We start from the raw sequence: 112518 nt of genomic DNA, 5'->3' as shown, positions 1-112518 counted from the left end.
ATTGCCTTTGCAGCGGATCAGGAACCTAATTGAATATGCCCCAGTGTGTGAAAATGAGCCGACGGGGTGGGGGTTACTGAGTGGTCATCAACAATGAAGTGGGTGGAATCCAGGTGGACGCTCCAAAATTCAGGAGTCTCCTGGAGGTTCTGGGAGAGTAGACAATTATGTGCTTATACTTGTCAATACTTGTCTCAATTCTTGTAAAAGAATACTCAGGTTGCTTAGTACATTTAAAGAGAAGTCCATCAATGGGATGTGTTTGTAAATACTTATACCTAGTTTTATCAGATACACTGATACAGTATATCTACATAGTAGGCAGTATTTAAAACCATTTCCAGGGATATTTAGCCACCAAGCTGGTGAATGTGCGATACTATATTGGCGAACCATGGAACCCTACAATCAATTCCTATCATGTTTCCTCAGTTTGGTGATTAACATACTTTTTCACACATTAAAAATATATTTTTGTAATATCAATTTATATCAGAATATTATAAGAATTGCAACCAAAAGGTAGAGAAAGAGGAATTTTATTATGCAGTGGTGTATCAGCAGCAGGTGCACAGGGCATTGAAGGGATGTTTTTAGGAAAGTGGGCTGTAGAAGTGCTGACCACACTAGATCAGTTTTCAGCCTTTTGAGAGTGGAAGAACAGTCCTTGTAGGTCAACAAAATTGCTATAAACTTCTGCTGCCAAAGCTGAGGAGGCAATAACTTATCTAATTAACAGAGCTAGGGGGTGCAGTAGGCCCTTATGGCAGTGGCACACGCAGTGGCATTTCTGGGTCTCCAGAAACCCCTCCGCTAAAAAAAAGTGACCTTTATAGCGGCGCTGTCAAATAAGCGTCCGCAGCAGTGCTGTATTGTATACAGAACCGCCGCAGACACTTCTTTGACAGTGCTGCCTAAACGAAGCTGCTGCGCATGCGTGGCAGCTCTCGCTTTTTTTTTTTGGGGGGTCCTGTATTTCCTTGATGATCCAGGGAAGGTGGTGTGGCTTTGAGGCTCCCACCTACCTGAACTCTCAATGCCTTCCCTTTCCGTAGGTGGGCAAGTTCCCTTGACCCTGGGTGAAGCTTCAGCATATTACAGCGTCAAAGGAACCCCCCCCCATGTCTTGTGGTGAAGGGGTGGGGGTCTAAAAACCTTTGCGTCCTCAGGGACCGTTTGGCTCCTAAGTTCAGGGAGGAAGGGCTTTTACTCGTTTGAGTAGGGCCTGAAGTGTTCCGCACCCTTTTGCGCTTTCTGATTTTTGCAACATTTTCTACACTAAGGGCACAAAAGCACGGGTCTCCCGAGATTTCAATAAAAAAAATATCTTGAACAATGTGCTGTGTAACAAGTGGAATTGTCCGCAAGTACTTCCTATCTCTCCTTTGTTTTGTTGATCCATCTTGGGAGGCAACTACCTTTAGCGCCCATTTCAGTTTTACTAAATTTCTTTTGTAGATTAATGTGCATCATTATTCCCATGTTATCATCCACCCAGATAAATGTTTACATGTTTAATTTAATCATTACATAATGTATAAACTGTGTTTTGCTATCAATGATGTCTTGTAGGTTGATGCTGCACAAGAGCAAAGGGTTGTGGGGGTAGTGTGTTGGTTGCTAGGACGCATGAGAAACATTGCTAAAAAGTGCTGGAGAGAAATGTGTATAGATTAGTTTCATTGAAGCTTTCTGGTAGAGAGGTTATGAAAAGGACTAGGTACAGTGCCATTGCAGAATGTTGGGTCAAAACATTTGCAGAACTGAGTCCAGGACTATGCTCCACCCATCTCAATCCCCTACCATGAAAGGGAACAGGTGGACTATTCCATGTTAGAGAAGAACCTACCTGCACAAGCGCGCAAACACCCCATCAGTACAAAATATCAGCAATACATATAAATGGATAGTGTTACATTTGAGTGCTGTGGCCTGCCAGGTCCCCCTTCCCACACGCATGGTGTGGGAGCCGATTTATGCGCCATATGTTAATTTCAAATGTTTCATGACAAAATGTTTTAAAGTTGGACAGCAAAACCCCCCCCCCCCCTTCCCATGGTACGAAGAATGTCTAATGTTGGCTAGGTATAATGTGTTTGCACATTTTTAAATGTTAAATAGAAATGTATTTATACAAAAGGATTTGTTTTTTGTATATATTGCTAAAGTTTTGTATTGTCCCCCTATCTAGTGGCCCAGGTGCACACATGTTTATTGTACTTTATTTTATTTTTCACACGATGGAAACAGTAATGTTAACAAAAAGTACATCACACAATTGAGCAATTATTTTTTTTTATTTTCCACATTTATATTTTTACTGATAATTATTTTGTTTTTGTTTAATCAGACATGATTTGAAACAAAAAAAGGGGAGCAGAGAGAGGGATCTGGCATTTAAAAAAATTAATGTTTCTATTAAGAAGGGTCAACACCTCACCCACAAGAATATATCTTGCATAAAGGGGTTAAAACAATCCATCTCCCTGCCCCCCTTTTGGGGGAAAAAAATCCCCAAATATATATATATTCATATATACACAAGCAATTATAACATCTTCCTATGTCAATCATAAAAATATTGTAGGAGCCTACCCTATAGAACTAGGGAGATGTCCATATTAATTATAGCTTTGTGTTAAAAATATAGGGCGGAGAGCCTATGTATCTTATTTGTAAATGATTTACATTACATGTTAAATATTTAAACCCCTTCTTTGTTGCAAGATGTTCACCTTAATCTAAAAAGGAGTTAAGACATGAAGTGGAGGAAAGGAAATGACATGGATGCAAAATTAATGACAACCATATGTAATACCTACAATTACTGCTAATTTCATTCTCACACAGTTTGGTAAAAATCTGTTAGATGTAGCTTAGGTTGATGATAGTGGGTGTAGTCTATAATGTTTGAGGGTTCTATATAAAAAGAAAAAAAAAAAGTCTTCACAGGTTACTGATTGTTTTACAGATCTGGATACATGGAAATGGAGTGCGCTGGTTGGCTCAGACATGCACGACCTGGCTGTTTGGGTCTCATACTCTAGCCATGCTTCACTCATGCCTGCGGTTAAAGTATTCTCTCTTCTAAGCTTCTGAAAGTCACATCATCAGCCTGGTGTTGTAAAAGCTTCATTTGATCCATCTTGTAATGTTTCATTAGAGTGCTGGCACCCTTAGGCCAGTGAGCATCATGCACGGCCACAAAAGGGAAATTAAACAAGGCCAGGTTTACACAGAAGTCACTGACACCACACATTCAGGTTATCAACCTCAACCAAGAATATACAAGACACACTAAGTACAGAAACAGGTGTAAGGACTCGAGATTTAAAAGCTTAAATCCTTTGTTCTAAATCACCCATCATTTAAATATGGTCCTATAACACACAAAGCATGCACTTGTTCATATGAAATTTTAACAATTTGAGAGAAACTTGAAATTATTTTCATCTTTTGATATCAGTGCTCTTATATTACTTACAAGGCTGAGACAAAAGACAACGTATGCAGAAAGGTCTTTAAATAATGGATGCTAATGAAAGGGAAAACTATTATTGATCAGATTCCCATAATAATCAGCTTTTCTAGTAAATATAAGACGGAGTACAAAAGACCGATGTCATGCTGTACCAGGTGTGAGGTAAAAAACAGCAACTGAATATCAGACTTTAAATGGCTATACAAGCAACACTTAACCCCCCTATTTACCAGTGGACTTGCAGGCCTGTTTTTTTTTTTTTGCTGAAAAGTTTGACAGGTAAAGCAGGCAATTTACAATCTCATTATACTCCACAGGACGTCTTACTGCAGTGCATAATAAATATGGCTATATAAAGCTTTATGGGCTATAGGTTTCCTGTGGCATTACAATGTGAATATAACCTCTTATCCTCACAAAGGACACGAGTGGAGTGGCATCCCAGGAAGACCAACACACCTCCGCTACATCTACAGCTATGTCTCCTCTAGTAGTATGTAAGGTATCACTGTATTCTCAGATAAGTGTAAATTTAAAACTGAAAAGGAAACAGGAAAAAAATGGGAAACATGTTGTGGGACAATTTGCAGCCACCGACGAGTGAAATCTTGATCAGTTACAGTTGAGGAAAAAAAATGAGCGCTGCTCACACGGATGAAAATGGAGGCTGGATGGGAGATCAGCAGTGTTCACACTTGGATTGTGCCAGTAGGATATGTGAAAGGCTTCTTACTCCTGACCAAACCCTTCTGTCTCTTCTATTGCAAAGAGCAGTTTTTCTTTAAGCTGTTCAAAACTTTTATAAGGTGGGAGGTCCAGACGGTTAAAGCTGAAAGAGAAAGGAGAAATTAGAATTTCCAAAGCATTCAAATGTACACAGCTCTCTGAAAGTAGTAAAATCCTTCAGTGTGGAGTCATTACAGAAATATCCTATAGGTAACGGGCAACTATTGACCCAAAATTATTGCTCTTGTGAATACAATAAACAAGTGGCTTTTCTCCCATGGTTACCCTAGTGTGACTGGATCACTGATAAATAACTTCTGGTGTAAATGTATTTAAAGGAAATAGCGCAGGGCGCTTATTTATATAAATTGCACATGCACTTATTTTTGATGCTGTGCATATTTTGGTAAGGGAACTCTAATTTCTGAGACCAGGCGAAGAAATTTGTTTCTTGCTTAACCTTGCTAGTGGAGATGCATTATTTCTTAAGGTATATATCTGATACAATAAGCCTTTGTGGATGGAAATCTTTTGTGTGTTGTGATGTGGGGAAGTGGCTTGTTTGGGGTTTCATCATCATCATCATCATCATCATTTATTTATATAGCGCCACTAATTCCGCAGCGCTGTACAGAGAACTCATTCACATCAGTCCCTGCCCCATTGGAGCTTACAGTCTAAATTACCTACTATAGACACACACTCACACACAGACAGAGAGAGGGAGAGACTAGGGTCAATTTTTGATTGCAGCCAATTAACCTACCAGTATGTTTTTGGAGTGTGGGAGGAAACCGGAGCACCCGGAGGAAAACCACGCAAACACAGGGAGAACATACAAACTCCACACAGATAAGGCCATGGTCGGGAATTGAACTCATGACCCCAGTGCTGTGAGGCAGACGTGCTAACCACTAGGCCACTGTGTTTGGGAATGTGTATTCTGGACTGTCCGAAAAGGGGCCCCATGCTAATGAGATCTTTTGATGTGTGAAGGTCCAAAATTGAAGGCAGGAACTTTTAAATTAAGACTGGCTCCTAGATTTCTCTGCATCTGAAAACCAGATGCAGGACATCACAGCATCTCTAGAATTTCATAGATAAGTGCAAATATTGTTGGCTTTGCAATGCATGTAAATCCATGTTTGTGTAAACACATTACATCCAGATTCTCAAAATAGCCAGTGTCTCGATCAGTATAAAAAGCACTGCCCTGCACCCAGAAATGTTCTTGTTTCATCTAATCTGATCATTGGTACCTTCAACCAGTGTCAGAGCAAATAAACATCACTTGCTTCAAAGACCTGCTTGAAATCATCTTCAATATTGCTGTATTCCTGTGACCTGCAGATTAGACCCTAAATCTAACCCTTTCCCTGGCTGTTTCTGAAGCTTGAACCCAGCTTTCTAGTACCACCACTCTGCCTGCTACCCTGCAGCTCTGGTCAGTGTGATAGGCCAGGGGGATCCATCCACAGCACTCCTGATCCATAGTAAAAAGTCTGGAGTACCAGCCCAGGTACGCCATTAACGGGGTACACTCACAGCGTCAGTTACCTAGAAGAAACCCATTACTGGATGCCGGTAAGGAGTCCAGTGGTGGCAGCATTTGTAAGCCTCTCCTACTGCGTTAAGAGGGCGCATTTGGGATAACGAAAGGGAACAGTGGCAAAGTAAGCCCAGCTGGTTCCCAGCAGCAACAGACATGGTGGCATAGGCGGTGCAAATCTGTCACACCTAGTATCCTCATCACCCTAATTTATTTATTCAGCAACATATTACACGCATCTACAGCAAAATGAGTTAAATGGGACATCATACATCAGAAGGTTTGCAATAAAGCAAACCAAAATATATCAATCTGATATTCTGTATAGTGGAACAATTTCCTATATGTTCATTAAACATTTATTCATGTGTGGACAATCATATTAAATGAAGCCTTGTGAATATACCTACCTTCCAAATAAATATAATATATATATATATATTTTTTTTTTTGGGAACATGGCTGCAATGATTCATATCCATTCAGCCACAAGAGCATTAGAGAGGTTGGGCAATACTGTTGGGTGATAATGACCAGACTCGCAGTCTGCATTCCAAAGGTGTTTGCTGGGTTTGAGGTCATGGCTCTGTGCAGGACCGTCACATAATTCTGCACCAAACCGGGGAAACAATTTTTGTATCGACCTCACGTTGTGCGTATAGTAATATCATGCTGAAACAAACTGTTGCCATAAAGGTGGAAGCACACACTTCTCTAGAATGTCATTGTATGCTGTAACATTAAGATTTCCCTTCACTGGAATTACAGTTCCAAGGCCAAACCATAAAAAAATATTCCTCCACCTCCAAACTTTACAGTTGTCAGTATGCATTCCGGTAGGAAATGTTCTCCTCGCATCTACCAAACCCCGAGTCATCCTTCAGACTGGCAGATAGTAAAGCGTGATCTGTCACTCCAGAGAACACGTTTCCACTGCTCCAGAGCCAAATAGCAGTTTACTTTAGACCATTTCAAGTCAATATTTGGCATTGCGCATGTGACTTGAGGTTTGTGTGAGGCAGCTCAGCCAGGGAAAGCCAATAGATGAAGCTCCCATCTTGTGCTGATGTTACTTCCAGTGGCAGTCAGGAACTTGGTAGCGAATGTTGCCACAAAAAGACAGACAATTTTTACACATTACATTGTTCAGCAGTGAAGAGTCCAGTTGTGTGAGCCTGTGGGGCCTGTCACTTCAAGGCTGAGCTGAAGTGCGGATATGGCAAGTTTAATCATAATACCTTTTCACCATACAGCTTTTTTCTTTTCATAGAAACATAAAAAAATATATATTTTCATTTGTTCCATTAGTGATACTTGATGTATAAATTGTAAACCATGGATATGTAACACATACTTTATTTTCAGTATGGCGTTGAAACCTTGCATTTTAACTGGATTTTCATGTACAACATGCTTGTCTTCATTGTTCATGTCACATTAAAAAAAAAAAAAATACATATCCTAATCATGTGAAGATTTCAGGTAAAAAAAAAACCATCTACATTTATGTAAAGTAATCTTTAACTGCCATAGTATTAAACCTACATCAAGCATGTGAAAGCACTAAGCACATCCCCCACTCCAAAGACACGGAGTATACTTCTAGGAAAAATGGTTCCAGTTTTGTTATCTATATGATTAGATGCGACCGTAGGATCATCATGTATTTAATAGAATGTACTCTGTAGATCACAATACAAAGACCTTCTAGATAGACATCATCAGTGAACATGGTTATAACATTAAGCATGGATTTAGATTGGTAAATAGAAGAAAAGCTGATAAAGTCCCTCAATAGGGACGAAACGCGTCAGCAGCCTATTCCATTTGCGCAACAGTGGCTTCTATTTCTATCAACAATCTAGGAACTTCTAAGTAGGAACCAATTTCACCTTGGAGTGGTTTCCGGACGACCAGGAGCGTATAGGTGCACCTATGAGGTTGCTTGCAGTACTGGACACGAATACACAGACTTACAAGTGACATCTTATGATTGAGCGGTGAAGTCCACAAGTACTCAATAGACTGTGACTGGAACAGACCCTCCGGAGAGATTGTGAACAATCTCTGGGTGCTGGTAAGATTTTTTTTCCCCAACTGGGGCATTAAGCATGCACGCTGTGATATTGATTGGATAAGTGTTTAACCTTTCTGCAACTTAATATATTTCCTAAAGCTCCGTTTTTTTGGTCTATACCACTTTTTGGTAACACTAGTCTGGATATTTTTCCTGTTCCATATTGCAATATGATGATTATCTGGACTTTATATTTCTAATCTGGATACTTCATAAGGGGAATTCCTTTCAACTGCACTTAACCCGGTCATTTATCCCGTGGTTTTTACTCGTGAGTCCTGTCAGCAATTGGATTGTATAAGAGTATATTGTTTTTAATATGTGATGTTTTTATTTTTAAGAAAATTCTTTTTATATATATTTGAAGTTTGAGCCAATCTGGTTAAAATGTCTGGTTAATTGACTATGCCCCTCGCCAGTGCCATTATTTTGTATATAATAATGGACTGAGCAAAAGAAAATGTATTTTCACTTTCTGCGCTACATGTAGCAGGCAAAAACTGTCAATGTCAAAGGCCAACCACTAGTACAAAAATTTGGACTCCCTCAAACAGATCTCATGGGAATATATTCAAAGACCAAGGTAACTGTGTTAGGAATAGATGCTCTGTCAATTCCCTGGAACTTTCAACTCTGGTATATGTTTCCTTCTTTTCCTCTAAACTATGAAAGAAAAAAAATTCAAGAAAAACTACAGAAGCAAAAGTGGTTCTTCCATTTTGGCCACAATGCTAATGGTTCACAGCAGCCTGAGGAATACTTCTGGAACAACCTTGGCTTTTACCAGCCCGGTAAGACCTTCTACATTAGGGACCAATTCTAGGCAACAACCCCCAAAACATTGTCTTTGACGGCTCAGAAATTGAGCAGTTGCTGCTAAAACGCAAGGGAATCTCCGATAAAGTGGCTTTCTGAAAGCAAGGATTTGAAGGACGTTCGTTCTGTGGTGCAAACCTAAAATTATTTGATCCTGCTTATACTACCACTCAACAAATTCAAGATTTTTTACAGAATGGATTAGACAGTGATCTTGCTCTTATTACCCTGAAAGTTCAGGTGTCTGCACGTAATGGTTTTCTACACTCAAGATTGGCATCTAATGAACTTTTTTTTTCAAGCAGTCAAACGAATGAATATGGACAAAGTGATGCTGTGAAATAATAATTTTCTACCTAAGGTAGCTTCCTCTTTTCATATCAATCATATAGAAGTTTAATTTCATGATTAGCCATTTTCTATCATCAGCATTTATTTATATAGCTCCTGCAAATTACGTAGCGCTTTACAATTGGGAACAAACACTAACAAAACAATACTGGGTAATACATACACAGGTAAGAGGGCCCTGCTCGCAAGCTTACATATGGGACAATGGAAGTTTCATACACAAGAGTAAGTGCTACATCATATTAAATATTTTTCAGCTAGAATGTAAAAGTAAAACGTATTGAGTGTGAGTGGGCTGTATGATCAGTCACACAGCAATGTTGGTCAGAGGGTTGTTGTCTTGTGTTAGCTGTGTAGAGGGTGGTAATAGGGTAACCTAGGGAGATTAAGATGGTGGATGAGGAATATCATAAGCTTGCCTGAAGAGGTGGGTTGTCAGAGAAAGCTTGAAGGTTTAAAGACTAGAGGAACGTCTTGTGGTGCGAGGGAGGGAATTCCACAAAGTGGGTGCAGCCCGGAAAAAGTCCTGTAACCCGGAATGGGAGAATTTGATGAGGGTGGAAGAGACGCAGATCTTGTGCAGAACGGTGGTGTCGAGTTGGGAGATATTTTGAGACAAGTGAGGAGATGTATGTCGGTGCAATTTTGCTGATGGCCTTGTATATGTTAGTAGAAGAATTTTATATTGGATTCCTTGAAAAACAAACAACCAATGTAGAGACTGACAGTGGTCCAGGATAAAAAGAAAAATTTGCAAGGAAAACCAATCTAGCAGCTGCATGCAAAAATAGATTGTAGGGGTTTGAGTCTGATTTTGGGAAGACCAGTAAGGAGGGAATTACAATAGTCAATGCAGGAGATGGCGAGTGAATGAATTAAAGTTTTTGCAGTGTCTTGTGTGAGATACGTATATATTCTTGAAATGTTTTTTATATGTATGCAGCATGGTGTAAATATAGTTGATATGGGTAACAAGGATAGTTGCGAGTCAAGGACTACACCTAGGCAGCGAGCTGGGATTTATGGTCATGTTGTCAACAGAAATAGAAATGTCAGGCAGGAAGCTTCTGTTGGTGGGTGGTAATTTTATTAGTTCTGTTTATGAAAGATTGTGTTTGAGTTGGCGAGAGGACATCCAGAATGAAATGGCATAAAGACGTGAGATAATAACGTGAGACAACAAAGATGGTGAGATCAGGAGAGGATAAATTTGTGTATCATCCTCATAGAGGGGATACTAAAATCCAAAGGATCTTATTAGTTTTCCAAGAGATGGTGTAGATAGAAAAATAACAGAGGACCTAGGACTAAGCCTGTGGTACTCCAACTGATAAAAGAAGTAAAGCAGAGGTGGTTACAGAGAAATTAACACTGAAAGATAGGTAGGATGAGAATCAGGCTAACGAGAGAAGAACAACAAGAAAAGAAGTGTATCCAGAGTAGTCACATCGACTTGAATGTAAAAGGAGAACCATCACACACTGGTGTTTTCCTTAAGAAAAAACTCTCAAAAGCATTTATGAGCTTTCCTTAAGTATCCACATATAAGAGAATAGATATGCTTCTCGGGAGAGTATATGAAGCTTAAAAGCACTTCTAAAACATTCCAAAAATATCAACATGCACCAATATATATTGTTTACATATTATATTACTTTAATCATTTGATTTAAAAGCTTCCAAATGATCTTTGCAGCTGCATTAGGTTTTATCGTAATTTTGCAGCTTCTGCTATTGCTTATGTACGGAGGCTTATCCTTCTCCTGGGTTCCTGTGGAAAACAAATAGAGTGGACAGAGGAAAGAGATACTGCCCAATAATCCACATAGAGTGTTAAACAGGACCTTTTACTACAGGGAGGAAAAATCTGAGTACCTTTCCTTACCTTATACACATGCTTCTCCTTTCACATTCAGGTCAATGTGACTACTCTGGATACCCATCTTATTTTATATGCATTCTATTGCGCTATTAATGCATTATCCAGTGAAGGCAACATTGTAAAGAGATTTGTAATCAACTGAGAGCTTTTTCGTCTTTGAATTTTACCAAAACTAAAAGAATTAAACTACAAGAACTGATGGCACCATGAACAAATGATTTTACATTTAGTATAAATAAAATATAATTTGATTATTTTTGATTATTTGGAAACCTAAATGACTTCATAGCAGAGCTATTTGGGATATTTTTGCTTAATTTAGAAAATTAAAGGCCTCATTTAGAGCTCAAAAAAAAAAAAAAAAAAAAAATTGGGGCAGCCCCAGAAAATGACCCAGCTCCTCCAAGAAATTAATCTAAACAGGATAGGCTAGCCAGTGGAGGTACAGAGAAGGAGGAGCTTACCACTGAAGAAGCCTTTATACAATGCCAGAGCTCCTTGCTCCTCATCTATACCCCACTGTAGTCCAATGTTCCCATAGGATATTGGGGATAAGGTGGAAAATAAGTCCCTACCTTCACTGTTGCCTTGTACAGAGGAAAAAGAAAACTACATCTACCATAAGCTTTTCCCCTGTTTTAGGCACAATTATACAATGAAATGTTTACAGTGGGCATTTACCATGTGTGACTCCTGGGCAACCAGTTTTCTTTTCCAACCTTCTCAATGCAGAATTTTTGAGGACCATTGCTCCCTACAACATAAACAACAAATAAAGAAATGTGTAGACAGTAAGAAAAACACAGACATATAATGAATACAAAGACGTTTTTCCGAGCTTTCGTTCCTTCGTATCGGCTTCCTTTAGCTTTGACTGAACCACTAGCTGGTTGAATTAATGTTGTAGCACAAAATCGATAGAGCAGTGTGTTGTCTAGTCACAACCCACACAGCACATTTTTCATTGTGTTGATACTAGAACATAATTGCGGTGAAAGTTTGCACAAATCTATTTCCGCAGCAGTGCATACAGGTGCAAGGTAAAAGTGATACCATCTGAGTTTTGCTTTGCGATCCTGCGGAATGCCATTCTGAACTGTAACATTTGCATTCTGTGGAATTAAAGGTCTATGAATAAAACTGGGGTGAAGACTGTAAACTCATACTGCGGTGCGGGTAGGGCGATACATACGAAATGTGCTAACTTTTGAGGCATAATGGTGCAAATATTTTTCAGGAACATAATTTTGGAAGTTTTACTCATCTCTAATTTTGTTACATACCCATTAAATCAGCAAAGCCTCCAACTGGTAATCGGCAGGTCCCAGTAACAAACTGAAGAAGTCTCATGCGCTTCTCGTTATCAATGTCTTTAGCAAACTGTGAGAAAGAAAAACCGTCAAACAGAAACAAAAATATAAATGAAAGAATAATTCCCATTCTGAAATTGTAATAGAACAAATATGTGTTGAGACTAGAGATGCTCAGGCTCGGTTCCTCGAGAGCCGAACACACCCGAACTTAGGGGATCCGAGTACCGAGCCGATCTGGCTCGGTACTTTGGCGCGCCCTCGGAAGCGAAAATGAGGCAAAACGTCATTGTTACGTCGTAGGATCTCGCGATTTTTGGATTCCTTTTTAAGATCCAACATAACGGTGGGTGGGAGGGAGGGAGGGCGGGCCCAAGGAAAATTCCATCTTGCACCATTTTTCTTTTCTGCCACTGCTGTGTGCCAATGTGTCCTAGATGTGCTAGGAACTGCCGTGTGTTTGTGTCATTGCTCTATCGCTTACCATCCAGCCAGGTCGCTGCAGTATTTGTCCAAAAGTGTATGAAAAAAACATTGTGACCTGTGAGGTGGTCAAAATTGACTGCAAATGACTTGAAATTAGTGTTATTGAGGTCAATAGTGTAGGAACAAAAAAAAAAAAAAAAAAAAATTTAAAAATGCAAAAATGTAATTTTAGCATATTTTTTCTAAAAAATCCAAAACCAAAATCCACGAGGGTGGTTTTCCCAAAACCAAAGCACAAAGCTAATCCAGATCCAAAACCATTTCACGGGGGGTCAGTGAGCATCTCTAGTTGAGACCCTGTTGGGCACAATATTTAAGGCTCACTACTGTGTGTATACAAAATGCAGCAGAAATTTGGTTAAAGAAAATACAGATAAAAATGTGCGAGCTAAAAAGGCAAAAAAGTGTAGGCGTAGAAAGGAAAATGAAGTCCTATGCATATTAAAATACCTTACAAAACAATGAAGGACATTCAGAGAGATTTACTAACCTAGTGCAAAAAGTCAGTTAAAATGGTGCAATATCTTCCACACATGATACATGACATTACGTGGGCTACAGAATCAATACAAATGCCTGAAGTTTGTACATTCACTCAAAAAAAAAAAATACAAGTTTCCTACCTGCCAGAACCAGACGATCTGCTTGCTGGTCCTTGTATAGTGCCGGTAGATTGTGTTTCGTTGCCAGTCATTCAGATCAATTTCTTGCATACCGCATAGGAGAACCTTTTTACACACACAAAAAACAAACATTAAGAACATAAGACATTACCAGTACCACTATGACAAGCCATAAACAGACTATTACAGTTTGCTCCACAGGACTTACTTCTAGTTCCTTGGCATCAAAATATTGCAGATACTGCTGGGGAAGAATTTCATTGAAGCCCTCAAAGAAGGCCTGTGTTTGTTCTTCTACTCCTCGAGACAGTCTCCACTCTGCCACAAGCCTGCAAGGAACAGATGCAAACACAAAACTAAATGCATGGCTTTCTTGCGGCAATGCAGCTCGGTTTCACAAGAACACCCCCTCAAGGATCTAGACATTCAAAGCTGGGACTTGAATTTCCATAATAACTGGAAAGCCAAATGTCACAATATACCTGGATTATTGTGATATAGAACTATAAACAATACAGATTAAAAATAGTTTCAAGAGCCACAGAAAATGTTCCACAAATGTCTTTTACCTGATGTATTCCTCCTTATTTTCCTCTGTAACCTGGAGGTTGCTCCCGTTTGGTTTCAGATCATGGCTTTTTACCTCCCCAAGGAGTTCTTTGTCCACTGAAAAAAACATCTCCAGCCCGCACTCTTCTATGTTGTTCTCCCTATGGTAAACACAACCATGGAGAATCCGTAAGTGTCCTCAATAACAAAATTTTAATTACAAAAAATGTAAAGGATACCTACAGAGATAAGGTGGCAGAGTACTTACATTCCCCTGAATCGTCACATTAAAAATCATCACCAATCCCAATACCGAACCGCTGTGCATTAGTGTTTCTTTAACATTACTGATCAACTACATCTGTAATGGTTTATATCACAGATGCTGCCAGGTCTACCTTTCTCTACTAACTCTTAACTAATACCTCAAAAATAATACTACTACTATAGCCACTTGCTAGTATTTTAAACTAAGATATGGCACAACACAACATGTACTGTAAAATCACAATATATATTGTAAATCTTACATTACACCTTCCTTTATTAGCTCAACTTATATTGCTCGTACGCATGGGGATAGCAAGGAGCCCAGGAGCATGAACCTCTGATTCAATTCCTCCCACTATGCTCACACCCCGCTAGTGTTTTACTACACTAGAAGTTTTTTTTTTCCGGTAATGTTTCTTTTCTCCTTTCACCATTTCCCAACAGAGCTGCATGCAAAGCTTAAGGGTTCCTGGGAGGAGGTAAAAAACCCCACCTCTTGCTTATGTCTCCAAGAGGAGTTACATTCTAGGTGGGAAAATCGTCCGCTCCGACCCTTACTGGAGTTACGCAGTTCATCTCTCGTCCAGAGCACATGCTCCACTGCTCTGCCCATGTAAGTACTGGCCTTTTAAACTAACTTACTTGATCCAGATGAGGGAGTTATAAAACTCAGGATCCACAGATTCCAAGTCCTTCAGTCCCACCGGCTTGTTTAATATGCGTTTGTAGAATGGCAATGAGAAGCCGGTGTCTATAAATTTGCCATGAAACAGAGCCTGTGAAGCAAGTGTGAGAGTGTTGTGAGCACAGTTCGTAAGATGCATCTGCTTCAAAAACTCCCAATATTAACTTAACAAAAAAAAAAAAACAACGGTTTATCGCCCGTATAGAGCAATATATGTAAAAGTGTGTAACAGATAAAACAAAGTAAGAAAAGAGACCAACATAAAAACGTTGGGGAAAATTGTCAATTTTGGCTAACACCAGATAGATTAAATAAAAACAAAAATCAAAATGAAGAATTATTTGTTTACTAATATAACAATGTGTGTCTGTATGTACGTATATATTTTAGAGAGCCAGCTAAAAAAAAATAAATAATAAAATAAATAAATAAAAATAAATAAAAATAAAATAGAATACAGGGGATGGATACTAATGTATATACCATAATGAACAACATCAGTTTCATATATACACCCGTATTTTGCTTTTCCACCTAATGTTTGCGTTTTCTCTCTTAGAATTAGAAAGAGGTATGAAGGATGGGTAACAAGACGACTGGGGTGTGGGGGAGAGGTGGTAGCAAGTCAAAAGTCCAGTGAAAGAGGGGTGAAGAGTTGATGTTCGGTCAAGCAGAGCGTAGTCCACAGTCTCCCCATATCAGGTCAGTGGTAGCATAGTCTGTGTACTAAGGCTCCCAAACCCTACAAATCTGTCAGCTTTCAAACGTATATTAATGTTTACAATGAGATGGATGATCTGCCCCCTTCTATTTCTCAAGCATCTAGCAGTAATGTTTGGATACATAATGTGGATAGTTTTGATTATCATTTTCTGCAAATCTTGAAGGCATTCTTCTTTATGACATCATTGATTGTATACTTTGCAGTTCGACTGCACATTTTTACCAGAAACCTCCAGGTCATCCAGGATTTTGAGTCTTACTGGAAAACGTGGCCATGAAATATTGGTGTCATTAGTGATGGGTAAACCATGAAATGTTATTTCTCAAAAAGCTTATAGGAATGTGCTAAAGTGAAGGATGTAGTTGGGGCCTACATAGCTGGGTTTGGCATAAATCGTTTGAGGAGCCAGGGGAGATATGTCAAGGCTCTTTAAACTAATAGGTCATTCTCTGGGTCCACCCATTTTTTCTTTTTGTGGAGAGGTGAAGATGCCATGCCATTAGTGGGCTCAAGACTAGTCTGGCAATACATAAGAAACTGAGATAGTCCCAGCCTCCCAAGTCCAAGGGTTTAGCTAACAAAGTCTATTCAAGTCCAGGCTTCTTTCCCTTCCAAATATATTTGTTGCAAAATATCTGGATTGATATAATGGCTCTCACTGGTACGGAGATTGGAAATATCTGGAATAAATAACTATGTAGCAGATTCATCCAAATCATGCATATCCTACCATCTAGGTGTACATGAGATCCCACTACACCAGGTCTTTTTCAGCACTAGATGTTAACATGCTGATAATTAGCTTTGCACAAGTAATAGAGACTCAGGTAGTGAATGGAGTTATTCCTCTATTGAAAATTAAATTAATTAATTTCATCATATTCTCAGGATTAGTCAAGCAACATGGCTCTGGATTTAAGATTATTCACTTATTATCCTGAAAGTTCCCCAAATTGAGTTTGAAAAATAAAGCTTGGCGTATAGATCATTAGTGAACAGCGCTATTTTATACTAGGTGTTTCTAACCTCAACACCCCTGGTAATGAAAGCACACAGTGCCACCTGCTGTGGGCCCAATAAAAATATTGTTGAACACTGATGGACCATTACTGGTGCAGTGCAACATGGCCACAAATATAGGTATCACGCTTAGTGTTCTCCCCAAACCAATCATTTCCCTTGTTGTGCAAAGCAAACAGAGAAACAAAGAAAATGGCTGCTGGCTCTGCATAGGGCCATGGGAGGAGCGACTTCGCATTCCAACTAGTGCCAACAGTGGTGAATCTGAAATAAAAAACGCAAAACAGTGACAGTAGGACCCAGTGAGAGCAAGGTAGTACTGGCACTTGTGGCATTTGCCAGAAGTGTCAGTCTGGGCTTGGGCCCCAGCCATCCCACAGCTGTCTGAGTAGTCAAATTAAGCATTGTATCAAATTATATTTATCTATATATTCTAAACATGGTGGACTTTGGCCAATGCTTCAATGTGCCCCCTAAATACTTAGGCAGTATAGCTTAAATATACATAAGTCTTAAAATTACGATTATCTTGTGTTATAATCTCAGCATCACGTCAGCAAAACCAACTCACAGTGCACACCCATGCCTTCCAGTAAAGTAGATCCCAACAGTTCTTCTAAGTTGATTCTCATCATCACCATTTATTTATATAGCACCACTAATTTCGCAGGGCTGTACAGAGAACTCACTCACATCAGTCCCTGCCGCATTGGGGCTTAAAGTCTAAATTCCCGAGGCAGACACACAGAGGCAGTGATGGCTAACCTGTGACACTCCAGGTGTTGTGAAACTACAAGCCCCAGCATGCTTTGCCAGCTATCAACTAGTTATCTACTGGCAAAGCATGCTGGGGCTTGTAGTTTCACAACACCTGGAGTGTCACAGGTTAGCCATCACTGGATTAGGGTCAATTTTGTTAGCAGCCAATTAACCTACCAGTATGTTTTTGGAGTGTGGGAGGAAACCGGAACACCCGGAGGAAACCCACGTAAACACGGGGAGAACATACAAACTCCTCACATATAAGGCCATGGTCGGGAATTGAACTTATGACCCCAGTGCTGTAAGGCAGAAGTGCTAACCACTACGCCACCGTGCTGCCCCACTGAATTGAGAATGGGGAATCCTCACTCCTACCATGAAGGGAAGACTGAGAATTAGCCTCCTGAGCCTGAATGCCTGGTGCATTATGAGACACAGGGGATGGGGCCACAAAACCACATTAATGCTGTGAAGACATATTGCAGCAGTGCTATTCCTTGGAAGGAAAATATATATATTCACATCTACATATGTACATTATACACAGTTTATTGAGGACAATTAGGAAATATTTTTTTCTTTGTGCAATTTAGATTTGTTTATACATTTACCAGTATTGCCAGCAGATATACTTAAAGAGAATGTGTCACCAGGTTCTCTTTGCAAATGTAAAAATTTAAAAATGTACGTGTACTAAAAGAAGCATTCTGAACGTACACAGAACAGATGACTCTAAACTCACCATGGCGATGAACCGGCCGATGAAGCGGAAGTAGCGCAAGTGATCAGGGTTGATATAGGAGGCAGGGTTGATTTGCAAACAGTAATTATCTTTTCCAGCATACTCAAACAAGCAGTACATTGGGTTAAGCACTTCATGGGACAGAAGAAAGAACCACTCCCTGCACACAAGAAACAGTTATGGATTAGGCTCACAATTTGTCACCTTCTTTCTTACACAATACAGACCAGACCTTGACATTACCTTGCCACGCCTCCATAATCTAAACCCTCCTCTCCAGGAATGATTATCCACAGTCTTCTCCTGAGATCCTGTGCATTAAAACTCATTATCTAAAAGAAACAAGAGGGATGACATGTAAACAAATGATCAAAACGGCTGTGGCTTAATTCCATGAAGTGTGTAAAAGCTACATGATAATTCCACCTATAATTCTTTTCTTTGCAAACCCCTCCCACCAACTAACAGAACTATTGGCGTTCCATGCTTTTCTGAAGAACTGACAACCTTATGATGCGGCAACCTCTGCTGTACCCTTCTGTACACTATAAGAAAGAGCGTCACTCCTTGCTAACACAAATGCGGACTGTACAGACTGGCATCTCTGTGCAATAAATGTGTGTTAGCAGAACATTTCAGGGTGGTGTTACCTGTAAAATTGTGTGTGGGGGGGTGAGATAATCGGAGGTGCTTTAATTGAAGAGTTGGTGATTTTTGTACGACAATGCTTTATTCTTGTCAGAATCAGTGAGGACACAGATATATTCTGTCTAACAGGGGTGTGAATGGTGAATGTGGCGAGGTTTAAGGGAGCCAAGGTTTATGTGCTTATAGGCTCCAGAGAGGTAAATCCATTCCAGCAGTCTTGTCAAGCAGCAGCTGGGCCTAAGGAACTACCATCATATTTGTTCATATTGGTGAATGAATATTCAATTTGTCAGTGAAGTGCTAGAGTGCAATTTTCTCCTCCTCACTGGACTCTAACCTCTCCCCCACCATCACTATCCATTCCTGTCTTGAACAGGCTGTCTTCCTGGACTCTGGTGCTTCGGCTGACACTAAGCCTTCGACGGTATGAACCACAACCCTGGCATTCCAAACTGACCTGCCGAGCATCACTGGAGGAAATGGTGCTTTCACGCAGACTTTCCTACTTCACATTCATTCTCTCCTCCAACCTCTACATTATCTTTCTCCAAACAGTCCTACTTCAAAATCGCTCATTTAATCCAGTCCAACTTCCATCGCATGTTTGCCATATTCAAAACCCTCCCCTCCCTTTCTGCCTATGACTTCACAACCCACTTCCCCTCCAAAATCTAGTCATTCAATCTTCTTTCAGAACCACCACCTGTCTCTCTCCTCCAGTAACTTCCTTCAAACACGCTTGTCTCACCTATCCTAAAAAAATCCCCTCCTCTGACCCTGCCTCCCTCTCTAACTAACTACAGCCTAATCTCTCTCCTCCCTTTCCCCTCCAAGCTTCTTGAGCAGCTTGTCTACAACCACCTCACCAAATGATCTTCTCACTGCAAAATCTAAGGGTCATTTCTCCTTACTCATCCTTCTGGACATTTCTGCGACATATAACACCACGGACCACCCATGTCTAGCATCTTGTACTTGTAGTAAAGGATATGAAAAAAAAAAAAAAAAAAAAAAAAAAAAAAGATATACATGCTTACTGTGATCAAGTCCAAAAAGGTACTACAAGTAGTGCATTGGATGTTTGATGTGTAGTGTTTTTTTATTGTCAATAAATTCTAGTGTTCACATAATACTGATTTTGCCAAACTGTGTCTCTTTCAGAGGATTGGAACTAATAGACTCTGGCTGTGTTACCAGTCACTCCTTGGTCACAAACCTGTTGAAATGAATCCTCAAAAAGGGTTTTCCTAGACACTGTGATCTTGATGTGCTGCTGCATGAACAGTTGCTGTAAAACAATGAATTGATATTTAGTAATGCAGAGATTTACATGAATAAAATCGCAAGTGGTTATGGGAAATAATAGTCTACACTTTTTAACCCATGTTGTCATGCATTGTATTGGCATTAAAACACACAAATGTGATGCCAGTTGGTACAAAGTCTTAGGACAACCTAGTAGTGTGTGCTTACCTGACACCAGAACCTGAAGTATTGCACCTTGGCTTTGAAATCGCGCACATATGCAATCTGAGGTCCGTTATCCCTGTATACACAGAGAAAAAACTAAGTAAGAGATGGAGCAGGTGTAACATAGGAAGGAAGTAATCTGTGTTTCTGGGAATAGCAAGACAATCCATTCAGGATTTGTGCTTTCAGTATGAATAAAGGGAACTAGCAAAATGAGAATATAACAGGGCAGAATAACTCTCTGAGATAATAAGTAAATATTGTACTTCATTTTTACACTATATGGAAACTGAAGGCTCAGCAATCAGAGTTGAGGGGTTTCCAGCCATATAAATTAATAAGCAGCTCCATATCCCATCCCCTCACTCACAGGGCAGATTTGCCAGTCCTGGGATCAATGTAAGTGGTAGTTTTTCTGTTGTGATCCACAAAATATGGAACCCCATCCACTGTAAATCTCATCTCCCAGCCCTCTGGCAATGGCTTTTCATTTAGTTGCCTGAAAGACATAATAATTCAGTTCACAATAGACACATAATACAATACAATACAAGGAGAAGAGAGACAATTGCATATTTAACTGTAATTACCATTAACGGCAACGAATTAAAGACAATTTTTGTGTCTTCTGCTTAAACTACCAATTGGTAACAAATTTAAAAGGTTACATTTATAAACAATGTTTCAACATAGATCAAGGTGAGGCCGATTTAGAGATATTAAATTTGAGGGGAAAACTTTCTATACCATAATACTATATACTAGAATATAACATTATAGCGCCTTCCATGGTTTCTTGCAGAGCTCCTCAAACCTAACATACCTATACACCGCAAGGGACAACTACTTACCCCTGATTTCTTGGATCCTCCCACTGAGTTGTTCGTGTTGTGTGATTGACAAAATAGACCCTGCCATTTGCATCTGTGCGCTTTTCTACAAGAAATAGAAAACATAAAATATTTCATGGACAACTACCCATTAATGGCCAAACTGATCTGATTTACAGAAAAGTTCCTAATATCTTCTTCTATGTATATAATATAGAATATTTAAAATGAACGAATAAAACATAAATTTTTTCCCTTAGCTAACAAAGAAGCACTTACCCCATTCAACAGGTAATGGGCCCAATGGATCATACTCTTGCTGCTTTTGGGCTGTATAATCCTGGTTCTAGGGGAAAATAAAAAAAAACAAAAATAGAGAATTTGCCTTTGTTACAAGCAGTGGTGTCCAGAAGGAAATGTTCTGTGCTTCTCAGGACAAAAAACAAGATTATATATTTAAAAGGGAAATGTATATAAAAGGATAATGCATTCCTGTTGTACAAGATAAAAAATTCCGCTTAGGAAGTGCACAATTCCTTACAGTACATAACTAACAGCTTTTCAGGAAAAAAAAGATTATGTTGAAGTATTATCCACATTTTATTCTACACATGTAATTGTACAGAACAGTTGGTGCTGCCCACAGAAAGCAATTAGCGGTTTGCATTAATTTTCTAAATCAGTGATATGTAACCTGATACACATCAGGAGCTACATGGATGGCCCTCTAACCTTCAAAGGGCCACACATTCACCTTAATTTCTGTAGTAAGTTAAAATAAATTATTTAATAAAAAAAAAAAAAAGGGAGGCATCCATCAGTATTTGCATATCAGCAGCCAAGTGTTACACACTATAAGAAATATGACAATGAAACAGGAAGGAGCTGGGGGCCACAGGTGCAGGATCAGAGTGCTGCATGTGGTCCTAGGGCCGCTTCTTGCCCATCACTGTTCTAAACTATACTAGAAAAGCCAACAAACATTGTTATTCCCGAGGTAACTGCTTTTTGCAGTTACCTGGGGAATAGTCTTAATTTTGCTCACCCCATAAATGAACCTCTGGTTGAACTGTTGCATTGCCCCCTGCAATTGGTTACGCTGCAGCTGCCACTGCTCATAGTTGCGGACGGATTCAATAGTAGGTCGCTGCCATGTGGTTGTCCTGGTTATGTGGTCTACATAGTAGATTCGTCCCATGTTGTCTACACGGCGCTCCCACCTACAAGTAAGAATTTGGGGCAAATTTAGAGGAATGATGAAGGTGGCAGAGAATTTACAGGAGAAAAGTAAGAGTATGGGCAGAGGACTAAATAACACAAGTGACAACATAGATATTGATGGCTATTGGAAGTCATTAAAAAACCCAAAACCCATAGCCACATGATGAAAGCTCTAAGCCAGCAGATATGCTAGGCCTCAGGCTTCTCACCCTATTGTTGGAAGAATAGCTACACAATTATATTCTGATGAAAACATATTCTGTTATACTTTGTTACATTCGGATTGTTTAGAGAAGTAACAAAAAAAACCTCAAAAAAAACACGTGTGATGAAGGAATTTTAGTGAGCTCTCAGAATTGTGAGGCTGTACCTTACTGTAATTGGCACGAGGCTAAGCATCTATTTTAATGAGCATTGTTGACCAATAAATATTAAACAGTCTTCACACTGTAGCACTAAGACACAATCATGAAAATACATCACCTATTGTCTTTAGAACATTCACAAACATATTTAAATTTAAACTTTGATGTTGCTAAATGTAGCCTACAGTCCATGTACGGTCTCACCCATTGCTTGTGTTTCCATTGTTAAAAACAACAAGTGGCAAATTGACTAAGGGGAATTTGTGGTATATAAGGAGCCCAGTACAGCCAGAACAACTCAAAGAATGACTTATTCCATGGTGTAGGTATAATCTCTTCTCTACCTACTTGGAAAAATAAACTTTTATAATAGTGGAAGCCTCAAGTCAAGCCTCCCAGTCTACACAAAAGAAATCTCCTCTCCTCCTTATGTATATATTTAACACAATACTACATTCAATATATACACAAGTTCCTTATTCAAAAAGTTAGGGTTGAAGCCTCCTGCATGAGAAACTACACAGTTGAAGTAAGCGGTCTAGCAGAGATCCAATATGCACTCAATATATACATAAGTAAGAATCAACTAGAGAACGGACTTTCATTGGACATTCAGTCATATGTGAATTATGGTGGTGATCCGTTTATGCCAACTTATTTTCAGCCAATATTTAGTTAAAAGGACATTATACAGAGAAACAGTGTGATATTTTGGATAACAGAAATCATAAACATAACTTTAGTGGACTGATAGCAATCGTATTAAGAGAACACAGGCAATCAGGTCTGAAAGGCAAAAATTATGTGATTTTTTTTAAAGATGGCTGCCATTTGGCCATGTGTTCTGCTGATAGGAGCTGAAATAATCTAGATAAGGGAATTGTAACTAAACCTGAGATACATACATTCATACACATATAGGAAAGGCACATATACACACTGATAAAACAGTTGAAGTAGGCAATGTATTGTATATGATTATATATATATATATATATATATATATATATATATATATATATATATATATATATATATATATATATATACACACACACGATATGGCATTCGGATGCTTGACCATTACACCAAACAGAAACTATAATGACATTGTATTCAAGTACATTTACTTTAATATGGAGTTGGTCCCCCTTTTGCTGCGATAACAGCTTCCATTCTTCTTGGAAAGCTTTCCACAAGATGTTGGAGTGTTTCTGTGGGAATTTGTGCCCATTCATTCTGTAGAGCATTTTTGAGGTCAGGTGCTGATGTTGGACAAGAAGGCCTGGGGTTGAGGTCAGGGCACTGTGCGGGGATGTCAAGTTCTTCCACATCAAACTCCTCAAACCATGTCTTTGTAGTACTTGCTTTGTACACTGGGGCAAAGTCATGTTGAAATAGAAAAGGGCCTTCCCCAAACATTAAGATTGCCCATCACTGGAGATAAGGGGCCTAGCCCAAACCCTGACAAAAAGTCCCTTAGCATTATTCCTCCTCCAACAAAATTCACAGTTGGCATAATGCAGTCAGGCAGGTAACATTCTCCCAGGATACGCTAAGCCCAGACTTGCCGATCTGACTGCCAAACAAAGAAGCGTGATTCGTTACTTAACAGAACACGTTTCCACAGCTTCACAGTCCAGCGTTGGCGTGCTTTACACCACTCCATCAGACGCTTGGCATTGGTCTTGGTGATGTGAGGCTTGCATGCAGCTGCTCGGCCATGGAAACCCATTCCATTAGGCTCCCGCCACACAGTTTATGTGCTTACATTAATGTCAGTGGAAGTTCGGATCTCTTCAGCTATGGAATCAGCAAAGCTTTGGCGACTTGCATGCACCATGCGCCTTAGCAGTTGTTGACCCCCCTCTGATTTTACGTAGTCTTCCGCTTCGTGGCTGAGTTGCTGTTGTTCCTAAATGCTTCCACTTTCTAATAAATGTCAAGAACAGGCTTATTGCAAAGATGGCATCCTATCACAGTATCACGTTTGAACTTACTGAGCTCTTCAAAACGACCCACTTGTATCATAAATGTTTGCAAATGGAGACTGCATGTCTAGGTGCTCGATTTTATACACCTCTGGCAACGGGTCTGATTGAAACACCTCAATTCAATAATTAACAGGTGTGGTCAAATACTTTTTGTCCATATAGCGTGTGTGAAGACTTATTGAAGACACCTATTGTTAATAAGAATAAATATCTTAAATGAGGCTGTGAAAAATCTTTCTTGATGCGATCATCATAATTCCCTGTACTATACTGTGTGTATCAGAGTAAATTGAGCAGATATTTAAATAGAAATGGGTTTAAACAAGAAACTACCTTTTGTGAGTGGTAACTAATGAAGGTCTGTATTAAATGGTCATTAGCATATTTACCTGACCATTGAACTCTTGGAGGAAGATTTAATTCCCCCGAATTCTTTAGAACGCGGATCGCGCATTATTAGTTACTACGGTAGTTTCAATACGGATTTATGTTCATGCTCAGAGCTGCAATAAAAAAAAATCAGCTGAGAAATTACCCTAGTAATGGTAATAGTGTGCGACCCGTGTCGTTCTAAAGAGCAATGTGGGAAATTTAATCTGCCCCTTAGTGTGAACAGAGAGCAATAACAAACTCTCAGGAATATAGCCCCATTTTATAAGCTCTTTTCACCAGGAGGATACCTTCAGAGATAGCTGGATGTAAAACTAGCTGTAAAAAGCTACCATCTCTGTACGCAAAAACATGAAAACTGTAAAATCTGGTAAAGTCTGTCCAACACCACTTATGTACGCCAGAGAACCAGCAGGGAATCAATCGTTTAAACTCCCGAGACCCTGACCAGGCAAATCCTAAAAGCTCTTATCAAGTCCAAAAGGACCAGCTGTTAGTGGTCACTAAAAGAACCAGACCCCTGTATGGAGGGAATGACTTTCCTGATTAAGGTGGAAACGGGACACCACCTTAGGTTGAAACAAAGGAGATGTGCGCAAGACTGCCGTGTTGTCGCCTCAGTGCCCCCAATTTAAAAACTCTTGTAAAAGAAGAAACAGTTAGAAGGAAAGTCATTTTCCAAGTCAAGAACTTTAAATCCACACTCTCCGAAGGTTCAAACGTAGGAAGTTGAAAGGATTCCAGGGTGCACATAGGGAGAGTGGATATGCAAAACCCTCTAAAAAACTTTGGACCTTCAAAATCAGACCCAAATTCTTCTGGAAATACAAGACAAGGCCAAACCTGAACTTTAAGGGAACCAAGCTTCAGCTCACCATCCAGGCCATCCTGGAGAAATGATAGAGGACGCGATAGCCAAAAGGAAGTGTGAACTTCTTTGCATTCACATCCAAACCGTATGATAGTACCATGCAGACACTGGCTTTCTGGCCTTCAGCATAGTCTGGATCACTTACTCAGACAAACCTTTGGCTCTCAAATTCCTGGCTTCAACAGACCTGCCGTTTAAAGCCAGTAAACGAAAGTCATGGTGAAGGACCCTGTGAAAAGAGATCTTCCCATAGAGGAAGTCTCCCATCCTGGGCCTGCCGCCATCCTTAGAACGATGGCGTATCAGGCTTTTCGTGGCCAATCAGGAGCCACAAGTAAATGAGAGAGCATCAGAATTAAAGGGAAGAGATAGACCAACCTGAATTTCCACAGTACTGTCATGGCATCCACTAGGAATGCCAACAGATCCCTGGTCCAAGAAAAGAACAGCGGCACCTTGTAAAAGGCCTTCATGTTCAACTCTAGACAATTTTTCTGTGGTCTTGGAAAGCCATGCTGACGCCAACCAAGGTCTGAGTACTGCAATAGCATTTTTTAATCTGGCTTAGAGAAAGAAAAAAAAAAAGAATTACTCTATCGCACCAATTGTGGGACAGTTACCCATGTAATATAATCACAGGAAGAATTTCCTATTTACACTTATATCTAAGGTGCGACCTTAAATACAAATGTAATATGGACAAAAAAAAAAAAAAAAAGAGGGAACAGAGGTTTGTTAAACAATGTGCACTTAGTGTCCCTAGATATATATATATATATATATATATATATATATATATATATATATATATATATATATATATATATATATATGATTTGAATATCCAATAAAATATAAAACTTTTATTATTAATAAATCTAAAAAAAAAAAGACCAGTGAAATATAAAATGATATCAAGTTAATAAAAACAAGAAGGTGTATAAATAAAAGTCCAAACTTCACCCAGGAGCTCAGATAATTAAGATTAAAAAAAGCTGTTTTCTTCTTTTAAATATATACGCCTTTGTACATTGAGAATCATCCACCTCTAGCATGTCCAAGGCCTGATGCACGGCCATAACCAGGTCATCTATGCCCTGGCCTCCAAAAGAATCACCTTTAAATCCAACGGGATTCTCTGGGTCTGAGTTACCCATAAGCTGCCCTACATTAGAGGTCTGCCTTGAGACAACCCGAGAAAATGGCAAATTATCTACCCTTCTGAACTCCCCCTGGGATTGGAGGGAGAATGGTATATGCCACTCCATTGTGGTGGCTATCTTGGAAATAGCAGGTGCTACTCGCACCGGCTAAACTGGGCACTTGCTACTGCAGCCAGATAACCCACTGAAAACTTTATGCCCTTACAATGAACCATCAGAGAGGGGAAAAAGCTCGCCGGTCCCATGTAGTCCTTTTTGAAACATGATCCACAAAATACAGAATAAAAGTACTTTAATCCAGGAAAGCCCATAAATATCACGATTTTGGAAATCGGTTACATCCCATCATCATCATTTATTTATATAGCGCCAGCAAATTCCGTAGCGCTTTACAATTTCTGGGGGCAGTTGCATACTGAACTGCTGTCCAGCATTTCTTTAATAATAGATAGATGGGGTCAGGATCCAAACTCATGTAATAGGAAAGGTAGTACGTATTTTCCTTTCTCTAATAGTGTGATCCTAATTTGCAGAAGCCAGCAGAAATCAGTTCTAACTTCTGTATGTGCATTTGGCAAGTGTCCAAAGGGGGAGGAGGGAATTCAAGGTACAAGAGAGTAGAGCATGGGAGCTGGAGAGAGAAGCACAAATGCTGTTTAGTAAGTTTGGATGTATAGCTGAATAGTCTATTAGTACTGAGGCAATCAATGACTAGAAGTCACAGCATGCCAATGGATATTGTGCTTTATTTTTCATTTTGGATTGGGTGGCTTAAAGCAGTTTGTGCTGGCCTACATCAGCTCAAGACCAGAAGACCACTACTAAAGAATTAAATAAAAAAGTTGCATTTGTTGTAATGGATATAGGACATAGGCCATATGGTGGGGCCACTTGCCATTCCAGGAGATCCATTTGTTCCTTCATTACCAGTCTAATATAGTTTTAAAGAGCCTTAGAGTGCTGATCCTACATCAACCAGAAGACTGTTTTGAACCACTGCTGTTCTTCCTGGCAGAATGACCAATGCCCTACAAATTCTATTAAAATTCAGCTCCAAAATGTATCCTACTCCGGCTGATCAACACTAAGGAGTAAACCAGCATCTAGACTGTCAGTGCAGGGTTGAAAGTTGCAGACTATGGAGGCGTGCAAAAAAGAAAGAAAAAAAAAAAAAACACGGAGTGAGAAGTTTACAACACCTTTGATCCTTCCATATTATATCCTATTAAAGTTAAAATAAAATAAAAACAAAAAACACACTCTCACCATACATTTGGTTTTATTTAACAAAATACATACAGTCATGGCCAAACGTTTTGAGAATGACACAAGTATTGGTGTTCACAAAGTTTGCTGCTTCAGTGTTTTTAGACATTTTTGTCAGATGTTGCTATGTTATACTGAAGTAAAATTACAAGCATTTCAAAAGTGTCAAAGGCTTTTATTGACAGTACATAAAGTTTATGCAAAGAGTCAATATTTACAGTGTTGACCCTTCTTTTCAAAGACCTCAGCAATTTGCCCTGGCATGCTGTCAATCAACTTCTGGGACACATACTGAGTGATTGCCTAATCAATGCTTTTCAGTTTGTCAGAATTTGTGGGGTTTTGTTTGTCCACCCGCCGCTTGAGGATTGACCACAAGTTCTCAGTGGGATTAAGGTCTGGGGAGTTTCTTGGCCATGGACCAAAATGTCGATGTTTTGATCCCCGAGCCACTTAGTTATCGCTTTTTTTTCCAATACTCCTGGAAGACCTTTATACCACTTTCATACTGCCGCCCCGGCAATATCCCGGGTTGTTAACCCGGGATATTGCCGGGGCACAGGGCAGTATAGATAAGAAGATTCCCGGGTCGGGCGGGTTCATACTGCACCTGCCCGACCCGGTTTTTAGAAAGAAAAAAAGTGTAACAAAATGATTTTAATTAAAAAAAAAATACATAACAAATGTTTACTTAACTTATTTTCAGCCAGCGGTGTCTCCGGTGCGTTGCCGGCTGTCAGGGGGACCTCTGGGTACTAAAATGACGTCATTTCTAATGGACTAGAAATGACGTCATTTTAGTACCCAGAGGTCCCCCTGACTGCCGGCAACGCACCAGAGACACCGCTGGCTGAAAATAAGTTAAGTAAACATTTGTTATGTATTTTTTTTTTTTTTTATTAAAATCATTTTTTTTTACTTTGCCATTTTTTTTTTAACAGTATGAATGGTGAGACCCGGGAATTACACGGGTTGCACCATTCATACTGCAGGCGAGCGGGGTCCAACCCGGGAATTACCCCTCGCAAAATCCCGGGATTTTGTGGTTGGACTATTCATACTGCACCAAGACCCGGGTTTTTCAGCGTGCCTCTGCAAAAACCCGGGTTTTTGGTGCAGTATGAATGGGGTATAACTCATGTATCTTGACATATTGATCACTCCATCGACAGATACTTTGCTTGAAGCCAACGACACCCCTCTTTTGTTACATTTGACCAACTTAACAAAGTCAGTGTCATGAGATCTCCTGGCTGGATAGGATTGCAGCATTTAAAATTTCTCTATTGCCTAAACGGTTATACCTGTTCCGCACACCCCCTTTTAATCTTCCAAAGACATATATAGATAACATACGCTCCCTCCTCTCTACACGTTTGGAAGAACAAACCGCCAAAACCTGCTGCTGCGGTCATGACACTCTCAAAAAGGGCCGGAGGCCTCGCCTTTCCTGACATGGTTAAATACCAGAAAGCGGCCGTAATCTCACCTGAACCTTCCCACTACCTGACTCTGGGTACCTAAAGCATCACTTCCTGATCTTTCCAGACTCACAAGAGATGCCCTGGCGGTATGGGATAAAACTCTTAGGGTGATGGAACACTTGACACTTCCTACGACCAATCTTTCACTATTTGCTCTGACTAAAACTTACCTCTGACCTCCATCTCTCTTTGGATTAGTAAAGGCATCACCTCCCTCAAAGCCCTCTATTCTGACCAGACTCTCCCATCCTTTACACAGCTGAGAGAGCGTTTCAGCATACCCAAGAACGACTTTTACAAGTATTTACAGTTCAGACTTTGGCTTTTCTCTCTTCGGTCTCAAGACCAACAGATTTCATTACAGCAGTCTCCACCCCTACTCTATGCTAGATTGACATTGGGTTCCAAAAAGGCAGCCATCTCTTTTTGGTATAAGCATCTCTCCGATGAGAGTTTGAGAAAACTTCTTCCCTCCTTCTGTGGGAAAAAGACATAGGGCATGAGCTCATCCTAATGGGAGTATATTTTCTGCACGACTCATCGTATGTCTCGCTGCTTAAACCATACAGAGACGTATAAACTACTTCATAGGCTCTATTTGACCTCGGTTAAACTCCTTAAGATCTGGCCATCACACTCCAACTCACTGCTGACATCTTTCATATATTTTGGACGTGCCCTGGAATTGGCCCTCTAAGGACTTTCGGCTTTGCATTAATAACGACTGTTACTAAACTCACTATCCCTCCTAGCCCAGACTTTGAACTCCTGCACATCTTCCCTCCCCAGACTTCCATTGGAGACCGTTACCTCATAGGACACATACTCACTGCTACCCGACCTGCAATTGCTCAAGGCCTGGAAGACGCCTCACATTCCGCCTATCTCCAAAATTATCCCTAAAGTGCAATTGAGCTGCGATATGGAAACCCTAGGAGTTCCGTACTCCTCATCTGCCAAGTCACCACACATGAAGTGGTTTCTATGGCAGGATCTCGACCCACCCTAGTCCTTGTTCTATGCAAGAAGCCCTCTCGCAGTAAAATCTTTTTTTCTCCCCGATGTTATGTTTCAGTCAGATTGGTTGTCTTGGATGGTTGTTGCTTATGACTTTATTGTTTACCCATATTGCAATGCTTGATTATTTTACGTGCATTGAACCCTCCCTATTTTGTTTTTCCTGTCTGCACCCTAAACATTTAAAACATTTTCAATAAAAAAATCATGTTAGGAAAAAAAAAAAAAAGTTATCTTATCACTTTGGTGAGGTCGTCCCTTTAAGTAAATGTGCACAATAACAAAACAAAAACAAAGCATTGGACAGGGAGAAGGATGCAGATCTTTAGCAGCAAGCAAGATGAAACGGGTTGACCCCAGGGACCATGCCATTACCTGAAGTAGCAGAGCAGGCAGTCAGTCTTATTCTACAGGACTGAATAGAGTATTTTATTCAGCTGTATGGAACAAAATTGGATGGATTGAGTCCTGTGCATTTTGAACTCACAGCTCCCGGCTTTAGGTAAAGGGTTTGGTGAACCAGTTGAGATAAAAGATTGTGATGGCATTTGTCCAAAACAAGACCCCCTCATTAATACTACAATGGGAAGATGAGGAACTCTCTTTATAAGTGTTCTCCTCCTGAGTTGCAGCAAGAAGGAGAAAAAAAAAAAAAAAAAAAAAAAAAAAAAAGGGTCTCTCCTACTGTAGTATGCCATTTTGCCATTTTGAATAATGGATTATAAAGTGCTCAACATTTCTGTGCATACATGCTATAGTGCTGCGTACATATTGGTTTGGTAATAAAAAACACTAGTGAGATTACATGGACAGATTAGGGGTCCGAGCAGGTCTAAAACCAGAGCGTGATAAGTTGTGATGTTACTCACCCAGGGGGAAGAGGCTCTGGTCGGTCCCATGTCGTCCTTTTTGCAACATGATCCACAAAATAGACACGTCCCTGCTGATCCATGCGCTGCTCCCAACTATGGAAGGGGACCAAGAATAAAGCAATTAAACGTTTAAAAAATAAATACAAAATTACACAAAGCACATCCTGCTTCCCAACATTCCTATGGTGACTTCTGTAACTCAAAACCCTACAAATATTCCATAAAATTCCTCCCAATTAAAAAAGATTTTCAAACCTTTTGATTTTCGCCCCCATTAAAGCCCATTTTTTTTTATTTCTGTGACACTAAAAGTTTGACCCCCTCAAACATCTGAACAGATTCCTTCTGATTATGTTTTGCAAAAATTCCTAGTTCTATGAACCCACTAATCTAATTTTCTGTAACTTCAGGGAAGGTCATATGCCCACTAATAACTCCTGTAGTTTCAATAAATGCAATGTATGGCACCTCCACATCCATACCCAGGAGGTAGGGGTCCTTGGTTGACATTCCCAATTCTCTGGTTGTCAACGTTGACAGGAGCTATCTGTCTGGAAACAGGAGGGGGACAAGACGGCGTGTCTATGTCAGGTGCAGGTGTGTTTCCAGCAAGGATCGTTGCTGTATCCGAATTGGGGAAAAGGACACCATTGGCAGGGCCTAAAAAGGAAGAACACAAAAATTATTTGAATTCGAGGCAAAACTGGAAAGTGACAGTTTATTTTAGTTTGGTTTCCTCGTGGTCCACAGAGAATGAGAACTAGCAACAAGTGGACAACTGAACTTAACCTGTTTGTTAAGACGAAAATTATCAGAACAAAAAAGCTCTTCGTAATGCCACCAGAAACACTATTTTTCGTTGATAAACACATAGGAGAGGTATGTGGATGGCAGTTGGAGTAAGCTGTATATTAGCTCATATCTTTGCACAAGCTCCCACTTTCCTTATTCTCACAGAAGATAAACTTCATACCCAAAACAAGGCTGTTTTAGGACCTACTGAACTACTATCTCTTTCCAGCTGTGGGACCTACAGAGCTCAACTCAGTTATCTGCTTAGGAGCGCAAAACAATCTTAGATTCTATTTATACTTATTCTAACTTTTAAGGATTAAAATAGGTACCAACCTTTGGGGCACATATTATATTTCACTGTTTCTTGTTAAAACATTACACACGGTACAGGACATTCATCTGCCCATTTTCCTTTATCCCATCCACCTTGTGGTGAAAAACACTGACAAATGCATTCTATAATTATAGCTCTTCTAAAGAGTTTTTGCAGCGGAGGTGTCAATATACAAGCTTTTCCATCTGTGATACCCCAGCTAATACAAATTCAATCACATCTCTCCATCATGCACCTACTCAATTTGCATGCTCTTTTTTCCCCATTCACTTTCAGCACACTTCTCTCCAAACTCTTCCTTTTCTATCCATCATCCTATTTTTTTTTATGCCCTAAAATTTCCCCTTCACTACTTCCCTCCTTGCTAGTCTGCACACATAAACTGTTCTGTTACCTGGACCCACCACACTCACTGGCCTACATAAACAGAAATAAATCTCACACACACAAATCATCCTCGCATGTGTTCTTTCTAATCCTGCGCCTTCTCATGGCTGCTGGTGGCATCTCACCTTATCCTATGCCCCATACAATCCCCATTATCTGCTCACGCTCCTCACCAAAACTTCCATCCATTATCCACATATCTCCACTACCCTCTCTTCCTTTCTCCTGTGCACTATGGAATGAAAGATCCATTTGTAACTAAGTTGCATCCATTCATGATCTATTCAACCTTCTTGCCATTACAGAAACATGGCTCACCTCCTCTGACACTACATCCCCTGCAGCTCTCTCTTATGGAGAACTCTCCCAGACCCAGAGAAGGTGGTGGAGTATGCAGTCTACTTTAGCCAAGCTGCACCTTCCAAGTGATACCCTCTGAACCCTCCCTTTCATTCTTTTCTTTTGAAGTGTACACTATCCATCTATTTTGTTCTATCCACCTTCTTGTTGCTGTCATTTATCGCTCCCCCAGTTTTAATTTCACAATTCCTTGAAAACTTTGCAGCCCGACTTACTTTCAGCAGAGCCTCTTCCCCAAGGATAATGTCATCATAGAAGGCCCACACACTAAAATGTTCCAGGTGAAAGAGAAACTTGACAGTCCTACCTGAGAGTGATGTCCTCTGAGGGGTAGGTGGTGGGGGTCGAGATGGCCTGGGAGGCCTGCTGGGTTTAAACGCTCCATTGGACAGAGATGGTGAACTGGTCCCATTGCTTGTGCGGTTATCACTGGAACTTGGGCCATCTGTGCTATCCACACTGAAAACAATAACATTTAAAACAGCTCAGCTTTTCAGGAAACAACTGAAACAGAAAGCTTCTAGAACAGTAGGGAATAGCAGGATAAAGTGTTATTTCCATGACTGCTAAGTGCATATTATCTGCAGTTAATGCTGAGTAATGGAGCTTGGATGTATTATCTTGCGTTTGTGATTAGCATTTGTATAGCCAATGTAATACGCTCCCACCTCCACACTGATTTCATCACTTTGTGAATAGTACATCACGGAATACATCAAGGGGTAAATGTATCAGTCCGGTTTTTGCATCCCGCGCGAGATGACAGCTAAAATTTAAAGCGGCGCTGCCTTGTAAAAGGCAAGTTTCCCCCAAGTCTTTAAAAGCACAGCTCCATAGGGTTGGAAATGAAATCGTAATGAGTAGTTTTAAAATCATCAGTCATTTGGAAACCGGTGCTTTGACAATCTGTCTGCACTGTTATTATTATAAAGCATGTTTGAATTAGTTTAGCGCAATAGTGGTTTGCCATCATCGTTTATTTATAAGACGACACAGATTCAGCAGCTCCATACCGAAAAAGTACATAAATACAACACAAATACATACAGTAATAATGCATGAATACATCATCTGTATTAAACAAATACAACAATACAGTTAGCTAACATAGTAAATAGCATAATGCAGAATACCATATACAGCGTACAATGTAACAGGGACAAACAGACAGGACCAACGGACAGAAGACAAAAAGTAGAGAGGACCTTATAGGAAAAAAGCAGTTTGGAGCACTATGATCTACTGTCTCAACTCGTCCAGATCATCCAAACATTTTCCAAAAGCTGTCCCTTACAGAACTTATTTTCTGTTCTCACAAAGCATAAACATGATATTGAATTTGTGGTTCCAGAGGCGGCAGGTTGTACAATCTGACAGGGGTTTGAACTGTTCAGAAAACAATGATGCCCCCAAAAAAGAATCCACAGAATGTAGAAAGCTTTTGGTAGGAGATCCTATGGTATGAGGTATTGTCCTGAGAGCTGGATGTGAAGGAAAGAGATGTTAGGAATCTGCCAGTAACTGCTGCTCAGAGAGATAGGAGGTGCATTGTAAAGAATGTTGATTTGGTGAATTGAGGTGGAAAAGTAGATGATGGTGTACTGCTGGAACAGTGCAGACAGCTTTTTGTCTGTTCGTATAAGAGCTTGGCAGGCAGCATATATGGTATCCTTCTTGACATTTCATCTGTTCATAATATGGAGGAAGACAGGGCACTTTGCATTGATTTGTCAGTCATAAAATTGGAGTATGGAAGAGTAATATATTGTTCGAAAGAGACCATTTAGATCCCATCACTAGGAGAAAAGATGTTCATAGTGAAGACCTCAGCCACTTCATTAGTAGTTAAACTCAGAGAGGTGGCCAGAAAAAAAAAAGAAAGGTGAATACCTCTGCCCCCTACAGAAGTGTATTGGTAGCGGTGGCTGGTTAAGAAAAAGCAGTAAGGCTTTAATTGCTAGGAGTACAAATGCTTGTTGTGTAGGAAACAATCTACCTGAATTTACTTCAATCATGTCAACGGATAGTTTAGACATCTTAGTCACCTCTGGACCAGAGTTTGGCTTGGAGGTGGTGCAAAACCTAGGAATAAGTTAGCTTGGGCAGGAGATTGAAATATACCTCCAGATACAGATTTAGTAGATCCAGGGTGGAGATTGGTTTGAGTACAATGTGAAATTAAGAGCATGATCCAGGCGGATTCATGAGAGAGATCATCAATCACCATTTATTTATATAGCGCCACCAATTCCACAGCGCTGTGCAGAGAATATTTGTCATTCACATCCCTGCCCCATTGGAACTTACAGCCTAAATCCCTAACACAGACACACCGACAGACACACACACACTAAGGAAAATTTGGTCAGCAGCCAATTAACCTAACAAGTATGTTTTTGTAATGTGGGGGAAAGTTCGTCTAAAATAGACTATACGACACACCTTGCAATTTACAACAATTGATCCAACATATAGTAAAATGCAGCAACTTGCCTCATAACCGCCAATTGGAAGAACATCGCCCATGTTCAGTACTATTCAGAGCGTGTGGGCCACGTCCCGCATGGAGAGCATAACAGCCGCACTACACAACACACTCACCACTTCCCAGGCTGTTTGGTTGCCATGGACCACCCAATACAGAGCTACCCCTTCTGTAACCAAACATTAGTAAGTCGTTTAAAGCCAACATCACTCTACCACACTCCCTCTTTGCCTAAATAAACTCCCTCCCACCTTTCCCTCCTCCCCCTAGCCCCACCCCTTTGTATGACTTTCTCCAAAACCACAGCATACGGTTATTCTCTGGGTCACATTGGTTAGCCACATCTGTTGAGATTCTTTCTACGACTTCTTTGACTGTTTATAATCTTAGTACCCGTTGACTTGTTGTTTAACACTGTCATGCCTCGCAAAAACCAATAAAAAAAAGTTTTGTTCAAGAAAAAATAAATATAGACTAAACATGCAATAAAAAGGGTATTAAAATCACCTCCAGATACATTAGTAAAAGGAAAATAGCTAAGGAAGGAATAGAAAAGTTAAACACCTAGGGCAATGGATATGTTGAAAGCCACAAAGAAATTGCAGACCGTTTTAAATTCAAAATGTTCCTCTTCTACTAAAGAGGAAATCTAACCCTACTGTAGACACAAACATATTTACTACAGGTGTGTTACTTGGTCTCTTAAGTAGATAAGTCACTAGTTGCAGATCACACACACAGACGAGTAGTAGTACACAGTCAACCAAAATAGTTGCAAGATAGGCTCCAAACTGGACTTCAAGCGCTTACTATGTACAGCTTACAGGAGACTAAGGACAGATAATGTGACAGACACATTCAAATATATGGAACGGAAATAACAGAGTTCAGAAAGAAAGTCAATTTAAAAAAGTATGGGATTTATTTTTAGAACAAAGAGAAGATGCTGAAATTGAGAGTGGGGGGACCGAAAGTAAAAATGATGCTTTTTTTAATACATAGAATAGGTGATGGGGTCTCCCAGCAATTTTTTCTCTATAGTTTTTATTTTTTCTCCAAGACGATTTGTAACCTTGTATGATTTGGCCATGTATTCTAAGGCTTAACATGGCTGTTTCACGTTGATCTACACTACTCATAACCCTTATCATTTCTGCATAATGCAATCTTAATTTTGCAATTTGCAAACATAGCTTTGTGTCAAAGACTTACCTGGCAGGAGTTAACTCAGTCTGTGTCCTGAAGCTTTCAGTGGAACCTAGATGAGAATATGAAAATGTAGAAAGCTGGTGCATGAAAAACACACTATAAAAAAGGGTTGACTTTCAGTAATATGTTCAGGGAAACATCATAATATGCTACAGGGAAAGCAATGTTTCCGCTGCACTATTTAAATTTAGGATCCATCATATTGCTTGCCTGACTCAAGTACAATGAAATATTAGCCACAAGTAATACAGCATTGACCTCTGTGGACAAAGGACAATGGTAGAATAATTGTTCATGTAAACACCTCTCAAACATGAAGCTCTAATTCAATTCAGCATGAAAAGTTCTGCAAAACTATGAATTTAGAACTTGCAATGGTTCGTCAAAGGTTTCACTTTACTCGAATAATGTAGTAAAATCACCACTCTTCAGCCCAATACTGTAGGGGCAGTACATGTATTTAAGGCAAAATATCAGCTCTGGCAGACATTTTACTTGACCGCAAACTTCAATCATTAAAACAATTTTCCACTATGGACAACCTCTCTGATATATCAGAAGGCCATTACAGAAATATCACATTTTAACTAATGCCAAGCACTGGAGATGAACACATGTAAAGAGATATAATGTACCATTGTGTGGTAACAAATGCCTTAGCCTGGTATCACAGCTGTGTTTTAGAAGCAGCATATTTCTGTGGTTTACAAAAACTGGGTGTTTAGACAAAGGATGCACGCTGCGCATCTTACCTGACACACACGTTTCATCTCCATTTGTTAGGAGTTCCGGATCCACCTGTAACCCATTTAGGCACACAGATAGGTCGCCCACTGTCTCCCTGTCACTTTGCAGCTGTAAGCTCACAACCACTTCTTCCACTGAAATTAAGAAGAACACACTGAATACGTCACAAGCATTCTATACAGAGGAACAAACAGAACAATAAACCAATGTGTGCTGCCACAGACACTTATTAATATTGTAATACATTTGATTAATATCATTGATGCTTTTAGAGTGTTACATGTTTTTTATTAAAGGTAGAAATTGTTCAGAAAACGCCAAAGAGACTAGAAATGTGTGTTGTCCTGTGATCATTTGAATCCAAAACATACATACATACTATACATGCTACATGTCTCTGAACATACAAAAAGTGCATGATTATAGACAAAATTTTAAATGTTGAGGTGGTAAACATGTAAATGTATATTACAAAAAAAAAAAAAAAACATTGAGGCCTAGGGTACAGAAGCATTAATCCAGACCCAAGACTGCAAACAAGGCAAAACTCTAGAGACTCTTATCTGTGGGTAATGTGACATTGTCAGATAAGCAACCATGGTGCTGACTCCTGGGACCTTATGTTGTTGTCACCTCAAAGCACAAATAGGTACTGAGCATAGATTAATTAATCCAATGATGTTTTGTAACCAGAGCTTTGTAAATGAAAGTGTTTCCTTCCCAATGCTACGGACATGTAAATAAGATAGAGAAGAAAAAGCTCACACTCCGAATGTCCCCATTCTATGATCAGATCAGTCTACATCTGCACTTCCATAGTAAAGCTATTTTATTCTTTTCAAACTTTATTATACATTTATCTTTAAAATGTTCAAACTTTTTAACTCATTGCAGACAGGCAGCTCTGGGAAGCATAACCCCTGGTTATAGATCAGACATTACATATACATACATATTTCTAAATTTCAATTATAACTGCTAACTGCACAAATAAGAGGAAGCATTGTATCCTTTACTATAGAGGTAAATTATAGCCAGTTTAAAACTTGCATTTGTTGCTCTTGAAAGAGATGAAAGCATGTCGGCATATGGATTAGATTCAAGTGTCCCTCAACCCCCCCACCCCTTGCCCCCTACTAACACACCCAAAAAAATAAAATCTTCCTACGACAGCAATAGTGACAATGCAGATGCTAGGCTCAGAAACATTTATCGAAAGCAATCTTCTGTTCCTCCCATGTCCCACATGAGAAGGCAAATATCTTCCCTTCAGGTTCTATTCGGTTGCATACTCACACTTCATATTATTAGAGAGGAGGGTTTCCTGCAGGTTCAGAGATGCACTGCCAAGTAGAGCATCGGATTTTAATGTCTGATGACTCCATACCCGGAAACTTAACACACTGAATGGGGTGACAATGCTGCAGAAAAATAAACCACCATTTAAAATGAACTGAATGGGTTTCAGCACATGGTTAAATATACATCTTCTCACAACATGTTTACTTTATTTTGCTTTTGAAACCTGTGCCATTTTAATTTCTTACACTCAGGCCTTACAAGATAAACAGTAAAAGTAAGATGACTGGTTTGCTGGAAATCTATGTGCCTGTGTCTGATATCTTCAGTGCGCAGATAGGACTCAGCAAGGTCCTTCCAAACACAAAAATCGGCAGTGTGTACTGCAGTACATGCTAACATTGTAGGTGCAAGACAGATGTAGATGTCGCAGTATGGAACGGAGAAGAGGAGCCGCACCAATTACATAGATAACATCCATTGCAATATAATCAGCACACTGACAAACCTAATTATTAAGATTATAGAGAATATGGCATACACTCCATCTGCAACAAATAAAGAGGGCTACTAAACAAGAGATGGAACAATGGGGACATAACATGGGGATGCAGAGGACAGATTGTTTAGATACCTGTACTCACTTATGGTTCGTGCATACGTGTGTATTGAAGTCACCCAAGTTCCAGTGCATTTAGAGGTCCCATAATTTTGAAACAAAGACGGTGATTCCCATGAGACCTGAATATTTATCCAATAACCAACCCCCAGCACATGAGCATGATAATAAAAGAGCATAAACATCCTTTTTCCATCCATGATCCATTATGTAGTTTGGACAGGAAGAATATGCCCATGTCCACAAGCATTGCTACATTTTCTGCAGCCTGAATGCAGACAGTATTAATTTAGTACTTTGCTATGGATCATCACTTACAACAGTGGATTCCAAACTTTCTCAGTTCAAGGTACCCCTAAGCCAAAATAATCGCCACGTAGTCCCCTGCCTTGCTTACCACCGGCCATGGCCGCAGCACCCCTGTGAGATCGCTGTGGCACCCCAAGGAGCCGTGGCACACAGTTTGGGAAACACTGACTTACACTGTAAGATGCTGCTTCCATTTGGGACTGTGGGTGTTATTCCGGGTTTCTGTTTTCTTTGATTGCCCATCAACTGACACTTCCACATACGGACTTGGACCAAACCAGTTCTTGCGGCTGTCTTTCAGCTTAGCGGATATGACTAGGTCAGATAGATACCGGTTACAAGGTTACAAACTCATTTTCACACTGTCACCAAATAAGACGTTTTTGAGTTTAAAGGAAAAAAAAAAAAAAAAAAAAAAAAAAGGAGGAATAGATTTCTATAGATTAATGATGCCATCATTGACCAATCTTTACATTATTTCATATACTACAAAGACGTTTTCTAACAGACAAAACCAATATATATATATATATATATATATATATATATATATAATATCATAGCTGCACCCCCACTAGCCTCAGTCTACTCTGACCACGGTATTCTAAACAGATATACTGTTCACTGGGACCCGTGGGAGCGCAGCAAAGCACATGCACAGTGCAGCGGTATGTATGTATCTTTTGGTATTGGCTGTACTGTATCATAATATAATCATGTATTGAACTGTTAAACTTTGCATCTGCTAAAATAAATCACTTTGTGCGTTAGAAACAATACAATCGCTTGGGCAATGTTTATTTGAAAACGATAAAATTACTAATATATATATATATTATACATCCTATAATACACCCAGAAGTTCTTATTTCAACCAGACTATCTCAGGCTCGGAACTACATGTTCCCTCGGGACTCTGCCTAGAGTTTATTCACACATCCAATGTTTTTTGTAATCTGTTATTAACAAGCAAGCTGTGATTTTGCATTAACACTCTGTCCCTGCACCTATGTGTTCAGATTTTATAGTTCTAATCGCATGGCTTCCCTCTAAATAAATTGGAACTTATGGTGTGTAAAAGCAGCCAAATAAATCAGACCAGAGTGTACTGAAAAACAATAACAACAACCCTCTTAGACCATATATGCCTAATCTCTAAGCGAAAGTGAGCTTTACATCAAGGTCTAGCAAATCAGTGTCTTGTTTCACAAACTTAATATCGGACTGTCCATTTCATAAAATCCATCTCACCAAAACACACTTAACATGCTTAGATTTCACATGTACAAGGGTATGGGAGATTTCAAATACACACTTGTTAGGGACAATAAGCAAACAGCTCTGCGATAAGACATTTACATGCAGCCCTCTGAGTACATTTCTCAAATGAACTCACCAGAAGTTTAATTTATTGGGCTACTCTAATACAGTTTAAAGAAAGTTCAAAAACTGTAAATAACAGATCCACTTACCGGTAACCTGTAGCTGTGATTTCATGGTGAAGCCATTTACTGTTGCTGGTTTTAGTGCACCACCATCCATTACCTTTCTTCAATTTTGTGTCTGCAGGGACAACACATTTAGAGGTCTGTTATAAGTTAGTTAAGTCTACTTAAAGAAAAGAAATAACTATCCCCAGAGGCCCACTCCTATCCCCCATAACCAATACTAAATGGTGGACACAAAGAAATCTAACATCAGTAATACAGAGTAAAGGCCACATTTGCAATGTACATTTCTTATGCTACACACCATTCTTAAAACTTGATATTATTCATACTTGTCCAGAAGCACCAAACCTCATGCAGACAAGTACAAAATTAGGATACAAAAGTTACTCCTAGCAGGAAACACACAGTAAATGTAACATGTTTATTTGTCTTCATTATATGTTTACAGCACAGGTCCACTTTAAGCCTATTACATTAACAATAAGGAGAGTGAAGCAAAGGGCAATCTACTCCAGCAAGAGAACATCCTTCTTGCATAGTCTCCAGGAGATCAAAAACAAAGTTAACATATATCATGCTACATTTTATCTGTTACAAAAAAAGTATAAAGCAACTTCTAAAGTGACATCCTGTTCTACACACATACCTGTGTCCCATCAGTTCTCAGTTAGCATTATATCTCTAATGTATCTCCTCTATTATGGTTTATCTAGATATATAAACAAGGTGACAAATTGGGATTTGCCAGGTCAGTAGACAGTTTTCACACCACTTAGTGGACACAGGGAATAGTCTGTGCTCCATCTAGGGTCTCTCCTCTCCATGCACTATGCAACAAGGAGATAATCTGTTGTACAACATGGGACACACAGCAACACAGTTTTATACCATTAGGGTGACCCTACTGTTCAATAATGCAACATTGCGAGACCAATGTATGTTTTATCCAGTTTTATCTAATATACAGTGCTACTGGCCAAGAAAGGTCACTGAGCATCAGTACTCTAACCAATTATTAGACATGATAATCAGCAGAGGTTCATTTTGCAAAATAGGTTTCTGCTCTGTCCTGTTCAGCCTCCGCTCTCCCCTATGTGTCAGCAAACAGAGCAGATCACAAGGTACTAGCAGCCAGGTTGTCATGCCAATTTTGTAAATACCAAAGATCAAAGTTTAAAGTGGGCAGATAGGTTTGTGCTTGCCCATTCATGCACCGTGCCGTGTCAGTAAAACAGTGAGACAGATCAGGCAGCTGTAGAGTTCACACTCATGTGTTCATGTTTTAGGGCAACAAACACCATCTGAATCCATGCTGTACTATAGAGAGTTTTCGTACACTGTCTATCTCCTTGGTATAGTTACTCTTAGTTGACCAAAAGACAAGAGTGATATTTTCACGATGAGCAAAAGTACTTTAGTCTTTCTGCCACAAGTCAAGTACTTTAAAAAAAAAAAAAAAAAAACCAAGAACACAAACTCATGGACTATTGCAATGCCATCTTATTTCCCAGTTTAATATCACAGTAATCCAGGTCATTTTAGATATGATAAAGATGTTCTTCCCGTTTAATGTCCCATATGCATTTATGGGAGATAAATTATTACATTTTAATTGCTGCATATGCTGCAATATCAGCAGTGATATGGGGCAATTGGTAGATATTGGGTGACCCCAAAACAAGCATAATGTCCAATAAGAATCTAATCAAAATGAATTATATCATTGTGTATGTCAGAAAATGAAACCTTAAGATCACCGAAATTGCGGTCATCTTCCGACCACACTTACAGACCCAAGTGTCAGCTGGGAAAAAAAATCCAACTGTTCATCATGGACTGGTCAGTCCTTATCATACTTGGCCGCACACATGTGTAGATAGCTTGGACAGCGATCTGTTCCCTCAGCTCTCAGGCCATACAACAGGATTGGACAGTTTGTCTCCAGCAAAGGTGAAAGGACCGACAGGATAATGACCAGAGAAATGAAATGATACATTTTCATATCACACAAAAGCATACATAATATTTCATGAATACATCATTTCTGTTGGTCTCTGAAGTGGTTTATCTTTGTCTCCAACTCTGGAATAGATCGGCTATTAAAGGAGACTAGGAAAAACAGCTTGCAAAGGAAAATGCTGCAATAAGATCTCCCTTGTCAGCTCGGACTTAGAGACTTCAAGGCTTTAAACACCAACATGAAGTAATCTGAGCAATCTGGACCTTGAGTTGACTATGTGTACGTAGAGAAGAGTTTATGTAACAAATACAGACAGGCTGAAGTGATGCTTTTCTGGCACTGGAAGAAATGATTTTTAAATAAAGTTATGTAGCCAAAAAAAAAAAAAAGTTAGGAAATTAAAACTCCCCTATCACCTCTCTGTGCATACAGCTGATAAATTAATTCTCAAATATATCTGCAGATTTATTTTTAAACTGAACCACAGCAAATATCTTTAGCTCAGGTAGCAATTTATCCTTTAAATAATTTATATGTTTTAAAAGATGAACAAACCGAACTTAGTGTAACGTTTGGAAAAGAAAATGTCACAATAGTAACTCAATGAGAAAAACAACTCTGAATTTGCTTGTACTTTTCCAGCTGCTTTAAAACAGGAATGTCCACCGTGGCACAGTGATGAAGCTAGTAAACAGGTCAAATAACATTTTTACCTGGTGAATGTGCCAGCCTCTGTGGAGATTTAATCTGATAGGAATGTCTACTTGTTAAAATATTAATGTTATTCAGGTTTGTGTGCGCAGTGCAGCAGGGAAAGTATGCCACTTTATTTTGAAATGGATACTAGTGTAGTGTTGACAAAACACAATAGTGCATGCACAAATCTGATTGGACACAAGCTTTACAGGGAATAGAAGCACATTGCTGACTATATATTGTATCCAGTGGGTGCTTAAGGAGTTGTTTCTGTTTATGTCAATATTTTCCTTAATCATTGAAATACCATGCTTGCTATTAGATTTGTCTGACTGGATCCCAAATCCAACATTTTCCACCTGTTCTATTTAATCACCTCTGTCAGAGAAAAAAGAAGGTCACAACCATGAAGGGGACACCAGATTCTCCAGCTAGGCTGTTGATTTATTCATGTCCTTACTTCAACAAGAGCTTTCTGCTAATTCCACCAACGTCTTCATTTAAGCTGTGGCCATCCTAAATCACATAAATAAAACTGCACATCCATACATAATAATGCACTAGAGAGGCCAATTTGTGAAAAATGTCCCAGGCTACTTTCTAGCATACTTACAAACAAACAATAAGAAGGAATTAGTAGTTCATGCTAAGGACTTGCATATAGTTCTTGAACAGCAAAATTGGCTCAAGATCTTGGAGAACTCACGTGGGAGATCAAATTGGATGATAACCAATAAAGGAGGACATCATACAACGAGCCTGATGATGTTGCAATCAATTTGAATTATTATTGGGTTTGTGTTGGTGCCAGATGCTGCAATATTGGGTAAATTATCTATTACTGCAGATAATGATGCTTGGCCAGCTTAACATATAAAAATAAAAGGCTTCCATTTGTTTCCTTGTCCCCTCAACACCCCCCTCCCTCACAATCGCCTCTCGTCTCCCCCCCCCCCCTTTAAAAATAAAAACATATATAGAAAAACCATCTGCATCCAAAATGTAGTTTTAAGTGCCACATTGTATCTTGTTAATTTGTACTTTTTTCCCCCCTCCAGTTTGCATCAATTGGCTATACTTTCTAATGGTGTCACTTGGTCTCACGGGATGCTTGCTTTGTTTGTATTGTGATACAGGTTATTAAGATCTATATTGTGTTAAGTAATGGATGCAGTTTGAAAATAAACAGATAGAAAAAAAAGAGAGTTAAATAAAGCCCTATATTTATCCTTGTGTTTATTGAATGGAGATGTGTGTATAGAAAGCTATTCCCTCCTGCAGTAAATCTTTTCTATTAACAACTATCTTTTTGTGTTTCTTATCAGCTTAAATCAATTGTTTTCACATATACTGGCGACATCATGGATAGATGAGATTAGTCTGCACTATTGTATTTCAACTAATTTGTCAAATATTGGTGCATGTGTAGTCAAGACCAGACCAATTCAAATCTCAAACTGAACATTAAAAATGAATCATTGTGTCTGGTCTGTGTATGCACACAAACCAGACAGCACCAGGGCCGTCTTTCCCATAGGGCACAATGGGCAGGTGCCCGGGAGCCCTGCAGCCCAGAGGGGGCCCGTCGGAGGAAGCCAAAAAAAACCTGGAAAAAGAAAAGAAGAAAATACTTACCTTGCGGTCAGCTGGTGATCCGGCTCCCTCCCTGGTCTCCCCCTCCGTCGCGCTCGCAGTGCATGTCGGGCGTGATGACGTCACGCCCGCCCGACATCCATTGTGGAGCGCGACGGAGGAGGAGACCAGGGGGGGAGCCGGATCGCCAGCTGACAGCACGGTAAGTATTTTCTTTTTCCAGGTTTTTTTTTTTTTGCTTCCTCTGACGGTCCCCCTCGGCTGCAGGGCCCATATATATAATATATATTTTTTTTTGTATATATATAGGGGCCCCGGTGCACTGCTATGCCCGGGGGCCCAAGATGTTCTTAAGAGGGCCCTGGACAGCACCACTCCTACTGGTTCTAGTCAGCCACCAGACAACTAAGTGCCAACCGCGCTCCACGGTGGTGTCCCCAGTTGTAGGAGAAAAATTGCTGCCACCACCAGGCTCCTTCACTGGCCCCTGGAATCTCTTACTTCAGGGTGGCATGTGTAGCTGCTGCTTCAACTCTTTTCTGGCAACTGTGGCTGGTTCCTCCTAAGTGCTTACTTTGGACCAAGACTGAAGGGAGTTGGCTGAACGGTGACTCCGGATACTGGGTTCTACACAATAGAGTTGGAGGATGAATAAGTGTTAGCCCTTATCTGTAGGCCACTGAATTTCAGCAGATATAAGCACCGTAACATAATGGGCTCTTTCTTTCACCATGTCTGGGGCAATGGTGTTACAGAATGTCTGGGGTATCTTTTAACCTGCCATTATGGACCACTCACTCACTGCCTTTAAGTGTCAAGAGAGCAGCCTGGTGCCATCAGTTGTAGGAGATCTTTCACTAGCACCTGGAACAACTTACTTTGGGGTTATGTGTGCAGCACCTCTTTCTGTGGCCGATTCCTCCTAACTCCTTCTTTTAGGGGAGTAGCAAAGTATAATGTTCAAGGAGCTCGGTTAAACACAGGACAGCCAGAGGGTTAACTCCTAAGACTCCGTAGCAACGGTCTTAAACTAAATCATGTCCCGCAGCACCTGCAAGTTATAAGGGTAAGGAGAACTCAGCCACAGGCATCTTGCAGGATCTTTAAGAATAGTGATGTTTATGCAAATTAGCTCCTACAAGAATACTTACACATAACTACTTAAAAGATAGTAGATGTACACACAGATTTAATAAACACTCTTTTTTTATAGAGCTAAAAGCAGCTTTCATCTGTCATTTCTAATTAATAATTATCCTTATTGGACTATAACCATGTGTTAACGTAATCCCAATATCTGAACTGACTGTTAAAAAAGTGTTTAAAGTTAACCCCTGTGTACAAGCAAAAAAGGAGTTAATATATTTTGACAAAGGAAGCAGACATTCAGAGGACTGCTTTTGTCACCTCACCTTGATTATTTACTCAGAGATGCCCTATTATCACAGGAGAACATTTTACCTATTATTATTACCTGGTTAAGAGTTCCAATGACCTTAACAGTTTGGCTAAAATATCTAGGTTAATCCAAATTCATCATATATTCCCTACAATAAACAGAATGGACTTCTAAAAATTTGTAACCTCTGAAAGTACCCAGATAAAATATGTATACAGTTCCCATAAGGAACCTATAGGGATGATACATTTCCTATAGAAATCAATACACCATGTTTAGTGGCAGTAATGTATGAGGTAATAACTGGCTAGGTGGCACTAGCTGCCCTGGGAAGATAGGATCCTCTGTCCAAAACTAAAAAGATGTGTGACCATACCTATATGTGGCCCAACTCAGTCAAGGAGTTGAGGGCTATTGTTGTTCAGGCATGGGCCTGAGAGAGAAGATCTGCAAGAGTCAGGTGACCCAGTGAGGTCAACGTGTGACTTGGAGAGAGGCAGGAAAGAATACTGGAGAGAAAGTGCCAAGCAGATAAGCAGCGCTTGTGCTAGTCAAGGTTCAAGAAGAGTTAGTGCTTTTTTTTTCTTCAGTTTTTCAGTTGTCGACAATTAAAGCACTTTAATGTTGAAACGTTTGCTAGCTGGAGAACCATAACTGGCAGATAAACACCACTCCATTGACCAAGGCTACTACTAGAGCCAATTCCCTCATAACAGGATTTATGGTATATTTGCTGGCATCCATTACCAGTTCTAAAGCTGGGTCACATCTATGTAATTATAGTGCAGATCACACAATTCACAACAGTTTGTTCAGTTATTGCAAGAGTGTGTAAGCACCCACGATCATGTTTTATCGTACCTAAGCACATCACATCTGTTGATTTGGTTTTCTAAACTTCCTAAAAATCGTGATCAACAATGGAACAATGTCTGGTAAATGTGGAAGTGTGTACGCAATTACGACCAGCAGCGTAGGCAGATATCTGTAAAGTGTATAAAGTGCACATGCACAGTTAATTTCTCCCCTAGTTAGTCATTAGGACAGACCTCTCTCTCTTGCAAACAGGAAAGCTTGAGATACAGCTTAATTGCATATTAATAGTTGGTACAGAAAACAATGGGTGTCCAAAACTGGGATTAACCGTATTTCCCCATGTATAAGACGCACCTTTTCCCCCAAAATTTTGGGTCTAATAACTGGGTGCGTCTTATACAGGGGTAGTAGCACTTACCCTGTCAGATGATTCCTCTGTCCGGTAAAGTCTTCTCTCTGTCTGATCCTGATGCTGGAAACCCGATTAAGGTCCTCTCTGCGATGTCCGGATGTTCTTTCAGGACCTGTGGTCCTAAAAGAACATCCGGACATCGCAGAGAGGACCTAAATCGGGTTTCCAGCATCAGGATCAGACAGAGAGAAGACAGAAGACAGAAGACTTTACCAGACAGAGGAATCATCTGACAGGGTAAGTCAGAATTCACTATAGCGTTGTCTCTCCTCTGTATAAGCTGCACAAATACTCTGTGAAAAAATTGAGGATAATGTTTATCCTCAATTTTTTCACATGATTTATATAGGTGCGTCTTATATAGTGGAGCGTCATATACATGGGAAAATACGGTACATACTAATTACAGTATTCTGCAATTCCCAAGTAACTGCATGTTTCCTATTCGGGTCTATTTTACCATTGGTATAATTTTCACTACTAGCTCCCCATTAACACAGGAAGACTCCTTACAGTACACGCAATCAAAAGAATGTAGTGGTCAAAATAACACCACCCCCTACCTTGGCTAAGGCCAGATATTCAATTAATAAGCCATATCCTGTCTCAAACAATCACACAAATGCTGTGGGAACCCTACATCTGAAATGTCAGAGCTTTAATACATTTTCTGACTAACATATACACAAGAAACACTATAGCACTAAAAGAAATATACAAGTTATTAGGGGGTGGGGGGTTTCAAATTGGGCGCGTTACGGGTAAAAGTAATGCGTCTGCGCATTATTGCCGTTATTACAGTAATCCACCTAGTTACCGTTATTAAGGTAGTTTCAACGCCGACTTTTTGCTCGCAGCTCCCTGAGCAGCGAGCAGAAAGCTGGGTTAAAACTACCATAATAAAGGTAAAAGTTTTAAAACTACGCTAATTCGGTGGGCATTGAATTCCCCCCTTAATTTCCATTTTTGTATGTGCGTTTGACATGCTAATTTGCTAAAGTTTATTTAACTCTGATTTACATCAAACAGGTAGAAATATGTGTTAAATCTTAGGTCGCAATTACTTTATAGTAGTTATATGCATTTTCCACACCAGCAGCTACAATTTGTATTCCTCTAACTTATGTATCAAGTGTTCCCCACACCTCAGATTATAAGCTAATGCAGGTAGGGCCATCTTGACCTTCTGTTTCATGTCATTGTATGGAATTTGCTTGTGTAATGACATAATCCCCTCATTACACAGTACTGTGTAATATGTAAGTGCTGTATAAATAAAGATAACAACAGTCAGTAAGGGAGAAGTACCAGGGAAAGAATAAGAAAGTCCTGAGAAACTAGTGTTACATGAAATGAGTAAGAGGAAACCCACTTTCCTTTTCTTGGCATTTTAGACCTTCTCTTAATTCCACAGATGGTGAAAAATATCCTTTAAACAAAATGTGTCAGAGTCATACAACATTTACTCCAGTAACGTATCAGTAAAAAGTTCTATGTTAAGGACATATAACTTGGTGTTCCCCTTTAATCAATATAGATCTCACTAATCATCTAGAAAAACCAGTCACCGAGTGAGAAAGTTCAAATGTCCAGTTTAATACTCTGTAGAATAATACTACAATGTATGGTACAGCTGTACTGCTGCTCAGGGCAAATTACTGCCTTTCACAAGTGAAGGTGAATCATAGTGTATATTCGGAAGGCGCTGTCAATAAGAAAGAGAAACATCCAAATAGCCACTTTATAAAGTAGATCTTTTTAATACTATTTACCCCAACTTTGCCCCAACAGGCCAATTCTTTGTGGCATGGAAACGTAGTGGAAATACTCCTTACAGATTCTGGTCCATGTTGACATTATGGCATCGTAATGTTGCTGCAGATTTATCAGCTCTACATTCACGCTCTGAAACTCCCTTCCACCACATCCCAAAAATGCTTTATTGGATTGAGATCTGCAGATTTTCACATTTGTGGTACCAGCTTGAAATCACGTGTGCTTTGCAACATGGTGTATTATCCACCCGGAAGTAGCCATTAGGTAAACTGTGGCAATAAAGGGACGCACATGCTCAGCAACAATAGTCAAGTAGGCTGTGGCATTTTTAATGGTATTAAGGGCCCTAAATGTGTGCCAAGAAAACATTCCTCACACCATTACACAAACAGCCTGTACCTATACATCAATTCATGTTGTTTACGTAAAAATCTGACCGTACAATCTGCATATCGCAGCAGATATCAGACAAGATGACATTTTTTCCAATTTTCAACTATCCCATTTTGGCGAGTCTGTGCCCATTGTAGCCCCAGTTTACTGTTCTTAGCTTGGAACCTGTGGCCTGCTATAGATTATCCACTTCCAAGTTTGACATGCTGCGCTTTCAGAGATGCTCCTCTGCATAACTGCTCTCTGTCAAATTGTACTATTCTGGCCTCTCTCATTAACAAGGCGTTTTTGCCCACAGAACTGCTGCTCACTTGTTTTTTTATTTGAGCACCTCTCCCTGTAAACTCTAAATTGTTAGGCTCGAAAATCACAGGAGATCAGCAGTATTTGAGATACTTAAAAACACTCCATCTGGCACCAACCACCATTCCACTTGAACCACATTTCTTCCCAATTCTGGTGTTTGGTCTAATCCAACAAATTAAAACCCTTGACCATGTCTGCATTTTGGAACAGCCTCAATTGTTCCAATCCAGTAACTGCATTTTTACTTTATGCTCTGTGGTTAATGAATCTACCTTATCGATTGGAGGTTTTAATGTCAAGAGTTTTCTGAATTTACACTCCGGTAATATATCGAAAACATATAGACAGTGTAAGCCATCTCCATCAACTTAATGAAACAGAGATAAAGATGTACAGTGGCCAGCACTTCTGCCTCACAGCACTGGGGTCATGAGTTCGATTCCCGACCATGGCCTTATCTGTGTGGAGTTTGTATGTTCTCCTGTGTTTGCGTGGGTTTCCTCCGGGTGCTCCGGTTTCCTCCCACACTCCAAAAACATACCGGTAGGTTAATTGGCTGTTATCAAAATTAACGTGTGTGTGTGTGTGTGTGTGTGTGTGTGTGTGTGTGTGTTTCTCTATGTTAGGGAATTTAGACTGCAAGCTCCAATGGGGCAGGGACTGAATGAGTTCTCTGTACAGCGTTGCAGAATTGGTGGCGCTATATAAATAACTGATGATGATGTACTGTACCTAAATACTGGTGCATCTTAACAAAGCGTTGCTATTTATACACTACAGCATACCATTAAATAAGCTTTCTAATCAGCAGCAATGCTGATGCATGCAATATACAGGGTGAAATACACTTGTTAACAGTTTTAAATCAGACGGCATTTCCACAAGCCTTGAGCAAGGCAAGAAACAGCCTAACAATAAGCATTACTTAAGAGGATAGAACTGTGCTGGTGGCAATACATAGTTGAATGGGTTTTGTGACCATACAAAGCAAGGGCTGCATCCCAACATACTGTATTTTTTCCAACGGTTTTATTTACTGAAAACTAATGTATAGAAATAAACAATAAATGTTTTCAAATAAGACAGTGTCATGTCTTCATTTTTTTTTTTAAAATATCAATATGGAAAGAGTGGTTAGGGTGAGGATAAAGTAAGGGAGGGAAGGATACTAAAAGAAGAAGGGAGGCAGAAGGGTACAGGTAATTAACAAAACTAACCTATATTAAACACTCTGTAAATAAATTGTTTTAAAGGTTAATAGTACATATTAGCAACACATGACTAGTGTAAGCAACCATTACAACTTTGTATGTAGTCCAATTATTATTATTACCATTTATTTATATAGCTTCACTAAATCAGCAGCGCTGTACAGAGAACTCACTCACATCAGTCCCTGCCCCTTTGGGACTTGCAGTCTAAATTTTGACTAAGCTCCAAACAGGCAGGGACCGATGCGAGTTCTCTGTACAGCGCTGCGGAATTAGTGGCACCATATAAATAGCTGATGATATAACTACAGCAGTAAATTGAAATATTGGTTATTTTTATAAAATACAATTTTGTGGAATAAAACAATGGTAATCAGACCTTTTGGATTCTCTGTAAGCTCTTCAAACAGTGACTTTTTTGTATTTGTCTCAACACTTGCATATATTGTAATGTTGGAAATTGTAATTCTATTTAAGCTGGGAGCAGGCAGATGTGTTGTATTTGTTATGAGCGGACAGCTCAAATCAGCACTGGAATCTCCTCAGACAAGTACAAATTAAAATACTCCCTTTATGATGGTGGTGTTGGTGTTGGTGGTGGGAGGGGCGATTATAAATTTGACTGGGTGTGATTGGATCACTTTAAACCCATAAGTTATTTATAAGGAAATAGCGCAGGGGGCTCATTTACATATTTGCAAACATACTTATTTTTGATATTGTGTGTATTCTGGTAAAGGAAATATCTATTACTGAAACCAGGGGTGGCATAGGTGGTACATCCTGTCACACTGGGTAATTACCAAATAAAACACACAAAATGTGTTGTTGAAGGCGAAACTATAAATATATGGAAAGGATACACAATGCAAACAGTCCTTGATAAAATATGTCCTTAATATTCAATATACACAGCAATACCAATTAAGATACTCTCAAAGAAACAGGTCTTATGAACAACATAGTGTCTCACATCAGTGTGTAGCAATACATTACCAGCCACTTTAAAACTACAGAATAATCACGGTTAAAAAAGTTACAATTGCCAAACATATCTCTAAAGCAGTGATTGGCAATCAGAAACACTACGAGGGTGACATGGCGGGCCCCTCAAAACTTCATAGGGCTTCACATTACCCTTAATCTCAGTAATAAGTTAAAACAATAAATGTAATCAAAGAAAGACACCTAAAGCATTTACCAACTGAATAATTGGAAACACCTACCATTATTTTTACTAGATAGAGTGGCAGTGATAGAGAGATTTACCTTTCCTAAGCTCTCCTACTACATGCAAATACTTCCTCTCATTATTAGCAAAGCAGATGCCCGTTAGTTTGCTGCCACCTTCAGAAAGTTTGTTTGGCATTAAAAAAAAAAACAAAAAACAAAAAAAAAAACACGACAAAAAAATCTAAAATAGCGAGATACAGATTGTATTTACCTAAAAACAAAGAAGGGGCTGGCTTTCATGACATACTGACATTCTCCAGGTCAGCTATGTTTCGATACATTGGTTTTGGTTTTTATGCTTAGAACATTTTACTAAGGGGGCTATAGAGGAGGAGGTCTTTTCCCTGTTCTCCTGCAGCTCTCCTTCACTTGTCAAGCCCTTCAAATATCACAGAGTACACTTCCAGGATACACAAACCACTTGGTTGGCCATTATTGAAACTACAGAGATTCTAGATTCACTAAATACCTCAAAATTTGGGGAAACCCTGAATCTATCCACTCATTGTCCAATCCAATGTACACAATTTGGAAGTAAAAAGTTATTCTTGCCATCAGAGACATTTTCGATCCAGCAGGCTCTCTATAGCTTTCAACAATTGAAGGTAAAGCATAATTACCCCCATACTCATTTTTACCTACACTTACAAACACGTCATTATATACAAAGCAAACTATGATCCTTACCAAATACCAGTGACTTACAACCAGGTGACCTAGATTCTTAATTAGCTTTTCACATGTTAATAATTTAAAACAAGGTTTCTATATCTAGACTCTGTTACCGCTAACACAGATCGTTTGTGGTTCAACTTATGGTCTGTGTGGCAAAAAGATTTCCCAGATCTAGGAGAATGGGTGAAGGTCTTGGCTCATACGGAGCACATCATGAAGGCGTTCAGCTAGACTTCAAGAGGTGCATTTGAAAATGGTTAACAGAGTTTATATCTCTCTCCAAGCACAGAGAAAACATCCAGTTACCACTGAATCAGGTCTCTGCCCAAAGTTTAAAAGACAAGAGGCAAACCTGACGTATAACCTTTGGACATGCTTGAAAATATCAAAATATTGGAATAAGGTGGTGTCCTTTATCAATCATACCTTCCATCTGAATTTAAAGGACACATTATAAACCTTTACCTCTTTTGACAGAGGGAAGGGAGATCTTTCAAATACTAATGCAATACTTCTTCTATTGTTGTAACTTTGGTGAAAAAAGTCATTTTGGGTAAGTGGGCGCCATATACTTCCCCTACAATTGTTGAAATCAAGCCTGGGTTATTAGACCTTTTATATTTTGACAGACGATCCACCTTTTCGGATATCGATAAGAGAGTTAAAAGTTTCTAAGCTAAATGGGGTCCCTACAGCGAATCTCTTGATAACCATACACAGAATAATAAACTGAAAGTATTCAAATGCACTGAATGGTTTTTATTGAGGTAACTGGAGTGACACTTAACATCCCTTTCCGAGAGTATAACATCCTGGGATATTATTATTTTGCTATGTAACTTTCCTTTTCTTCCCCAAACACTTGGGTTATAGAACTATGTGTTTTTCTCCTTATAACAGTATTTACTCAATTGCACAGTTGGAAACCAGTAGGTTTATTGGGATAGTTTCCTTGTTATATTCCCCATCCAGTTTGTTGAAAAATTGAAAAATTAAGTATAAAATGTACAATTGTATTTCATCTTTATTTTTTATTTGGTTGTTGTATTTTGTTATCACTGTACAATAAAAATAGACATTAAAAAATAAAATAAACAAATACAAAAAATGGATGAAGAGAATCCTATCTGTAATAACATTTTAGCAGGCATTTAAACAACTGTTACAAGCTATAACAAACAAATCTCACAAAAAAAGCAGAAAGGAGCTGGAGGCGGCAGGTGGATGCACAGAGAGCTGCCTGTTGCCCAGCACTGCTCTAAAGGAAGCAGTAATGAAAATATATATGCAAATATAGATAGCAGGCTCACTCACAGTAACCTGGAAAGGGAATCCAGTGTACATCAAGAAGTTTCTGGGCAACGGATCTTAGGAAGGTATATGCACACAGCAGACACCAGATATCAGCATTCAATATATGAGATGTTTCAGCATAATACAAAGATGGGAGACATAGTTCACAAAAAGATGTCTGAAAGAACTTTGTGATTTGACTTAAACTTTTATTACAAGTCCCACATTTACAAAGTGATGTCTCAGCATATCAGACTAGTGCTACTCTGAATAAGGCCAATCTGAATTTAGCCTTCTGGCCTCCTCATAGGTATCATCATCATCATCATCATCATCATTTATTTATATAGCGCCACTGATTCCGCAGCGCTGTACAGAGAACTCATTCACATCAGTCCCTGCCCCATTGGAGCTTACAGTCTAAATTGACAGACAGACAGAGAGACTAGGGTCAATTTTTGATAGCAGCCAATTAACCTACTAATATATTTTTGGAGTGTGGGAGGAAACCGGAACACCCGGAGGAAACCCACGCAAACACAGGGAGAACATACAAACTCCACACAGATAAGGCCATGGTCGGGAATTGAACTCATGACCCCAGCGCTGTGAGGCAGAAGTGCTAACCACTTCGCCACCATGCTGCCCGGGTATCATGACTAACGCAACTTTTTGACAGTGATCATTCTTTATTTTAAAGTGGTTGCTAATAGGTTTCTTCACACTGACTGGTGCAAGACACTACATGCTAGATAAAAGAACTGTATCTTGGAGCAATTGCTTATTTATGGATGTCAAATTCTAAAAAGGTCTCTAGAAAAGAAACATTGTATTCCCTTTAACTAGAAAGTCCCCAATGAGCATCTTTTCTCTTCTTAGTCAGCCACATCTTTAACTCTTCCTTTCTATTCGCCTGTCATTACATTGCCGATTTAACATGGAAAACAGACTCACTTTTGACATACAGGCCCTGTCTACACAGCCAGGTACATGTAATAAATGACAACTGTACATGTGCAAAAAAAAAATAAATCAATTTTCCATTGCACAATCATGCTCAACAGGCACTGCGACTTTTGGTCTTTGGGTCATATTACAGCTATTTAGAAAAAACAAACAACATAGAATACTGCTCCGGCAAGTACCGACAAGGTCAGCACTCATTTAAGGATATGTAGCTGGAACATAATCAAAGAAAAAAAAAAAAGGTAGAAACCAACAGATGTGTTTTATACACAAACATGAAAAAAGAACAGTGTGCAGGCATATGCCGTAGATATAGATAAAAATCCTTATTAACATTGGCCTTTTAATCTATTAGTCATATTATATCCAAGGAAATATTTTCTAGCATTACATAAATGATTACACAGAAAGGAGTTATATAGATGCTGGACTATAATTCTTTACAATTCCAGTCAATGAACGAAATTTTATATTTTGTAACTAAGGGTAAAGAAACAAACGCTATGTTTGTTTTACACCTTGAAGTGTTTAAATACATTTAGAATCAGTTAGACAATGGAGTGCACAGAACCTTGGTGAGGAATCAATAGGAGAAATGAAATGTAGGCCAAGTATATCTCAAAGTCAAAACAGAGAATTATAAGCTTTTCATAAAGCCAATACCAGCCAAAAAAGGATTTAAATGTACTTTTTTTTTTTCTAATAAAAATACAACGGTTTCCGAATATTTAAAAGCTAAATGTTGAAAAAGATTCCAATTTTCTGTTTCAGTACTGTAGCTGGCTTTTAAAAGTACACTGTACAAGTACCCACCCCAGATATTAGTGACAGCTTGTAATATGACTGAAATGAAACGTTGCAGGCTATTGTAATATGGCCCTCATCCAAGTTTCATGAGGTAAACCAAGCAGTTTACGCCCCAGACTGGGGAGTGGAAAGGTGTTCGTCCCCGATTCAGACAGCCATGTGCCTGTTCAATAAAAAATTGGTGATCCAAAATTACTATTTTAAGCTAAAAATTTAAATTTCCTTCTAATAACTAATGAAACATATAGAAACTGTTAAAAAGGAAAAAAAACTATTTGTATTTTCAATTTTCATCTAATTATTCATATGATAAAATGGGGTAAAAAAAAAAAATACATTTTGATAGGATTTTTTGTTCATAGATAAACTGCATGATTCATATTTCCTGAGTGTGTAAAACAGGTCATTCAAGAAATGAAGCCTAAACTTTATCACACTATTCAAAAGTAGTGTTAGCACTGGACTTTATTACTGTATAAAGAATATTTCCCCAATTTAGTTCAATGCACGTCCATTGAGAGTACTCAGTATGACAGATATGCAGTAAACTGGAAGCATCAATGTCTTGTACCATAACAGGCATGACATACACAGGTAACTAAGGGAGTCTAATGTTATTCCCTAAAGCTGAACCTGCCTTCCTTACACACACACTTCATACTTTACCCGTGATCAATTTCTGATGCTAGAGGTGGCAACTAAAGTGCAGACCTTTTACAAGAGGAAAGAATAAGATTTAAACTTATAGATATAAAAAACAAAAAAAACCCACAAAAAACACACAATGAAAATGCTAACACTTCTTTACACACATATCATTGCTTATTTAGGGCACCACGGATTCCATAGTGCTGGACAGTCATCTTTCAAATATGACAAGTACTATAGGTATGTCAGATATAGATTAACAGCGACATGAATACAATTAAAAATAATAAGGTTTGGATGGTGATCAGCTAGCATTAATATCATGAGGTAGCGGAGTATCCAGCTTAAGATGGCAACAAGGTCATACAAGGGAGACAGACATGAGACGTGCTTTAAAGTCTACATTTTCTATGGTGCTCCAAAGAGTATCTCTAGTATTTAAGAGGCTTAAGTACTCATTGAATCTATAACTGGGTATACACTACAGGTTTTTCACCTATCATGCCAATCACACGATAAATGACTGTTAGGTCAGATATCACAGTTGTGTGTGCGTTTCCACTATCCTGTTTTATCGTACTAAAGCACATCGTAGCATTTCAGTTGATTTTATAACCGAACTAAAAATCTCTATAAACGATGGAACGATGTCGGGGAAAATTCTGCAATGTGTACGCACTCACAACCAGCAGTTTAGATAGATCTCCATAGAGTTTACAGAAACACAATATTTTCACCCGATGGTTATGACATGAAGAGCACACATCTGTAAATGTGTGCGCATGAATCGACATTCTGATTGAGACTTTCAGACATTGGTAAAATCCTTCAAGATATCGCATTGGGAGAGATTTTCTGTAGTGTATACATAAGCTTTATGACAAAATAACAAAACTATTTAAAGTGGGAATTTTAAAGAGTATCTGGTATACATTTATTCTGATTGTAAACATTTAACAACACACGGGGGTATGTCCAAAACCCTGCTTTCAAGTAGCAACTTGTATCACTAAATATATCTCAAACTTTGGTCAAATGATGTAACAATACTTTAAGGCAGCACATATGCCCATTACACCAGGATAAAAAGGCACAAGAAAGCTTTAAAATATATTTTTGGGAAAGTGACAGTGTTACGTACTTGAGAATGACTGTCATCTACTCCAAACGCTTATGCCAAGGCACACATTATATGCACCCAATTATATTTCAACAAAAGTACAAGCAGCACTAGTCTCACTGTTTAATAAAAGGCTTAGAAGATCTAAAACTACAATACAGTGTAATAACACTAAAATGCACACTTTTATAAAGCCTCCCCCGCAATCATTTGGCACTAAAACACTTCAAAGCGATAAAAAGCAACATTGTAATGAAATTAAAAATGAAATAATAAATAAAACATTTTGCATTACACAGAAGATTGACAGCTGTCCAGTGCAAAAATCCCATTCCCAAGTAGTATATATTAGACTAGTTGCACCTGTGTATACATAATTATACACAATAATCCAAACATAGGGGGGAATTCAATTGGCCGTGTTACTGACGAAAGTATGCGGCCTGCAATCGATTAGCGTTAATATGGTCATTTTAACCTGGATTTCTGCTTGCAGCTCCCTGAGCAGCAAGCAAAAGTCAGCGTTAAAATATACCGTACTAACGGTAACGATGCACGCCATTATCGTAGTAACGGTAATGGAGCGCAGGACACATTACTTTCGGTAGTAATGCAGCCAATTTAATTCCCCCCCATAGAATTATAAGCCCACATAAACCAGGAAACATATAGATGTGATTGCAGAAACAACTGATACAGAATATTATGCAAGTTGCGCTATATAAATAAATGTTCATGATTATACACTGAATGATTGACAATTCCCCCAAGAGTATCGCTGCGCTAAACCTATTACCATTAATACAGTAATTTTAAACCTGCTTTCTGCTTGCGGATCAGGGAGCTGCAAGCAAAAAGCCAGCGTTGAAATTATTGCATTAATGGTAATTACGCACACCATTACCGTAATACTGGTAATCATGGGCAGTAGCGCAGCCAACTTAATTCCTCCCACTGTCTCTTATTCAGTGTTCTTATTTACCCCACACCAATCGCCAACTTCTGCTTCTTCATGTTGGTAATGGGCTGGGAGCATGGTACTGGACTATGATGTCACACTTCCAGTCTGAGAAGCACATAAGATGTTGCCCCCTTCTGCACCCAGATAAGGAGCAGGGGTTGGCTGTGCTGGATGAGATGGGAGTGCTAGAGGAGGGAGTAGGTGCTGTCTAGAGTGCTCAGGTAGTCTAAACTATACATTTTCTCCTGCAGTCTAACATTAAATATACCTAGATAAAGCTCTCTGCACCTCGGTCTGCTTCCCTAGCCTTGTTTTCTTGACTTTAGGCTTACTTCACATTGACCATTACCATCACTCTCACTCACTGTCCCGTAAATAATTTGATCGGCACTACCATCTGTATATTGTTTGTCAAGTATGTCTGGTCTCTGTGTTTTCTTTTTCATGTAGCATGTAATGTGCTATGGATCGCTGTGTTGAATATATATCATGCATGATACTGCAGACCTTTTTGTAGAAATATATATGTATAAAATTATGTCAAAAGTTGCAAGACATGACAAATACAAGTACAATATGTGTGGATATGGCACCAAAAACACAGGCACAGATTACAACACAAAAAATGTGTAAAATCCAAAACACAGCAAAATGCTGCCTACAAAAAGGCAACACAACTTTCAACAGGTCCAAAGCAAGCGCTAAGAAGAAGAATCATAAAGCAGTAACAAAGTGACAATGAGAAAATGCAATACTACACACAAAAAAACAATACTCTGGTTCACAAACAAAATAATAAAATACAGCAGAACCAACACACTGGTCACACCCACAACCATGTAGATACTACATCACACAAATAACTACAATAATACATTGCAAAACATAAAAGACAGAATAAAGCAGAACAGACAGGAAGAAGCATTTAAAGGGACAGTAGATCACAGTATAACTACAAAAACTATATATTTTTGGGTGATTTTCATGTTGTCATTTGGTAAACCCGTACATTAAACGCCACCCATACAGCAAGACACCATATCACACACTACATACGACACAACAAGAGCCACAATCACATGACGAGATAAGAGCCACACGTCGCAAAACACACAGCAACAATGTAACACCACCACACAGAACACAACATGACAATACAGCGGCCAGCACGACTCACCCAGGCAGGGAACAGCCTGACACAACTCAAGCCTAGGCCGGGAGGCGCTGACAAGCCCGAGACTCGGTCTCACTACTCTTCCGCCCCGGGGAAGATGGCAGCGGCCGGTAGGAGCAGGAAACGACAACCTTAGGGCTGTGGACTGAGCATGCGCAGTAAGCGACAGTGCGTAGAATGTCCAGGAGCAATAAAGCTTTAGTTGAAACCGGGCACGGCACTCGCGTAGTGTGCACAGACGTCATGCGCAATGCGTAGGTGCAATCGTACCAATAAAGTTTAGCATACAAACGTGACAAAATTGGGAGAGGTAGCTACATAAATGTAACTTAAACAGGTATATAAATTGTATTTTGTCTTTTTTTTTTTGACTTGCAACTTACAAAGACAGATTATAATATTTAGGGTTCCAAAATTTTGATTTTCATGAACCAAAAGTGACCTTACCAATTTCCATTGCACGTATGTTTAAAGAGTCTTTAATAAAGACGAAAGTGTAAATCACATGTGAAATGCACATAAAGGCTATGGGCCTGATGCATAGGTGGTTACATTGTGCACAATTTCCATTAAGTTAAAGGCTCCCTTTAAAATCATCATCAGTTATATGGCACCACTAATTCCGCAGCGCTGTACAGAGAACTCATTCACATCAGTCCCTGCCCCACTGGAGCTTACAGTCTAAATTCCCTAACACACACACACTGGGGTCACATTGACAGGTCAATTTGATAGCAGCCAATTAACCTACCAGTATGTTTTTGGAGTGTGGGAGGAAACCGGAGCAAACCCACACAAACACAGGGAAAACATACAAACTCCACACAGATAAGGCCATGGTTGGGAATTGAACTCATGACCCCTGTGCTGTGAGGCAGAAAGCTAACCACAAGGCCACTGTGCTGCCTAAAATAGTGTATTTACGTCATACTTGTTATGTGACAAGTGCATGAGGGGTTGAGGTGACGCCATCATGTCACCATGGCCCCGCCCCTGCTATTAAATGCTGAAATTCACGGCATTGCGTCATTAATGACACAATTGCATCGTTAAGCCACGCCTCACCTCTACAATGACCTGGAAGGATGCCTACTCTACCGGCAGTCCGAGAGGACTCCCCGTAATTTTGGAACCTACCAGAAATTCCTGGAGAGTAGGCAGGTATAATTTATGTCCATGTGCTGAGCCGGACACATCTTTAGTCCCGTGCAGCTCTGCACCAATAGCATATGCACCCTGTTTACATCAGGCACACATCACACTTACGTCCCACTCATGCAGGGGCTGGCTGGGCCGGGAGGCAGTCTAACCGCTGTGAGGGCCGGCCGTCCTCCCCCCCGGATGCAATATTACCTGATTATTACCGGTGGCCGCATCACATGACATGCGATGCGGCCCCGTCAGCGCACATGTGGCCGCATCACATGACACGCAATGCGGCCACGTCATAATTCACACGGCCGCATCGCGTGTGATGTGATGCGGCTGCCTGTGCTGCCCCCTGGGCTGAAATTTGCCAGCCCGCGCCTGCACTAATGCCCGTGTATTGCCCATTCACTATTAGGCATCAATATATTCATAGAATGAACATAATACATCAAAACAATATCCATGCTTAATCAGATCTCGGTATATATTTATAACTATTGCTTCAAGTGTGCCTTTATAACTGTGACTGGATCACTGATAAATAACTTATTTGTGGCTGGATCATGTGGAAATAATTTATTGTAGAAATGTATTTCAATCAGAGGTGCAGACACCAATGTATAATTTGAAATACACTTATCTTGTTACATTGGGATGTGTTTTGTATGGAAGTGTCATTGTTTGGGTTTGTATGGTTGTTAGAGGAAATCTCCAATTAGGCATATGTGGGGAGGGAGTCTGATAGCAGGAAATGCTAAGTTTTTTGATGAAGTGTCAATTGCCTGCTCTGGCCAAAGGCCCAGCAGGGGGTTGGTACTGTGGGGCCTTTTGTCCAGAGTGTTCAAAACTTTCTGACCATTGTAAACAGCATGTGATGCAGGAAATCACAGCAAGTTATAGGATATCACGGATAAGTGTAAATATTGTTAGTTTTGAATTGCATGTTAATCCATATTTGGATAAACAAATTGCTTCCTGATTCTAAAAATAACTCAGATCTCAAGGGGGCTTATCCAGTGAGGCTGCGCTCAAATGTGTATAAAAACAGCACGGTTTTGTATTAAAAGTTGTTCTTATTTCATCTGACCTTAGCACTGGTACCTCCAATCAGTGTGACTGCAAATAAACATCACTTGCTTCACAGACCTGCTTGAAAATATCTTCCATGCTGAAAATTCTGTGACCTACAGATTAGACCCAAAATCTAATCCGTTCCCGGCTGTTTTTGAGGTTTGGACCCAGTTTTTCTGGTAAAACCGCTCTGCCTGCTACCCTGCAGCTCTGGTCAGTGTGATAGGCCAGGGGAGATCCATCCACAGCAACCCTGATCCATAGTAAGAGGTCAGGAGTAAAGGCCCAGGTACACCAGTAACGGGGTACACTCGCAGCGTCAGTTACCCAGAAGAAACCCGCTAGATTCCAGTGGTGGCAGCATTTGTAAGCCCCTCCTACTGTGGATAGAGGGGCATTTGGGCTAACGAAAGGGAACAGTGGCAAAGTAAGCCTAGCCGGTTGCCAGCAACTGTGGCATAGGCGGTCCATCCTGTCACAATAACTAATTTCTTTATTCAAGCCTATAAACCATCCTCCTAACTCCTTTGCCTCTGCTATCACCTCTACTCCCCACTCAGAGCCACCCTGTTTGTGCCTTCTCCTTCCTTTTCGGATGTAAGCTCTCACGAGCAGAGCTGTCTTTCCTCATGTTCTCCTCAAACTATTGCATGACCATCTGTACATTTAGGCCTTCTCCCCTAGCCCTGTTTTCTTGAGCCCTGGCCTAATACACATTGTACTTTACCTTCACACTTATTCACTGTCCTGTCAATAACTTGATCTGCATTACCAAGTTATATGTGTAATCTGTTAACTAGTAGATGTCTGGTCTTTGTAGTATTATATTTTGTCTAATAATGTAATTTTGGCATAATATATTATTAATGTCTAATAATGTATTATGTAGTGTACTTTGTTTCTGTGTATTGTATATTACTGTAAATTTAATGTACGGCGCTGCAGACCTTTTGTGGTACCTAATATATAAAAGATAAAAATTATAATAGCGGAACCATTCCCACGATATATGTCGTCAATAGATTTCCAACCCATCTAGAAGCACAGAAATTCCCATAAAACTAGCTGCAGACTAATTGCAGCAGACTGCTGTGCTTTTGTATCTATTACTGTTCTCTTACTAAGTGCTATCAACTATCCCAGGACACAGCATCTGCTACTTGTTTCTGTCAACATTTGGTTAAGCGTTAAACTTAAAGGGCAGGACACCCATTTATTTCTGGAAATATTGCTTTGTGGTGCTAAAAATGGAGGATGTGATTAAAGCCTTTTTACAGCTGGTCAGCAGGAGTCCATCAGGTAGCAGCAAATGGACATTGGGGAGAATGAAAGTGAACAGCGCCAAAACCAGGAAATGGTAAAAGAGGTGGTGCAGCAGCTGGCAGCAATGACTAGAATTGCCTCCATAGGAGCCTTAGTAAGCTCAAGCTCCAAACAAGCTACTTATTTTTGAGGCCTATTTAACAACATTTGAGAAAACAGCAGAACAAGAGGGCTGGTCTAAAGAACAATTGTCATGTCTTTTGGAACCCTGCCTTTCTGGGGAACCTCAAAAAACTTATTTCAACTTATCTGGGAGTAACAATGTCCATCCAGGCAGAACACATGCACTGCTGTCCCAGATGCAGGACCTTATTCACTTCACCAAGGAATTGCTAGATCAACATTGTGGAAAGTCGTGGATTAATATTTGAGATCCCTGTTTGCTGTTTTGTGCAAATGGGTGAACAACGGGTCAGCTGGTGGAAATGGTGGAGAGGTACTATATATGGTGGCTCCTGTAACTTTTGGTCAGACTGTTCTGAGAGGAAAGGATGCTAGGAGATTAGAAAATACTAGATGGACATAAAAACATTGAGCCTGTAGGCCCAGGACCTGAAGGCTGCCAGGAAGGTCTTCACATAATAAATGACTTTGTAACAATACTGCTGTAAATTGTACAGTCACTGATGAATGTATGCAATGTGATACCGCTGAAGTAAATAGAGGTTTGTCTTTCTGACTCGACTATTTAGTACTCCAGTACAACAGGCAAAGCCAGATAAACATGTATGTGTGTAATTACTGTTGCAGACAAACGTTTACAGGCTTTTTTTTAGATTCGGGCAAGGTTATTATTATTATCATCTACATCAACATTATCTTTTATTTGTAAGGCTCCACATAACTGGAAAGCAGCAGTCAATTACAAATCATGCAATATACAACTGCATATAGAAACAGAACAGGTACAGACTAGGTTGACAAAGAAGCTGCAGATATGAGACAAATGGTAGAAAGGCCCTTCTTGTGAGATCTTACAGTCTAGACCATACTTGCCAACTCTCCCGGAATGTCCGGGAGACTCCCGCATTTTGCGAGAGTCTCCCAGACGAGTGTGGCAATCTCCCTGATAGGAAGTGGGCAGAATTCGGTTTAAACGCCGCGATTCACCCGGAATCGCGGCGTTTAGCAGGGCCAAAATGACGCGATTTCGGCGCCTCGCCCCCTGCACGCTACGTCCCAGCCGGCATCTCCCGGAAAAAGAAATACAAATGTTGGCAAGTATGGTCTAGACTCTAGAGGGAGAGGGCAATGCTGGGTTAATAGGTGCTAGTGGAACTGCAACTGGTAAAACATGCAGATGGATTAGTATAAGGTGAATGTAAGGTAGGCTATTGTGAAGTGGTGGGATTTGAGAGAGTGCTTGAAAGATTGAAGGTTGCGGGAGATACTGATTGGGCGCAGTAGGGAGTTCCAAAAGTGGTAAGCAGCATGAGAGAAGTTTTGGAGGCAGGTTCAAGAGGGTGTAAAGGAGTATGTCTTGTTACAAGGTTAGATATGTATAAAGGGGAGGAGTTGGTGAGGTTTCTGAAGGTGAGTAGCTTGAAATGAATTGTGGAGGAAATGGGGAGCCAGTGTAGGGATTTGCAGAGTTATGCAGCGGATGTGGAACTGTTGGAGAGGAAGATGTATCTCTCTGCTGCATTGAGGATGGATTCTAGAGGAGGCAGATGGGTTAGGAAAGGATAAATAGTAGGAGGTTGCAGTAATTAAAGTGGGAGATAAAAGAAGGAGGCCAAGAACAGTGCTGCGAAGAAGCCCAACTGATAGAGGAAGGAGAGGAGAGGATGTTTCAATTGTAGAGACAGGAAGGAGTGTTCAGAAAGGTAGGAGATTAACCAGGAGAGACCAGTGCTGCGAATGCCAAGGGAGTGAAATGTGTTGAGTAGGACATGGTGGTCAACTGTATTGAAAGCAGCAGAGAGGTCAATGATAAACATTGATGCTGTGCAGGTACTGGAAGGAATACCTTAAAAGATCCAGTCAGTGGAAGCACTATCAGATGATTGACTGTCTCATATCAGTGCCCAGCAATCCTGTTATCTCTATCATAATCTTGATCTGTACTGACTACTTACTGCTAGCTGCCTGTCATTTTGACCATGCATTGTTTGATGATTTATTTCTTTGTCTGCTTTGCCTACATCTGCTGTGCTGGCACAGTACCTCCCTGTACTACCTATGGCTGAAGGATATACTTATGGAACAACTGCTGTGCTCTGTTCCTGCATTGAATGTGTAGGGTTCCACCTGCTGTTATCCAACACTGAACTACTGCTGTGCTCTGTTCCTGTATTGAATGTATAGGGTTCCACCTGCTGTTATTCAACACTGAACTATTGCTGTGCTCTGTTCCTGCATTGGTTGTGACCAATTCCAATTTTGCTATCTAGCACTGAACTATCGCTGTGCTCCATTCCTGCATTTACTGTGTCCAGTTATAACTGCTGCTATCTAGCACTGAACTATTGCTGTGCCTCGTTCCTGCATCAGCTGTGTCCGGTTCCACTCGCTGCTATCTAGCGCTGTACTACTGAGTATATTAATTTCCTGTATCTGCTTCGTCCGGTTACTTACACCTGCTGAGCTTTGGTGGTTCGATGGTATAAAGGAGATGCAAGTACCTGACCTGTCTTCACCCAGTGGTTGTTGCTATCATCCTGCTACAGTGTTGGTGCTCTACTGCATTACAGCCCATCAGCTTCTCCCGTTGTGTTTGTAGTTCTGGTTCCTTGAATCCAGCTCACTATGGGCATCAATGCTGACCTTCTTCCAGATTGTCCACTTTGTCGCCAGTAATTATTGATCCAATTGTGAATACATCTGTCTGTAAGCATTGATGCTGAGTTTTGTTGCAGCTTGTCTAGTTCATGGCCAGTTCTTATTCATTTAATGCATATATTCTAATGTAAGTAATGGTGCTGTACCTTCCGGCAGCCTTTCAGCTTCCATATGCACTGGGATTTATGATTAGCATTCAGGGCCTTTGAGTGCATTCTGTTTGATTCAGGACTAACATGAAATTATTTGTTGACCAGCACAAACTCATCTTTCTTATGTGCTGCTACAAGAAATCCAAGTACAGATGTTCTTTGCATTATCTGCTGCCTATCAAGAATATGAAACATGTAGAACAATATGGGTAGCCCAACAAGACATACCATTTTATAAACTAGTGCATCTACAGCATCAAATGAGAACCCCACCATTTATTGAAGCCAAGATGGAGGAGAATTGGGCATTATAACCACCCCTCTCTTTTTAATGCTTTATGTAGTGTAGGGTATTATTGTCTAGTGATCACCCTGGAATAACTACTAAGGGGCAGTGGTCGAAGTGAGCCGGCATACACCATTATGGTATACCAGGGCTTCTTCCCATTGCGTTACACATAATGAGGGCAATGGAATTTTTTTCTGGTAGAATTGCTCTTCATTTAAAAGGATTAGCTCAATCCCTACATCATATTGGGAACCTGGATTATTTAGATTCCCAGATTTCCTTCCTCCCTCCAACTGATGAATACACTTTTTCTTGTATCCCGATTGATATTCCAGTATGTTTTTACACTTTTACAGTAACAGTTTTATCATTTTACCATTTTTTTTTATCATTTACTGGGTGGCATTATTCCATCCATCTTAAGTTAACTTATCTGGTTATTCTCGTGTTCATTATTGCTTTGCAACTATTTATTGCTGTATATTTTCCTGTACTGCCATATGTTTTCATTCCCATTACCCTGCTCAACCTACTTTAATTTAGATTGTTACTATAGCAAGTGTCAGATTAGTGACCATTCTCCTACTTCTGCCCTTTTTTATTGGTCTGCATGGAAACTCAGATGATATTAGCAGTTCACACAAGACAAAACATCCTGTTTGATTATAAGCAGACTCATATACACACTGCGGACTTCACTTACCCCTGTTTACACACCTGTTTACCTCCTTCACACCCGACCAGTCCATCTCCATCACATGTGTGGTGTTTTCATGTTTCCCATAGTTTTAGCATCCCCCAACCCTCCAGTTGATCCTGATGAGCCAAAGGCAATATAACTAATGGTCAATCTCTGCTTGAGTGACAGGGGAGATATGATTGAGAGATGTAAGGACATGGGAGAGATTAATGGACACAGGAAGGCATCAGGGATAGTTGGATGAACACAGATAAAAGTGAAGGGGAAATGAGAGAGAGCAGGTGGACATAGTGTGGTAGCCTTGCTTTAATATATATTTGTGTTTTGCTCTGTAGTGTTAAAAAGCCAGAGTTGTACAAAAGGGAAACTCTCAGTACACAATATACACAACACAATAGCAGCTATTACTGTCACTTATTTACATAAAGAAATAAACACTTTGTGAATTTAGACACAAATAAAGCTTTTGTTCTTATACAATGGCCACATCTAGTTGGAGTAAATTTCAATATTCCATGTGTAAAGTGTTAGATTTGTTTACATGTGCAAAACAAGTCAAAACATTCTTAACAATGACCAACTTAAGAATGAACAACTGATGAATACATTTAGGGTGCACAAAGCAGATGTAAAATGCATCCTCATTACATGCTTAATCTGAGTTGCACATATCTTAAAATATGTGCGACTCAACATAGCATGTTAAATTTCTCTGTTGCATGAAGATATGTTCAAGCGTGTCACAATCCGGTTAAGACGCCAGTAATCATTATCATGTTGATGATGTTGACTGTCCTTTCTAGTTGACAATAAAGAACAAACAAAAAAAAACAGTGCCCACTCCAAAAGTGATCTAAGCTGGTTGTGAGAAATGGCAGGGGGACAAACAGGGTGGAGTCTATAATCAAGAGCTGCAACCAGTACCAAGCTGTTTCAGGCTGGACGGGTCACACTATAACAGGTAAAACATCAGCGTTGTCATAATATGACACAGCCCCAACCTGTTCAGCATGGAGCTGAACTTTCTAGGGAAATCTGGTCTGCAAAAGAAATGCGGGACTCCCACCTGGAAAACAGCTGTCCTGTGCTGAGGGCATTGGAGCACTTCCCAATATCCATGTGCAATGGGTGTTGGGGTAATAAAGTGTTAAGTGTAGAAAATCAGCATTCTCTTATGTGGCACTATTGGTTCTAGCAAGAACTACAAGCACCAGCATGGCCTGGCATACAGGGCCCGCTGAGACCTGTTGTGTCACGGAAAAAAATATGGTTAAAAACACCATGAAAAAACTTTATTTAAATAAAGATTCCACCAATATCTGGTTCACTAACTTATTATTCACCTAAATCCAAGAGGATATTCTACTTTCTCCAGTCCTTTAATACACAGTGATGAGAAAAAAAACACATGGATGATGGTAACATACTCCTTGAGGAGACCCATTGTGAATTACAGACTGCGGGACCTGTTAGTACTAACCAATACAGAGCAACTTCAATCTGATTGGTCAGAGGACGGCTCTGGTTAGTGGCGGATACACACAGTGTGAGTGATACATTTTATCAATCAACATCATTGTATCACAAGGCTCATTGTCAGCACAGGGCTGTTTTTCCTGGGAAGGGAGGAATTGTTTTGAGGGCTTGTTTACCTACAGAATTTCATACCGGTGCTGAATACTCTGGGGCTGTGTGACATTGTGACAAGGGGGCTGTGTGACATTATGACAAGGGGACCTCACTCTGCGGGTTTCCCTGTCATAGTGTGACTAGCCCAGCCCAGCTTGTCATAGCCTGGTGGTTTTTGCATGGGGTCTCCGCACTTTTCACCCCCCCCCCCCCCACAATAGCTACAACCAGTGCTTGGAACACATACATCCAACTGTACAGGAGCCCCTGAATATTTTTGTTTTGGCAGAGGAACAAGACAGTGATGCCCATTATCCCCTTTAATATTTATTTTAACCTTAATCGTAATCTTGAGGCATCTTGATACATTAAACAGATTGGAAATAGATGCATACAGATTGGCACTACAGAACAAAAGTCTTCTTAAGTAAAGTTCTAGTATATAAATATATTTCCTGTATTACAGTACATTCCAGTAAACAGAAACATTGGCTACAAAGGGCTCTGAAGACACATTTCCTTTTTCAATGGGCAACAAGTTAATTAAAATATCTTAGTCTTCTTAACATCCTAAGCATTATACATTACTATAAGTCAAGTAACAGTGCTTCTCATTATGCAGCTCACTGATGAATATCAACACTGGAAACATCGTCCACTACGTTTTTTGGGTCAAAATCTTTCCAAAATTTCACTTGGTTTAACAAAAGTCCCAGAGCACTTTTGTGCTCTGATATTTCGGGGAATTAACATTACCAATATCAGGGACTATAACTTGGCGGAAAAGTGCCGACATGCTGCGGGCTAGATTAGGAATACAAATACATATACTTAATTTCCCTCCAAACACTTGCCATCTGAGCATACACTTAACAACGTTGCTACATAAAAGCCCTAACAGACTTTCATATGAAACTAAAGATATCCTATTAATATACACTACTTGTAGGTCATAGAGAAGGACGCAGATCAAACAAAACATTTACTCCTGTTTTTCCATATTTGTTCCCCTTATTGATGATCCAATAATGTCAAACTGTAATGTGCTGGACTATCCGATAAACCTACCAGAGCTGTCTTTTCTCTTTACAACTGCGCAGAGTTTCATCGACATTGTGTTACGAGCCGCGGCAGTGCCCAGCCGCCGCGACTCACTCACCCGCGTCCCGGCCGTCGCCATGGCGACCGGGACGTCATTTCCGGCCATAACCCGGCCGTTGCCGGGGCAAACAGCAGACGCTTCAGAGCTGCGTCCCGGCAATAGGAGGAAGCCGGGCGCAGCGATTCTACAGCCTGTGGGCTAATTAATAGGGGCAGATCATAGGAGGCAATTACAGGCATTAGCCTGCAACTGTGCAGGCCAGGGGCAAGCCCTGATTGGCTCTATTAGTGACTGCTCTATTAACCTGCAGGAGTGTGTTCAACCTGTGATTGGTTCAGCTGGGTATTTAAGGCAATGAGGTCTGCTGCCTCATTGCCGGTTATAGCTTCTGTGCTCCAGTCTGCTGACCTGCTTGTTCCAGTTCCTGTATCCTGTATCTACGTTTGACTTCCCGTGTATGACCCTTGGCTTCGTATTGGACTTCGCTTGTGTTTCCTGTGACCCTGATCCTTGGCTTGTTTACCCGTTCTGCTACTTTGCCTGTGACCTCTGACCTCAGCTTGTTCATCATTACTGTTACCTGCTGCCGGCCTTTGACCTCTGCGTGGACCTGACTCTTCTTGCCTGGGTTCTCCCCAGCCGGTACACACTTCACGACCCTCTGTCAGTCTGCAGCCCAGTCTGTCCCCACCATCAGGGGCTCCAGTGAACACCTGACTGGCAGAGTAGACTCCGGGTTGTGTTGTGCCGGCTGGAGGGGTTCCTAACATTATAACCGGCCTACTCACGGAGATAAGATTAGGATGGATGCAAGTGGATCCACACCGTCTCCGGCACAAACCCTAGCAGGCCATGTTGAGTCTTTGTATCAGATGATGCAGGGATTGGCTGAGCGTATGTCTGTTCAAGAAGAAGCCACAAAAGCTTCACAATCTCCTCCAGATCCCATCTGTGAGCCCAAAATGAATTTACCGGATCGGTTCTCCGGAAATAGAACCTTGTTTCGGAACTTCAGGGAGAGCTGCAAGCTCTATTTTCGGATGAGACCCCGCTCCTCCGGTTCAGAGCAGCAACGAGTTGGGATTATTATTTCCCTTCTACAGGGTGACCCCCAGTCTTGGGCGTTTTCTTTGCCACAGACCAGTCCGGCCATGCAGTCCGTAGACTCCTTCTTTGAGGCATTGGGTTTACTGTACGATGACCCGGATCGAGTGGCCTCCGCGGAAGCTCACCTACGGTCCTTGAAACAAGGCAGACGGTCGGCAGAAGAATACTGCGCGGAATTCCGTAGATGGTCACCTGACAGTGGATGGAACGACCCTGCCTTACGTAGTCAGTTCCGTGTCGGCCTATCTGAACAGATTAAAGATTCGCTAGTGCAATACCCGTCTCCTAGCTCTCTGGAGGATCTGATGCACCTCTCCATTAAAATTGACAGGAGATATAAAGAGCGGAAAACTGAAAAGGAAACGTTATCACCTCCATACGCCTTCGTTCCTATCTCCCAGGATGGTGAGGAACCAATGCAATTGGGAGCATACCGTCTTTCCTCTGAGGAGAGAGACAGGAGACGGTCACAAGGCTTATGTTTATATTGTGGCGCAAGAGGCCACTTCTCCCGTTCTTGCCCAAACAAGTCGGGAAACGAGCATGCCTAAGGAACGAGGGGAGAGTTCACTTAGGTCTACAAATTGTCTCCCAGAAAAATGCACTATTGGTCCCTGCACAGCTCACATTCAGTGCTCGTTCTACGAAACTATCAGCCTTCATTGACAGTGGAGCTGCTGGCAACTTCCTTGACATCGAGTTTGCCCGCTCTGCTGGGATTCCGCGGATTAAACTCCAATCTGCCATTACGGTATGTGGCTTAGATGGTAGTCCGTTGCCAGGAGGCAAGATTACTTGGGAGACCCCACCACTACAGTTGAACGTTGGCGCTCTCCATTCGGAATCCATAGTCTTACGTCTTATCGAATGTCCATCGGTTCCTTTAATTCTGGGCCACCCTTGGCTATCCTGCCATAACCCCGTCATGGATTGGGCAAAAGGAGAAATTGTCCAGTGGAGCCCCCATTGTACACAGTCTTGCTTGACACTACCTCTACGTATTATTCAGTCTATTCCGGAGCAGCTCCCTTCTCAGTATCATGACTACTGGGATGTTTTCTCCAAAAAGGCTGCTGACACACTACCACCGCACCGCAATTTCGACTGTGCCATTGAGCTCATTCCGGGCTCTAAATTACCCAAGGGACGCTTGTATCCTCTCTCCGGTCCAGAGACCAAATCCATGCAGGAGTATATTGACGAAAACTTGGAGAAGGGCTTCATCAGGCCATCCAAGTCCCCAGTAGGAGCAGGGTGTTTCTTTGTACCCAAGAAGGACGGTGGACTCAGACCCTGTATCGACTATCGAGGGCTGAACCTTATTACGGTTAAGAACACCTACCCCCTTCCCCTCATCTCCGTTCTTTTTGATCAATTAAGAGGAGCCACTATCTTCACAAAAATTGATCTTCGTGGAGCCTATAATCTCATACGTATTAGAGCAGGTGATGAGTGGAAGACGGCGTTCAACACGCTCTCGGGCCATTATGAATACCTGGTCATGCCGTTTGGCCTGAGTAATGCTCCTGCCGTATTTCAGGATTTGATTAATGAGGTGTTACGTGAGTTCCTGGGACACTTTGTTGTTGTTTACCTTGATGACATCCTCATATATTCAAGATCGTTGTCTGCGCACCAGGGTCATGTCAGACAAATCCTACAGAAATTACGGGAACATCACCTCTACGCGAAACTCGAGAAATGCGAGTTCGAGGTCCAGAAGGTATCCTTCCTCGGTTATCTAATCTCCTCAGAAGGTTTCTCCATGGACCCAACCAAGGTCCAAGCAATTCTGGATTGGATTCAACCGAATAACCTCAAGGCGGTCCAGAGATTCCTGGGATTCGCCAATTACTACAGGAGGTTTATTGGCGGCTTTGCTGATATCGTGGCTCCTATTGTCACCTTGACCCGCAAAGGAGGTGATCCAACTGTTTGGTCACAACAGGCAATAAATGCATTTAAAACCCTGAAGAAAGCTTTTGTGTCTGCTCAGGTTCTCAGACATCCGGATCCTAGGGTACCGTTTGTTCTTGAGGTAGATGCTTCTGACGTCGGTGCTGGGGCTGTCTTGTCACAAAAAGACCCCCAGACCCACCGCTTACATCCATGTGCCTTTTTTTCCCGTCAGTTCTCATCAGCGGAAACCAACTATGACGTGGGAAACCGAGAATTGCTGGCAATTAAATGGGCCTTTGAGGAATGGCGACACTGGTTGGAAGGCGCTGCACACCAGATCTCCGTTATAACGGATCATAAGAACTTACAGTATATACAGTCAGCCAAACGTCTGAACCCCCGACAGGCTCGGTGGTCGCTGTTCTTCACTCGGTTCAACTTTATTATCACCTATCGTCCTGGTTCCAAAAATATTCAAGCGGACGCCCTGTCTAGAAGTTTCCTGGCACATCATGCTCCGGTCACCTGCTCAGAGCCTATTGTTCCTGTGTCTATGATTCATGCCGGATTAACTCAAGATTTGAGCTGTACCTTACAAAGGTTCCAGAGGTTGGCTCCTGATAACACTCCGGCAGGATGTTTGTTTGTCCCAGTTCATCTAAGGAAGACAGTCCTTGCTGAGGCACACAACAGTCGGACTGCTGGGCATCCTGGAGTCTACAAAACACTGGAAATCCTTTCCCGTACTGTATGGTGGCCGTCTCTGTCTGCTGACGTCAAGAGTCACGTCCGGTCCTGTGAAGTTTGTGCCAGGAACAAAGTTCCCAGGACTCGCCCGGTAGGTCAGTTAGTTCCGTTGGCCGCCCCTGGTAAACCCTGGACCCATCTGTCCATGGACTTTATAGTCGATCTGCCACCCTCTGCGGGACACAATACCATTTGGGTCGTGGTAGACCGGTTCAGCAAGATGGCACATTTCATTCCACTCACTAGGCTGCCTACTGCTCGAGATTTGGCAGTTTTGTTCATTCAACACATTTTCCGCCTCCATGGACTCCCTACAGACATCGTCTCCGATCGGGGTTCCCAGTTCATAGCGCAGTTCTGGAGATCATTCTGTACCCTCCTGGGAATCAAGGTCAGTTTATCATCTGCATACCACCCTCAGTCAAATGGGCAGACTGAAAGGGTTAACCAGTCCTTGGAGAAGTTCTTGCGATGCTACATATCAGAGTTCCATGACAACTGGTCCTCCTTGTTGCCCTGGGCAGAATTTGCCTGTAACAACTCCTGTCACTCATCCACGAAAACCTCTCCGTTCTTTTGCAATTATGGTTTCCACCCCAGATCTAACTCTTTGTATTCACTCCAGTCCGTTGGTATCCAGGAGATCCGTTCCACTGCCAGGGATCTCAGAGTTGTCTGGAAGAAAGTACATTCATCTTTAAAACAAGCCTCACTTATTGCAAAAAAAATTTCGGACCGACACCGTACCCCCTGCTCCCTTAAGGTTGGCCAGAAAGTCTGGCTGTCTACAAAAAATATCAGGCTCAGACAACCTTGCAAGAAATTGGGCCCTAAGTTCATCGGGCCGTTTCTTATCATTAAGCAGGTGAACTCCGTCGCATTTAGGTTAAAAATTCCAGGCTCGTTAAGAATTCCAAACACCTTTCATTGTTCTCTATTGAAGCCAGTGCTTTATCCTGGTCAAGCCCAGTCTTCAAGTGTGCCTGGGAGAGGTTCCAGTGGGCCACAAAAATTCGTGATTCAAAAGGTCCTTGATTCTAAAAATGTTCAAGGACAGGTGCATTTCCTTATACAATGGAGGAATCGCGGATTAGAAGAGCGATCTTGGGTTCCGCGGAGACAACTCCATGCCCCAAAGAAACTGAAGGAGTTCTTCAAAAAATTCCCTAGGAAACCAGGATGTCGGGGTCCCTCGACCCCTCCTCAAGGGGGGGGTACTGTTACGAGCCGCGGCAGTGCCCAGCCGCCGCGACTCACTCACCCGCGTCCCGGCCGTCGCCATGGCGACCGGGACGTCATTTCCGGCCATAACCCGGCCGTTGCCGGGGCAAACAGCAGACGCTTCAGAGCTGCGTCCCGGCAATAGGAGGAAGCCGGGCGCAGCGATTCTACAGCCTGTGGGCTAATTAATAGGGGCAGATCATAGGAGGCAATTACAGGCATTAGCCTGCAACTGTGCAGGCCAGGGGCAAGCCCTGATTGGCTCTATTAGTGACTGCTCTATTAACCTGCAGGAGTGTGTTCAACCTGTGATTGGTTCAGCTGGGTATTTAAGGCAATGAGGTCTGCTGCCTCATTGCCGGTTATAGCTTCTGTGCTCCAGTCTGCTGACCTGCTTGTTCCAGTTCCTGTATCCTGTATCTACGTTTGACTTCCCGTGTATGACCCTTGGCTTCGTATTGGACTTCGCTTGTGTTTCCTGTGACCCTGATCCTTGGCTTGTTTACCCGTTCTGCTACTTTGCCTGTGACCTCTGACCTCAGCTTGTTCATCATTACTGTTACCTGCTGCCGGCCTTTGACCTCTGCGTGGACCTGACTCTTCTTGCCTGGGTTCTCCCCAGCCGGTACACACTTCACGACCCTCTGTCAGTCTGCAGCCCAGTCTGTCCCCACCATCAGGGGCTCCAGTGAACACCTGACTGGCAGAGTAGACTCCGGGTTGTGTTGTGCCGGCTGGAGGGGTTCCTAACACATTGCACGTAGTTGGCAGTATTTTCACATGCCCGTTCTATATTAAACCAATCCTCTTCTTTCACAGGTCCCTGTTTCCACACCCCCTATTTGCCTCTCACTATTTAAACCTGCTTTGATTTCAAAATGGTGTCAGTTTATAAGTCTCTTGTCCTGATAATTTGGCTTCAGGCTATTCAATCTATTCCAGTGTGTTCCTGGTTATTACATCTATTCCAGTGTGTACCAGATTATTACATCTATTCCAGTGTGTACCAGATTATTACATCTATTCCAGTGTGTTCCTGGTTATTACATCTATTCCAGTGTGTACCAGATTATTACATCTATTCCAGTGTGTTCCTGGTTATTACATCTATTCCAGTGTGTACCAGATTATTACCTCTATTCCAGTGTGTACCATTTGTATTATGCAGCACTACATAGGATTAAAGCACCGACATATGAGGATTTTTTTCATTTCTTCAAGTTCTCATTCTGCTGGCCTGCAAGTCTGGGAGACGTCTCTGTAATTGCAAGCGGTCAGCTGTTGGCCATCTAGGGGCATATTTAATAAAGCACGATAGTGCTTTTAACGGATAATTAAGGTCCCACAGTGTCCTCCGCATATTTATTAAGGGGGCATCGCAGCAGATATCATGGATCTCTGCTGCTTTGCACTCCTCTTCGTTTTTGGGAGCAGTCACCATTCAACAGAATGGTGACTGCTCCTGGCCGCAATCTAACAAGTCCCGAAAAAACATTTTTTTCGGGAACTTGTCATGTCATGGCATGGCTGAAGCTGGCGTACATGAGGAAATCTAATGCTATCAGCTCTGCTCCGGAGAGCAGAGCTGGACAGCGCATGTGTGGAGGGATCACATGATCCCTCCCTGTCACTCACAGCTCTCTCTCTGCAACTATCGTTGCAGAGACAGAGAGGGGATCTGTGTGCGCATGTCCAGTTCTTGGAACTGGATATGCGCACTTGAAGAGTGAGGAGAAGACCTGAAGACAGCGCTTCCGAAGAGGGGGGTAAGTATGTTTTTTTTTTCCACAGAAACAGCAGATTATCGGGACTGCTGTTTCTGTACTCCGGTTTTGATAAATTTGAGAAATGAATCAATACTTATCCGTCCGATAAGGATTGATAACCATTTCTCTATTTCAACGTTAATTGAAAAATGTGCCCCCTAGTGATCTACTATTCTATCATGTGTGGAAGCTACATATTCAGATCATCTGCAATCTGACAGCTGTAAGTTTTACACATCGAAGAGTCTGCTTATAAGTGTGGCCATATTAACAACTTTGATTTTTTCTACAAAAAACTGACATTCGACTTACTTTTATTTCCGGAGCAATAGCAGGATTTTCATATTGAAGCTGCTATGTTGTGGCAGCTACACATTTACTACAAGATTGTATACAATTTTTTTGTATTATTGTGGGCCACAGTAAATGCAGGTTATATATCCTCCTTAATTTATGGATATTTACTTCCTGAATTTATGTTATTTGTAGGATCTACATAGCAATATTTGCTTGTGTGATGGTATTTGATTATGTTAGTTTTTTTTTAATTATTTAGAGATAGTTGTCATTGCTTTATATTTGTGATGTATTTTGTTTGTTATTTTATGCATTACATGTGATTATATTAAATCTATATATAATTACACTGATGATTCGTGAGACTTTTTAAATATATACATTTTTATATTTAGTCCTTATTCTGGTTTATATAAATATAGATTGTTTTTGTTTGTTTTGGTTTTATAGTCACATGTGCAGGATTGTAGCCTCCTTTATACCAGTGCTCCACAACAAGTATGCCATGAGATATTGCCAAGTGTACCGCAAAGCTATGCCTCCAACGTAGAAAAGCACAAGATTTATGGCAGTACATGCGTCATACTATGATTAACTGGAAGACCTTCATAGGCAAACCGATGGGGGTTTTTCAGAGTGCCTGGAAACCCCCCTCCAAGCCTGGGGCACTGTATAATTGAGGTGGCTGGTCCCTGCTCCCGCTTCACACAGCTCTGCTTGAAAAGGGAGAGCTGTGTGCACCTAACAGTAGTACACGCAGCATTGCCCATGTATATTATGGGGATAGGAAGAGTTGTAGAGCAGCCAAGCACTGTCTAATATTATAGCCACGCCCCCATGCTGGTCAGGCCCACTGGCGGCGTGGTGTGGAAACCCCCCTCTACAAATCCTGCGTTTGCCCCTGACCTTGCCTTAAGGAAATAATTTCACCATTTGTTCCATATATTTTCATTGTAAAATATTTTAGTGCAATAAAGAGTTTATTTTTATTATTATGTTACGAGGGCGACACTTATGCATGCGTTGCGCACATGTGACGTTCCCGTGTGTTCCTTATCTCTCTCTGCTGCTGTTGCTGCCTCGCGTGCGAGAGACGTGAGGACTGAGGTGGAAACAATAATTATGCGTTGAGAAAACATTCGGCCAGTGGTCACATCTGTCGCATTACTGATGAGACTATTTAATTGGTAATTATTTTTTCTTATGGGAGTATTCTTTTGTGTTAAAAACAATATCGATTTTTTTTGTATATTTTTGCTTTTGGTGTGCCGCGGAAATCTGGTAAGGGCTTAGGTGTGCCGAAAGTGAGAACAGGTTCAGGAGCACTGCTTTATACAGCTGCTTAAACCCTTGCACTGACTATTGATTTAGATATATTCATTACTGCTGTGCACCAACTAAGAGGTTTTATTCTGTTTCATTGTACTGTATCTGACATGTCTGCAATGCAACTGTGCAGCATGTGTATTCTCTATATGGACAGTGTTAAATGGACAATCTGTCAAATATAGTAAAAGTATGACTTTTGAGAAATTGAAAAATTCTAATAGCTTTACTACAGCACAATAATAATTTTTTTTCATTGGTCACTTAAGTAACATATTGAATGGGAAAAGGTGTTTGCTACAAAGTCCAATTCTCAGAGTCTTAGTAGCTAAGTGTCAGTGTTTCATTTTATAAATCTTTTTTAACTGAAATGAAGACATTCCGTTCTGGGAATGTTGTAGGTAAGAGAGAGAAAAAAATGCAGCAAATATATGTGCGGGTGAATGACATTTAAGACATGAAATGGTGATTTATTTTTATTTTTTTCATGGATCAGATTTGATACTTTCATGGTAGCCACATGGGATAATTTACTTTGGTTAATAATATGAGCAAATGAGAATAATGTAGTTGTAAAATGTGTTTCTCCTATAACCTTTTTTTTCTCCCAGTTGTTTATACTACAATGACCTGATTCATTAAGGCATGGAAAAGGAACATAATGTAAGTTTTTTAAAAAAGCAGGTAATTCGGGAATACACGTCTGTATTCTACAAGCGAATCTCAAGAAACATCTCTTATTGAATACTGGTGTAGGTACACTCTGCATATACAGCACTTGCCATATTGAGAAGGACACAACGCACTGTAGCATACGTACACTGCCTATGTATATATAAAGTTCCATAAGAATGCACAGAAAAAAGATTAAATTATTAAACACATAACACCTTTAATAATATAATCATTCATTAAAAAACAACATTAAAAAACAGTTATTTTCTTTCTTTTTTTATCTTGTGAAATACATTTATCAGGATGTTATTAATGTCTACTGTACATTAAATACATTTTTACAGTTACTCGATTGCAAACCCTTGTTCCAGCATCCATACGCTACCGTCATCACTGCCACTCGGCATTATATCTGATCTGTAACTGGTGCAAATGATACGAATGAAAAACACTTACCTTGGAGATGCCCAAAGCTTGAATCGGAAGCTGTTGTGTGCGCTTAAGCTTGGCACGCCCTTACTGTACATTGACTACATGCATACGACCTTACTGTACATTAACCACATGCACGCGCCCTTACTGTACATTGACCACATGCCCTCACTCTACAATAACCACGTGCCGTCACTGTATAATGACCACGTGCACACGCCCTTACTGTACATTGACTACCTGTATATGACCTTCATTCACATTGACTACATGCATATGACCTTCATGTACATTGATTATGTGCATATGCCCCTTCCCCTCCCTGTTCTGCCTTTCAAATAGTAGACTGTCACAACTGCCAATTATGTGTGAAGATTAATGTTCCAGCTTGGAGTATGTAAAGAGTGGAAAAACGTAAATAGACTTATGTTCCTTAATGAATCAGGCCCCCAGTGTGTATTTATAAGTGGACAAAGTTATTTTATATTTACAAATTTACCAATTTCTTTTTACCTCCCCTCCTGGAGATTATGGTGGGGAAGTGAAGTGTGAGGACGGAGGGAGACTGGGCATGACAAACTGTGTAAATTTGCCTCCCCCATGATCAGTGGCGGATCCAGGGGGGGGGGGCGATCGCCCCCCCTAGCAGGGGCTTGCTGCCGGCGGCTGCACACTATGTGCAGATCCGTTCAGCAGAGAGAGTTAGGGAGAGAGTCCTGCCCAACTGCTCTGATTGACACAATCAGAGCAGCCGGGCAGGACTCTCTCCCTAACTCTCTCTGCTGAACGGATCTGCACATAGTGTGCAGCCGTCAGCAGCCTTAGGTGTCAAAAAGGGGGCGGGGCTAATACACCCCCCCTAAATCGCCCCCGGTACAATTAACTTCTGGATCCGCCCCTGCCCATGATGCAATGACGCAAAAGCGTAATTATGCCCTGGGGGTTGGTGCCATAATGATGCAATTCTCCGCGAATCACGTCATGGATCAGGTAGGATGTGGGAGAATGGCCTGCTCTACCGGAGGTCTGGGAGACCTACCTGGAATTCGGGAGTCTCCTGGACATTCCGGAAGAATGGGCAAGTATGAGTTATTTTGTCTTAGACCATGTCAACACTAGAGAACTAAAATTCAGAGTGAAATAAGCCATGGTCACATACTTCCAAAATTACAACGCAATCCACCCTGCCAGGGACCAATCAGCCCAAACCACACCTTGATCTAATGAATTTACACCACCATTTGCTGAAGCTGTCACCGTTTTGGATTCTAGAAATCATGACATCCATACTGAAAAAAAGGAATATTGGGGATATGCCATGAGCCTTTAAATTTAGCTTGATCTCTCGTCAGGTTGCCCGAGTGCCATTTCAAAATTATAATGTGGGTTCTGTCATTTCTACTTATGCCCATGACTTTAGTAGTGCCACAATGGTGCTTGATGCTCCCCACTCCCAGTGTTTATCTGCTTTTTTTGCCTTCATATTACAGACAGGGCAAACACAGAGGGCCTGAGTCATTAAGGAAAGTAGGGCCAAAAAAAAAAAAGAAGTACATTTTATCCGGGACAAACCATATTACAATGCAAAGGGTGCAAATTAGTTTATTATTTTGCTTGTAAGGAAAACACTGGCTGCTTTGTCATGTAGTGCACATACTTGATAGCTTTGTTTACACTGAAATTGAAAGTTGATCTAGGACATGCCCTAACTATAAATATGTCCCAACATTTTAAATTTACCTTCCTCTCCAATGCAGCATAGTTTTGCCCAAGTGCAAAGTTTCTCCTATTTTTTTTGCTTTGCTTTCCTTAATGACTCAGAGTTATTATCACACCAGCACTGATATGCTCTATAAATGTTGATGTCTCAGGTTACCATGCACAGGAGGAGAACTAAGCACCAGGTTACCCTTAGTAACCCTTCTTTCAATAAATATATTTATTCAGTTTTTTCTTAAGGCCTGTAAATGTTGTTTTACCTAAGGCTGCTCATGAGGATATATACTATATAATTTAAATATCTCTGATAACAATATATGGAAGGATCATAACTAAATAAAACATATTAAACTGATTATATATTTATGTTTATGTTATACACTAAACAGTTATATCATGAATTGTGACTACATAAGTGGAGATGCTTGGGCTCGGTTCTCTGAGAACTGACCCCACCCGAACTTCGCCGATCCGAGAGCCGAGCCAAGCCGTCTCAGTACTTTTACGTGCCCTTGGAAGTGAAAACGAGACAAAACGTCATCACTGCGGTGTTGAATCTCGCAAGTTTTGGATTGTATAAGTACTGCCCTCCACGGAGATCCAGCGCCATTTCACAGAGAGACACAGAAGGGGAAGCAGGGTTGTTAGTAGTCTCCAGTGCAGTTGGGCAGCGTCTTAGCTAAAACAGAAAAAGGAGGGGTGGCAGTATTCTTCAAAGTCTCTAGTGACATTTTATAGAGTTATAGCTCACACAGAAACAGGAGAGGTGGCAGTTTTCAGTGCTGAAAGACAAATTATAGGGCTGGCAGTGACATTCTACAGAGATATAGCTCACCCAGAAATAGGAGAGGTGGCAGTGGTTAGTGCCGACAGTGTTATTAAAAGTCTACAGTGACATTTTACTGTGTCATCAAACTGGATTCACATCAGTCCACAGAAGACCAGGAGCAACAAACAGCTGCAGGCACCAGTCATGATGCTATTAATCCTCTTTAGTCATCTGCTAAAGCCTATGTTAAAGTGCATAGTGTTTATAAGTCAGGTAAACAAAAATGTAAAAAAAAACACCTTTTACCTTGGTCAGGAAAAAAACACCTGCAATCAAGGCAAAGTTAATTGGCGAAAAAAATAAAATTGCCAACATGCCATTCTATTATTATTATCATTTATTTGTTAGGCGCCACAAGGTTTCCGCAGCGCCTTACATAGTACAAACAGTAGACCATACAGGGTAAAACATTACAGAACAATAAACACTAAGTACCAATGCTTCAGAAACTCCGGGCAGACATATGGAGTGAGGGCGGAGCAGAAGAGTAGGTATGGAGACAGGAGGGGAGAGGGGCCCTGCTCATGCGAGCTTACATCCTAAGGGAGGGTGGACAAAACAGGCACGGAGGGAGGCAGTGATGCAAGGGAGAAGAAGAGACCAGGGGAGAGGGGGGAGAACAAGCAGAGTGGATGAGGGGTTAAGTGGATGGTTGGTAGGCTTTCAGGAACAGGTGAGTTTTGAGAGCCCGTTTGAAGGAGCACAGATTGGGAGCGAGACGGATAGAGCGAGGGAGGTCATTCCAGTGCAGGGGGGCAGCTTGGGAGAAGTCTTGAACTCTGGAGTGAGAAGAGGTAATTAGAGTGGAGGAGAGGCGACGGTCATTAGTCGAGCGCAGGGAGCGAGCAGGAGTGTGAATGGTAAGGAGGTTGGAGATGTAGGAGGCAGTAGACTGGGAGAGAGCTTTGTAAGTGGTAGTGAGAAGTTTAAAGAGTATTCTGTAGGGGATAGGGAGCCAGTGTAAGGCCTGGTAGAGAGGGGAGGCAGAGGAGGAGCGGCGTGAGAGAAAGATGAGTCTAGCAGCCGCATTAAGCACAGATCGGAGGGGGGTGAGATGGGAGAGGGGGAGGCCAGTGAGGAGAATGTTGCAGTAGTCAAGGCGGGACTACACACGCAGTGGCAAAGAACTGCGGGTCTACACGCGCAGTGGCAAGGAAAGAATCAGGCCTTCGTCTTTCTCTTTGAGTGCTAGTTCTGCAAGTGTCAGTGGGGCATCTTCTTGTAAGATCTTGTCATTCTGACTCAAAAAGTGGTACCCAAATACTTTTACGTGTAAAAGCCGAGCTGGAAGAAAACAGTAAGGCACTAGAAGAAACTGTATGTTCAGATTCAGAAATGACACAAATCCCTGAAGAGAGTCTATCCACGAGTGCTATGTGTAAAGCTGGGTACACACTACAGAATTTTCCACCAACTTTTTATTCCGACCGATTTTACATCCGATCGATGGTACGATCGCTCGGTCCATGGACTGCATACACACTAGCCTTGTTTTAGATGATAAAGGGAAGAGCGGACGTCCCGTTAGCGACTTTTTACAGCCATGTTGTCCTGAGCAATATTAGTAATTTCGTACTCACTGTCGTGGATCGGTCGGAAACTTATACACACTACACAACAGAAAGGAGATTGGAACGAAAATATTGAACGGTACGGACAACCAAATGAGACGACAATCGTCCATTTGGGCAAACTTTCTACCATCGTGTCACTACACACACTGACCCGACTTTCGAACGAGCAGTCGTGTGTCGACTGGTTGAGCCGATTATTGGACAAAAACCCTGTAGTGTGTACCCAGCTTTAGCTTGACCTTTCTGATAGTGTACGCGTAAAGAAGCATCCTTTCAGCATTTCTGCAGATGTGTGGATGAGCAGCCCAAGTGTAGCCGGTGATACACAAATTAAAGATGCCACATTAGAATTGCAATAGGATGAGGATGATGATGAGGATGATGTTGTTTGTGTAAGTCCTGCATTAGTGGAAGCAGTTTTTGCACATGATAAGAAGGAGGCCATTGTCATGCCTGGGCATAAGACCAAAAAATCCACCTCTTGTGTGGAATTAATTTTACCCAAATCCTGACAACAGTTGTCTAGCTATTTGTAGCATTTGTAAAGCCACAATCGGTAGAGGTAGGGACCTTAACCATCTAGGAACCTCATTCATGTTACGCCATTTGAAGCAAGTTCATGGCAAGCTGTTGGGAAAATCGGAAACTTATGCTAAAAAAATAACAACAAGCAGTCCACCATCAGCTAGCTCCCTTCTCTCATCTAGATCCTGGCACCTGCAATCTATACCCACAACACCTTCCTCATCAATATCCTCAGTAGCGATCGAAGTTAGTCCTGCATCCAAGTTGCTAAGGCTAGATGACTCCTCCACTATCCAGGATTCCTCAGAATTATTGAGCGCTAGTCCCACTGCTGCTGAGGGTGGATCTTCATCCCAGAAGCAGACCAAGAAGAAGATTACTAGTAGTTAACAACAATTGACTGTTAAACAATCCTTTGCAAGAGGAAGCAAGTATGAAAGCTGTCACCCAGTTGCAAAGCGGATCACAGGCGCCATGGCGACTATGCTAGTATTAGATCTGCGTCCAATATCCACTATTAATGCAGCAGTTTTAGACAGATAATTGAGGTATTGTGTCCCCGTTACCAAATTCCATCACAACATCATTTTATTAGAAAAGCTTTTCCTCACCTGTACAAGAAGGTTCGTAAAAATGTAATTATTGGGCTACATAATGCCATTCTACCCACTGTACACTTAACCACAGATATGTGGACAAGCGGAACTGGGCAAACTAGAGATTATAGGACTGTGACAGCCCACTGGATTGGTGATTCGCCTTCACCAGCAGGAGCATGTACCCAACTACGTCACATTTTTCAGAGGCAAGCTACTCTGTGTATCACCGTCTTCACTAAAAGGCATACAGCTGACAATCTGTTACAAAAACTAAGGGATGTCATTGCAACATGGCTTATCCCACTTGGACTCTTCTCAGGATATGTAATTTATGATAACGCCATCAATATTGTGAGAGCATTACAGCTGGGTGAATTCCATCACATTCCCTGTTCACACAATAAACTTGGTGATGCAGAGCTTTTTGAAAAATGATAGGGACGTGCAGGAGATGGTCCTGTGGCCCGTAAAATATTTGGACATTTCCGGCAATCTGCAACAGCATGTAGGAGATTGCAGCAGCTGCAAGAACAATTTAACTTGCCCTGCCACCAACTGAAGCAAGACGTGGTAACAAGGTGAAATTCCACCCTGTATATGCATCTGAAGATGGAGGAACAGCGAAAAGCCATCCACGCTTACTCCACAAGCCATGACATTGGGAAAGAAGGGGCAATGTATTTTACTCAAGCGCCGTGGAGAATACTTTCCGTGTTGTGCAAGGTGCTGAAACCATTTGAAGTAGTCACTTGTGAAGTGAGTTCGGACACTGCTAGCTTGAGCCAAGTAATTCCCTTAATTAAACTTTTGGAAAAGCAGCTTGAGAAACTGAAGGAGGAGCTGAAAAAAAGCATATATACCAAGTATGTCAAACTTGTAGATCAAGTACTTTATTCGCTTCGCCAGGATCCAAGAGTTATCAAAATCTTGAAATCGGATCACTACATTTTGGTGACTGTACTTGATCCTAGGTTTAAGAGCTATGTCTTCTCATTGTTTCCAACTGACTCAGATCTCAAGACATGCAAGGAGCTCCTGGTGACCAAGATGACAGCTCAAGTGTTACGTGACAGGACGGCGTCTCCTCCTTCAGTTTCTCACTCAACTGCTGCTAGGAAAAAACAAAGCTTTCCCAAGAGACCCAAGGATGATGCAGATGACTCTGCACAAAATTTTGATCTGATCTGGTCTAAAAGAATTGACTGAAAACCCTGACACCTCTGCCCTAACTCCACCTGATTCTACTATCAACATCCAAAGGATAGTGGAGCACTATTTTAACAACAGCATAGAAATAGACACATCAGACAGTCCCTTCAAATACTGGGAGTAAAAAAAGGGAATTTGGACACCCATGTACCAACTCCCTTTGCACTACCTAAGCTACCCACCCTCCAGTGTGTACTCAAAAAGAGTTTTTAGCACAGCCGGGAACCTTGTCTGCGATCGGCGTAGGAGACTACTTCCTCAAAATGTAGAAAAGATGATGTTCATAAAAATGAACTATAATTTCCACGAGGAAGACTTTTCCCGCCAACTACATCAAAGTACAGAGAGTTCTGTAATGTTGGATTTCAGCGATGATAAATTAATACTGTGTGAGGATGATGTATACACGATGACAGCAACATCTTGCCACAGTAGAGTTCATTAACAGCACTGTTACCTTAGGTGCCTTAAGCCCATTGTTAGCTTGTTTTGAGGGGGCCCAAACAAACCAAGCACTTCAGCCACAAAAGTGGCTCTCCTTGTCACTGAAGTGCTTGGTTTGTTAAACTGTGCATGTCCTTTTTAAGATCCAACATAAGGGTGGGTGGGAGGGCCCAAGGACAATTCCATCTTGCACCATTTTTTCTTTCAGTTAACGCTGTGTGCCAATGTTACCTACATCTGCCATATGCTGTTGTGTGCTTTTCAAAACTCAAAGACACCCATTCATGATGCAGATGATTCAGCACAACATTTTGACATCTGTGGGTAAATGTGTCAAGGTCCGATTTTGCAAATCCAGCGATTTTCTCGGGAGACTTGAAACTCGCAGATGTATGAAGCTGAGATTTCATGTAAAATCGCTAGAGTTGTGCTTCTGTCAAAATCGCTATTTGAAAAATCGATAGAGATCAAACTCCCGCCTGTTTGCCACTGCAGCTATACAAGTCTCAAATGTATGAAGCTGCGAGTAAGCAAACTCAGGAGAGTTTGCTTTCAAACACGCCAGATACAACACGCTGCTTGCTAGCAGCGTTTTGTATAAACACATCCGCAGAAAAAAATGGGCGCCCCCCCCCCCTAGGGACACCCAGCCCAGTGCTAATAGCACTAGGGCTCTTCCTACACCCCTGGGCGGTGGGTGTAGGTTAATAACGGCGAAAAAAGAGTTAAAAAAACAAATGGACGTCATTTTGTTTTGTGGAACTACAAGTGCTAGCCAGCCAGGTTGCCTTAAATAGTGTGGGCATGCTGCTACTTGTATAACTACAAGCACCAGCATACCCACGGCAGAAGCAGTAGAGTTAAAATATACAAACCAGAAGCAGTTACAAGTAAAAATAGTTAATAGCTAAAACAAACAAAACAATACAATAACAACACAAGATTAAAAACTACTTGGTAAAAATGGTTGTACAATCACTGTGGCATAAGATTACTAAATAAATGGAGGTTGAGACCACAAACGTGGTCTTGCAGACTTTGATATTAGGAAATGGCCACACTTAGCTTAGAATAAAGTACTAATTCTGAAGTGTTCAGTACTGGCAAAAAAGTTCAATGAATCAAATAAACATTACAGTGTTTAGGTGTGTTTTCTTATATGGGTCTCCATACGGGGGCTCTGGAACAGGAAAGCTAAACCCATCCTGAGATGGCATTAGTTTGCAGCTAAAGACAATACTTTTCTAACATCGAAGTCCCCTTAGAGTTCTATGGGGACTCCGGTAACCCACGTAAAGTAGGTTAATGCAGGAGAATTCTCTGATTTCTCCTGTGTTAACACCTTCATAAATTATGCGATGGCCATTTTTCTCAGAAAACAGCTGTTTTTCTCTGGGTTTATGTCATAATTAGACCCTCTAGGGAGATGAGAACCAAGTATACCCTACACTACCAATAAAGCAACTGGTCAGCAAAAAAACCTACATTTTGTGCTCTGCAGATTTGATAAAGCAGGGATAAGCAAAGCATTAAGCAGAACCTGGAGTTGAGCAAATAGTGCCTTTGTTACAGGCTTCAGCTAATTGAGATTTAACAGAGGCATGTCCTAGTATCAGGAAGACATAACACTGCCTTGAGCCTAGATATTTGGTCTATTAAACAGGAGGAAAAAAAAACACAGCAGGTCAACGAATGTAAAGAACAGAGCAAGCTCGTTTTTCATCAACCATTAATAAAACATTATCAGACAGACAGCTCACTGCAGCCTTTGGCCAATGTTGCTCACAATGGGTCACATGTACAGGTGGATGACTGCTACATAAAAACGGAGATATAAATGTATCAGTAAAAGGATGCAGTTCTGTGTGAATGCTGAGTCTGACGTATCTCAAGATGCGTCTATGTCTGCAACCGTCACACATGCGTCAGGTAGACGTCAGAAGTATATTAAATGTACTCACGTCCAACTCTGCATGAGGTCAGCGCAAGAAAATTGAACGCAGGGCATGTCTAGTATTTCTCAATGAAGGTCATATAAGCTAGCTCACATATTGTCACTTATGTCTTTCCATACACAATATTGTATACAATAGGGTATTGCTACCTCAACAGTGTATATGATTTATGTATTTTTTCTTACAGTACTATTTTTCACGATTCAAGGATTGTGTAGTTTGTGTGACACAATTACATTAATGACCTAACGTCCCATCAGTAAATTACTAAAAGATAATGTGATATATGTAAAAGAATATAATCATTTTGAAAACAAACTTTTCTTGACATATAAAAATAATAATCAAAATGTGTCCGGCGCCGTAATGCTCCAAAAATAAAAAAAGTTTATTCCTCCATCAATCGGATTTGTTTTCTTTTATTATAGTGTGTGCTTGCTGTGTAATAAATATTGCTATTGTAGTACCCAAAATACCCACACTAGTGCTCCCCTTGTGTTTTTTTTCTGGAGTAGAACTTTAAGGGGGGAATTCAATTCCCCCCAAAGTACTGCCGCGTTAAACGTATTACCGTTATTAATATTAACCTGGCTCTCTGCTCGCAAAAAGCCGGTGTTAAAACTACCATAATAACGGTATATCCACGCACTATTACCGTAATAACGTTAATAGTGCGCAGGCCACGTTACTTTTTCAAGTAAAGCGGCCAATAGAATTCCCCCCTGAGAATATGTATTTTTATTATAATGTGTGCTAGCAGTGTTAATAACTAAATGTGCCGAACTTAAGCAATTAAATAGTGATTAATTAGAATACCCCCACAGCTGTCGCCGTAACACGTGTGAGCGCAATGGGAGTCTTCTGTTTCTGTGACACAATAGTTGTTAGGCTTAAAAGTGGAGAAGTGCTAACAGACACATATCATGTAGCCACAATGCAAATGAATTAAGCACAATCAGCTGGAGAAGGTAATCTGCAATCAGCCAATCAGAAGCATCTAGCTGATGCTGTTAATTGTCAATGTGTATATTGCACCAAGGATCAAGCACCTGCAAGAGATACGCTTCCTGACACGCATAAACGCACCTGTGTATAAGTCTGACTCAGTCGCATTTACCAGAACACTCCCTTACTGTATTCAGCCTACACTTGCATGCCCCTTCCCTCCCCTGGTCCGCCTCTCTAAACATAGTGGGGGAGATTCAATTTGGCGCAAGGTGTCTCCGTAACATCCAGAGAGAGACCTTGCATCGGAAATTTTACATGGAATCGCTGCTCTTTTTTCTCGCACCTCCTAGACGTGCGCAGAAAAATGGGAGGAGATTCCTACCGTAGTTGCCGGCACAGCTGTACATCAAGGCAATGGTCAGCTGCAACTTGCTCCGAATTGAATCTCCCCCAAGGAGTTGTAAGTGTAAGATGCGATCGAGCCTGCATACAAACAGAAGCTTAACTCTCTTTTGATGGGCATATACACAGTGCGGAAATGTGTATTTTATGCACAAAAACTATCTGAGTCCCAATCATACTGATTGTGAGATCATCGTAAATAGACTGTAAACAAGTGTAAATTAACAAAAATGTTACAAATACTAATGAAGGTACAAATAGCTCAAAATTAAAAAAAATTTCTTTCATTTTCAACAGTTACATTTATTGGTGAAATAAAAAAAAACATAAAAACATCACCATGGTTTTGACAAAATCAAAACCCGAACTAAAACCAAACAGCCAAATGCATCATATGAACAGACACATGTATTAAGTGAGCACTGTAACTTATTTTGGACAAATCCACACTCTTCTAAACAGATTATTTGATGTGATGTTGGTAACTGCTTTATTCACTTTTACTGGAAACTGTGCCCGCGGGACATGGTCTTCACAGAGAGGGCTGAAATTTAATTTGGAAATGTACTATGTAAATTGTATCTGTACAACAATGTACTCTGGATAAAAATGATCATATTGTGAGTAATGTGATTGTCATGTTCTAAGAGCAAAAAGAATATAAACTAGAGCTCTCTTCTTAATACCTCCCAAGTCCCAACCACTATTATTATTATTATCATCTTTTATTATAAGGCGGCAAAAGTTCTACAGCGCCATACATGACATTTATAGTAGTATACAACAAAGAGACAGCAAAGATCCACAACACAATACATAACAAACAAAATAATACAAAGACAAGACATCTACTAATTAAACAAATAATACACAAAAACTCGATAACGCAGATCAAGTTATTTAGGGGATAGTGAGTGATCATAATGTAAAAAGTGAGGTAGGACTGTGCTTAAGAAATTAGGGCTAGGGGAGCAGGCCTAGAGGTACCGAGGGTGATGGAATAGTAGGAGAACACGAGAAGGCTCTGCTAGTGAGAGCTTACATCCTAAGGGGAAGACACACAGGGCCCGATTCACTCATACTGAGCACAACCTGCGTCCAGTATTAAACCCACGTATTTAGGCTTTGGGCATTCCTGAATTCATCATGGAGCAGACCCCAAGATTCTGTTGAATTCGGGTGTAGGTCTGCTGTGCTCTACTACACAAGACACTGGACGATACGTTCAATGCCTATGTGGATTATAAATTCGCCAAAGAACGCACAGTAAAAAATAATATATATATTTAATGCCACGAGTTAAAAATAAAGGCATTAATGATCAAACAGTAAAAAAAAAATAGTTTTTAACTTATTTTCTCTCATGAAATACATTTATGCTGTTAATGTCGACTGAACATAAAATACCTTTTTACAGTTGCTCGTGATTGCAAACACGTTATAGCATGCATCCGAGACTGTCATCACTACTGATCAGGACTAGCCCCTTAGCTGGAGCAAGAGATTCGGCAGAAAAACAAGTAACTTTGAGACGCTCTGAGCTGGGTTAGGAAGTGTGTGTACGCGCTCGTATTTGGCACACTCGAACTGTACACTGACTATGGCAAAATGCCCCTTCCCTGCCTTGTTTACTCCCTGAAATCGTAGGCTGAAGTAAATATTCTTTGCATCTGAAGACAGAGCAGACAGCTGTGTTTACTGGCGTATGTCCTGGTTCTGGACAAGCCCAAAGAGGGTGGTACCGAGTAGGGGTGGTGGAGGTGATAGCCAAGGCAAAGGATGTAAGAGGAGGGCTGATAGGCTTGAGTAAAGAAATGAGTGTAAGTTTGAAGCCTTGGAGAGTAGAAGCTAACCTGAGGGTCGTGGGAGATTGTTCAACAGCTGGATGAGGGACTGGAAAGAGGTATTCAGTGTGGTAGTGAGGCAGCAATCATTGGCAGAGCGGAGGTGGTGGCAAGGACTGTGAGTAGAGATGAGGTTGGAGATGTAGGGGAGCGGGAGGGTTGGTTGAGAGCCTTGTTTGTTTGGGCGAGTCGTTTAAATTTAATTAGGTAGGGGACTGACAGAGAGGGACAGCAGACAGAGCAGCGAGAGAGAAAAATAAGCAGCATTGAGAATAAACTTAAGAAAGGCAAGACAAGTGTTTGGTAGGGCAGAGAGAAGGAGGTTACGGTAATCAAGACATGTGATTATAAGGAATGGAATAAAAGTTTTGGTGGCTCACCTATTGAGAAAGGGCAAGATCCTGGATATATTCCAGAGGTGGAGGATGTGGAGAGGGACTGAATGTGAGGTTTGAAGCAGAAGGAGGAGTTGAAAATAACCCCTAGCAGCAGACAGAAAAGAGGGTAGTATTAACAAAAAAAAAAAGAGGAGGGAGATGAGAGAGCCGAGGAGGGAGACAATTATTTCAGGCCTGGAAATACTGAGTTTAATAAAGCATTGGGACATCTAAGATAAGATGGCTCAGAAACAACAGTAGACATCAAGGAGTGTCATCAGCATACAGGAACTACTGGAGGCCAAATGAGCTTATGAGGTCACCAAAATAGGAGGTGTGGAGGGAGAATAGCAGGAGGGGGTGGACTTAGACAGGTAAGGGAAGAAGAGTGAAGGTGCATTCAGGTGTGGAGTCTAATGAAGTGGAGTGGTTGGTAAGAGGAAAACCAGGAGAGGACTATGTTAGAGGCCTAAAGATTGCAAAAGAGTTTGCAACAGGAGGGAGTGGCCAACAATATCAAAGGCCCAGAGAGGTAAAGGATAAGAGGCCAGAAGTGTCACTCAGTGTCCAGAATCACATTCATTAGTTTGCTGTAATTATATTAGCACTAAATAAATTAACACAATCACAGTCTATATTGGCCTTTTATTAAACAAGTTATTATAATCACAGTCAATATTGCTACACAAAAAAACAGATTCTGCATGTACTTTCACACCCAGGATAAAGCCACGCTGATAATGAGCTGAGAATACTACATGCAGTAAAACAGTGACACCAGATGAATAATCATTAATTATTACACAAACACTATCTGCCGGGCACCTTTGCCCACTGCTGTCTGACGTTACTCGCTCTCAAGGTCCAGCGATCAATAACTAACAACTGTAGGAGTGGAGGCAAATCATTCATCCTGAATACACCAAGCCAGCTGTCACTCACATGGGGATTCCAGGCCCAGGTTCTAAGTCAGATGACACAGGCCCCGCCCCCCGCACTGCCTTATATGGCTTAACGCGGTCTATTCTTAAAGGGGCCGCAGCAACACGCCTTCTCTTCGTCTGCTGGCTCACCGGGCTGCCGTGTGATCTCCCTGCTCTTCACCATGTCTGACAAGCTACCCTTCAAAGTTGGTAAGCAGCGCAGCACTTGGATGTGTCTCGTTGTTAGGCCCGGCTGAGTGTAATTTAGCTGTGCATGGCCATTCAGTCCTGAGAGGTTATTAGCTGGCTAGTTGCAGCGGGAGAACCACAAACTGTATGCCCCTATTATGATTATGGTGTTATGCAATTAACAGCATTTTTATTAGCAATTTCAAACAAACATTGCATTTAATAAGTGTTTTCTGAATGCAAAAAAAATATAATCCCACACAGTGAATCTGATATTGGTGCTTAGAGAGGATATTTAAGGCTGTGTGCACAGATAATCCTGCCCATCTGATATATATTGATTTGCCGTGATTGTATCCGGTTAATAACCTAATCTGCAGCCCTCCCTGCCTTGCCGCCGATGCCGATCTAGTAATGGCTTTACCCTGGCTCATGCGGACAGCACGCTGCTTCTTGTCTAGCTCAGCGCACGAGGGGTACCTGGGAGTTGTAGTTCTTTCACGGAGACTGTGGGTTGTTACTGTGACGTGTAAAACTCCAATTCCCAGCATTCTCCGCGCGGCGGTAGCTTCCCTGAATTGGCACATGTTGTAACAGGAGCTGTCAGCGATCATAGAGCAGAACAACCTATGTCTTATTACACCAGAGATTATCTGTTGTGCACTGTTCTTCTTATGTAAGCGTCATTTCCTAGCTTCTTTGGATTATAACACATGTTACAACGACTGGAAAAATGTTAAAACCAGAACGGCCTGTTTGTCCTCAGGGCTTCTCTTAACCAGGATGTGTGAGAGACCAGATTTTCTTGTCTCCAAAACTAACAATTCCGTTTTTGTGTAATATCACTGTACAGTTTAAGCACACACGTTGCAAGCACGTAATTTTTAATCACAACACTGCAAAATTAGCAGTTTATGCCCAAATGAGGGGGAAATATATTTTTAATATATTTTATTCTTTCCATTTTTAAACAAACATTGACATTTCCAGAGATCTAGCTGAAGCCACTACGTGGAGAGTAAAGATTAGGTCTTCCAGGACAGCTGATCCAGCCACCAGCATGGAAAGCTATGATTGACAGGGGAACATTTATTGAAACTGTTCCCTGGGTAACTTCCTAGAAAATTGAGTTGGTGTCCATAACAATCAGTCGCTGTCATTTCTGTAGTATGGTTTAGCAAATGGAAGAAAACATTTAGTTGCTCTGGGTAACAACTCTTTCAAAAATGTTCTTAAATGTCCCCCAGACTGTTTATTGTCCTATACTCCTGGTAAACCTGAGCTAAGGAACACTGATGTGTTAAGCATTTCCTTGTATTGTGAGCTATCCTTCAGGATACCTTTCTCTACTTGTCATAATTCTATGGGGTACATTTATCAAGCTGCGGGTTTGAAAAAGTGGAGATGTTGCCCATAGCAACCAATCAGATTCTAGTTATCATTTATTTAGTACATTCTACAAAATGACAGCTGGATTCTGATTGGTTGCTATAGGCAACATCTTCACTTTTTCAAACCCACAGCTTGATAAATTTACCCCTATGCATCATGATCGGTGCTGCTCATCGACGTGATGCATATTTATGCACTACTAAAATGCACTATCCCAGGGCTACTTTTGGAGCCCTGGCAAAGTGACCTCTGTGATGTGGACACTTTCCTATTAAACTGCCGGTGATGGGAGGAAGCGCTGTCACTGTGTCGGATTCTGCAAAGCCGGAGAGGCTTCAGCAGAATCCCATAGGAAGTGACAAGTAACGCCATCCTGAGATGGCGTTGCCTGTCTGTGCAATGTAAAGCTTATCAAAACTTTATACAGTCCCCATATTTATCTATGGGGACTGCAATGCTGCATGGTATTGTCCTAAATGGAATGAAATCTCCTCCGTTAGGCAGTTAATGCATAGCAAACATACTTAAAAGATGTGGAAACGGCTGTTTACACATCTTTTATGTGAGAAATTAGCTTGATTCATAGACCCCTATGTATGATTTACTAGGCTGTTTGTCTTAATAAGAACCTTTTTATTGAATAAAACTACAACTTTTAAAACCGTTGTAATATCTGCGAGTAGATGGTAATGTGACTGGATCTGTTCTGTCTAACACTAATGTTTCATTTAAACAACAATTATTTAAAGCACAAAGTCCTTGTATCTTGAAGGCGTCCCAAAAACCGGAGTGTGTGTGTGTGTGCGCATAACGGTATTGCTGGTATTTTTGGGATCCTTCCCTTCAGCATCTGGCTCTGCTTCTGTTGCCAATGTTTGTACAGGGGTAGGACATTAACCTTTTGTACTGTTCTTAAAACAGAAGCGCCAAAATTAGTGTAGTATATCCCGTATCGGTGATAAATCATACACCGTGCAATGAGTAACCGTGTACCCAAAAAATATAAAAGGGGCATAGCTGATGTACAAATGTGTTTTGGAACACAAAAGCTCCTCTTCAGCTGTAAAGTGTTAAAGGCTAGATCCATGTTGAAAACTGGAAACTCCACAAGATCGAAGAAAATGGTAAAATATGCTCTTTGTAGGCACCAAACTTGGTTATCCACATAGATGTGCGATATATAATATATTCTTTACTTGATTGAGCATACAGAATCAATAAAGTGAAGCTGCCAGTAATTAAATCCCAATGCATTTTAATACATATAAAAAGTCATGGGGGTTAACTTGCAACAAATCGGCTTGTTTTTCGAATTGCCTCACTACTTAAAGGGCGGTTTGAGGCTGCAATGCAAAATGCCTGGAGGTGTGATAAAACTTCCATGAAAAGACAGGTTTTTCTATACCTGCTTCTGATTGGCTTGATAGCTCAAACATGGTGGCGGAGTATCTGGTCATTGAGAACATAAGAGGAGGCACTATTGACCTAAATTATGGGGGCAATCATTATTTATTGATTGCCAAAAATTTATGGAGCAAATTTTATCTTTCATTATGTTAAGAGGACAATATTATTGTATTACATTGTGAGGTCTCTATGTAGCGCCCTTGATCAAACAATGATTGGCCTCATAATTTATGTCAATAGTTCCTCCTCTTATATTCTGAATGGCCAGATTGCTCAGACTGCATGACGTCTGAGTTACCTTGTCTTAAGTTACCTTGTCTCTTAACCTCCTTTTGCTTTGGACGTTTGTATGTTCATCATTGTCAAAATTGAGATTGTTATCTGTAATGAGGCTTTTAAAAAAACAAAAAAAACACAAACAAAAAACGTTCATTTTGGCCTTCAGTAATATGTGAAAAACTGCTGAAAACTCATCAAACGGCCCTTTAGTAAATGTAGCCCATAAACTACGACATTTTAAATGCCGTACATTAAACGATGTAACAGAAGCTTGCCTGTGGCCCTATTCAGCGATGTCTCTTGTGGAGTTTTCAACATGGATCCAGCCCTTTAACACTTTAAAGCTGAAATCATTTATATTTTTGGTACATGGTTACTCATTACATTATGTATGCTTTATCCCTGATAGGGGGTATACTACACAGTTTGACAGTGAAATATCAGACTGAAGCAGCAAACAGGTGCTTAAGGACAAGAAACAGCCTTATGGTGCTTGATTTTATGTATATAATAATGGTTTGATAAATCAGTTGGAGTTGTCACTTAGTACCTGGAGCGTATTCTTTTGTTTATTTGTTCACTACACTTCATACTGTGCTGCTATTTCTTCAATCATTATACAGTATTGCTTCTCTCACAGCACAGAGTGCCGTGGTTTGAATCGAAACCATGGAACATCTGTATGACGTTTGTATGTGTCACTGTCCAAAGACCTACCGGCGGGTTAATTAGCTGCTGACAAAATGTTTGTGCTGTAGGAATTGTAGACCAGGGAATGTGTTAATATTCTTTGGCAAGTAATATCATGGCTCTATACAAATAATATAAAAATAAAGATTTCTTCCACACTTTCTGCCTTCATATGGGGAGGATGTCGCCTGTTCAGATTCCCGTGTCCTAGGGAACTGCATGAAAAATCTGGTCTAGTAGTGAGTCTGGGATTCCAGCGTTGTAACTTGCAGCACATGGTTTATTCTGTCAACCTCCCAGAAGTCTGTGAGGTAAAGATTACCCAATAATTGTAAACTACCAGATAGTGATACTAAATCCATGTCATCTTGCTCTATGGAAGGGTAGGTATTGTGTGTCCTTAGAGGCTCCTATGACTGGATGTGCAAATATTCTATGCATGTGCTATCTTGTATAGATACCTGTGTTTCTGAAGTTGTCTGTGAGCGATGCATCTGTCCTTAAATGGCTAGCATGTTTTCTTGCCGTCTTCTCATATCTTTTTGTATGATGACCCTATGGCACTTATAAAGTGTTTCATTCTGCAAACTGATTTAGTTGGCTGATTTAACAAAAAGGAGCGTTGAAGATTTTCGATCGGCGCATTTTGCCGCAATATGTAAATCTGCTATTTAGCTTTAAAATTGATACTGGGCTCCCCGGTGTCACTGACTGGCAGCGGTGAGCAGAGATGTGCTGCTTTGCTGGCCAGTTGGGGTCCCTTCTGTGCCTGTGACCTGACATTGCCACTGCAATCCTTCCAATAGGCTTCCCCATCGGGGTTATTGCAGGAGGTGGCCAGCAAATGGCTATTGCTGGGTAAATAGTCTTCCATCTATGATAAATGGACCCCTTTAATATTTTTGCATTTTGACGTGGGTCGGCTTGTGATTCTTGAACTGGGTGGGGGGGATAATTGGGTTTCATTAAATGAAGTATATAATATAATGCATTTCACTCTCCAGCAAAATACCTTGTTTTGTGGTTTTTAAGCTAACTCATGCAATAAACTTGGTACAAACGCTGTCTCTCTTCCACCAGCTGACATCACCTTGGCTGAATGGGGTCGAAAAGCCATTGAAATTGCAGAAAATGAAATGCCCGGACTGATGAAGATGAGGGAGATGTACTCTGAGACGAAGCCTTTGAAGGGAGCCCGGATTGCTGGATGCCTGCACATGACACTCCAGACAGCTGTGCTCATAGAGACTCTGACAGCGCTAGGAGCAGAGGTATTTCTTTTAATTATGAGGTTTTTGGCATCACAATTGGGTCCTGGTTAATGTAAATATAACAGTGCTATAAGCATTGTTCTAAAATGTTAGTTTTGTTTTTATTAATGTCCCAGTACAGTGAAGGAAGCCTCTTTGTTGGCTGAACTAGTATTCATTTTTTCAGTTTACAAGGGGGAACTGCAGACAGGATGTAGTCTTGTGAAAAAAATAAAAAAATCAATAGTTTATCTACACAGGGACCAGAACGATGGCAATGTAATAAAGCCTCCATTTCAATTTGCATTTATTTGGACTCTCCACCAGGTGTCACCCTTTCACAGGCATTAAATTAATGTTACACCATGATATTTTATACAGGATGAACAAGTATTCGTTTTGTAGATGCAATGCCACCTTTATGTATCCTGTTTTAGAATGACCTTAGTTACAATACAAACTTTCAATTCTGTGTAACATTGTGATGCAGTATTTAATTTGACACAACTGGGAAAAAAAACAACCCTTAATCCTGTACTGGGGAAAAAATATGCAAGTTTATTACTTGCCCTTCTCCTGATGCCTGGAAACACCAGCAGCTCCTTCACTTGCTACGTCCTCCAGTCCCTTTCTTTACCTATATGTGTGATGTTTGAGGAGGGATGTTGTGGCTTGTATCTGACTGTATTTAAGGACTAGAGGGGCTTCCACACAAGAGGGTTTGTTTGGTAGTTAAACTACAAAAAGTAAGTGCTACCCACAAACACTAGAACTTGGGGTATTTGGTGGACATCTCTGTTTGAAAAGTTCTTCCCAGGGACAAATACATTTATAGGGGAGGGGGGTTTCAGAGTGAAGCAAAAAAACCAACACTTGCTGCAATAATAGAATTTGAAAAGTACAATGTATATGAATGTAACTCATGTTGAATAATAAAGCGAAGCTGTACATTAAAAACCCCACATTAATATCCTCATTTAAATAAATCAGACTTGACCACCTTGCCAAACTTATAGAATACCATGTAAATTAGTACTATTGCATGCTAATATCACCTCCCATCTAATAACAATTATTTATACACCCAGTGCTTCACATTACTCCCAGCAGCCAAGGAACTGTAGAGGAGCACAGGTAATTTTACTTTTTCTAAAGTCACAGAGAACACCACAGTAGAAACATAAGCAAGAAGCATACACTAGAGCCAAAAAAAGAACAATAATGGTGGCCATTTTGTTGAAGCCAAAGTTAGTGAACACCTAGGCAGATCTTCCAGAAAAATTAGTCTTAGACTGTAGACAAAAGGGCTGACTCAAATCAGAACGCAACTTCCACATAAGTTGCAGGTTAAAAAAAACAAAACAAAACAAAAAAAAAAGCATGGAACTTGAGATCCACTTAGATTTGAAAACAGTCGTAACTACACTCAACAGTCATTTCCATTAGAATCTGAGTATTAAATACAATCTGCCTACATAGTACTTGCCTTATGTTAACGGACAGAACAGAGCGCAGTATACATATAAGCATATGTGCAATATAAGGTCAGATCAGAACACATACAAAAATATTTATATTCTAAAATAAATGAACTCTAAACAGTATAATCATTAATAAACATATGGTTGGTTTAAAAAAAAAAAAATACTTTAGATTAAATACATCAAGATGTTCTTAATGTGTACTGTAAGTACATAACGTTTTTATGGCTTATCTTACTTGAAAACACATGTTCTGTGTTGGCTAGTAGTGCACACATACATGTGCCTTTTGAAACGAAGACTGTCGTTCCAGTGATCACTATCAGCTGACAGTTATATCTGGTGTAATACTGCTGAAACAAGTGTACTTAAGGAAAACCCAGGACTTCACTCAGCCACATCTGAGTCATGTCGCCTTTACTGTACATCGCCTATGTTCATCCACCTCTTCCCTTTACAACTGCCGATGACTTAAAGGCGGAAGTGTAATTAGCTTTTGCCCATGAATTGCATGCACTTGTGTGAAATAACTCTGTGCATGCTCAGTAATGACGCTTGCATCAATAAATGCAAGTTTGGATGCAATCTTGCTAGTGTCCAAACATGAATCCGGACCAAGGGCTAGATTACTAAACTGCGGGTTTGATAAAGTGGAGATGTTGCCTATAGGCAACCAATCAGATTCTGGTTGTCTACAAAATGACAGCTAGAATCTGATTGGTTGCTATAGGCAACATCTCCAGTCTTTCAAACCTGCAGTTTAGTAAATATACCCCGAAGTGTTTATATATTATACATGATGTTTCCAGAGTCCTTGTTCTTGATAGAACAAGGGACAGCGTTTTAATTAAAGCAAAGGTACTCTGGAGCTGCTATAAAAATGTCTTTGCTAAACAGTGTGTGTGTGAATGGTGTACTTTAGGATTTCTAGCCCTACTAAAAAAACAAAACCAAAAAAATTTGAATATTTAGCAATGCTTAAAATTGCAGATGAGTAGTTTGGATTCTAATAAATGAGTTTGTGTTTTACCAGTCCCACTCTCCTCTGATCCGAAAGCGAGGCAAAACCACAAGTTTCCCATGACGTCTCGCTCGTTTGTATGTAAATTAGATACACACGTGCACACCTCTCTTCGTGATAGTGAGAGGGTCCGAACAGCTTTTAGTGTTAATATGGCTCAGTGGTTAGCACTTTTGCCTCAGAGTACTGGGGTCATGAGTTCAATTCTCGACCATGGCCTTATCTGTGTGGAGTTTGTATGTTCTCTCTGTGTTTGTGTGGGTTTCCTCACACTCCAAAAACATACTAGTAGGTTTATTGGCTGCTATCAAAATTGACCCTAGTGTCTGTCTGTGTATGCTAGTGAATTTAGACCGTAAGCTCCAATGGGGCAGGAACTGATGTGAGTTCTCTGTACAGCGCTGTGGAATCAGTGGCGCTATATAAATAAATGGTGATGATGATGATACAACAAACAAATGAGAATTTAAATCTGAGATCTGGCCCTAAGTACAGGCAGGGTACAGAAGAGGGGTATACTATCTGCTACTGTACAATGGAAAGGTACCTACCATTGCTAATAAATTATTCTACTTCAAATTGACAGTGGGGACTGTTATCTTGAGCCTGTAACAAGTTTAATATAGCATAGTTAATGTAGAAGCAAAGGATTATTTAAGTGAACAATATCGATTCTGAAATTTGATCTTCTTAAAAAAGTAATCATGAAGCCAAAAGATCTACTCTAGTCAATCAGATGACTTGTTTAAAGATTATGGAACACGCCTGGTATTGTGGGCATCATGTACGGATGGCTGTGCTTGCGCCTTGAATGTACGCAGGAAAGGACCTGCACATGTAAAGACGCTTATGTTCAGTTGGAAGCCTCAAGATGCATCCAGCTGTACAAAGCTAGTGTGTGTGTGGTGAGACCACTGGCCCTCTTGGTTCCTCTGCCAGTGCGAGAGTGATTGTGTACACTCTCCCCTCCTAACCAGGAAGGGAAGGCTTAACCAAAGCAATGCCTCTGCACTCCGCCGATGCGGTCCTGCAGTGTTCTGGCATCAGTCTCGGGCTTTGTAAATACGAGTCCCATCAATTCTAAATCTGTCCCTGTTCTGCATAGTTTTCTTTATAACATGCATTGTGTCTGTCTCCCAGGTGCAGTGGTCCAGTTGTAACATCTTTTCAACACAAGATCATGCAGCTGCAGCCATTGCCAAGACTGGCGTACCAGGTGAGTGATCTGAATAAGCACAATCTTCTTGTAAAGGCTTATGGTCTGTTTCCATAGCTTCTATATTTGTGTTCCTGGCTTGTCCTGTCTTCAGTTGGAGCATAGGTCCTTGTCTTAGAAGCCTCATAAGGTTATACTAACTACAGTGATTTATTAAATCCTCTACATAGTTATATGCTGCTTTCAAATCCCACTTAGGGGTGGTTAGATTGGTATGAAGCTGAAGTGTTTATAATTCGAGGACACCATTAACATTGCAGTAGTCTGAGACCCTTTTAGAGAGTGTATTCGCTAGAGCTATAAATATGATCTATCCATTTGCTGATACGGTTGATATATGTTAATTCTCTTAATTGAATATCTACCTCTAAAAATATTATGTTATATAATATTTGGACAGCACAGCGGCTAAGTGGTTAGCACTTATGCCTCACAGCACTGGGGTCATGAGTTTAATTCCTGCTCATGGCCTTATCTGTGTGGAGTTTGTATGTTCTCCCTGTGTTTGCGTGGGTTTCCTCCGGGTGCTCCGGTTTCCTCCTATACTCTAAAAAAACATACTAGTAGGTTAATTGGCTGCTATCAAAATTGACCTGTCAGGGAATTTAGACTGTAAGCTCCAATGGGGCAGGGACTGATGTGAGTGAGTTCTCTGTACAGCGCTGCGGAATCAGTGGCGCTATATAAATTGATGATGATTTTCTTCAAACAATTTCTTAAAACACAGAAATTTGACATAACCTCATAGCAGTATGTAAGCTTGCGAGCAGGGACTTTTCACCTGTCTGTTTTACCCAGTTTATTAGTTTACTGTGTTTGTCCCCAGTTGTAAAGCGCCATGGAATATGTTGGCACTATATAAATAAATGATAACTATCCTAATTGTTGAATTTATTTTTTAATACTTCTATCTAATCTCTTCACTATCTTTATTGCAACATTTGCTATTAAAAACAAAATTATACATTTATATACAGTGTGGATATATTGTTAAAAAAACAAAAATAAAGTGTTATGCTTTTTTTTTTTTTTTTTTTAAATCACTTTATAAAGTACTATCACACGATGTATACATACAGCGTAGAGAGCCAAAGTAGAGTAGTTTGACAGTGTATATGTCTGAAAGGGGCTGTGTGACATCCCGAGCAAGCCTTATACATTTTAATTGATTGTGGACCTGTAGTGGTCCCATAGACTTTCCCTTACTGATATACAGTATTGATGACCACTAATTATAGTTGTCTGTGCAATCTTACACAGAAGATTAGTGTTGAATGAGTTATACCATTTAGTAGTAATGAAAATAAGACTGCGTCTTCAATTTTATTTTATATGGGGTGCTGGTGGTTGAGCTATTTAATGTGATGTTGTGCTGAACTAAACTGCTTCTATACAGTGTATGCCTGGAAGGGAGAAACTGATGAAGAATACCTCTGGTGTATTGAGCAGACCTTGTACTTTTCTGATGGCAAACCACTCAACATGATCCTTGACGATGGCGGGGACCTTACCAACCTTGTTCACAGCAAACACCCAGAGCTGTTGAAAGGTGAGAATCCAGAATTTCTGGTGACTGTATTTCTCTGTAGTTTCCTGTCTTTCACACATGTCACATTGTTGCCACTAGGTGGCAGCATTGTACATGCGAAGTGGCTACAGGCTTGTACTAATCCTTTATCAGTTTTTACTGAAATCTATTTAAATAAGGTTGTGATAGATACTCTTAACTTATTTATTTTATTTTTTTTGCTAAAAGAAATGACTACAGGAAAATAATATACTACATATCTTATCGTCAACCTGAAAAACTTCAGGGGCCACATGGCTGTATTCAACTATAAGTGGATCTGAAGAAACGTCTGTATAAGTGTAGGTACACTGCTTATACGGCACCTACATATGTAGACACAACATGCTGCAGGCTACGTACAATGTATGTTGCATATAAAGTACCAGCAGAACGCAAAGGAAAAATGTAATTGTCATCTGTTAATAATCAATAAGAATTTAAAAAGAAAATATAAAAATATTTTCCCCTATGAAACATTGGTTTATGAATGTCTACAGTGCATAAAATGCATTTTTACAGTTGATCCTGATTGCAAAAAAAGGCTTCAACGCTATAAAATAGATTAAAAATGGGTGTTCATGCACGTGGATTACAAGGAAACCTTGTCTGACAGCCCTGTACAAATAATGGCAGTGTGTTGTGGGAACTAATCGTTGGTCTGCTTTGTTTTATTCAGGTATTAAAGGAATCTCTGAAGAAACCACAACAGGCGTGCACAACCTGTACAAAATGAAAAATGAGGGTACCCTAAAAGTGCCAGCTATTAATGTCAATGACTCTGTAACTAAGGTAATGGCTGGACTCTATGTAGAACTTGTCAATAAGAAATCTTCTGTACCTTTTAAATTTCACCAGTATTCATGTTGTCGGGCTTGGTCTAGAAGCTTGGCATTAACCTTCAGTAACCGTTCTTATTTATATAATTCTCTAGGCCGGCACTGTCCAGTTTTGGTACGGAGGACTCCTTTTTGGCAACTAGATAGTGTTGGGTTGGCGCACACTGGGACACAATAGATATACAAAGGATGTTGTGAAGAAAGATATAGTGGCTGAGGATTCACCTATTCTTATGAGCAAACTATTTACTTTTTTGATGTACTATGCACAATAGCCCAATGCCCGCCACATAACATCTCCCTAAAGACGAGCGCCAAAAGCCTCATCTTGATTTAGAATCTATTCAAAGTATATTACATAAAGAAATACCTTATGTACTCCTCGTGTTGCCACACTGGTTGGCCATGTTCCAAGGTTGTGCAAGATGTTTAACCATGTCCAAGTAATATCAGAGAAAGTGCTAAGGGTATGGATTCCCAAAAATCACTGGCACTTGGGTCTATCGTTCCCATAACGGGAGTTTGCAGGCCCCTTGGCTGGTGGTTGGTCTTGCAGCGGCCCTCGCACTACTCTGTCCCCGTTCCCTTCCTTTCTGGACTTGTACCCTCTCGCTTTAGTCTTTTATCATCCCTACCACAATCTAATCTCTCTTCACATATTATACAGACCTATTTCCTATTTAAATGTCTGTCTACAAACCGTTGAAATGGCCTCCTGTATATTGTAGCATTGTGCCATTATAACTGCGTTGTGACCCCCCTCCCCCCCCCCCCCACTCCCCACAACAGCTGTGTGCTCAATCATCCTTGAGGTGTTTGTTTTTTTTCTTAATAGCACAACTTCAGTAGAACTGCCCCATGCCAACAGTATCTGTAGGAAGAATGCAAGAAATGCCTCAGACCTGTACTAAAAAGACCTACTTCATGCCCACCATATACTAACTTGGATCTCACAAAATTCAGCCATTTGCTGGTCCCATTTCATCACCCCCTCCCCCATATTCGCCATTCCTTTTTCTTCTCTTTTTGGTAGAGATTACAATTGTTCCCACAGTAGAAGGGATAAGAACACCCTGCTGTTATGGAGAAGCCAAGTTATCCAATAAAAGTACAGCGCGTCTTTCTAGTAAAATCTCAGCTGGTTGAAACCACTATAATTTCTTGTAGTGAGTGCTGTGGGTTCATTTAGAAGCTGCAGTTTAAATGTGCAATAGGTTTTTTTTTTTTTGTTTTTTTTAAACTGCTTAAACAACGAAGCAACAATCTGCCAGCTGATATGATATATATATTTCTTTTTTTTTTCTTTCTACCAGAGCAAGTTTGATAACCTGTATGGTTGCAGAGAGTCGCTCATTGATGGAATTAAGCGAGCCACTGATGTTATGATCGCAGGAAAGGTTGCAGTGGTTGCTGGGTATGGAGATGTTGGGAAAGGTTGTGCTCAAGCACTGAGAGCTTTTGGAGCCCGTGTCATCGTTACGGAGATAGATCCCATCAATGCTCTGCAGGCAGCCATGGAAGGTAAAGCCAGTGTGGAGTGTTGACTGTCCTGTTAGAAATTGCCCCCCCTATTTATTTATTTTTTGCCTAGAAATATGTGTGTAGCCTATGACAATACATGATCTGAGTAATGTAGTTTTGATACTTTGTCAGGTTATGAGGTCACCACAATGGATGAAGCCAGCAAAGAAGGGAACATATTTGTCACTACAACAGGATGTGCGGATATTGTGGAGGGAAGGTGAGCGTCTTCAGCTGAATGACCCATTTACATGTTGGGATATACTGTAGTACACAGCAGACTGCTGTATGGATCATGCAATAGCCACACATTTTCTTTGACTGAGCAAAAGCCATGGGCAGATGCCAGTTGCTACAAATAGTTATCCTTCAATGCAGTTGAGTGAACCATAGTTATTTCATCTGATTTGTGTTTACATCTTGCTTGTTAATGCAAGGGATCCTGACTAACAAATGTAACCAAAAGCAACCAATTGGGTCTGCGCTTTAACTGGCCGAAAACTACTTGGCACAGTTGTGCTATTGGCATAATTCTATTGTAAACAAACAAAATATATATAAATAAACTAGATCACACTCTCTTCCATGTTTCGTCTAGTACAGGCCTGTCCAACCTGCGGCCCTCCAGATGTTGTGAAACTACAAGTTCCAGCATGCCCTTCCAGCTATCAACTGGTTGCCTACCAGCAAAGCATGCTGGGGCTTGTAGTTTCACAACACCTGGAGGGCCGCAGGTTGGACAGGCCTGGTCTAGTACATAGTGTGCCCAGGCTTCACTTCTGTTTTCTGAACACAAGCCATTAGTACAATACATTAAATGCTCTGAGCGGTCAACGGTAAATTTAAGTAGAAATGGTCACAGTTGGGTGTGCTTACTTGGGGCCTGGTGGACTCTTGAGAGTTGTCTTGTTTACTTCCCTGTAGTTCAGCAATTTATATGGCACCACTAATTCCTCAGCACTGTACAGAGAACTCTCTCACATCAATTTCACCCCCCCCCCCATTGGGGCTTACAGTCTAAATTTTCTAACACACCAATTAACCTACTAATATGTTTTTGGAGTGTGGGAGGAAACACAGGGAGAACATAGAAACTCCACACAGATAAGGCCATTGTCGGGAATCAAACTTATGACCCCATTGCTGAGAGGCAGGTGTGCTAACCACTAAGCCACTGTTCTGCCCAGTTAACTGGTCTCACTGTGCAGCCATTTGTTTCTACCAAATACTCACATTTTCCTTTTTTTGCTCAGACACTTTGACCAGATGAAGGACGATTCTATTGTCTGCAACATTGGCCATTTTGACGTTGAGCTTGATGTCAAGTGGTTGAACGAAAACGCTGCTAAGAAAGTTAACATCAAACCACAGGTTTGCAATTTAAGAGCACCGCCAGGTTTACCTGTAGTCTTGTAATTTATTGTTTAAAGATACAATAATCCTAGTTTTTGTCAGATCCCTCTTGGCTCTCAGCAGTGGCAGAATGGGCCGCTATAGAGGCGAACACTCCTGTATGTTAGTCTTGAAAATGTTGGATTTGGGTCTGGTCTTCCTGGCCATATTTTCTTCAGCTATTCTGGATTAAACGACTTAATCTTGATCTATAACATGTCTGTACTGTTGTTGCAGACCTGGGTTTGTGGAAGAGCCTGGGTCAAGGTCAGCTGGGCTATTGGAAAGCAACTCGCAACTCACACCCTCCTTTTACACACTTATTTTAACCCTTATAATATAACTTGAGCTCAATGACTGTCTTTTATACAGACCGGGTGCAGTGCAGTTTGGGACCATACAGAGCAGCGGAGCTGGCTGAATGGTCAAGTGCAGAAAGCTGTGTAGCAAGGGCAAAATATTAAGCCTAGCCTGTGCTCGAGATCGTCTAACCTAGCACAGACTGACCATCCTTTTAGACTGAATTTGTTATCATGAATTGTTTCTTGTATAGACCTCAAGGCTCCAATAGATTATAAAAGTATAAAGGCTTAATCCCTTTTATCTAACATTTCTCCATTTGCATAAGGATGTAGAGGTCATTCAGCATTGTGTGGCTTATACCACTGTTTTTGGTAGTTGACTGCCAGCAAATTATGACTTTTTATTTTCTGTGTGTACTCGGGCTGTATTCTCAAGAATATCAGTGGCAATGCACTAACAATTCACTAGGATCTAGTGCCTCACAATAGGCTCTGTTCTAATGTGTTCAGTCTCCACTGTGTTTAGGGGTGTGTTTTTGTTTTGTTTTTTTTTGTTTTTGTTTTTTGTCCCTGCTATTATTTCATTAAGTTTTACAGTTGACTTTTCCTTTGTTTTCACATAAAACCATATAATTTAGCCTAATTTGCCTGCAGGTGGACCGATACCTCATGAAAAACGGACGACACATTATACTTCTTGCTGAAGGTCGGCTGGTGAACCTGGGGTGTGCTATGGGTCACCCCAGCTTTGTTATGAGCAACTCTTTTACAAATCAGGTGATGGCTCAGGTTGAGTTGTGGACCAACAATGAGAAGTACCCTGTAGGAGTATATTTCCTTCCCAAAAAGGTAGGTTCTGGTGATGGTTTGTATGCTTGTACACATCAGTTGCTCAAAGGCCCTACTGTAGATTTGGATAAGCAATTTCAGATTGTGATGTTCTTCTCCTATGCTAGACTATTAAGTAACTCCTCATTAAGTCTGGAGTATTGTTGCTTAAAGGTGTTATGATGGATATGAAACACATGCGGCATTACTAGAATAATTGGACTCTCTTAGTAACCTCAAGAATGTGGCTCTTGCTCCACAGGGAATCAGCCTAACAATTTTGCAGCCCCCTCCAGCAGTGCATTCCTCAGTGGTTATGGGTCCACTTGTAAACTTTCTAAATCAACTTTTAAAGGGAATCTAATATAACGGAGCCTCGACAACAAAGGCCATTTTCGTTGCTTTCTGAAACCAGCTGACAGTCTTCCATCTTTGCTGTGGGCTAGGAGAATTTCAATCAGTTTGTCTTTTGGCCATTTAATTGAAGGATCTCTGCCAGCGGTTTTTAAATTTGTGTTGCCGCCAGGAGGAGGCCCAACAGTCTAGAGAGTTATTGATTTACTTGTACAACAGCAACTTGATCTGGTGTTATTTAAAGGTTAGGGGATATTGCCTGCGTTATTACTAAAGTGTTGAATGATGTTTTAATATTCTAAAGCTGAGCAGATATAGGCTGTCTGATCATCTTGCGTAGATATAAAAACAGTGGAAGCGCACTAGAAAGCTTGGAAATACTGCTAGTGCCTTTAAACAAAGCCAAAACGTACTACTTGGTACATATTTCTTTATATATGCCTTTCAGATCTGGAAAATCCTTTGAAAGGTGTCGGGGTGTGTGTACATGTGAGATAGATATAGATTATGAGAAATGTGGATAACTAGCAGACCTCTATATTTAGTATTGTTAAAATACACGAATGTAGTCTATTTGTATTACTCCAAAAATAAATAAATATATTTCTTACCTTCTGTTTTGTGCAGCTGGATGAAGCGGTGGCAGCTGCTCATTTAGATAAGCTGGGGGTGAAACTGACTAAGCTTACAGCCAAACAGGCCAAATACCTTGGGCTGGAGAAGGATGGACCTTTCAAGCCTGATCATTACAGATACTGAGAGCCATCTAAGCTGATCCAAAGACCAACCAACGGGGAGAAAAAAAATGCATTCACTTTACCTGTCATTCCCACCTGTAGTCCTGATCCTAGTTTTTTTATAGTCTCCTGATCAAGCAAACGATGTTGTGTATGAAGATTATACCTCACTATGTGCCTGTGTGACCCAGGATCTCTTAGATAAACACTGTTACATGTCTGATGAAACAGATCTGTCTTACTGCTTTGTTTTAGGACAGCCAAAGAAAAAGATCCTAACTTTACGGTTCAGATTCCTGTTGTATACTTTTTGTGGGTTTTCAATGTTGCACTTACTGTAAGTTATATAAAACCCTCATTTGTTATTGTGTCTGGTCTGTGTGTTTTTGTTTTCTCCCAATGTTCTGGGAGTTTTCAACTATAAAGAACAGACTTGTCTGTAAACAATTAAATTGGGGTTTCCGTACACTACTACTATTTAAGTTTGACACTGGTAAGGCACACAGGTTCTCAAAACCTAACGTGTTTGCATTTAACCAGCTTTCCTAGATAAACAATCGGCAATATCTGACTTCTGTGGGTTAATGTATCAAGCTGTGGGTTTGAAAAGTGGAGATGTTGCCTATAGCAACCAATCTATCTAGCTGTCATTTTGTAGAATGTACTAAATAAATGGTAAATAGAATCTAGTTGCTATAGGCAACATCTCTAGTTTTTAAACCAGCAGCTTGATCCATATACCCCCACTGGTGCCTTGATTTCAACTTCACTATAATCTTTGTGAATAGGAAGGAACTGAACATATTGCATTAAAAAACAATCCGTAAAAAGCTGCCAGCCGTTGCCTCTGAACAAATTGATGGTGATTTGAGGAGAGAGAAGCCTCTCCAATCTTAATGGGTAAACCAGAGTTCTCACAATTGTCCCCTGTTGGTTGGATATTTTAATCTGATCGAGAGCAAAGGGGTCCAGATTGTTTTTTCACTTCTCAATGCAGTAAATAGAAATAGGATTTCTGTGCATAGAGGATATGATAATGTTGTCTGACTTTATTAATATAAGTTTGAATACAACTGTTATTACTGAGGGTTTAGTGCCCGTTTAGGGATGGCGTACACAATAGGTGGTACTGCTTCCTCAGTGTATTTTGTAATATGATGTGGGTGGCATCTTTTGCAAGGGTAGGAATCTCCAAAGAGTATATCCCCAATGTTCTGATCTGATACCTAGGTATGATGCTGGTTTTTAAAAGCAAAAAAAACTTTGATAATACATTTTAAACACTGGTACTTGTTTAATGCCTTATTTTGTATTCCACATTTCATCCCTTTGCTCTGAGCTGAAGACAGTTAAAATCATTTTATGCCAGGCATAAAAATTGCATATAATTTTGCCAAATGATAACCTAGAGATGAAGCTCAATAATGTTTGTTATAAAAGAGAAAGTTGTACTTTCCCCATAAAATGTATTGAATTGCAAACACCTGTTCTCCAGGCTTAAGACACTGCAAGTCCTAAGATATGCTGAAATAAAAATATTAAAGCATGTGGGTATGCACGGTGATGTAAGGAAAGATGTAAATGTCAAATTTTTATGTCCCATGTATGAGCTTCAGTCCAACTCTAAATAACGCTGACCCTATGGTGATATTGTAGTGGTGATCTGAAACACTGATGCCTGACATTAAGCTTATCTATATTGTCTGGATCATTACTCATTTTGTTCAAAGCTGCCTGAACACTGCAGATGCCTGTTGGCCTATGTGTGGTCATCTTTCCTTCACACTAATGTCCACAGCTGGAACAGCCTGACCTTAGTCACTGCCGAAAACTCTTATTGGCTGACCTCCCTAACGGTCTTGACCACATTGATTAGGTATCTTGTTAATTATAACCTTGGCCGCATAGGGTCGTATACACAACTTATGAGTTACTTAGCAACTAGGCTTACACTCGCATTA

At 40.6% G+C, this 112518-nt stretch overlaps 2 protein-coding genes across 2 annotated transcripts; one reads left to right on the top strand and one right to left on the bottom strand.

Moving 5' to 3' along the window:
* Positions 1-2278: 2278 nt before the first annotated feature.
* Positions 2279-61225, bottom strand: ITCH (itchy E3 ubiquitin protein ligase). Its single transcript, XM_075177559.1, has 24 exons — positions 61082-61225; positions 41661-41751; positions 40362-40503; positions 39258-39382; positions 37967-38095; positions 37218-37263; positions 33828-33979; positions 32127-32304; positions 31642-31737; positions 22047-22221; positions 21281-21347; positions 21023-21107; positions 20542-20670; positions 20175-20247; positions 19918-19989; positions 18297-18385; positions 18054-18213; positions 14763-14896; positions 13871-14011; positions 13510-13630; positions 13302-13406; positions 12166-12262; positions 11564-11636; positions 2279-4310 (listed from the first exon to the last, which is right to left on the bottom strand). Exons 2-24 carry the CDS (start codon positions 41728-41730, stop codon positions 4211-4213), a joined length of 2559 nt encoding a protein of 852 aa, XP_075033660.1. The 5' UTR covers positions 41731-41751; positions 61082-61225; the 3' UTR covers positions 2279-4210.
* A 32929-nt stretch (positions 61226-94154) lies between these two features.
* AHCY (adenosylhomocysteinase) lies at positions 94155-110922 on the top strand. Its single transcript, XM_075177558.1, has 10 exons — positions 94155-94302; positions 99130-99320; positions 102942-103017; positions 104414-104566; positions 105264-105376; positions 106737-106944; positions 107077-107164; positions 108198-108315; positions 109293-109487; positions 110448-110922. Exons 1-10 carry the CDS (start codon positions 94275-94277, stop codon positions 110577-110579), a joined length of 1302 nt encoding a protein of 433 aa, XP_075033659.1. The 5' UTR covers positions 94155-94274; the 3' UTR covers positions 110580-110922.
* Positions 110923-112518: the final 1596 nt, after the last annotated feature.

This window comes from Mixophyes fleayi, chromosome 6 (genome assembly GCF_038048845.1).
Source record: "Mixophyes fleayi isolate aMixFle1 chromosome 6, aMixFle1.hap1, whole genome shotgun sequence".
Taxonomy (NCBI): domain Eukaryota; kingdom Metazoa; phylum Chordata; class Amphibia; order Anura; family Limnodynastidae; genus Mixophyes; species Mixophyes fleayi.
This window is presented reverse-complemented; position numbering and strand designations above follow the sequence as displayed.

What these genes read in the sequence shown, in the direction of transcription:
- ITCH (XM_075177559.1), bottom strand. Translation starts at nt 41,730, where the DNA reads ATGGATGGTGGTGCACTAAAACCAGCAACAGTAAATGGCTTCACCATG. An exon ending in ACTGAGTTAACTCCTGCCAG is followed by an intron (nt 33,980 to 37,217) that starts GTAAGTCTTTGA and finishes TATTGTTTTCAG; the next exon opens with TGTGGATAGCACAGATGGCC. An exon ending in ACCAGAGGTTCATTTATGGG is followed by an intron (nt 21,348 to 22,046) that starts GTGAGCAAAATT and finishes ATTTTCCCCTAG; the next exon opens with AACCAGGATTATACAGCCCA.
- AHCY (XM_075177558.1), top strand. Translation starts at nt 94,275, where the DNA reads ATGTCTGACAAGCTACCCTTCAAAGTTG. An exon ending in TCAATGACTCTGTAACTAAG is followed by an intron (nt 105,377 to 106,736) that starts GTAATGGCTGGA and finishes TCTTTCTACCAG; the next exon opens with AGCAAGTTTGATAACCTGTA. An exon ending in GCGGATATTGTGGAGGGAAG is followed by an intron (nt 107,165 to 108,197) that starts GTGAGCGTCTTC and finishes TTTTTTGCTCAG; the next exon opens with ACACTTTGACCAGATGAAGG.